This window comes from Pipistrellus hanaki (assembly GCF_964339955.1).
Source record: "Pipistrellus hanaki genome assembly, chromosome: 12".
Lineage (NCBI taxonomy): Eukaryota > Metazoa > Chordata > Mammalia > Chiroptera > Vespertilionidae > Pipistrellus > Pipistrellus hanaki.
This window is the reverse complement of record NC_140514.1, coordinates 1,723,018-1,865,341: the sequence shown is the minus strand read 5'-3', so window position 1 is coordinate 1,865,341 and position 142,324 is coordinate 1,723,018. Positions and strand designations below refer to the sequence as shown.

The window sequence follows — 142,324 nt, the reverse complement described above, 5'->3', positions numbered from 1 at the left end:
TTGGCTCCTGCCGGCGTGAACAGCAGGATGGGAGCGGGCAGGGCCAGAAGAGAGCGTTCAGACACGTCTCTGATGTCCTCAGCCCCAGCCCAGACAGCGGGGGTGGGAACGAACGCTCCTCCGGGGGGGCCTGGCCCAGCCGCCCTCCCTCGCCCACCCTTTGGCCCTGCGGGGTTTCCCAGGCTGACCCCTGCGCCCACACCTCATGGGCCGCCTGCTCAGCGGGGCCAGAGCTCCCTCCACACTCAGCCAGTGAGAAAACCTTTTTGATTTTTTTTTTTCGGGTCTTCCCGGCAAAGCTCCAGTGAGAGTGGAGTGTTTGCAGGGACTGTCTCAGCTACAGGGATTCCCGGTCCATCTAACTGTCCTGTCTAGGACACATGTCTGAGTGAAACAAAAACCTTTTAAAATGGTGACAATGTTTAAAAATGTCAGCCCACACTTCCCACATTTCACTGGAGCCCTGTGTGTCCTGTGCACGGGTTCTAGCACGGCCTGCTGGGGGGAGGGGGGGGAGGGGGCCTTGCAGGAGCCGCCAGCTGCCGTCAGCCAGAGGTCACAGGGCCTCCCGCAGCTGCCGGGAGAGCAAGTGGGAGCCCGACCAGGTCATGCCTGTGCCCACCACAAGGTCAACGCCACCCAAGGTCAGGGTGCCCCAGCTTGACCCGGCTGTGCCCACTGTCCCCACCCCTGCCAGGAGAGGGAGGCTGTCCAGCTGCAGAGCGGCAGGGAAAGGCCACAGGCACTCGGCCTCCCTCCCCCCAGATCCCCGGAGCCCTGGCCTGCACCCCCACCCCACTGCCACCGGGTCCTGACCTCCAGCATTGGCCGCCGAGCAGCCTGCGGGCCTCCTGGTGCCTGGAATGGGCTACAGAGCAACTCCAGGTGACTGTGCTCACTGGAGCACTTTTTTTTTTAAATCCTCACCCGAGGATATTTTTTCCATTGATTTTTAGAGTGGGAGATGGAAAGACAGAGAGAAATACTGATGTGAGAGAAACGCTTCCTGCACGCACCCTGACTAGGGCCCAGGCCAGGGAGGAGCCTGAAACTGAAGTATGTGCCCTTGACCGGAATCGAACCCGGGACCCTTCCGTCTGGAGGCCGATGCTCTGTCCACTGAGACAAACTGGCTGGGGCTTAGACACTTTTATGGCCTAATATATTGGACACACGCGCATGAGCACCTTGTTTTACCCTTGTTAATAAAAAGCACCGATTCTTGCCCTGGCTGGTTCAGCTCAGTGGATAGAGCATCAGCCTGAAAGCTGAGGGGTCCCAGGTTCAATGCTAGTCAGGGACACGTGCCCAGGTTGCGGGCTCGATCCCCAGTGGGGGGAGAGGCAGCCGATCAATGATTCTCGCTGCTGTCTCTAAGTTTCTCTCTCTCCCTTCTTCTCTGAAACCAATAAATATATTTAAAAATAAAATAAAAATAAATTTTAAAAGCACCAATTCTTAAAATCTTTTTTATTAATATATTTTATTGATTTTTTAAATTAAATTATTATCTGTGTGCATATTTTAACATTGCCCCCCCCTTCTATACATACCCTCCCTCCCCAGAGTTTTGTGTCCATTGGTTGTACTTATATGCATGTATACAAGTCCTTCGGTTGATCTCTTATCTCCCCCAGATCTCCCTACCCTCCCGGCTGTAATTTGACAGTCTGCTTGTTGCTTTACTGTCTTCAATTCTTAAGATCTTATAAGAAATCAATGCAAAAGCAATTCGATGGAGGGAGGGTCGCCTTCTTGGTGCTGGAACAACTGAACACCCACAGACAAAGGAACGGACCGTGACCTAAACCTTTACACTTTACATGAAAGTCAACTCCAAATGGATCCCGGACTCAAACGCAAAACATAACGCTATAGAACCTTCCGGAAAGAACACACACAGCAGAAAATGTTTGAGATCCAGGTGCTCCTTGCTTTGTTCACCAGGCAGTGGGGCTGGGGCAGGGAAGGCTGAGGCTGCCCTGGCCCTTGTCTCCCGGGAGAAGCCCCCGGGAACTGGCCAGCCTCTCACAACGTTAACGGAGGCTCGCAGGGAGCACCCAGGGCCGGTCTGAGCCGGTCCCACGGAAACGACCTCAGATAAATGCAAACCGAGGGGTTAGAAGTCCCAACAAGGCCCTGGCCGGTTCCACTCAGTGCACAGAGTGGTGGCCTGCAGACCAAGGGGTCTCGGGTTTGATTCTTGTCAAGAACAGGTACCTCGGTTGCAGGCTCTTCCCGGCCCGGGGCCCTGGTCGGGGCTCATGCAGGAGGCAACCAATCAACGTGTTCCTCTCTGTCTGTCCCTCTCTCTTCCACTCTCCCTAAAAGTCAATGGGAAAATACCCTCGGGTGAAGATGAACAAAAACAGTAATAAAAATGCCAATGAGGCTTTTTTTTTTTTTAGTTTATTTTTTAAGTTCATCTTTTTAAATATATATATAATCGATTACAGAGAGGAAGGGAGAGGGAGAGACAGAAACATCAATGACGAGAGAGAATCACTGATGGGCTGCCTCCTGCACACCCCCCACTGGGGACAGAGCCCACAACCCGGGCATGTGCCCTGACCGGGAATCAAACCTGGGACCTCTCAGTCCACAGACCGACACTCCATCCACTGAGACAAGCCGGCCAGGGCCCAACGAGGCATTTCTATTCCCTTCCACGGGGGACCGAATCGTTGACGGAAGACCGCGTTGGTGACACCAGTCCCAGCCCAGGACGGGCTCTGCTCCTCTGCGAAGCGGGGCCGCCGTTCGGAGGTCACAGGCCCGGGAGAAGCAGCGGTCCCGCACCCAGCACAGACGCGCGGAAAGGACCTCCCGCGGCGAAGGCCCGGGCAGCGATCCCGTAACCATTCCTGCACGGCGATCGCTCGGACCCGAACACAGCGGAGCGAACGGCGGCGTGAATCCCCGGAAACGCGCCCAGTGGCCGCCTCGCTCCGTTCCCCTCCGGCCTTCCCTCCCGTCCCGTCCCCGGAGGGAGGCGCGGCTCGGCGCGCAGCAGCTGCTCTTACTGGACAGATCCAAAGCGAGCTGGCCCCTCGACTCAGGGCCTCCTCCGTGTGGAGTCAAGACCTCAGAATGGAACCCTTTTTTTTTTTTTTTTTTTTTTAATATATTTTATTGATTTTGTACAGAGAGGAAGGGAGAGAGATAGAGAGTTAGAAACATCGATGAGAGTCATCGATCAGCTGCCTCTTGCACACCCCCTAGTGGGGATATGCCCGCAACCAAGGTACATGCCCTTGACCGGAATCAAACCCGGGACCCTTCAGTCCCCAAGCCGACGCTCTATCCACTGAGCCAAACCGGTCTCGGCTCAAAACGGAACCCTTAATTGTCCTCTAATGGTTTCCGCGGCATGAGGCGCGGCTCTCCAGCCGGAGCTCGGGCCGCGCCCTGAAGCACAGAAGCTCCTTCATCCCTCACATACTTACTGAGCGCCTTCTGCGGGCCAGCCATCGTGCTGGGCAGGTGGGAGGGAGGCTCAATGGTGAGCGGAGGCCCTCGATCCCTCCGGCCCCTGCCACGCACCGGGCCAGACCAGACCTCCCACGAAGAAACATGCAGTGACAACCGCGGCCTGTCACACAGGGTGTTCTCAACCGACCGCGCCAATGGGCATTTCCTCTCCGTATCCCTCCCGACTCAGAAATAGTTACTCACAAGGTTTCTCCATAACTCTTCTGTCAGCCACCCCCAACAGCCACCAATCTGCTCTCTGTATCTACGAATCTATTTCCATGCTTATTTTGTCCTATAGATTCCACGTATAAGTGAAATCAGGTGGCATTTGTCATTCTCTGTCTGATTTACCCGGAGTGGCCAGATGATGATGATCTCTGAACACATAATAAATAATCTGGCCACTTGGTGTGTTTGTATCTCCAAGGGGATCCAAAAGTATTCTAGACTTTTGCTGGAGATCAACCGCCTGTTTGCCCTGAGCTTTCTGTCAGCCAGTGCAAAGCGGAAAACCGATCAGGTGCACAAGTTATAGTATCTTTGATATCAAATAAACGAGGTGCTCAAGAGAAGTACACTGAGTGGCCAGATGATTATGCGTTCAGAGATCATCATCTGGCCGCTCAGTGTATTTCCCTTAGCTCAGCAAATGGTAAGATCTGTTTGAGTCAAGAACATGTTCAGGGTTCCTGATCGACCAAAGATGCCAGTCACTCCACAGTTAATACCAGCCTGCCCGCAGGGAAGAAATCTGCCATTGATCAAGATTTACAGACTGGCCGAAACCGGCTTGCCTCAGTGGATAGAGCGTAGGCCTGCGGATTGAAGAGTCCCGGGTTTGATTCCGGTCAAGGGCATGTGCCTTGGTTGCGGGCACATCCCCGGTAGGGGGTGTGCAAGAGGCAGCTGATCGATGTTTCTCTCTCATCGATGTTTCTCTCTGTCCCTCTCCCTTCCGCTCTGTAAAAAAATCAATAAAATATATATTTTTTTTAAAAAAAAAGGTTTACAGACCGGATGGAGGGTAAACACACAATTTACAGCAGGCTTTCGTTTCTGTGTTTAAGACAGAGGTTGGCAAACTCCTTAGTCCACAGAGCCAATTATTCACAGCACAACGACTGAAATTTCTTTGGAGAGCCACAGTTTTTAAACTTAAACTTCTTCTAACACCACGTCTTCAACATAGACTCGCCCAGGCCGTGGTGTTTTGTGGAAGAGCCACACTCAAGGGGCCAGAGAGCCGCCTGTGGCTCGTGACCCGCAGTTTGCCGACCACGGTTTTAAGAGTTCACAGACCTCCTGGCCACCCTCTCCGGTGCACAGATGAGAACCTGAGCCCAGAGGTGAGAAGCCAGGCTCTCAAGGTCAAAACGGAGGCAGGTCCCTCACTCACTCTCAGGTCACACAGCCTCCAGGCAAACCGGCCTCCTGCTGAGCCCAAAGACACGCCCTTCTCACCCACTGCCAGGCAAACGCAAGGTCAGACACTAAGGGGTATGGGATAGGATGTCTCGAATTTACAAAGTAGCCCCGCAGAGCTGCAACGTGGGGAGGCAGAAGCTAGAAGATACAAAACTGACAACATGTTGACAACTTCTGAAGCTGAGGGATGAGGGCAAAGAAGTTCATTGTAACATGTTTCTACTTTGGGAGCCGGGGCCACGGTTTCCATAGTAAATCAGCAGGAACCTGGTGGATCACGTTTGTCATGCGGGTCTGAGAGGATTGGCTTCTCCATGCAGTCCTGGAAACAGGCTGTCCCCCCCCCCCCCAAAAAAAAGGAGATTTTAAACATCTGGGACCTGCCACGCCTCGGCACCAGAGGAATTCAGACAGAATGAAGGCGCCAATGTCTTTCCTCGAGGAGCCCATCATTTGGCGGGTAAAGAACACCCTGGATTCTCTAACTCAAACACCGAACCACGAGCCAGACACAGTTTTCTAGCGTCCAGTAAAGGGGTGATACGAGAGTGGACACCCACCAGGCCAGAGGCCAGTAAGCCGCTTACGAAATGAAAGCGTGACCAGCTTCACCCTAAGCATGAATCTTTTGGACAGATTATAAACTCTCCTATTAAAAAAAAATAACAACAACAATAAAAGACGGCACGAAAATCCAGATATTTCAAGTGTCGCTGCAGCGTACACACACACACGCGCACACACACACACACACACACACGCCCGTAGAAGATCCCAGGTACCGGTCCACCTGGCTATTCCATCCACTAAGACCGTTCTAAGCCACAAACACGTCGTCCACACCGTCCACAATAACAGGAAAGGCCAGGACGGCATTCGGGCTCACCCCGAGCTCACTCCTTACTCCGCAGAGGACACCGGTCCTGGCAGGAACCCACAGCACTGGTCCGGCCGTGGGAACCAGAAGCACCCCACTCCACACCCTGCGCGCCAGGGAACCCCGATTTCGGCAGGGAACCCCGATTTCGGCAGGGAACCCCGGTTTCGGCAGGGAAGGGCCTGCGGGTACCTCTCCTCGCCGGCGGTGCTCTGTTCTGTTGCTTCCCTTTTGAGATTTGGTTTTTTGTTCCCCAGAAACAGACTTTTCTGGAAAAGCCCGAGACACGGTACTCTGGAAGCAACAGCTTGGCGAGCAAGAACCCTTCAACGCCACCCGGAGATTTAAGACTTCCTAAGAAGCCAGTCAGCGCCAGCTCTGCTCCACACAGAGCTTTTACATGACAGAGGAAAATAATAAAAATAAAACAAACAGAGGTGGAATTGGAATTGGCCTTCCGAACTTCCCAAACCTTTTTCCTGCCAAGCGGTGCTCACCGGCGACAGGATCCCAGCCTTTCTGTGCCCCCCCCCCCCCCATGTGCGCACCCTGTACAGCGGACAGCGGGAGGGTGGCTCTTGCTTCTCAGATTTAACCCCTTGGAACTGATCGTGACTCAGAGTGTGTATACATTTTCGGGGGACACACCCCGGATACAATGACGCTCAGGACCCTCCTCCTCCCAGGATTAAAATCCCGCCACTCGGAACGACCTCACTGGGAACACAAGCTTTTATTCAAGTTCAGTGTGCACATCTCCTGTTTCACAGATGCCCAGACACCGCTCAAGCCCCGGAGTGCACTGACTTCCCAATAAAAGTGTATTAAAGTGTCTGCGAGCAAAGCGGCAGCTCCTCTCTGCCGCCGTCCTCCCCGGGCGGACAGCCCGCCCCCGGCCCCGGCCCCGGCCCCGCGCCCCTCCGGCTCCGGGAGGGGCCTTTGTTCCCGCCCGGCCCCGGGGCCGCCCGAGCCCCGCCGCCCGCAGCCGCCGCCCCGAGGAGGGCGCCCCACGGCGGTCCGGGCCCCGAGAAGCCCGTGTCCTCCGGCCCGGCGGGGAGCGGAGCCGCACCTCCGGCCGCGGAGCGCACCGGGCCCGCTGTCACCGGCCCGGCCCGCGCTCCCCGGGGATGGGGCCGCGTCCCTGCGCCAGCGCCTCCCCTCCCTCCCTCCCTCCCTCTCCCTCCCTCTCCCTCTCCCTCTCCCTCTCCCTCTCCCTCTCTCTCCTTTCTCACACTCACACTCACACTCTCACACACACACACACACACACACACACACACGCTCACACGCGCGCACGAGGCGGGGCACAGGTCCCCGCACCCCCCGGGCTGAGCCCGAAGCCCGCCGCCTCCCGCGGGTCCGGCCGGGAGGTGCCCCCGCCCCGCACTCGGGCTCCTCGGGCGGCGGCTGGGCAGGGCGAGCCCCCCGCGCCCCGGGCCCGGAGCCGCCCCGCGCCCCCGCCGGCGCCGGCGCCCGCGCCTACCTGGGCCTTTGTCCGCCCGCGCCCCGCGCCCGCGCCGTCCAGGGAGGCCCGCCGCCCGCACTCCGGCTCCGGCCCGGCCCGGGGCGCCCGGCAAACCCGGATCCGCGGAGGCGCCCGCGGGAGCAGACCCCTGGCACCGCCGCCCGGTCCGCCCTCCGGGTCTTCGGGGCGGCCGCGGGGGCGGGGGGCTCCGGGCGGAGGGGGAGGAGGAGGAGGAGGAGGAGGAGGAGGAGGAGGAGGAGGAGGAGGGGGAGGAGGGAGGAGGAGGGGGCTCCAGGAGGAGGAGGCGGGGGGCTCGGCCGCCGGGACCGGCGTGGGGACCGCTCTGGGCGGCGGCGGCGGCGCGGGCCGGGGACCGGGCGGGGAGGGGCCGGGGGCGGGCGAAGCCGAGCCCCCACGCCCTCTCCCCGGGGTGGCGCCCCTGTGACCCTGGCCCCTCCCCGACCCCGGGGCTCAGCGCCCCCGCCCAGGCCGGTCTGCGGCACCGGCGGCCCCAGCTCTGTCCGCGCGCCCACCGCGAGGAGATGCCCAGCCAGCGCCCGGGTGCCGGGTGTCCCTCCAGCCCGGCTCTGCACGAGGGGCCCCTCTTCCTCCCCCTCCCCGGGCTCCCCCCCCAGCCCCCTGCAGCCCCCCGTGCACCCCCAGACGTCCCCCCCCGCGGGGCACCGGGGAGCCCCCAGCTCTGGGACTTGGCGGCGGGGTCAGTGTGGGCAGAAGCTGGGAGAACCCCGGAGAACAGGTCGTTTTGCCTCCGGGACCCAGACGCCCAGGGGGACACGCAGGTCTGGGAGGCGCCGGAGAGGAGCCTGGGCCGCACACCGACCCCGCGGGCGCCCCCGGGACCCCGCAGCCCGCGCCCGCTCCCTCCGGGCTGAGGGCTGGGGACCCGGGTCCCCCACTGCCCGGGTCCGGGGCGGCCTGGGTGAGGCACCTGGGTATGGGACCCAGGCAAGTATCCCTGGACCGCGTGTTGATCAGAAGAAAGAACGAAGGAAGAACAACCTCCAAGAAGCGTTTGCAGACCTCGCTGGCGACTGGCGCTGAGCTGGTCCCGCGGGGCAGAGGTAGAACTCGGAGATTCTGTCTTCCTTTCTCCAAGGAAAGCCCTGGCGGCTTCAGGAACCTGCGGGAGGTGCAGGACTAGTCAGTCCGCCGACCTGTCCACTCGCAGCCACGCCCTCCCACGATCCCGTGTGGCCAGGGACCTAACGGTGTCCCTGCCGACGGGGAGACGGTCAAGGCTGAATGAGGGTAACGAGGGTGTAGCTCCCCGCAAGGGCCAGCGCACAAGTCCTGGGGCAAGTAGTGCCCGAAGGACCCTCTGCCGCCTCCCAAGCGTGATTGGCAACACCAGCACTTTCCTTTTCTTCTGTGAAATCCTCAGAACACACCTCAGCAGGGAGTCCCAGCACCAGCCCTGTGTGCCCCAGAGCCAGCCAGTCCTGCCAGCACCGTGCTTGCTTGAGATGTTCCTGTGAGAAATAAATCGCAATACGGTCTCCGCCACAGCCCTCGCTGATCCCAGTTCTTTCCCCCCTTCCCTACCTCCATCCCAGCATTCTTCCAAAACACCCATCCACATTTTGATGCCGTTACTACATAACGTGTTCATAAACTGCGTGCAGCATGGTCACCAGCTTTACCGTATGTGTTTTTTCTGTGCGTTAGCACCCTCTGTGTTTTGTTCTGTAACCGGCCCTTTTGTTTCACTCAGCACCATGTAAGATCCATCCAATCAAGCACACAGCTCCCCTTTCTTCATTCTCACCACCAACTAATGCTCCGATTGGGTGAATGTGGTCCGATTTCTAGGTACATTCGTCAGACGGATACTTAAGCTGACCCAGTTTCTCATGGTTACAAACACAACTGCAGCGAACACTCTTAAAACCGCATTCGTGTGTCTAGGGCACAGCCCGTTTTTTCCAGCAGCTCCTGTGAGCGCGTGTGGAGGGAGCTGTGCTGAGGTAACGTTCACCAATCCGTGCGCTCTGTGGTTTAAGTGCGTGCAACTGGCGTACCAGCATTCACTAGGAAAGGCTCTTCCCGCCCCCTCACATTTTGACAGCTGACATTTTATCAAATTACAAAATTCCACAGAACAGGGGTTATGTCTTTCCTTGAAACCAACACTAAAAAGGAACTCACTGTTAATAGACACAAACATGTAATTGGGCTCAACCTAAGAGACAAAGTGAGTGTCATGTTCCTACTTGGGAAACAATTGTAGGAAGATGCCCTCCTCCTTAGCTACTTAATACCTTGGCTTTTGGGAAGGCATTTAATTCCGGTTTTTAATATCTATAATAAATCTGAGGAATGAATAGACTCCTACCAATTAAGAATGAACTAGGCAAGAAATGATATTCAACTTCAAAGAGTTGTTTATTTTTTCCTGTTAATGGCTCATCCTTTGGCTCCTAGCCACTGATTTAAGCATGAGCACTGATATGTAATGATTCGATTTGCTTTTCTTGCACTGAAGCTGACCACTTATGTCTTTTTTTAAAGACATTTGTTTATTTATTTATTTATTTATTGTAATATATTTTATTGATTTTTTTACAGAGAGGAAGGGAGAGGGATAGAGAGTTAGAAACATTGATGAGAGAGAAACATCAATCAGCTGCCTCCTGCACACCCCCTACTGGGGATATGCCTGCAACCAAGGTACATTCCCTTGACCGGAATCGAACCTGGGACCCTTCAGTCTGCAGGCCAACGCTCTATCCACTGAGCCAAACCAGTTAGGGCTTTTTAAAATTTATTTTTATTGGTTTCAGAGAGGGAGATAGATAGAAACATCCATGATGAGAGAAAATCATGGATCGACTGCCTCCTGCACGCCCCCTACTGGGGATCAAGCCCACATGGTCACTCCAGCAGCTTCTCCTGCATGGCTTTGTTGGCCATGACCTGCTTCGTCAGTTGCTTGATGTCCATCCCCTTCAGGTCCCTGGCGATGGCCGTGACCTGGCTGTGTAGCTGCTCCTTCTTGGTGGGCATCAGTTCCTGGAGCATCTGAGGGACAGGCTTAAAATTCCCCTGAGACATCCAGGCCCCTAGGAATCCGACGACGACGCTCCCATTGGCCAGTCCCCGCAGGCCTGCAGCCCTGGCTCCAATAATCATCATGGCGATGCTGATGGCTGTGATCCGATGGCTCCAGACTGTAACCGGGTTATGTTCGTGGTCACTTTCCGTGGGGGAGTCAATGCTTGCACCCAGCTGGCTTCCGTCACCCCAAAAGGTGAGTGGGCAGGTGTGTTAGCTCCCTCCGGCTGCTGTCATAAAGAACCACAAGCTGGGCGGCCGGAACAACAGACTTTCATGGTCTCTGAGGTCTGCAGGCCAGGAGCCCCTGGCCCACAGGCCAGCGGGATGGGGTCCACGAGGGAAGGCCTGACCAGGCTTCTTTCTCCTTCCATGGAATGGTAGGCGCCGTCTCCTCCCCATGTGGCTTCCCATCGCCTTCCCCCCATGCGCACCTGTGTCCACGTTTCCTCTTCTCACAACCATACCAGAGCCCAAGCTCAGGCCTCGTAGCAGCAGGATCTAGGCTTGTTGCTGCACATGGTGTAGACCAGTGGTCGGCAAACGGCGGTTCTCAAGCCACGGTTTGCCACTCTCTTGACTAATGAGTTTGCCAACCACTGGTGTAGACTAGATATTAAACTCCACCTTGATCAATAGCAGCTCCGTGGCTAAAGATGTGGGGTTCCTCACCTGGAACCTTACACTGCAATCTGACTGCACCCCCGATCCACCTCCACTCTGCCAGGAATGCTGGCCACCCCAAATCCAGCGGCTCTGTGTGACCACGGCCTCCCTGAAGCGAAACTGCTCCACCTGGTGGGGAGTCCAGGCACTATGTCTCCAGCCAAGGAGAGGCCAGCTGGTACCTGCCCTGCTAATGCCACCTTGGTGGGCATCAGACACTGGAGTAGAAAAAGAAGCCGGAGGGCAAAACAGCTTTAGTGCAACAGGTAGATTCCATGGGGGTAGTTCACGGGAGGTGAACATGTAAGTCCAACACTCAACACTCAACAGGACAGGAGGGAACCAACTGAATTGTGCTTGAACAGAATTCAAGTGGACTGAATGTGAGAATTCAACTTTGATGGAACTCTTTAAAAACATAGTTGATAGAGAGGATAAATGGTGATGGAAAAATAAAGCAAACATTATATATATTATGTATGTTTATATAGTTGCAACATCGTAACACCCTGACTATTTAGCACTGCCCCCACCCCAACGAGAAAAGATGGAAGTTATGTAAAAGTTTGATTGGGAAGACGCTGTGTTCACATTAATTATGTGCACAGAAACAAATCCCCAGTATTTTCCCACAGCATCCCATCCCTGTTTTTATGCTGAAAGATGGGAGTGAGATGGGGGACTTCTCAATGTTCATGTAAATGTATCTATTCAAAAAATGAATTAAAATGTTTTTGTTTGTATCCTTTTCTTTGGCCAAAATTTCTCAAAGATCTAAAAACATTAAACTTTTGTAAAGTCTAAGTCTGAAACCAATGTGATTCCTGTCTGATACTCGGCCACTTTCTTTTCTTTTAGAGAGGGTATGACAGTTTCACTTCACATTTAAGTAAAGGATATGGAACTAGCTAACAACACAGATTTCAAGTCTGCTGATTATATTTTTCCAACACATCTCAAATGAATGTCAATCATACCCCTAATACAGAAAACACAAAAGAACATATTCAAATGGCTCATCTGAATTATTACCCGTGGGGCTTTGCTGTGATAAAATCTTTAACAAATTGAACTCGAGCCCGGTGGGTGCTCAAGCATCGGACACTCTGAGTTCCCAATGCGGGCTCTATAGCACCCTTCCTCCCGGGCAGAACGGCTTTAAATCTACACTATTTAAAACAAACAAACAAAACAACTAAGAAAAATGAGTATCGCCCAGCCTAAAATTCAAGCAGAAGGAAAAACAGAAGTTGCTAAACTTAGCAGTCATTGGATAACGCCGAACCCAAACAGAACCCATGGCAGACACACTTCGCAGCCTCCGTACAAAATGGTGCCCTTTTATCTGGTTTTTTATCTGGTGCCCTCTGGTTCTGCCCTAGGCATTGAACTGCAGGGTTAGCTGTGTGTCTGTGTCTGTAGAGATGTTCTTTTTTTCAAATTCTCTTTTGTTATTTATAATGTCACGTAGCTATTGACGATGACATGCTATTCAGGACATCCGTGGGGGGGCTCAGCAGACCCCACGGGGAGGAGGCTGGGGGTCTAAAGCGGGGAGTTTGCCAGAGGAAGAATGTTCTGGGCAAAGAGAACAGCCTGTGAGAAGACGGCAGTGAAGCCAGGATTTTTAGGGATTGAAGGGAGATGCGTGTGCCTGGGCCAGGGTCCCCGGAGAAGGTGGCCAGGGGCTCCTGATGGTTGGGGACTCAACCCCTGACTCAGAGTGTGTGTGTGTGGGGGGCAGACAGGCTGGCGAGTGTCCAGTGACCAGTGTCCAGGGGGGAGACGACAAAGCACCCAGACAGATTTCACTCGGAAGCAGAGGAGCAATGAGGTCACGTCTGTGCTTCAGAGTTACCCAAGCCCTAGCCGGTTTGCTCAGTGGTCAGAGCGTGGGCCCACAGATTGAAGGGTCTCAGGTTCAATTCCTGGTCAAAGGCATGTACTTCGTACTTCAGTTGTAGATTCGATGCCCAGCCCCCGACAGGGCGCCTGTGGGAGGCAACCAATTAACCAATTAATAGGTCTCTCTCTCTCTCTTTCTCTCTCTCTCTCCTCCCTCTCTTCCATTCTCTCTAAAAATCAATCGGGAAAATATCCTCAGGTGAGGATTAAAAAAAAAGTGACCCAAATGTTCCCTTTAAGGGACAGTGACCGGAGAGAGGCGGGAAGGCAGGACTTAGGAGGCAGTGGAGCAGCCGGGAACAATGGGGCCAGGACGGGGGAGGGCTGGAGGCCCCTCTGGAATGGAGCTGACAGCCTTTGTGGCGGGGCATTGGCGTGGGGGACAGCCCACCCGGGTTTACCCTGGCGGTGCCTGTGGCTGCAGGAGCACTGTGTGTGTGTGTGTGTGAGTGTGTGTGTGTGTGAGTGTGTGTGTGTGTGTGTGTGTGTGTGAGTGTGTGTGTGTGTGTGAGTGTGTGTGTGTGTGTGTGTGAGTGTGTGTGTCTGTGTGTGTGCCTGTGTGCGTGTGTGTGTGTCTGTGTGTGCGTGTCTGTGTCTGTGTGTGTCTGTGTGCGTGTGTGTGCGTGTGTGTGCGTGTGTGTGTGTCTGTGTGTGCGTGTGTGTGCGTGTGTGTGTGTGTGTGTCTGTGTGAGTGTGTGTGTTTGTCTGTGTGTGTGTGTGTGCGCGTGTGTGTCTGTGTGTGTGTGTGTGTCTGTGTGTGTGTGTGTGTGTGTCTGTGTGTGTCTGTGTGTGTGTGTCTGTGTGTGTGTGTGTCTGTGTGCGTGTGTGTGTGTGTCTGTGTGTGTGTGTGTCTGTGTGTGTGTGTTTCCTCCCAAGCAGGAGGCACACCTCACTGCCAAGTGCAGATGCTGGGTGCCTGGACCAAGAGAGACTTCCGGCGAGCGAGCATTCCCCAGCACCCGGAAAGCTAGGGGAGCTGAACTAAACCTCGAAACAAAGGGTTCACTGCCCTGCTCCTCGCTCCCTTTGATGTCATTTCACAGCCATTTGCAGTCACTGGAGCTGGAGCTGGAGCCCAGTCTGGGAGCTTTGAGATGAGGGTAGAAAACAGCCCCCTCCCACCCCCCCGTGAAATCCTGCCCTTCCTGCCCCCCCCAAGATGGACGGCACACCAGGCTGGACGTGCCTTGACTCTAGCGCGCGCGTGCATGTTCACACACACAGACCCCGGGTCCTGAAGGTGAAGACACTGGCCAGGGTGGACGCAGGCCTGGCTCTGGCGGGTTTAGCGCTTCCTTTATCCATGCCCCCTCCGCCTCAGCGCCCTCCCTCTCTCCAGCGCTCCTCTCCTCTCAGTTTCGTACAAAGTGTGCTGATCCGGCCCTAGCTGGTGTGGCTCAGTGGATAGAGAGTCGGCCTGCAGACTGAAGGGTCCCAGGTTCAATTCTGGTCAAAAACATGTACCTTGGTTGCGGGCACATCCCCAGTTGGGGGTGTGCAGGAGGCAGCTGAGGGATGTTTCTAACTCTCCTTTCCTCTCTGTAAAAAAATCAATAAAATATATATATTTAAAATTTGGCTCTCAAAAGAAATTCCAATTCTTTGTACTGTTGATGTTTGGCTCTGTTGACTAAAGTGTTTGCCGACCACTGCCCTAACCCGTTTGCAGACTGAAAGGTCCCAGGTTCGATTCTGGTCAAGGGCATGTACCTTGGTTGTGGGCACATCCCCAGTAGGGAGTGTGCAGGAGGCAGCTTGATCGATGTTTCTCATTAATGTTTCTAACGCTCTATCCCTCTCCCTTCCTTTTGGCAAGATAGCAATAAAATATATTAATTAATAGATAAAAACCAATGGAAAAATATCCTCAGATGAGGATTAACAAAAAAAATAAAATAATTCTGAGGAATAACTGCAGTTTCCCGGCCCCTGCCTTCTGCGTGCTCCCCCCCACCCCCACCCCTTTCACCCTCCGCCCTCCACTCCCTGCCCGGTTCCCTTCCCCTGGATCCCAGCTCCACCGCTTCCTTCGCCCTCGCCATCCGCTCCCGGATTCCGCCCCGGGTTTTCGCGGGCGCCGGCCTCCGGGCGAGGATTGGCGCGCAGGGCGTTCCCGCGGCGGCTTCGCGCCTGCGCACTGCGGGCGGCGCGCTGGGGGCGGCGCACTGCGCATGCGGGCGGATGGCGGCCGGGCGCCGCGGGAGCCGTGGGTGACCTGCTGCCTCCACCCGCGCCTCACCCCGCGGCGTGGGCAGTGCGGCCCCTCCGCGGCCCGGCCCGCGCGCCTCGGACCCGCCCGCGGCGCCGCCCCAGCCGGGCTCCGGGGGCGCTGGGGGCGGCGGCGGCCCGGCCCGGCCCGGGAGGGGAAGGCGGGAGCGGCGCGGGGCGCGAGGCGCGGGGCGCGGCGGCATGAGTCAGCAGCGGCCGGCGCGCAGGCTGCCCAGCGAGCTCGTGGACCCGGCCGCGGAGCCGGTGCGCCGCCGCTGCCAGGACCCCATCAACGTGGAGGGCCTGCTGGTGAGTTCGCGGCGGCCGCGCCCCGCGCCCGGGGCTCCCCGCGGGGGGTCGGGGGGCGTCGGGTCTGTCCCGCCGGGCCGGGTCCCGGGCTCGGCCGCCTCCGTCCCGGCGCGGGAAGCGGGTCTGAGCGTCTCCGGGGCCGGGAGCCCCCCCAGGGCCGGGCCCGCGCTGCACCCCGCCCCCCTCTGCTTCCCGCCAGGACAGACCGTGCAGCAGGCCGGCCCCTCGCCGAACCCTGTCGCCTCCTTGCAGAGCTCTCCAAGGTGTTTGGGGTGCAGAGCAGCGGCGGGGGCAGTGGCTCGGCTTTGCGTTGGGAAGCCTTGCTTTGCTGCTCGCACGGCGCTCACCCTCCCTGCACCCCTGCAGGCTCTCTGCTTCTCTCCGAGCACCCTCCCCGCACCCCTGCAGGCTCTGTTTCTCTCCGCGCACCCTCCCTGCACCCCTGCAGGTTCTCTGTTTCTCTCCGCGCACCCTCCCCGCACCCCTGCAGGCTCCCTGTTTCCGCGCACCCTCCCTGCACCCCTGCAGGCTCCCTGTTTCCGCGCACCCTCCCCGCACCCCTGCAGGCTCCCTGTTTCCGCGCACCCTCTCTGCACCCCTGCAGGCTCCCTGTTTCCGCGCACCCTCCCCGCACCCCTGCAGGCTCCCTGTTTCTGCGCACCCTCCCCGCACCCCTGCAGGCTCTCTGTTTCTCTCCGCCGCCTCTCCTCTCGCCTACGTGACTGCAACCCGGGGAAAGCCTGGCGACTTGTTTCTGTTGGAAACTCACCTTTCCCACCCACTTTCAGCGAATTCTCTCCGTCCTGTCGGGCCCAGAAAAACGGGCTTCTCTCCTGCAGAAGGTGGATTCCCCTTCTTCTTGCTCTAGACGTGATGCGACGTGTTTGTGTGTTCTTTCCCTCCTTGGTTCTCGGGATCGGGGCGAACCCTTCGTTTTCCATTTCCCCCAGGTTTCCTATTTCTCTGCTGATTTCTCCCCAGAACTGGTCAGTGTGGCCAGTCCCCAGTATGGCCAGTCCCCAGGGGGACTCGGTGTGGTCTTACTTCATGTCTCACGGGAGCCCTGAGAGAGGACGGTTCTGGTCTGACCGTTTCCAGAATAGACCCGGAGGCGTGCAGAGGCTTGCGCAGGGTGAGGCAGGAGGCAGGGAAGCCTGGGTTTGACCCCGCTGTGCCTGATGGCAGGTGATCAACGCGTGACTGCTTCTTTAGAGATCCTTCCCGTGCTTCCATCTGTCCTCCCATCTCCTGCATCTCCTCCCCTTCCCGGCCGAACCTCTGGGAAAGAATGACTGGCATTCACTGGGCCCACTCGCTCATCTCTCATTACCACCTCCGCCCTCCGCCCTCCGCCCTCCGCCCTCCGCCCTCCGCCCTCCGCCCTCCGCCCGGCTCTCGGGCTGTTCTAACCAAGCTTGCAGACACCGGCGTTAGTCCCGGAAGATGCTGCCCTCCGGATCTGCGGTTTTCATAGGACGGACGGCTTGTTTCTGTTGGACACTCACTGTTGAGTGGCTTCTTGACCACCACGCACCCCGCTGCCCCCTCGACTCCCCGGGCCTCTCCGGGCTCCTGTGCACACTGCCCTGCCGTTCCTCTGTGGCGGTGTTGTCAGGGCTGCCTCTACCCCTCTGCGCACTCCCGGCGTGGGAACTCATTCGCCGCCGCTCTCCGACGTGCCATCCGCTGCCCTCTGTAGCGGGGGTCTTCGTCTTTGAGGCTCTGAGAAAAGCTCTGGCCGTCAGTGCAGATAAACCACTTGGTTTTTGCATTTAATGTCAGAAGGCCCGCACCCCCCTGAACTCAGATCCTTACCCGCTGTTCGTGTCCGTTACCGCGTCATGGTAACTCCCAGATCTACAGAGCCGGCGCACAGCTCCCCAGCTGTCTCCTGGAGATCTCTGCTTAGGTTTGAACTCATGCAGGTAGCACTTAACTCACCGGCTTCTTGCTAAGCTCATCCTGTCTGTGAAGGACATGGTAACTCGCCGTATGGCCCACGCTCCTAACCTCAGCGTCGTCCTTGCCTTTTCCAAGCCGAGGCCCTCCCGCTCCCAGTCCGGGTAAAGCTACTCACCGATACTGTCCCCTCCGGCCATCGTCTGTCTCTCAGATCGCTCAGCGCCTCCTGACCAGCGTGCCTGCTGGTGTGGCCCCGTTTTCTCTCTCCTCATCCTGTTGGACCCTCACATGGCCGCGTCCCTTCCAGAAAGCTGCTGTTTTTCTTCCGAACACACTCCTCCTTGTTGGGACCCACGGCTCTTCGGGTCCAGAGGTATAGGGACCCGTCTGAGGCTTCCCTGGCCGCTCGGCATGGTGGGCACGGATCCCCGGCTTCTTCCCCCTCTGACGTGTGTGTTCAGGGCCCTGGGTGGAGTGACCGTCCATGTCACCGTTAACGGCCGCACACGTGGGCCTCACAAACAGGTTCGGTCAATAGCGGTTGAGTGGATGCAGCAGGAGCTCTGTGATGGCAAATGCCTGGGGTGTGAGTGTTTACTCTCCTGCCTGTGAGATGCCGGTTCACACACCGGTCCATCCCAGTGCTCTTTGGCTGGCTCAGGACCGGAGTATTTAGTAATTAAAGGCACAGAAGCGCACCGCTGTGCAAAGGTGAGTGAGTGTCCGGCTGAGTGTGTGATGCGCTCCGGGGAAATGGCTCGGGCCCTGGATTTGAGAGGGGAGAAGATGGTGTTGGAGGTGGAACGGAGTCCACACACTGACAAACCAGAGGAATTTAAGAGTGAGGAGACACAGTTGCTTTGGAGAAAGGCATATTTCAAAGGGCTCTTAAAGGGATATTATTCCCCAGGAAATACAAAGACAAATCTGTATAAACTTTTAACCAATTTATAGGCAATGCTTAAGATATCAGCCCCTAAAACTCACCTTTTATTTATTTATTTTATTTTTTGAGATCTCAGCTATCTCCCCCACCCCCCCCATATTGATCACTGTATTATAGACCTAGAAATACACGGGGAATATGACAGGTCCAGACAAGTTACTAGGCTGCTCAATTCATCGATAAGAGGCCAGGTTCTCCCTTCTCCCCCAGCTCTGCCATTCCGGGGAGAGCCCGCTGGCAGCCTCACACTGCCACAGAGTGTTGACTCTCAGTCTTGGGGGCACCTGGTGGAATGCACAGTTCTGAACGCCATCAGGTTACAATTGCACATGAACAATTCGGGGTGTAGAGTGCCCATCGGGAGGAGCAGTGTGGCCGGCCGGGAGGTGCCTGTCGGGGAGGAGCGGCAGCAGTGCCGTCGGGGGAAGTGCTGCTCCTTGTACGCGGACGGGGACACTGCTGCCTGGGAAGGCCTGGCCCATCTGTGGAGCCCTCACAGGGAGCTCTCACCCACTGAGACGTACCTGACCTCGACAGCCCTCCAGAGCACCAGTGTCCTGATGGTTCTGCTCTTTCTTCTCCCTCAGGATCTAATGAGTCCATAGATCATGTCCATTCATAACGCGTTCTCAATCCGTGCTTCCTCTGCCTCATCATTGCTCCTTTCTCTTGAACTGCTTTAGAAACTTAGATCCATGACGCTGTCAGATGTGGTAACAGTTTGACTAGATACAATTTGTAAGAAGGACTGGTTTTCTCACCCAAATTATTATTCCATAGTGAAAAAAAGTCTGCATTTTCCAGTAAATTCGGCTCATGTACATTTGTTGTCTTTAAGTTACCGAGTTAAATTTCTCTGTTTCTTTTTTCCAGCCATCAAAAATAATGATTAATTTAGAAGATAATGTACAGTACGTGTCCATGAGAAGTAAGTTGGTTCTTGAATACGTTGTGGGTTTTGAAGTTTGAACAGTGATTTGAGTGATTTATTTTTAAATGTACATGAGTTGAGAGACTGAAATGAGATCTCTGATCTGTGCCCTGAGATGTGACCCTGGCGCTGCCTGAGGCTGCAGGCTGAGTGCGGTGCACGGTGCCCCCTGGTGGCTCTGCTCGCTGCCCCACAGGCCGGGGCCGTCCCACTGCCTCAGCAGCACCGCCACGGCCAGGGCCAGGGAGCAGGGCCCGGCCCTTCTCCTGGCTCCTGGCTGCAGGCTCCTGGCTGCTGGGACTTCCGTCCTCCCTCTGGCTCCGCCCTGGGCAGTCAGCCAGTGGGAGGGGAGGGGCTCCCACTCTGGAAACAGTTATGAGTGCCCACTCCTCGCTGCCCCTCCACGTGTGCTGTTCTCCTGGGATGCACACCGCCAGCTTCGGGAACTGCCTGGCGTCATTGAGCTCTCACAGACCCGGCCCGGGCGCTCTGCATGGACGGTCACAGCAGCCCTCCACAGCAGGCATGGCTGTTACTCACCGGATAGACGAGTAAGCCGAGGCAGCTGATCAACGTTTCTCAGAAGTTACGACATTTTTATTAGGACGATTCTTACATACCGTTATATTGGCTGGGCCGCAAAAATATTCCTTGTGGGCCGCGAGTTTGACATGCGTGGTCTAAAGCCTTTTACCTGGGATGGGCTAATTTTTATCCCGTTTGAGAAATCTGTTTCATAAACCTTTCATAAAAATGAGCTCTGATTTGACCAGTGTGTAGGATTTCTGTAGGTGTCTGTGCTTACTAATCAAGAGGAAATTCCTGTCTTTAACGAGTTTAGAAAGAGATGATATTTACACTTTTACAGATGGGTTTGCTTTGGTTCCCAGAAACTCTGAAAGTGAAGACGCCCAGGTTCGATGTGTCGCTGGTGTATTTAACCCGGAAGTTCATGGATCTGGTCAGGAGCGCTCCCGGCGGGATTCTCGACTTGAACAAGGTGGCCACCAAGCTGGGCGTGCGGAAGCGGAGAGTGTACGACATCACCAACGTCCTGGACGGCATCGACCTGGTGGAAAAGAAGTCCAAGAACCACATCCGGTGGATGTGAGTTGGCTTCAGCTTTTCACGGCTCTTTCCCTCTCGGCAGGCGGCAGTGCCGTGCTCAGAACAGACCGGCTCCCAGCAGTGTTCCATGGCGGAGCACGTGACTTCTGTTAGAACAGGTGTTCCATAACGTCTTTTACGTTGTCCCACAAAATACATCGCTACTTTTTCCTACTGAGGAGTCATAGACAGTGGGATAGTATGGATAAGTTCGATGGAATAGGATTGGTTTTAAGATACTTTTCGAAGTATTTCTTCAGTTCCTATTGATGTCTCATACCAGGGGAATCAGGGGAGTTTGTAACACAGTGGTCCTTGCAGGTAGTGTGATAGGCACTCAGAGCCCAGGCTGTGAGCGCTGCTCTGGAGGAGAGTGTCAGCCACACACACACACTCACACCCCGCCCCGTTGTGAGGAGGTTGCGGATAGGCGCTGGATCACTCGGAAGCTCCTGCCCTCGTTGGAAAGGGTGGACTTCATGTTGAAAAGGCAGTTGCTGAGACAACGTGGTGAGGAAGAAGCCCGTGAAGGAGGCCCGTACAGTGCAGATGTAGGCAGACTGGGTGTGTGCTGGGGGCGGGCTGCACATGCGCGTGAGAAGACAGCCGTTGGGCTTACATGGACCGGTGGTCGGGGAATAGTTCTAAGCTCACAGGAGGAGACAGTCCCCGCAGGTGAGCACACAGACCTTTCAGGCAAACGAAGCTGCCAACAAAGATCGGGAAATGACACAGTAATCAGGTTATTAGAGGCAAGGGGTTTGTAAAGGAGGTGGGTTTTTCTCAGCACGGAAATGCAGACTGAATTCTAATTTGAATGTGTTTACCAAATAACACTCGCCAGCACCGGGGGGTAATATTGTTTGTGTCCGGAATCACTAATGGGAATCGGGTTGGAAACTAGCAAGGAGAAATAGTGGTAGCAGTCTTTTCTGTCTGTATTTTCATTTAGCTGGAAGAAGAAAAGAGCAGCTGTTACGCAGGTCCTATATTGGGTTAGAGCAGTGTTTCCCAAACTTCTCTCATGATGAGAATCACCTGGTGGAGTTGTTAAAACACAGATTCCTGAATCCCAACTAAGAAGTGCTAAACTAGAATTTTTGAGAACATATAGGTAAAATTGCATACCTAACTTAGTGCTCTGTATATAACATCTGTCTTAGAGCACTAGTTAAGTATACAATTTTACCTATATGTTCCCAAAAATTCTAGTTTAGCACTTCTTAGTTGGGGATTCAGGAATCTGTGTTTTAACAACTCCACCAGGTGATTCTCATCATGAGAGAAGTTTGGGAAACACTGGGTTAGATGATAATAAAGAAAGTATGTTTTTTAAGGACAGTGATTACAGTCATTGTGTTCAGGTAGAACTAGATGTCACGTGCACACTAGGGAGAACACAGCCTGGACGTTGAGCAGAGGAGCTGTCCGTAGCCAGCACTGGGTTCTCATATGCAGGGACTGAGGGACTGTGTGTGCTGGAGCTGAGCTACACGGGGCTCGGTGGCCATCTCAGGAAGCGTGCCCTGCTCCTCATTCAGCTTTCCGTGGGGGCACCAGGTGTGTGTGTGAGTCCCTGTGGAAGGGACTGGGAATGGGGCCAAACCCAGTTAGTGTGGCGGGAGAATGGTGGCGATGTGGAAGGAGGAGGCAGAGGTGGAGTCGGTGTGTCCCGTGGGGAGTGTGATGGAAGCGTTGGGGGAAGGCGGTAACCAGTGTGCCTCGCCCTGCCATCTCCTGCGTGTGGCTGACGTGGTCTTGTCGCTGCTTTTCCAGAGGAACCGACCTCAACAACTTCGGAGCGGTGCCGCAGCAGAAGAAGCTGCGGGAGGAGCTGTCCGACCTGTCGGCCATGGAGGTGGCTCTGGACGACCTGATTAAGGACTGTGCCCAGCAGCTGTTCGAGCTGACGGACGACAAAGACAACGAGAGATATCCTTTAGCCCTGCCCCTCGGGCCGTCTCCTTCCAGAGCGGCGCCCCTCATTAGCCGTCAGCTTGGGAAGGGGGGTGCTATTCCATGTAAACAAAATTAGATCTTTAGAAGTCAAAGTGAGCAAAGGGCTAGTCATGCAGCCAATAGCACAGCCTGGCCTATGGCTGCTCGGTGTGGCGTTGTTCCGGTAAACGCCACGTCCTGGCCTGAGCCGGGCAGTGGACGTCTCGGTTGGCACTGCAGTTGAAACTAAACCAGTGGGCATTCTTGTTCCTTTTCGGAGCCTGGCTACTATCATGAGGTAAAAGGCTTGTTGGAAGGCCTGTTTCCCCTAATTTCTCAGCCGCATGTACTTCTGAAACGGAATGAAATGGCACCCGGACCGCGCCTCCAGGCCACAGGGCCGAGGCAGTGAGTGTGCGTTCCGAGCTCAGTGTCTAGGTCCCAGGGGCTTGTCTCTGCCGCTGGTCTTCGGTCTCCTGAGCTGTTCGCTGCTGGTCCCCTTAGCACCTTGGGGAGGTGTTACCAGCTGAGCTGTCTGTGCTTCCGGTTTATGTAAACTCGACAGCAGTCTAGGCCGCTGTTCAGCAGCTACTAAAAGGAAAGACGTTGCTAACGTTACTGCATTCAGGAGGTCTGTGGAGTAAAAAAGAATGGGGGGGGTAACCCAGTAAAATGTGCAATTGTTACAGTTTTACTCAACACAGTAACCAGGAACAAACGTTCAGGTCGTTGGACAAGAAGTCCCATAAGTGGGTGCTAATCCTGAAAAACTATTCTCTGATTCTACTTTTTAAAAAATATATTTTTTATTGATTTCAGAGAGGAAGGGACAAGGAAAGATAGAAACATCAGTGATGAGAGAATCCCTGATCGGCTGCCTCCTGCATGCACCCGGGCATGTGCCCGGACCTGAACTGAACCGTGACCTCCTGGTTCATAGGTTGACAACAACTGAGCCACACCGGCTGGGCTGTTTCTAATTTTTACAGATTTTTTCCGCCTTTATTTTAAGGGGTTCTCATCCCTTAAACTCTGACTGTTTTTCCCCAGAGGTTCTTGGAGTGAGTCCTAGCAGTGAATAGAGAATGGGTTTGGGGGGGTGGACTTGATACCTTTGAGTTGTGTTTGTCTTTATTAATATTTTCCTCCAGAAATTGTCGTCATAATCACGTTAGTACAGTTTAAAGGAACTCTTGAGTTGTAGATGTAAAACACTAAGTCATGAAGTACGAGCTATGCATGGGAGTATTTTTACCACCTGCCCCTTAATGGTTTGTGGTGTTCAAACCTTCCACTCGCATCCCTGTCACAGAGCTACGTTCCCTCCCCGCCAAGCCGACCCCTGCAGCTCCTTGACTGGTCTTCACGCTCGCGTACGTGACATACCAAGACATCCACAGCATCCGCGCCTTCCACGAGCAGATTGTGATCGCGGTGAAGGCGCCGGCGGAGACCAGGCTGGACGTCCCCGCCCCCAGAGAGGTAGGTGGCGCCGTGGGGGAGGCACCTGCGGAGGCAGCTCTTGGCAGCCCCTCTGTGGCCTCGCACGCACGCTGGTCCTGCTCAAAGCCCCGTCACGGTTTCCCTGAAATCGCACTGAAGTGAGCCCACACGAGGAGCCTGCAGCTTAGAGAGATGAATGGACTTCCTCGCGGTCAGAGTAAGAAACAGCCAGACTCAACCCAGAGGCTGTGTCTTCAGAGTCGTCTTAACTGTTGGGCTGTAAGCCTCTCAGAGGAATCCCCAGGAATTGGCTGAAGTCTCTTTTTTTTTTTTTTTTTTTTTTTTTTAATATATTTTATTGATTTTTTACAGAGAGGAAGGGAGAGAGAGAGAGAACTAGAAACGTCGATGAGAGAGAAACATGGACCAGCTGCCTCTTGCATACCCCCTACTGGGGATGTGCCCGCAACCAAGATATTATACATGCCCTTGACCGGAATCGAACCCGGGACCTTTCAGTCCGCAGGCCAACGCTGTACCACTGAGCCACACCGGTTTCGGCTGGCTGAAGTCATGAAGTTCCAGGAGGAAATCTGGTGTCAGCCAGGGCTAGGGAATTAACCCACGAACCCCGTGGTCGGCAAACTCCTCCGTCCACAGAGCAAAACATCAACAGGACAACGACTGACATTTCTTCTGAGAGCCACATTTTTTTAAACTTCTTCTAACGCCACTTCTTCAACATAGACTCGCCCAGGCCGTGGTATTTTGTGGAAGAGCCACACTCAAGGGGCCAAAGAGCCGCAGTTTGCCAACCACGGCACTAACCCAACTCAAAAGACAGGTGAGGAACTAGACCGTTAAGTTATACAGTAAAAACGGGAAGTAAAGTTACCCTGTAAATGAAAATACTGCTCTCTCAAGCTGCCGTGCTCAGCACACTCCTCCCCTGGCTTATAGGGACGTGTGTATTGAAAGGTAGTTGTCATCGGAAGGGTGCTCGGTAAGGACGGACTCAGAACCAGGGGTGTGGGCATTCCTGGGACAGACCGGCGGCTCGGACAGGCTGGTGGGCCCTGGGAGCTCAGTGATGCTGTAGGGACTTGCCTCTCTGTAGGGGGAGGACTCAGCACCCGCTTCCTTGTCCCCGGCAGGCGCTGTCCAAGTGGGTGCGGCTGCGCCCGCTGCCTGTGGGCCCAGGAGGCTGTGGGAGGGCACGTGGTCCTGAGGCTGACGCACTGCCTCTCCTGGGCTCTGCTCCGGGATCCGGGCTGGGCAGCAGGGGCAGTGCTGCCGTGGCACCCAGCAGGCCCACTGCACGGACGGGAGACAAAGACAGTCGAACCCACTCCCAGTCAGAGCAAAGGAACCGTTTCTAACTGGAGCTGTTCCCTAAGAAATAGCATAACTCTCTGTAGAAGCTCCAACTTCCTGACAGCTCATGGATCCCAGAGGCTAACTGGCATGAGGTATATTTTGTCCTGATCTTGGCTGCTTTTCCAAGTGGACAAAAGAGTGGTCTGTCAGGTAGCTCTTCAGTGGTCTGCAACTTGGAGCACCTGACCACGGGATTCTCAGTTTGCCATCAAGACACGGGGGTGGCTCACGTGCAGGTTCCGCGAAGGGCCGGTCAGCCCTGGGGGGGAAGTGGGCTCCGGAGCAGAGGCGTGCTCAGCGCTGTGGCTCTGGGACCGTTTCTGTGACGGAGGAGCTGTTGGATGTGACTCGGCCAGCGGATGTCATGCCGCAAAGCTTGGTCGTGGTTTTCTCCAACAGAAGGGGCAGTCTCTGGGCTTACGTGTCTAGAAACGCCCCCTGAAGCGGGCAGCTCTGTCCGGGAGGTGACTGCCGTTGGGACCCTCCAGTTGACGCTGACGTTTGCGTGTCTCTGCCAGGACTCCATCACGGTGCACATCCGGAGCACCAACGGGCCCATCGACGTCTACCTGTGTGAGGTGGAGCAGGGCCGCTCCCGCAGGAAGCGCTCTGAAGGTGCAGGGCCCTCGGCGTCCAAGAAAAGCAAACACTCTAAAGAGCCCGACAAAGGTAAGCACGCCCATTTCCTGGCCTGGGACATTTAAGGTTCCAGTGATTTTTAAATTGTGTAATACTTTTAAAAATGTACTGGGTGATGTTGCTTAATAAAATTATATAGGTTTCTGGAAAAATATTGAGGATACAGATAAGTGGAAGCATATACTATGTTCACGGATAAGAAGAATTAACATCGTTAAAATGCCAATACTACCCAAAGCAATCTATAGATTCAATGTAACTCCTGCCAGAACACCAACAGTGCATTTCTCAGAACTAGAACAAACAATCCAGAAAGTTACATGGAACCGCAAAGACCTTGAAAGGTACAGCAATCTTGAGAAAGAACGAAGTTGGAGGAATCGCACTACATGGTATCAGGTAGTATGACATCAAGGCCATAGTAATTAGAACAGCCTGGAACTGGCATAAAACCACGCAGGTCAGCGGGACAGGACAGAGCCCAGAAGTAAAGCCACACCTTCATGGGCAATTAACACTTGACAAGGGTGCCCTAGCCCAGTGGTCAGCAAACTCATCAGTTCACAAGAGCCAAATATCAACAGGACAACAGTTGAAATTTCTTTGGAGAGCCAAATTTTTTAAACTTCTAACGCCACTTCTTCAAAATAGACTCGCCCAGGCCGTGGTGTTTTGTGGAAGAGCCACACTCAAGGAGCCAAAGAGCCGGATGTGCCTCTCGAGCCGCAGTTTGTCGACCACGGCTCTAGCCAGTTTGGCTCAGTGGATAGAGCATCAGCCTGTGTACTGAAGGGTCCTGGGTTCAGTTCCTGTCAAGGGCATGTACCTTGGTTGCGGGCTCCATCCCCAGTAGGAGTGCAGGAAGGCAGCCAATCAATGATTCTCTCATCATTGGTGTTTCTATCTCTGTAAAGCAATAAAAAAAAAATTAAAAAAAAAAATTTTAACAAGGGGACAAGAACACACAATGAGGTAAAGATAGTCTCTTCAATAAATGGTGTTGGAATAATGTTAGACTCAACTATAAAAGTCTTATAGGAAAACAGTAAAATCTTGGACATTTCACGTTGCAATGTTTTTTCTGATCTATCTTCTTGGGGAAGGGAAACAAAAAATAAACAAATGGGACTACATCAAACTACAAAGTTTTGCAAGCAGCCGAGAGCATCAGAAATATGACAGCAGCACCGCCTCGGAGGACGTAGGCGAACACCTCGACAGTTGCGTTCCTGTGGGTTTGATGAGTGGAACTCGGGATCCAGGCGGTCCGTGTGGACCGGGCGGGAGAGGGCTCGGCGGGTGCTCGGTCCGTGTGCCTGCAGTGTGCGCGGGGGCGGGGAGCGGCAGCCTCAGGCCAGTCACCTGGCGCCTGACCAGGGTTCCTCATCTTTCTCTGCAGTTGAAGTGTGTGCTCTGTTACCTGGTTACTTTTAAACCCTCGCTAACAGGATTCCTTTCTGCTGGTTGTTTTTCAGAAGAAGACCCTCCGCAGCAGAGGGCAGAGAGTGACTGAGGGGAGCTGGTGCCGTGTGTGAGCGGCTTGGAGCGCGGCGCGGATGTGACGCCCGAGCGCGGTCCTCAGCGGTCAGTCCCTGTGAGGCCCCTCCGCCGGCGGCAGCACCGCGGCCAGAGCGTCTCTGAGCCGCTCGCTGCAGGGTTCCAGGATCCCTGTGGTTTCCGCACTCACGACCCTTTTCATACTTGCCGGCCTTCGTCAGTGACCTGGACGTCCTGCCACTGACGCTCCTTCCTCAGCGAGCGCCACTCCCCCGAGAGGCCAGGCCTGCGTGGACCGCCCTCCGAGGACACGTGTCGTCCTCCCGGGAGCAGTTGCCTTACCCGAGGTCACGTCTGCATTAGCTGCTGCGCAGTGGGCGGGCGTGCACACGCATCTCACTGTGACGTCTGTACACATCTGTAATGCTTCGATTGCTCATGTGTGTCTCAGTGAGTCTTCGCCGTTGTACAGCCAAAATCATGTATATATGGAAATTAGCGGATTCTCTGATCTGTGGTATCTGTAACTTATTAGAATCCTCTGAACGTGAAGATCATGGGTTTGGTTAGAGTTTCTGTGTGATCCCTGTGGCTGCCTGCAGTGACTGTGTCTGAGCAGACGGTGGCGCCCCACACCTTCAGGGACAGGGGTGGGAAGGGCCATCAGGTAGCAGCTCAGTGATTGTGAGACAGGAACTCGATGGCGGTGGCCGCTGGCCGCTGTTCTGAGCTTTGTGCCAGCAGGTGTGTGATGTCTCTGTGCAGCCCTGCTCCTCCCCAGAGGGTGCTTTTAGGCCTTAGCTGTCCCCTCCCTCTCCCGCTCCAGGCCCTTCTCCGAGCACCTGGCGATGTCTACCTCACTGGTGAACCACGTGCCACCTGTGCCTCAGTCACTGCGTTACCGCGAGACTGTGAGCTCCGGGGGCCTGTCTCACCGCCCGCCCCGCCCGGAGCCGTGCGCAGGGCCTGCGCGTAGACGTGCTCAGTAGCAAGTGCGTGGATTGTAAAATCAGACCACACGTCCGTGGCTTGTCTGCCATGAAGACCGTAGTAGCATCATCCACATTTGTATTTTAAACGTCTCTCGCTTTCAAAGAAAAATATGAAGCAACTTGAAATTAAGATCATGTATGAAGGTTTAAAATGGGAATCAAAATATTGAAAAATAGTGCTGCCTGTTTAGGATGCACATACCTCTGCCCTCCAGTGGCTTCTCCCTGTGCCCCGTGCACGCGCTGCCTCCCTGCCCCCCACCCCCGCTTTCTCTCTGGGCCTGCCTGCTGGGAGTGCTCCCACGTGGGACTGAAGCAGGCCAGGTCTCGGTGAGAACGGGCAGCTGTCAGTCTGTGTGATGGCCGCAGCCCTGAGGGGGAGGTCATTCGCGCAGCGGTCACCAGCCTTTCGGACCTCACAGGTCACCACGTGGTGACCGCTGGTCTCACGAGGGCAGAGCGGGAGGAGAGGAGAGGCCTGAGCATCTGTGGTGAAGGGGAAACGGGGAGAAAAGGCCTTTCCTGAGAAGGAATGGGGGTGGGGGTAAGGAAGGCAGTCTCCCCAAAAGCCAACAAGGGGAGCGTGGCCACAGGTGATGGCTTTGTTTCTGAGCAGCAGTTCTGAACTCGCGAGACGTGACACGTGTTCAGCTTTACGGATTGGTGCGAGGGCAAAAGATCATGTGAACAGAGCTCTCTGTAACCACAGACGTGTGCTATAAAGGAATGTTCTTTATCTTTCCATGTCTGCTGTGTCTTCTTTCAGCTGCTTTTCAGCCCCGAGCTAGCTCCCAGCCCAGCCTTCCCCGCATGCTGCCCGCGCTGCCCTCTGCACTGTCCCTGCCTGTCCTTCACCCCCTCGGAGGCCTAGGGTGTCCCCTGTCCCCTGCAGGCCTCGCTTTCCAATCTCACTGCTCCCTGCAGGCCCTCCCTCCACTCAGCCCGCCGTGGTGTGGTGGCTGGGCCTGCAACCCACTGTACTTCCCGTCCCCTCTTCCCTGATTTCAGAGCTACATCCTCCGACACCCGCCCTCCACTTCACCCCTCGGGCTGCAGGCTGCAGTCCCCACCGGGCGTTGGGTAGCCACCCACTCTGCAGTCGGCTTTTCTCACCGGTATTTCCTGCTCCCGGTGGAGGGGCCCCGTCCCCCCACCCGGGCTTATGTTCCCCACATTTCCGTAGTGTTGGGTACATTTTTGCCGGATGAGAAAAGTGACCTGGCTTCAACCCATTCCCAAGAATTTGAAAAGGAAGCCTGACTTCTCAAACACACAAACCAACAGACTGGATTTGCTCTAAAAGGAAAAGCGCCTGTTCCCAGCTCCAGCCCAGGCACTGCCCACTTGTCCCTCCTTCCTCAGAACCGGTCCGTGGGACACTGCCACCTACTGGAGAGAGAAGTTACTCAGATTTCTTCACCTGCTGTCAATGAAGCAGGCGCTCGGCAACAGCATTTTTTTTTTTTTTAAATTCTAGATCCCATTGTGTTGATGAAGTGAATGGATACTAATTTTTACGTATCCAAATTTAAACGGGATGGCGGGGGGAAATGGCATGCCTGTGCTGAGTGTTCTTGCCATAATCTAGTGTTCAGAGACCTTAACTGTCTGGGCACCCTCACAGCATCACACTGGTCCGTGGCACTGGGCCCCGGGGTCAGGGTGTTCTAGTGAGAAGTGTGCCAAAGGTGGTAGACAAACCCAGTCTTTTTTTTAATCTTCACCCAAGGATATGCTTTTTTTATTTTTTATTTTTTTTATTGGTTTTAGAGAGGGCGAGAGAAACGTCAATGTGGGATGTGGGAGAGAAACTGATTGCCGCCTATATGCACTCCAATCAAGGACCAAACCCTAAGCTGGGTGTGTGCCCTGAGCAGGAACCAAACCTGCCACCCTTCGGTGCCCGGCGATGCGTAACCAGCTGAGCCGCCTGGCAGGGCAGCGACCACTCTGGATACCAAGTACTGTACCTGCCAGGATCCAGTCAGAAAGCCCTGGCAGCCCAGGCTGGCGTACCATGGTTAGAGCACCAGCCTGCTCACCAAAGGGTCATGGGTTTGATTCCCAGGTAAGGACATGTACCTGGGTTGCAGGTTCAATCTCTTGGGGCACCGGCAGGAGGCAACCAATCGATGTGTCTCTCTCACATCCATATTTCTCTCTCACCCCCTCCTTTCCACTCTCTAAAAATCAGTGGAAAAATATCCTCGGATGAGGATTAAAAAAAAATATATATATATATGTTCGTGCTAGAAAAGAAATATTGGTTCAGACTTAAAAGGAACATCGGAATGTCACTCAGTTAAAGCCCTTCTAGAAGTGTCCGTCCAGCCCGTGGTGACTTATTCAGTCGCATAACCCGGTGAGTGACACCGGCTGCTATTTATAGCGCGGCAGGTGCTCCGGTGCCGAGCACTCGTGAGCCCGTGGAGGGAGCTGAACGTCCCGTCCAGCACTTTGCAAAATTCTCCCAGACCCTCTCATGCAGAGTGGTATGAAATGGCATCACCAGCCAGCATGGCTGTCTGTAGGCAGACCCTCGTCTTCTACTCAACTTTAAAAATACACTTACAATCCTCTCCAAGATTAGCCATTTCCCCCCAGTTCCGCTGCCGGGTTTAATTTGGTGCCAAAGGAGACTCGGGTGGTAGGTAGACGTTGTATCCTGTTGGGGCCGTGACTAGCTCATGCAGGGCCCTAGATCTGCTTCTATGACTCCTCCATGGATTCGTTACGGTCATTATCTGCTCATCTCACTGAGCCCTTACCGCATGCCAGTCCCTGGAGCGAGGGACATAAATAGTTGCGTTTCCACATTAGCTGGTCAGGTGGGTATCCTGATCCTCACTTTAGAAACAGGAAAGCTGAGCAAGCGGCTTGCCGGCCCAGGGCCACACAGCCCGTCCCTGGGAGAGCCAAGATTCGGGCCCAAGAGCGTGACTCACAGTCTCAGATGCCCTTTAAAAGCAGGTGATGCCCGCCCGGCGTGGCTCAGTGGTTGAGCATCAACCTATGCACCAGGTCACAGTTTGATTCATGGTCAGGGCACATGCCCCGGCTGTGGGCTCGATCCCCAGTAGGGGGCGAGCAGGAGGCAGCTGATCAAGTATTCTCTCTCTTCATTGATGTTTCTATCTCTCCCTCTCCCTCTTCTAAAATCAATAAATATATAGAAGCCCAGGGCACAAAATTTGTGCACAAGTAGGGTCCCTAGGCCTGGCCAGTGGTCAGGGCTGATTGGGGCCTTCCGGCTGCGAGCTGGGGCCTCCCTTCCACAGCTACCAGCTGCCAGCTGCTGACTGGGGTTTTCTTCATTCTGAGCCAACCGCTGGTGGTCAACGCATGTCATAGCAAGTGATGGAACTCCTGGTCTCCCAGTCGAACTCCTAAGGGGACAATTTGTGAGTGGTACCTGGACGCAGCATCCAGCCTCATGTAGGGGCTGACAGACCCAAACACTCCAATGATGGTGGATACAGCCTCACCCCTGGGCTCCCGCGGCCTCTGGCCAGGCTGATAGGCCCAGACACTCCAGCAGCACCTTTTTTTGTTGAGTTAATTTGCATACTCGCTCCTGATTGGCTGGTGATGAAGTGGAATGACAGTCAATTTGCATATTTCTCTTTTATTAGTGTAGACTTTTTAAAAAGGTGACACCCATGCAGGTTCTGTGGGCTTTTTATTTGAGAGCAAGAGAGGGAGAGAGAGAAACATCAATTTGTTTCCCTTATTTATGCTCTGATTGGTTGATTCTTGCATGTGCCCTGACTCAAGATCTAATCTGCAACCTTGACATATCGGGATGATGCTCTAACCAACTGAGCTACCCGGCCAGGGCCAGGCTATGTGGTTTCAGCATCTAGAATTTTTTGGGCTCAATACTGTAGCCATGAGAAAGTATCTTAATCTTTGGACAGCTCTTCAGAAGTTGTGGCAAATATTAACTATCCAATCGTGACAACATTCTAACTAGTTCCATTTCTTTATCACTGATCAGTTCTCTCCTCCTCTGACGGGTGTGTGAGAGTCTGAATACATAGGGTGTCATGAGATCAGGTGAATGGAGGGCCCCCTGCCGGAGCAGGAGGGCTTCTGGCTTTGGTTTCCCAGTTAATACTCATCAGGTACCTTGGGTGGGCAGAGCCGCACATGGACACACATGTATTCCAGGGTAACTATTCAGATTCTTAAAAAATATAATTATTCATCTCCAAGAGGGAGAGAGAGAGAAACATCAATGATGAGAGAGAATCATTGATTGGCTGCCTCCTACATGCCCCTTACTGGGGACTGAGCCTACAACCCAGGCATGTGCCCTGACCAGGAATCGAACTCATGACCTCCTGGTTCATAGGTTCATCAATGCTCAACCACTGAGCCACTGGGCACCTATTTAGATTTTGACTTATAACCGGTGAGGGAGTTTGATCTGAGATGTTTTCAGCAGACTGACCTGAAACGATGTCACAGCCCAGCAGGCAAGTCTTCGCTCAGGCTTCGAACGTGGCATCTTTACTTACACTTCCCACTGCGGCGCACGGCACCACCAGCGTCTCACAAAACGCACAGTGCGGTGCTTTTTAAAAAAATACATTTTATTGATTTTTAATAGAGAGGAAGGGAGAGGGATAGAGAGTTAGAAACATCGATGAGAGAGAAACATTGACCAGCTGCCTCCTGCACACCCCCCACTGGGGATGCCCCCACAACCAAGGTACATGCCCTTGACCGGAATCGAACCTAGGACCCTTCAATCTGCAGGCCGATGCTCTGTCCACTGAGCCACACCGGTTTCAGCAGTAAGGGGCTTTTCTAAAGAGGGAGCTAGGGGAGTGGGGCAGAGGGCAGCGGGCGAGAGGGAACGGAGCCGGGCAGAGGTCGGCATGCCGAGCGCACACGTGCAGTGCTGCCCTTCGCGGCCTCCGCTCTAAGAATAGCCCGGCTCGGCCACGTTCCTGAACCGTGGCTGCTCGCTCGGATCCCCCGTCTGGCTGTTTCGGCAGCGGGACATCTCGTCCTTTTTCCTGCTCGGCGCTGGCTCCCCGGCCTTTCTGCCCACCGCCCTCTGAGACCATGCAGCGTTCGCTGGGGTTTTAAACAGCGATGGGGCGCGTCGGCGGGTCCACTGGGCGCCGGCTGGGACACCTGTGGGCAGGCTCACGTTTCCCACCGGCCGCGGGCCGCAGCGGCGGCAGAACCCTCCCGTCTGACCCAGCCCCGAGCGGCCGGCTCCTCGGGCGCTGGCCGTGCGGGGTGACGCCAACTGGGCGAGTCGCTGTCCCTGGAACACGACTCACTTGGCACGCGTGGACGCAGCTACGACTTGGAGGGAGATCAAGCCTTTCTTCTAGAAATAGCTCTCACCGCTGCACGTAGCGGGCAGGCCCGAAAGGGAATGTGTAACCTTTCCCCTGGTTCCCTCTCCCGTGAGGATCCGGGGGCCTTGGCCGGTGTGGCTCAGTGGGTAGAGCGTTGGCCTGGGGACCGAAGGGTCCTGGGTTCGATTCTAGTCAAGGGCACGTACCTCGGTTGCAGGCTCCATGGTCAGGGCTCCTGCAGGAGGCAACCAATCGATGTTTTTCCCTGTCTTTCCCTCTTTCCTCCAAAATTTCTAAAAGTCAATGGAAAAACGCCCTCCGGTGAGAATTAAAAAAAAAAAAGGCGGAGTGCCCCCCACATAAAAACCACGGCTAGGGGTGTCGAACTCAATCAGAGAAGGGGCCAAAATCTAAAATCCAGCCTAAATCGCGGGCCGAATGGTTTACTGAACAGTCATAAACTGACAGCGGAGTGCAGTGATGACAGCACGGTGCGGGCCACATTGCAAGGCCTGGCGGGCCGGATTTGGCCCGCGGGCCTTGTGTTTGACACATGTGGCTTACACAGTGAGAACAGCGTCAGCGGGTGAGCGGAGGGGCCGCGGGGCCACGGGAACGCCTTCCCACGGAGCCGCAGGAGGGTGAGGGACCCGTCGGTGTGCGTTGTTCTCGCGTGGTGCCCCTGTGAATGGGAAGAGGAGCACCCGCTGGGCGGGGCGGTGCGGGAGTCTGCGATTCTGAAATCGGTGTTTGCTGGGCTGGACTCTCAGTGGCTTTTTAAAAAAAGACTTTATTTACTTTTATCATTTTTTATTTAATATACTTTATTGATTTTTTTACAGAGAGGAAGGGAGAGGGATAGAGAGCTAGAAACATCGATGAGAGAGAAACATCGACCAGCTGCCTCCTGCACGCCCCCTACTGGGGATCAAGCCCGAAACCTGGGCCTGTGCCCTTGGCCAGAACCGAACCTGGGACTTTTCAGCCCAGTTTGATGCTCTATCCACTGTATTTCTTGAATGAATGAACGAATAAATGAATGAATGAGACAACTAGCATATAAAATTTGGGACAATCCACAATTGCTTGAGAACCAAGTTGTGGACTTAACACACCCCAGGCACCCGCGTCATGTCTCAGCACACGGTTCTCACAGAGACATTTTATCTGTGATGAATCTATTGAGGAGCCATGTACGTAGGAGAGCGGTAATAGAATATTAAAAATGCATTTTGTGCAAGGAACGTGCTCAGGAGGCCTGGGGTTCCCGTCGGCCTCTGCTTGCCGGTGGCACCTGTATGTACTGTGGTGGCTCAGCCCCAGGTGCTGCCCGCGGGCGGCTCCCGGCAGAGAGGCGGCCAGTCCCTGGCCGTGGCCAGAGGGCCTGTCTCCCCAGCAGCCAGGCTCCCCAGGGCCGGACCTCGGGGAAGGCCTGGCCGAGAGGCCTCAGCCCTGCAGGGGGCGCCGATGGCACGCGTCCTTCCTGGGAAGCCTGCGGACCTGGGGGCCCAGAAACTCAGCTATTCCTTCCAGTGGCACGGATTCAAGAGGTCACCGGATCGTATAAACACCCAAGATGTTCCCTTCCTCCTGCCAGAGTCTGGAAATCGAAAGATTCTCCGGACTCCAAATGTCAGGCGGTCAAGTGGGGTTCAGCCAGCCCGCGTAACGGGGGTTTTATCTCAGCTCCGGCCGCTGCCTCCCCGGAGGACCCTGTCCCCCCGGCCACAGCAGGGCCAGCGTGCGGCTCCCCATGGGGGTGGCGGGTGCCCGGACACTCGTGGCTAAACTCCCGCCTGGAAGCACAGGAGGCTGGCCTCGGCGGACAGAACCCCTGGGTGCCCTGAGACAACCCGGAGCGCTGCCTCCTGCAACTGAGAGAGCAGGACAGTGGGGCCTCCCGCCCAGGACCTGCAGGGACCAGACACCATGGAAACCACTCCATTAAAAAATATATTTTTTTATTGATTTTTTACAGAGAGGAGGAGAGAGAGAGAAACATCGATGAGAGAGAAACATCGATATTGCACGCCCCCTACTGGGGATGTCCCCGCAACCAAGGTACACGCCCCTGACCGGATTTGAATCTGGGACCCTTCAGTCCACAGGCCGATACTCTATCCGCTGAGCCACACCGGCAAGGGCCGTATATTTTATTTTAGTGTCTATGTGCCTCCCCAGAAAACTCCATGGGATCAGAGCCGGGCTTCCTCATATTGAGGTCTCACGAAGCTGTTCCTATAGTTGGTGCTTAATAAAGTTTTGTTGATGTGAATGACATTTTTAAAAAGGAAATGAAGAAAAAAAACTTTGTTCTCATACTTTCAAACTCCCAAAGGGTCCAATTACGCTGTTTTCTGTACATTGCTTAATCCCCTCTCCAGTAAGCAGGCCTAATCTCGAGCTGAATCAAAGGCGGTCACATGCTGAAACCTGAGCGTTCGAGAACATTTTAGTCATTTATAAGCGAAGTCCAGGGCCCACTGCATTTTTGGTGGGTGAATGTGTGGCCGGTTATAAATAGGCACAGACAAACAGGAGGGCTGTGTGAGCGCGGCTGGCGGGCCCCCGGCCTCGGACCCCCAAATATAGCCTGCTGACAGTCTGCCACAGGCGTTCTCCTCCGCACAGTTCATCATCTCAGGCCTTCTGAGCGACCACTCTGGATATTTGTGCATCGGGACATTTTTTCCACGTGGCCTGTGGGCCAAGTGTGTGGTGTTTTCTTTAAAAGAGAGATGGGAATCTCAGGCGCAGATAAATATATCCGCTGGCAGGGGGCGGGAGCGGGATTCTCTGCAGGACTTCTGTCCCAGGTCCGAGGGAGGGCGTGGGCCTGCAAGCCCGCACATCCCACACCCTCCGGGGGCCGGGCCGGCGGCCGGAGCCCCAGGAGGCGGCCGGGCGCGGGCCACACAGGCTGTCTCCCATCAGACAGAGACAGACAGAGAGGGGGTCCGGGAGGCTCTTGACAAGAAATGGGGCTGTGGGAAGCCTTCACCTTTGAGCTGCCTGGTGGCTGCATGTAGCTCTCCCTTCCTCTCCCTTCCTCTCCCCTCCTCTCCCTTCCCCCCTCCCTCCTCCTTCTTCTCCCTTCCTTCTCCTTCCTCCTCCTTCCTCTCCCTTCCTTCCCTTCCCCCTCCTTCTTCTCCCTTCCCCCCCTCCTCTCCCTTCCCCCCTCCCACTCCCTTCCTCCTCCTTCCTCCTCCTTCTTCTCCCTTCCTCTCCCTTCCTCCTCCTTCCTCCTCCTTCTTCTCCCTTCCTTCTCCTTCCTCTCCCTTCCTCTCCCTTCCTCCTCCTTCCTCCTCCTTCTTCTCCCTTCCTTCTCCTTCCTCTCTCTTCCTCTCCCTTCCTTCTCCTTCCTCCTCCTTCCTCTCCCTTCCTCTCCCTTCCCCTCTTCCCCCTTCCTCTCCCCTCCTCTCCCTCCCTCTCCCTTCCTCTCCCTTCCTTCTCCTTCTTCCTCCTTCCTCTCCCTCCCTCTCCCTTTCTCTCCCCTCCTCTCCCTCCCTCTCCCTTCCTCTCCCTTCCTCCTCCTTCCTCTCCCTCCTCTCCCTTCCACGGGCTGGGCATAGTGCTTTTGGCTTTGCACAGCTTCTCTCATTTATCTTAAAAGACCGATGCTATTGTTAACCTAATGTTACTTCCAAAGACACTAAGAAGTAGAGAATCCATGATTCTCTCTCATCATCGATGTTTCTCTCTCTCTCTCTTCCTTCCTCTCTGAAATAGATACAAATAAAAAACACACCTTGTCGTGGTCTGGAGACCCAGAGCCATTGGGTGGCCCCTCTGCCCTGTTGGACAGGTGCCAGGGCAGCTGTTGAGTCACCAGGGCCACCCAGCAGGTTGGAAGCCCGCGTAGACAGGGAGAGGAGCTGACCTGGCCGGTTTCCAGCCTCTGTGAGACACGCAAATGTGAGCGTGTCCTCTGACTGGACAATGGCGGCTGAGAGAGCAGGCCGCTGCCAGAAATACCTGCAGAGCACAGTTCTTCCCACTCCGCTTCTCCAGGGCATCCTGGCCTTGACCCTGAGCTCTGCGGGCACCTCTGAGCACGCCTCCGCATTCCTGAGCCTCTCAGGCAACAAAGGAGTGTCTGGGGCACTCCCCCTGCCCCCCCTTGCAGGTACCTCCTCCCCCTCAAGGAGCTGCCTTCCCGTTGGCTGTCTCCATGGTGAAGGTGGGATGGTTTCCATGGCAACAGCAAAGGACCGCTTGTTTCCTCAGCGATGATGAGGAAGGTGAGGCCGTCAGGCTCAGAGGATCTGTCCCTGGCCCCAGCTCCCACCCGCAGAGGTCCCCCGGTCCCCCCGCCATGTGGCCTCCTGGGTGAGGGCCTTATATGACAACAGTGACAGTTTTGCAAGCGAGAGACTGTATCCTGGATGGTAGAGCAGTGCTCTGCGTAGGCTCTGGGCCCACGCTGACCTGGTTTGTCCACATTATTTCACCCTGTGGGTCCCCCCCCCCCATTGCCTCATCTGTAAAATGGGTCGAATAAGAAGCTCCGCCTCTTTTAGTTGGGAAGAAGTAAAAGGGATGGTCTCCAGCCGGTGCCGGATCAGCTCCCGCCCCCTGGGGCCAGAGAGACTGGGAAGCAGACGATGAAGCGCAGCCACGGGCTGGTCTTTGTTCGTCGCTGTGGGCGTCCTGAGCAGCGAGTCCCTCTGGGCCGCAAGCGTCTGGTGACAGCTCCACAGTGACCGAGTCCCGGGGCTCGGGGTGGCCACCCTCAGGAGCCCCGGGCCTGTGAATGCAGAAGCGCCCGGGGGGACGGCTAGGTGATGGCACCAGGGAGGCGCTGGGCGCAGGGCGGAGAGGCCGGGGCGGCCGCTGGTGCAGGCCCAGGCGGTGAGGCGGGCGGCGGGGCTGGCCAGGAAGCAGACCTGGAGAGGAGCTTATGGACAGGATGTGTGTGAAGAGGTCTCACTGCCGCCCCAGCTGATGTGGCTCAGTGGTTGAACACTGACCTATGAACCAGGAAGTCACGGTACTCTTCCCGGTCAGGGCACACGCCAGGGCTGCGGGCTCCATCCCCAGTGTGGGGCGTGCAGGGGGCAGCTGATCAGCGATTCTCTCTCATCATGGGTGTTTCTCTCTCCCTCTCATTTCCTTTCAGAAATCAATAAAATATATATATATATATATATATATATATATATATAAATTTTTAAAAAATGTCACTGGTGCCGAAACCGGTTTGGCTCAGTGGATAGAGCATCGGCCTGCAGACTGAAAGGTCCCAGGTTCCATTCCGGTCAAGGGCATGTACCTTGGTTGCGGGCGCATCCCCAGTGGGGGGTGTGCAAGAGGCAGCTGATGGATGATTCTCTTTCATCGATGTTTCTAACTCTCTATCCCTCTCCCTTCCTCTCTGTAAAAAAACAATAAAAAATATATATATTTTAAAAGTGTCCCAGGCGCCCTCCCCTGGGAGGGGAGGAAGGAGCAGGATCGGGCAGAGGGGGAGGGGCCGCAGTGGCCTTCACAGCGGTCTCCCATGGACAGAGCTGACGCCTTCCCTCCGTCCCCATTGAGGCAGCCGGTGCAGAGGGCGGGCTCTGAGGGGACAGTGTCCCGGCCACTTTCGCAGCCAGTCCTCTGGGCAAGGGGTCTGGGTGACCCTTCAGTGTCCACTCATGGTCCCCGTGCGGAAGGCAGGGTCCAAACCCGTCAGAGGTCCCAGAAGCCAGGCCGGCACCCTGTGCGGCTGTACGGGGTGCGGTGGGCTCTGCCAGCCCTCTGAGCCCACAGCCATGAGGGTTTGCCCGGGCCGGCCTCGCCGAGCCCTCCATGAGCCCAGGCCCGGTGCCCGAGCCCACAGCCCAGAATTCCCGCCCAGGTGAGGGAGGTGTCAGCTAGGGTTTAACTGGAGATAACGAATGTTTTAAATATGTTTTTATTGATCTCAGAGAGGAAGGGAGAGGGAGGGATAGAAACATCCATGAGGAGAGAGAATCATGGACTGGCTGCCTCCTGCACGTGGGGCGATCGAGCCTGCCACCCAGGAATGTGCCGTGACCGGGAATCGAACCGTGACCTCCTGGTTCACAATAATCTGACACTCAACCCTGGTGCCACGCTGGCAGGGCCGAGGTGAAACTTTAACCAGCAGAATTGCCATCAAAACGGGGTAAGCAACACTGAGCAGAAAGAAAAGAAAAGGGAAGGGAAGGGATGCTGGCGGAGGACCGGGAGCCTGGTTCGAACCGGGCCCTGCTGCGGGCGGCGGTGAGGCCGCCGAGCCTCTCGAGCTCCTGCTTCCCGGGCTCCTGTGAGACCGAACGCTGGCGGCCGGCGGCCCCGCCCCTGCGCGGAGGAGGGGGAGGAGGGGGAGGAGGGGAGGAGGGGGGAGGGGGCGGCTGGGCTTTCTCTCCCGAGGGCCACTCAGCCACCGTGCACGTCGTAAAAGTTACTGTTCCACCCGGAGGCCATAAATGCTGTTTACTCAGCCGAACGGAGCAGGTGCCGGGCAGGACCCACCTGGTCAAGGACCCTCTGGAGCACACGGCTGTTCCGCCTCTGGCGATCATGGTCACCTGGGTCCAGGCCCGGGACGGTGTACACGGGGGTTCCGGAGCCCTGTCCCCACCTGGCCACGGCCCTGGGCCCTCCGTCACCCTGGGCCCTCCATCACCCTGGGCACTCTGTCACCCTGGGCCCTCCGTCACCCTGGGCCCTCCATCACTCTGGGCCCTCCATCACCCTGGGCACTCCGTCACCCTGGGCCCTTTGTCACCCTGGGCCCTCCATCACCCTGGGCCCTCCGTCACCCTGGGCACTCCATCACCCTGGGCACTCCGTCACCCTGGGCCCTTTGTCACCCTGGGCCCTCCATCACCCTGGGCCCTCCATCACCCTGGGCCCTCCGTCACCCTGGGCCCTCCATCACTCTGGGCCCTCCATCACCCTGGGCCCTCCATCACCCTGGGCCCTCCATCACTCTGGGCCCTCCATCACCCTGGGCACTCCGTCACCCTGGGCCCTTTGTCACCCTGGGCCCTCCATCACCCTGGGCCCTCCATCACCCTGGGCACTCCATCACCCTGGGCCCTCCATCACCCTGGGCCCTCCGTCACCCTGGGCCCTCCGTCACCCTGGGCCCTCCGTCACCCTGGGCCCTCCATCACCCTGGGCACTCCGTCACCCTGGGCCCTTTGTCACCCTGGGCCCTCCATCACCCTGGGCCCTCCGTCACCCTGGGCCCTCCGTCACCCTGGGCCCTCCGTCACCCTGGGCCCTCCGTCACCCTGGGCACTCCGTCACCCTGGGCCCTTTGTCACCCTGGGCCCTCCGTCACCCTGGGCCCTCCGTCACCCTGGGCCCTCCGTCACCCTGGGCCCTCCGTCACCCTGGGCACTCCGTCACCCTGGGCCCTTTGTCACCCTGGGCCCTCCATCACCCTGGGCCCTCCGTCACCCTGGGCCCTCCGTCACCCTGGGCCCTTTGTCACCCTGGGCCCTCCGTCACCCTGGGCCCTCCGTCACCCTGGGCCCTCCGTCACCCTGGGCCCTTTGTCACCCTGGGCCCTCCATCACCCTGGGCCCTCCGTCACCCTGGGCCCTCCGTCACCCTGGGCCCTTTGTCACCCTGGGCCCTCCGTCACCCTGGGCCCTCCATCACCCTGGGCCTTCCGTCACCCTGGGCCCTCCGTCACCCTGGGCCCTCCGTCACCCTGGGCCCTCCGTCACCCTGGGCACTCCGTCACCCTGGGCCCTTTGTCACCCTGGGCCCTCCGTCACCCTGGGCCCTCCGTCACCCTGGGCCCTCCGTCACCCTGGGCCCTCCGTCACCCTGGGCCCTCCATCACCCTGGGCACCTGGCCACGCGGCAGCCTGTGAGGTCAGGCGAGCAGCTAAGACCAGACATCCCAGCAAACACACTCACACTCACATACACACACACACACACACTCATATACACACATTCACACACACACTCATACACACACACACACACACTCATATACACACACACACTCACACTCACATACACACATTCACACACACACCCATATACACACACACACACACATACACACTCACACTCACATACACACATTCACACACACACTCATATACACACACACACACATACACACTCACACTCACATACACACATTCACACACACACCCATATACACACACACACACATACACACTCACACTCACACTCACACACACTCACACTCACACACACTCACACTCATACACACTCACACACACACACACACACACTCACACACACACTCACACACTCACACACACTCACATGCACACTCACACACACTCACACACTCACACACTCACACACACACTCACACTCACACACTCTCACACTCACACACGCTCACAGTCACAGTAACTAGCTCCCAGGCCCGCTGAGCTCCTGGATGTCAGATCTCAAGACTCCTTGGAGAACTTGGGGTCCCGGGCGTACCTGCGGGGAATCGGGGTCCCCAGGAAGTCACTGGGCTTCTCTCGGGTGACCAGTCACTGTTCCTGCCCAGGCGTGCCCCTGGGCTCCGGGGCTGAGCGGCACTCAGGAGCCAGGAGGTCACAGCTCCACTCCCAGGGAAGGGCAGGTGTCCTGGTTGTGGCTCCGCCGGTGGATGATTCTCATCACTGATGTTTCTGCCTCTCTCTCCCTCTCCCGTCCTCTCTGAAACCAATAAAAATATATTTTAAGAAAACAAAGTAACAATTAAAAAGAAAAAGAAGCCCTAACCGGTGTGGCTCAGTGGGTAGAGCGTTGGCCTGTGGACTGAAAGGACCCGGGTTCGATTCCAGTCAAGGGCACGTACCTTGGTTGCAGGCACATCCCCAGTAGGAGGTGTGCAGGAGGCAGCTGATCAATAATTCTCTCATCATTGATGTTTCTGCCTCTCTCTCCCTCTCCCTTCCTCTCTGAAACCAATAAAACATATTTTAGAAAATAAAGTAACAATTAAAAAGAGAAGGGAGAAGAAAAAGCTCCTTCGTGTCTTGCGGGAAGCACTGGGGGAGCACCCGTCAGAGCTGAGCAGACAGGAGCGCCGCGGAGGAGGACTGCCGCCGCTGGGGCATCAGCACGAAGGTGAGCCGTCCCGCTCCCTGCGGGCAGAGCCAGCGGCTCGGACGGGTGGGGAGAGGGGAGCCCGAGAGCGAGGCAGCTGGGCAGCGGCGGGGAGGGCCTGGGCTGGCCTCGTGACGTTCGAGTCACCGTGCCTCTAGCCCAGGAGCTGGTGCGACAGAGAAGCCAGGGACATGCCAACAGGTCTGTTCCTGGGGTTGAAATGCGGTGCCACCCTGACAGCTGGTAAGCCGTCACCTGGTCCTCTGACCCACGGTCCCCACATGCTAGGTCAATATTTTATTGATTTTTCACAGAGAGGAAGAGAGAGGGATAGAGAGTTAGAAACATCGATGAGAGAGAATCATCGATCAGCTGCCTCCTGCACACGCCCCACTGGGGATGTGCCCGAAACCAAGGTACATGCCCTTGACCGGAATCGAACCCAGGACCTTTCAGTCTGCAGGCCGACGCTCTATCCACTGAGCCAAACCAGTTTCGGCTATGTGTTTATTTTTTAAACATTTTTATTGAGGACAGAGTGGAAGGGAGAAGGAGAGAGAGATAGAAACATCCATGATGAGAGAGAATCATAGACCGGCTGCCTCCTGCACGCCCCACCCTGGGGATCGAGCCAGCACCCCGGGCACGTGCCCTTGACCGGGGATCCAACTATGAGCTCCAGGATCCTAGGCTGACGCTCACCCACTGAGCCACCCTGGCCAGGCTCTGTCCACGTTAAAGGAGGGAGACAGCCTGAGGGCAGGCGGTCCCTGCCCAGGGACCCAGCTCATCCCGGACTCCCCCTCCTCCGAGCACAGCAAGTTCCGGAAGGCCCCAGCCGATCGGGGCGGGGAGCAGTGATCGCAGCCACGCGCTGCGACAACAAACAAGGCTATTTCAGACGTCCCCGGGCCCGGGACGCTGAGTTTAGCTGGTTTATTTCTGTGGACAAGGAGGCTGACAGCCGTGGAAATATTGCTGGGAGTTCAGAGAGTCTCGGAAAGGGAAATATTTGTGCTCCATCACGCGGCCCAGAAACGCCGGCAAAGCACTCCTTTTGGGTGGATTCCGTCTGCTCGGCAGGCAAACTGGTCATGGAAACAGTGGGGTGGGGGCGGCCGGCACCTCGCCCGGGACCGGTCACGCGTCGCAGCCCCGAGACCACGCCTGCGGGCGCCCCTCCTGGGCGGCGACGCGTCTCGTGGATGTTTGTAAGCTGGAGGGGACTCGCAGTTCCCGGGGAGCCGGGGATCGGCGCCTGGGAATGAGCACGGGAGCAGAGCCGCCCCGGCCCGGCCCGGCTTCTCCCCGGATCTCCTCGTTCCCTTACACGTCTCCTGTGCCGGGAACTCTGAGCCTGGGCAGGAGCCTGGGACGGGAGTCAGTCCTGGGGGGCAGGAGGGCGAGGTGTCAGGGGGCCCCTGGGCCTGGGACCTCAAAGGCCGGATGGACCCCCACGTGCCCTCCCGCTCCCGGCCCCAGGGCCTCAGGGCCGGGCCCTCGCTTTGCGGCGGCTGTGGGTTTCATATTCTTTAAGAATATTAATGTCTTAAGTGTCTGCAGAGAATTGCCAAACTGACGCACTTTCCGCCCAAGCTGTCCGGTGTCGGAGGAGGTGGATGGGGGTCGGGGCGAGGCAGGCAGGGAGGGGTGAGAGGCAGGCAGGGGGGCACGGGATGGCTGCCCTCCGCAGCCCCCCTTGCCGGCTGGTGGGGAAAAGGGGCCTCTCCCTGCCCGGGGCCCTGTGCCCGCCCGGAGCTCTGCAGATGCCCTGAGGCCTGGCTTCAAAGTCAGGGTTGGTCCGTGGCTGCTGTGCCATCTTCGTCTCTCTACATAGCAGCTGCTAGATTTTTTCACTTAAAAAATTGTTTTAATTCTAATAAATCCTTGTGTTCTCACGGAACATCCTGTTACACAAAGATACGGGATATTTCAGGGGCCAAAGGGCCTCGAGTGTCCCTGAACTGGACAGAGGGAAGCTGTCGGAGCCGTCTCGCTGGCTCCTGGGGCATTGCCTGACGGGTTCAGCGTTCGTCCCGAGTTCCGCGGCTCTGTCTGCAAGTGGCAGGCATAGGTGCCCCATGTCCGCCAGTATGGGCCTCCCATCCCAGGGCCTAGCAGAAGATGAGAAGCATCAAGCTCTGCAAAGAATAGAAACTTTGCTGAAACCGGTTTGGCTCTGTGGATAGAGCGTCGGTCTGCAGACTGAAAGGTCCTGGGTTCGATTCCAGTCAAGGGCATATACATTGGTTGCAGGCACATCCCCGATGGGGGGTGTGCAGGAGGCAGCTGGTTGATGTATCTCTCTCATTGATGTTTCTGGCTCTCTATCCCTCTCCCTTCCTCTCTGTGAAAAATCAATAAAATATTTTTAAAAAGGAAAAAAAGAAAAAAGAATAGAAACTTTGAGCCCAGCTGGTGTGGCTCAGTGGTTGAGCTTCAACCCAGGAACCAAGAGGTCCCCGGTTCGATTCCTGATCAGGCAATGTACCGCTTGTGGGCTTGATCTCCAGTAGGGGTGCAGGAGGCAGCGGATCCATGATTCTTTCTCATCATCTATGTTTCTGTCTCTTCCTCCCTCTCCCTTCCTCTCTGAAATCTATCTGGTGGGAGCCTCTTCCGTCCCCTGAGGACCCCGGACTATGAGAAGGCACAGGCGGGGCTGAGGGACACCCCTCCCCCAGTGCACAGATTTCACGCTCTAGAATGTATGTGTAAACGTATGGAGAGTAAGACCCACCTCTCTGAGTTTGTGAGGGGAGAATGGGTGGTTTGTTGCATATGAAAGTGTGCCATCGGCTGCAGGGGGCTGTCTGCAGGCTGGTGACCACTCTCTTTAGAGAAGTCACCACAGCCAGCTTGGCCCTGACCCTGCGAAGCCAGCCGTGAGCTCAGGGCCTCGGTGCCAGGGCCTCGGTGCTGGTGGCTCTGCTAGCGGGAGGTGCCCAGCACTGGGCAGTTGCAAGCCCCCAGGCTGCTTGAGGCTGTACCCAGCCCGGGTCAAATGCCAGGGGGCACCCCCGCCCGGGAGAGGCCCCGGCCGTTCACAGGTTGTCCCTGACACTCACGGCCTCAGAGCTCAGCAGTGAGATGCGCCGGGAAGGCCGGCCAGCACAAACAGCCCCTTTATCCCCTGCCTTCCCTCCCGGGAGAGCGGAACCGGGAAGACGGACATTCCAGGGATGCCACAGCGAGACCTCAGCACAGCCCAGGCCGCTCTGCTGCGGAAGCACTGCCTGAGAGACGCTGCAGCGAGGGAGGGCCGGCCAGACGGGAGGCCGGCCGCTCAGAGGGCGCCCGGAGCCCGGAGCCCGGAGCCGGGCCGGGGCCGGGCAGGGCGGCCTCCACCCCACGCCAGGGTGCTCCCCGCATGGAGGCTTCTCTCCTCTAACAGCAGCATTTGGCCACCACGTGTCCTCAGGAGTGGACCCCAAAGACATCTGGTTGCTGGAAATCCACGGGGCGTACGGCTGGCCTTGGGGTCAAGCAGAATCCTTTCCGAGCAGAGAGGGCGTCTCTCCCGGTGCCTCCGGGATGGAGCCCTGCTTCTCGCCGTGGATTGGATGGTTCACTCGGCGGGAAAAGAAAACTCTGTCTGGTCCTCAGGCGCATGGCGACACCACGTTGTAAGAGCGAAAGCGAAGTCCCCGCTTCTGGGCCTCCCCCTGGAGTGGGCGGGGTCAAGTCCTCCCAGCTGGCTGGCACCTCCGTGTGATTGGCACCTCCGTGTGATTGGCTTCTCCGTGTGATTGGCTTCTCCGTGTGATTGGCACCTCCGTGTGATTGGCACCTCCGTGTGATTGGCTTCTCCGTGTGATTGGCACCTCCGTGTGATTGGCACCTCCGTGTGATTGACACCTCCGTGTGATTGACACCTCCGTGTGATTGGCTTCTCCGTGTGATTGGCTTCTCCGTGTGATTGGCACCTCCGTGTGATTGGCACCTCCGTGTGATCGGCACCTCCGTGTGATTGGCATCTCCGTGTGATTGGCTTCTCCGTGTGATTGGCATCTCCGTGTGATTGGCTTCTCCGTGTGATTGGCACCTCCGTGTGATTGGCACCTCCGTGTGATTGACACCTCCGTGTGATTGGCTTCTCCATGTGATTGGCACCTCCGTGTGATCGGCTTCTCCGTGTGATTGGCACCTCCGTGTGATTGGCACCTCCGTGTGATTGGCTTCTCCGTGTGATTGGCTTCTCCGTGTGATTGGCACCTCCGTGTGATCGGCACCTCCGTGTGATCGGCACCTCCGTGTGATCGGCACCTCTGTGTGATTGGCATCTCCGTGTGATTGGCTTCTCCGTGTGATTGACATCTCCGTGTGATTGACATCTCCGTGTGATTGGCTTCTCCGTGTGATTGGCACCTCCGTGTGATTGGCACCTCCGTGTGATCGGCACCTCCGTGTGATTGGCATCTCCGTGTGATTGGCATCTCCGTGTGATTGGCTTTTGTGTGTGATTGGCACCTCCGTGTGATTGGCACCTCCGTGTGATTGGCACCTCCGTGTGATTGGCATCTCCGTGTGATTGGCATCTCCGTGTGATTGGCTTCTCCGTGTGATTGGCTTTTGTGTGTGATTGGCACCTCCGTGTGATTGGCATCTCCGTGTGATTGGCACCTCCGTGTGATTGGCACCTCGGTGTGGTATCTTTGGTTTGAGAACACAAAGGCGAAAACTCTGCAGATAGACTTTTTAAAAAATATATATATTTTTATTGATTTTAAAGGAGAAGGGAGAGAGAGAAACATCAGTGATGAAAGAGAGCCTCCTGCACGCCCCCCTCTGGGGCTGGAGCCCTCAGCCCGGGCCTGTGCCCTGACCGGGGATCGAACCGAGACCTCCTGGCTCACGGACCAACACTCAGGCCCTGAGCCGCGCCGCCGGGCAGGCACCTTTCTCACTAATACACAAGCACACACGGCCCAGCACTGACTGCGCCTCGGCGAGCTGTCCTTTTCCAGCCTGTTTCTCACCAGACACTGGCACGGCGATTTGTGCCCGCGCGGTGACGGGGCCCGGGGCTGCCCGCTCTGCTCCCTCCCAGGTCAGAGAGCAGGCGGGAAGCGGGGTTCCTGGGACGAGTGGAAGAGGGGCCACAGCGTGTGTGGGCCCGGGCCGCCTATTCTGGGAACGGGACTGAGTCACCCTCCAAATTGGACGCAGGTGTTCCTGGCAGAACAGAGAGCGAGAGCGTGGCCGAGGCCCGGCCCCGTCCGCCCCCGCTCTGCTGTGCGAGGGTCCCAGCGCGGAGGAGACTGGGAGGGGAGCACACCCCCGAGGGACGTCTTTTTTAATTTAATTTAATTTGATTTGATTTAATTTAATTTATAGATTTGAGAGAGAGAGAAACATCAATTTGTTGTTCCACTTACGGATGCATTCATGGTTGCTTCTTGTATGAGCCCTGACTGGGGATCGAACCCACAACCTCGGATTATCCAGATGACACCCACTGAGCCACCCGGCCAGGGCCCTGGTGACATCTCGGTAAGAAGTAAGTTGTGGCCGTTCTTTGCCAAGGTCTGGTTTCAAATCCTGGGCCAGAAGCTTCTACCCCCTGACGTATAGGGCAGCTCACAGGTCTGAGTTGGTAGCCAGTAGAATAGTACTGACTCACAGCCTGTAAGGCTGTTATGCCCCTGAGAGACGGGGAGCAGTGAGTGCCCCACACACTGCAGGTGCTTACCAAATACTACCATAGGCATTCATTCTTCTTTGATTTTTTACAGAGAAGAAGGGAGAGGGATAGAGAGCTAGAAACATCGATGAGAGAGAAACATCGATGAGCCGCCTCCTGCACACCCCCTACTGCGGATGTACCTGCAACCAAGGTACATGCCCTTGACCAGAATAGAACCTGGGACCTTTCAGTCCGCAGGCCGACTCTCTATCCACTGAGCCACACCAGACAGGGCTTAATATATTTTTTTATTGATTTCAGAGAGGAAGGGAGAGAAAGAGAGAGACAGAAACACCAATGATGAGAGGGAACCATTGATTGACTGCCTCTTGTAGCCCCCTCCCCCCCACACACACACCTGGGATCGACCCTGCAACCCAGGCTTAGAATCGAACCCGGAACCGCTCAGTCCACAGGCCGACGCTCCATCCACAGAGCCAAACCAGCTAGGGCTGGCCTTCGTTCCTGAGCTGCCCTGTGTGTTAGTTCTGTCTTCCACCCCAGGCCCTCCAGCTCGGCTCATCTCTGAGATCCTCCCAGGAGGGCATGGAGGCGGCCCTCTGCCAATCCTGTGGGCTAGCCCCCCCTGCACCGGCTCCCGCCGCCATCCTGACCCCAGCCGGCACGCACCCCCGTGGCCTGTGTCCCCCCCGCATCTCGGTGATGGCCATCAGAGTGACAGACAGACAGACAGGAAGGAAGAAGCAGACCCGTAGGGAGGCCCAGCTCAGGTGCCAGAGGCGGCGGTGAGGGGCAGCCTGGGACGGGGGGTCCCCGGGAGGAGTGGGGGAGAGCTGCAGGGGCCCCGGTTCCACGTGGGCAGACGCCCCCCAAGGCCAGCGGGGCTGTGGGGGACCGGGTGCAGTCAGGCTGCGGGTGTGGGAGAGAGATCATGCTCACTCACTTAGTGCTGTGAGGACCTATTCTGTGCCGAGCGCTGGCTCAGGTGCTGCAGGACGTGATGGAGAAGGAGGCAGAGTCCAGGGGGATGGAGGGGGGGAAGTTCACAAAAGTCACCGGGGCATGGAGTCAGAGGGAAACACGCTGCAGCCACGGGAGGTCAGGGAGGGCAGGGCCGGATAACCCGCTGGGCGAGGTCAGCTTGGAGCCTGGCCAGAGGGAGAAGGACATCACAGACGGACGGCAAGAAGGGCGCTGGGAAGGCAGGACACCCATCGGGCCTCCCCTCGGGCTCCCGGCCTCCAGACGGGCGGAACTCAGCCGCAGACACGGCGGTTCCTGTTTCCCGTTTCCTCACCACCGAGCGCCGTCCACTCGCAGGGTCAGTCCCTCGGGAGCCGGGCTGTGTCCAGGCCCCTCCTGGCCTCGGCCTCCCTGCGGGACGCCACGGGGTCGCGACTTTGAGATCTGTGGCACTGGGTCCAACGGAGGCGCCCCGCGTCCTGACCCCTGAACCCAGCGCCGTGCCCGCGCCCTCCCCCCGCAGGAGCGGCCGGGGCTTTGGTCCAGGGCGGGCTCCTGGGCATCGGAGACCCTGCCAACCAGGAGCTGCCCGCTGGGCCCCGCCAGCCTCTGCCTGGGCAGGGAGGGTTCCTGTACGCACACACACACACACACACACACACACACTCACACACTAACACGCACATGCACACAGGCACACACTCATGCACACGCGCACACACACACTAACACGCACATGCACACATGCACACATTCATGCACACGCACACACACATACACACACACACGCCATTCACCTCACTGACAGGGGCCCCATCACGCACCTCCTTCGAAGGCTACCCATGGGTTCCTTTCTCACCACAGGGAGCCGTCGATGAGCCTCTTTTTCTTTCTCAAATCAGACACACTGAGCAGCTGACAACAATGAAACCAAAACCCAAAGCCAGCCTCCCGGAGGGCAGGAGCAGAGCCCTAGCTTCCCAGTCCCTGCCTCCTGAGGAGGAGGGATGTGAGGTGAGGGAGGACGAGGAGCAGGGGGTGTGAGGTGAGGGAGGCCGCGGGAGGAAGCCAGCCGGTCTATTTCAGTCCGGGGAAGCCCCGCTTCCTGTGACTTCTGTAAACAACGGAGGGCGGCGGGCTGGCCCGGGGATTGCAGATAACGGCCTTTAACTTTAAGGTAAAGGCCGTTCGTTATCTCAGTGGAGATCGGACAAATGAGTCCGCTTTTTCCAGAACGGGACTCCCTCCCTGAGAACGAGAATCAGCGATATCACCTTATTGAGTGTTTACTACAGACGCTTACTAAGCACGGAGCAGACATGCGGAAGAGTGTTGACTTAGCTGTAGCTATTTCGCCCAGAAACCCCCCTCCTGCGAATCTATTGCAAAGAAAGAAATTGTCTCTATAACAAAGGGGTGTGCGTGTGTGTGTGTGTGTGTGTGTTAGCATTGTTCACAGCAGCAAAAGCCAGGCACAAGTGAACATCAGTAAACACAGGACCAGGTGAAGACAGTGTGTCATTTCCACATCACGGCAGATGCAGCCACAAAATCAGAGCTTTGCCGGACGACGAGGGATGTCCAGGAGGTGTTGTTGGGTGAGAAAAGTCAGACGCATAGCAACCTGCATAAGAGGACGATGATTCCACAAAATTGTACAGCACTTCACAGCGTACGAAGTCCCGTGGAAAACAAAGACGGAGGCGTGACGTCTGGTAAGGAAGCCCCCGCCAAGATCGCTGGGCCGGCCCAGGGCCCCTGCGCGCCTGCCTCTGCCCCGCGCCCTCCGCGGGCACAGCGTCTGCCTGCCAGCCGCAGACGGCACGTGAACAGCGGTCACAGATTGATTCTGGGCTCTCCCGCGGCAGGCAGCGCTCGCATTTCTAATCAATGGCATCGCTTCCTCCTTCTAAGAATTCTCAGAAGGCGAAGGCCAGACTTGTCAAACCTCGGCAGCGGAGAGCCGATAAGATCTGAGGCCGCCTAGCCGCGGGGAGAACCAGAGGTCCCGTGTGCACCCGCCTCGAGCCGGCAGGGACTCTGCGTGTGCAGCGCTGGCCCTTCCGGTGAGGCCGTGGGCCCGGGCCCGGAGCTCGGGCCGTTAGAGCATATCCTCCTGATTCGCCCAGGCTGCGGGTTTGGCCCCTGGTCAGGGCACGTACAAGAATCAACCCATGAGGGCACCGATAAGTGGAACAACAGATCGATGTTTTCCTTTCTCTCTCTCTCTCTCTCTCTATCTCCCCCCCTCTCATCTCTCAAGGCAATTTTAAAAAGTGTGAGTGTGCACACAATAAGCAAATCCCTATTGCACTATGTCTGAACTTATAAATAATGTGCCTCACGTTAAAAAATTCTAGCGTTTCCGCATTAGCCCCTATTTCCACAGTATGACCGTTTAGAAAGGAAATGTGTTTTCTAAATAATAACTCTATCCCTCCGTGCTGGCATTCAGTGACGAGTGAGTGCCCACCAGATGCCAGACACGTGCTCCCCGAGACTCGGCCGTGGACAGAACAAGCCACCCCCAACCGCGGCGGGCTCACGTTCCTCTGGGGCAGGAGAGGAGGAGGATAGCCAAGCGACAGGGAGCAATAACTGGTTAATGTTATGTTAGCGGTAACTGGTGTGAAGAAATGTGTAGTAGGGAAGGAAGCTGAGCCTGGCTGGTGTGGCTCAGTGGTTGAGCATCGACCTATGAACCCGAAGGTCACGGTTTGACTCCTGATTCCCAGTCAGGGCACAGGCCCCGGTTGCAGGCTCTATACCCAGTAGGGGGTGTGCAGGAGGCAACTGATTGATGGTTCTCTCTCATCATGGATGTTATTATCTCTCTCTCCCTCTCCCTTCCTCTCTGAAATAAAAAAATATAATATATATATATTATTTTTTTTAAGAAGAAAGGAAGCTAAGGGGTGTTCAGGAAGGTGACATTGAGCAAAGAACGGATAAGAATGAACTGTGAGGATATCTCGGGGGAAATCTCCACCTTTTGAACGACACATAATTCCAACTTCCCCAGTAGCCGGTGCGCCCCTCGCTGGCTTCTAGGAGGGGGGGTGGGTGGTGCCCGTGGCCTTGGCCGGTGGGTGTCTCCGTGGCTGCCCATGCTGGGTCGGGCGGCCACGGGGCGGGGCCCTGAGGGCTGAGGACGGTTTGCCCCCGCCCAGCGGCCCGAGTCTGTCTTCCTGCCGCACGGTCCCGGTCGCCCGCAGCTATTGCTTCCTGCTGACTCAGGCGGCGTCTCCGCACCCACCCACACCTGCCATCTGCCGTGTCCTTATGTCACTGCCGCGCCGGGCCCGGGCCCAGGAGAGAGACTGAGCAGAAGCCGCCCTCCAGAGCCGGGCTTAGGACCCCGGGCTGCCCGTCCCCGAGGGGCCTGGGTGTTCGTGTCCTTGGGCGCAAGCCCTTCCCGGCTCCCGGAGGGCAGCTAACGGACCCCCAGCTTGGGAGATGTGGCTGGTTCGTGCCTCACGCTCTTTCCTTTCAGGGCCCAGAGCGATCCTCTTTCTGATTCCAGCAGATTCTCTTGCTAGGAGGCAAGTAGACGCATAAGCCCCACCAACGTGACTGAGACAGACTCTGACGGAGGGGTGTCTGCGAGAAGGTTCCCGCGATGTGACAGGAGGGCTCCCAGACAGGGGAGGGCCCCAGAGACACAGCGGACAGGCCTGTCTTTATTGTTTTCACCAGCAAGCCTGGCCTTTGCCTCTTGCACACTACCCATCGACGGTCCCTTTCACCTCCCCCTCCCTCCCTCCCAAACCAATGGAAAAGCCTATCCCTGGGTGAGGATTACCAGCCACCACCACAGCGGGCCGAGTGCTGCCAGAGAGCAGACCGGGGCGGCCTTGTCTGGACGCTGGACCGCCTGGGGTTAGCCCAGGGGTCTTCAAACTGCGGCCCGCGGGCCACATGCGGCCCGCAGAGGAGTCTGATCCGGCCCGCCAGGTTTTTTGGGCAGTGAGCGCAGCCGAGGTGTTACAGTAGGAATTAGTAGTTCATATAGTCCGGCCCTCCAGCTCTCTGAGGGACCGTGATCTGGCCCCCACTTTAAAAAGTTTGAAGACCCCTGGTAGCCCATGAGGCAGCGCTCCCAGGGCACAAGGGGGGCTGGGGTCTGAGGGGCACCGCTTGGCGCTGCTGCACAGCCAGAGGCTTGGGAAAGACGCTGGTTCCCCGAGTCTGAGCGGCCCTGGCCTCCGGGGCCTCTGGGGCGAGGAGGGGGCGGAGCAGGCCGCGGCCCCCAAACCCCAGCGGAGCGGTTTCTGGGGAGCAGCTCCCAGCACAGGTGTCTCCGGGGCTCCTTCAGGTCAACGACGGGGTTCCGCCCACATGTCTGAGCTGGAGGGAGAGCCGAGGAGGCTGCCGCTGTGGGTGCGGCTCAGGGGCCAGGGCCTCCCCGGGGGACAGCCACCAGGGTGACGGCCGGTCCCCGCAGCGCGGCCAGGCTGGCTCATGTCAGCCAGCCCCTCGCAGAGGCCCTTTCATCTCCGGCCAAGGCCACACCAGGCCCAGCGCCGAGCAGCTGCCTGGCCGGCCCCGCGCCCGAGAGGCCACACAGGGTCAGGGGTCAAGCGAGGCAGAGGCAACGTGATGGTGGGAGGAGAGGCTATAGAGCCGCCATCGGTTCTCGCCTCCAGTTGACATGAGGGGAAACTGAGGCCAGGGAATGCAGGAGAAGCAGGGACACGCCTGAGCTCACACAGCTGCCACGTCTCCAGGAGCTCCGTGTGCCTTACGGCGGTTTTGTGTTCTTCTTCTTTCTGTTCATTTTCATAATCTTTCCAAGTATTTTGCCTTCATACCTAGCATCCTTCTTGCTCAAGGGCCATTACAGTTTTTTCTTGGATGTACGTTTTTGTACACACACACACACACACACACACACACTGAGTGGCCAGATTATTATGATCTCATATATATATATGAGGCCCAGTGCATGAATTTGTGTATGGGTGGGTCCGGCCAGCCTGGCCAGGGGGGGAGACATGGGCAGTTAGCCGGCCTGCCTGCTGGTCAAATTCCTGGTTGAGGGTACAATTTGCATATTAGTCTTTTATTATATAGGATATACACTGAGTGGCCAGATTATTATGTGTTCAGAGACCATAATAATCTGGCCAGCCACTCAGTATATATATATATTAGAGCCCAATGCACGAAAATTCGTGCAAGAGTAGGCCTTCCTTCCTCTGGCAGCTGGCGCTGACTTCCCTCCAGCACCCAGGACTGCCTGGCTTCCCTCTGGCCCTGGCTTCGTAAGGAAGGACGCCTGGAAGACATTCCATCTACTCAGCATATTACTATATATATATATATATATATATATTTCAGAAAGGAAGAGGGAGAGAGAGAGAAACATCGATGATGAGAGAGCATCACTGATTGGCTGCCTCCTGCACGCCCCTTTCTGGGGATTGAGCCTGCAACCCAGGCATGTGCCTTTGACTGAATTGAACCTGGGACCCTTCAGTCCGCAGGCCAATGCTCTAGCCGCTGAGCCAAACCACTAGGGCTGCAATATATTTTTTAAAAACACAAACTCACTTTCTTTTGATTATCTTGCCTTTGACTTTCCTGCACACTAACAGATTGTTAAATGCAAGTAGGATAATGACAGGAACAAGCCCTTTGCCAAGATTTGAACAGTGCCTAAAATAACTCTTACCAAATGCTTCCTCACCCGGTGCGTTTCCCTCGTCCTGATTGGACAAGGGACTCTCAAAGAAAGGAACCGTGAGAGGGACGGGCGGCTGCCACCAGGAGATGCAGACAGGGACCTGGTGAGAGGGACGGGCAGCTGTCCCCAGGAGATGCAGACAGGGACCTGGTGGCGAGTGGGAAGGGGGCAGAGGAGACTCTAAGCCTGAAGAAGCCCAAAGTCCCCAACCTCAGTTCCAATCGGGTGTTTGTTCTTAGTCACCAGGATTGGCTGGCCCCCTCCTCCATCCGCAGCCTCTGCTCCCCGGAACGCCCTGCTGTCCAGCCCACTCGGTGCTTCATGGCCTCATGTTCATTCATCTGGTCAGCCCGCCATCAGGCAGGAAGCAAGCTGAGCACTCTCCTTGCCGGGCCCTGTGGTATGCCTAGCCCCTCCCCGGATCGTAAGGGCCATGACGCTGACCTCCTTATCCCCGAGCCCCCCGGCCACAGACGCCCGCCGTGCTGCTGGTGACGAGGGGCTCCCCGGAGACCGGCCGCTGTGGCCGCTGCCGCTGTTTCTCTTGGGGCCGCTGTGCTTTTGGGTTTTGTTGTTGCTGTTTTAGGGCCACGAGGAGGGCACTGGGCGGTGCTGCCCCAGAGTGAGCCTTTAGAGCTGCTCGGCTTGGAGGCCGGGAGGGAGGGTGGTGCCCTCTCCTGTCATCCTGGAACGAGGGTGCAGGCTATATGTGAGGCCTGAGGCCCTCATGCTCTGGGAATTCCCACCGCTTCCAACAGCAGCGAGTGAGGGTGCTGGCGTTTCCCTGCCAGAGTGTGTGTGCTCTGCGGGCCCCTCCAGCTCCCCGCTCCCTTCTCCCGGTTCCCGGCTCCCAGCTCCCCGCTCTCTGAGGGCTGCGGCGGAGCAGAGGAGAGAGGAGCCTGCCCCTCCTTTACGTGTGGCTCACATGGTCTCTGCATCCTCTGCACTGGGCGATACACGGCAAAGGGGGAGTGGCTTTCCCTTCTCTCCCGCTGGGCTACGGCGAACAGTTCCGTGTGAGCAGCCCAGCCCCGTTGCAGCTGGCAGTGAGAATGTCAACAAGGGACGGAGAGGCTGGGAGGGCCTGAAGCTCAGGCAGCTGCGGCGGCCGGCAGTGGCAGCAGCAGAGGCGTGATGGGGGCATCGCCTTCCCGATTGGCCGGTTGCCTCCCACAGAGGGAGGCCAGACTGCGGCTTAGGGGAGCGGGCCTGAGCTGTCAGTAGGACATCCCCTGAGGGCTCCTGGACTGTGAGAGGGGGCAGGCCGGGCTGAGGGTCCCCCACCCCCACCCCCAGTGCACTGGGCCTCTAGGATGTATATGTTTTTGGAGTGACTTACCATTTACGTCCACGGCCATCTGTGAGCTGTGCCCAGCTCTGGCTCCTCTGAGAGCCTGTCACAGTATCCTGGTGAATGACTCGTCTTGGCCGCACCCAGTATCTTTTCATCTGGAGATCTTAGGGAGCCTTAATGACAACCAAGCTTCATTACCGCCGTTTTGTGTGCGGAGCACTGACTCACAGAGGGCCACAGCAATGTTCTCATTCAGGCTGGGCGTTACTGCCAGTACCGTGAATGAGACCCAGGACAGAAGGCTGTCTCGTAAACGGTGAGACCTGCACCCTTCACAGCAGCGGAGTTTACAGGAACAATGACTCCTTTGAGTTGAGAGGGCCTGCCTCCGTTCTGCTGTTAAACCTTGGCCGGTGTGGGGAGGAGCATCCTGCCACGGGAAGCGAGCTGGGAGAAGCGGTGCGTGCGCGGGTGACGCCCAGACCATTCGGAGCTCGCTGTTCTCATTCATTAATTCAGGCCTTCCGTCCATGATGACACAGCCGAGTGCCTGGTGCGTCACTGGGAAATGGGCACAGTCCCATTATCACTCGCAAAAGGCTGTTTGGAGAAGTCAGATAATTTCCACAAAGCACACTGCCCAGCGCGTAGTAAACCCTTTGCATCACAATTACTGCCATCATTAAGCAAGTCATTGCAAGCACCCCATATAGAGGCACAAGAAAAGGCCCGCGGACAGCTCGATGTATGGGAGCAGAGGGCAGGTGGCATCTGAAGGGCGGGTTGGTTCCTGGAAGAGACATAGATCCCACAAACTAAAAACTGGCACAGGGCGGGGGGGGGGGGGGGGGGGGGGGGGGCTCAGGTAGACGGGAGAGGGAGCCCCGTCGTTTTAGCTTAGACTGTGAAGCGCCCCCACGGCTAGGAAGGCGTCGCTGGGTGGTTGCTGTTAAGTTGACACCAACCGCTCAGAGATGGGCTGGGAGCACAGGGAAAAGGAAACAGACACGGTGCACAGGAAGGGGGTGGCACTTCCACGGCCTGCGGATCCAGCCGGTCACGGGAGAATTCAAGCCTGAGACACAGGCATGCCGGCCGGGTCAGATGCCCTCTGCTCTCCGTGCTCACTTCTCCATCAGTCCGCCTCCGTATCCAACAAAGCTTTGTGTCGAATTCCCACCGTCCCACCCGTGCTCAGGATACAGAAGGGACAGTGCCAAACAGGAAGCCACCCACCTGGGCCAGAGCCACGGAGCTGCAGAGGGATCGCCCCGGGAGGAGCAGGCACGGAGACCCTCCTTCTGAGGCTCGGTGGGGATGAGAGGAGTTGGCATCATTAGGAAACTATTTCCTATTGCAGCGGCAGTCCGCCGTGTGTTCTGAAACTGGGTTTAAAAATCCTTCCCGATCCAGGCGTGAACCCCAGAAGATGTGAAGGAAAACATTGGTAGATCTGAATTCATAAAAGGTACAAAGGTTTGTGTGACAACAGCATTGTAAAAAAATTAAATAACAAACAACAGACTGGAAGAAAAAAAACACTGCAATCGAGGACACATGTTTTAACATTATATTGTGATAAGGAGGAATAGTCATAATAGATAAAGAGCGCCTATAAATTAGCGAGAGGAAGGGAAATCCAATGAACAAAGGCATACACAGGTGATTTCAGAAGAAATGGGAACGAGAAATGCTCATTGCCAGCAGTCATTAAGGGAATGCGAACGAAAACAAGGTGCCAGTTTGTTTGCCCGTGAAATTGGCACAAAGTAAAAAGATTTATAGTATTTAATATTGGCAAAGCTAAAGGGAAATTGGCAGTTTCTCTACTGAGGGTGGGAATATAAACTGCGGTCGTCCTTTAAAGGATAGTTTGGCAGTATCTGTCACCATGGAAAGTATGCTACCCCTTCCTTACAACAATCTCACTTTTATTTATTTTTATTTTTAAAAATATATTTTATCGATTTTAGAGAGGAAGGGAGAGGAGAGAGAGATAGAAACATCAATGATGAGAGAGAATCATTGATTGGCTGCCTCCTGTACGCCCCCTACTGGGGATCGAGCCCACAACCCGGGTATGTGCCCTGTGAACCTGGGACCCCTCAGTCCTCAGGCTGACGCTCTATCCATTGAGCCAAACCAGCCAGGGCCCATTTTAAAAAAAATTATTATCTTTATTGATTTCAGAGAGGAAGGTAGAAGGATACAGAGATAGAAATATCAATGATGAGAGAGAATCATTAATTGGCTGCCCCACACTGGGGATTGAACTTGCAACCCGGGCATGTGTCCTAACTGGGAATCAAACCCTGACCTGGTTCATAGGTCGATACTCAACCACTGAGCCAGGCCAGCTGGGCACAATAATTTCACTTTTAGGAGCCAATACTATTTACATATGTCTACCCGAAGGCAAAAATACAAGGATGCCAACTGCAGCAATGCTTGTGACAGTAAGAAAATATTAATAATACATTAGTAATAACTAATATTGATTGAGGGCCAGTAGTCTCCTAAGCAATTTAAAACAAACATTACGAGGAATCGGAAACACACAGAGCTAGCGTTTGGTGGTGGCAGGGTTTTAACCCAGACTCTTCGCCTCCAGAGTCTGGTTCTTAACGACTATGCTCTCTAACAGAGCGAAGAAGCGTATGCTACACCCGCACCACGCCATGTCCACACAGAAGTGAAAAAGAATGAAAAGAACAAGGCAGATTTCTGTGCTCAGACACAAGGGCACCTCCAAGACATATTATTAATTAAGGGGAAACATCAAGTTGCAAAACACTATGATATGGTATAATGCCATTCACGCAGGGAAGAGAGATATATGGGTGTACACAAATACATATGTTTGGGAATGATAGAGGGCTTAGAGATAAGAGAACGTATTGTATGTGTGGGGAGATGAGGGAGAGCACTTTTTAAGGTATGTTCTACCGATTGCTGGTTTGAACTTTTACAAGAATGCATTTGCGATTACTTTGGTAAAACAAGAACTGTTTTACTGACCAAGAATGACATGAAATAAAACGTTTAACTCCTGTCAAGACATTAGTTTGTTTTTTTCTTCCATGTGGACAATGGTGAGGCCTTGGATTAAAAAAGCCTTCTGCATGATGGCTTTCTAACCTATGTAAGCGACCCGTAGAAGGTGCCCATTAGCTGGCTCTTGCTGATCACCATTCTCCCCTTTTTTCATAGAGTTTTCATGTCCAGCATTTGGGTTCGTGGCTTCCTGTTAGGCCACCAGGTTCCGTAAACATGCCCCTGAAAACATCAGCTGGGAACCTGAGAACCACACGGTGTCCCTTCTGCTTCGCATGTTATGTTGTCTTTAGGAAAAGGGATCTGCGATCATGGATTATCTCATTATTTTGCCTCAGTGCCTGAGCAGGATGTAAGCTCACTCTCCTTTTGGTGTGGTCTGCGGAGGTATGAATGAGTCACTTGCCATAAAGACCTAAACGACGCATTTTTTTTTCTTTCTTTCTTTTTTTTTTTTTTATTCCTCACCCGAGGATATTTTTCCATTGAGTTTTAGAGAGAGTGGAAGGGAGGAGGGAGGAAGAGGGGAGAGAGAGAGGTAGAGAGGGAGAGTGCAGAGAGAGTGAAATATCCAAACATCCATGTGAGAGTCACTTCGATCGGTTGCCTCCCACAAGTACCCTGACTGGATTGAATCTGCAACCCAGGTGTGGGCCCTTGACTGGAACTGAACCCATGACTCTCCGGTGCACGAGCTGATGGACACGCTAACCACTGAGCAAAACAGGCCAGGGCAGGAAAAAACAGCTGTGCGTATTGGATCCCGCCCAGGGCCTCCTCCTGCCCAAGGTCAAGTAAGGGTGGCTTTAACACAAAACAAATAGGAGGCTCCTGGAATACGCACTGATTAAGACGTAACTTTGACAAGGTCCGGGTTTAGAACCCAGTTGCCAAATGTGGTCTTATCTCTGGCATGCCATTGAGCATGCTCCTTAAGATTCATTACTGCATGGGCATCAGATTGTAGTTTTTTTTTGGAGTGGCCCATCGAACTTCATACAGTTTTTCAATGATTGAAGTTTTAATGTTCTCTTGAGCATCTTTACAGGAAAAAAAATACCCCACTTAAAACAACAACTGTATTCCCCGTCTGTTCTCACAGCTGCTCATTTTACACAGTTTTAAATAGTGCGTACATTTCATATTTGTTGTTTTATTGAATCTCATTTCCGGCACATCTTTCCGGCTGCTTGCCAGAGGTCCATGTGCTTGCCATGCCTCCTGCACCCGTGCCAGGACCCTTTGTGCCCGTGTGGCGGAGCTGGCCCGGATTCTCCCCCAAGTGGCTGGACCACCGGGTCCATCCCCAGGGCATGGCCACTCTGAATAGCCCAGCTACAAATATCTCTGTACAGTTCCCCTCCTCCCCCTTCTGGATCGTTTCCTTAGACATGTACTTCCTTAAATGGGTTTACTGGGTCAAAAGGGCTCAATGAACAGTTTTATAGCTCTTGGCACATAGTTTTCGGATTGCGCCCTGGGTGGATCTGGCCAATGGCACCGGCCAGGAATGTGGGGGAGCGGCCCCTCTAACCGCCCCCTCTTCCCCCCCACCCCCCCCAAAAACAACCAAGGACCTTGCGAAGGCCTTGCAGAGGGAAAGCATTTTTCTGTGGCCTGTTGTCTGGTGATTAGGGTGTCGGCCCAGGCCGGGAGAAGGATTCCAGGACCGGGGCCCCGGGGCCCCAGGAACCCGGCCAGGCGCTCCCGCCCCGGGACCTGGATTCCACCCGCCGGCCCTCGTCCAGTTTCCGACTCCCACTGCCCGGCCTCCCGCCCTCCGGGGCGCCCTTCCCGGCCCGGGCAGGCCCCTCGCGGGCGCGGGGCGCGGCGGGCGAGGGCAGCGGCCGGCGGGCGCTCGGTTTGGGCGCGGGTGATGCAAGCCCCGCATAGCTGCGCGCTGAGTCAGCGCCGGCGGGCGGGGGGCGCGGCCTCACCCCCGCCCCCGCCCCGGGAACCGCGGCTCGGGCCGGGGGGGGGGGGGGGGGGGCGGCCGGCCTCTGAGCCGCGGGACGCCCGCCTGGGCCGGGTCTGGCGGGAGCGGAGGGAGCGGCCGCCGATCCGAATCCGGGGCGCGCTCCCCTCCCGCCCCTCCCCTCCCGGAGCCCGGCGGTCCGGGCGGGCGGTGCCCCCACCCCTCAGAGGCCGGCTACCCTCCGAGGACGCCAACCAGGGGCGGGGGGGGCACTGGGGCGGAAGGGCGGCTCGGAATGGAGAAACGCTCCCCGGGGCAGACCCGAGGAAACGGAAAAAGGAGGAAAGGGGGCGAGCGGCGGCGGCGGCCCGCGGCGGGGCGAGGCGCGCGCGCACGCGCAGGGCGGGGCAGGACGGGGCGCGCGCGCGGGGCGGGGCGGGGCCAGCGGGCGCACGCGCGGGGCGGGGCGGGGCCAGGGGCGCGCGCCGGCGGCCGCGGCCGAGGGGCTTGTGGGTAGCGGCTGCGCGCGGCCGGGAGACGGGCGCCGCGCGGGAGCGGGAGCGGAGCGGGGCGGGCGGCGCGCGGGTGGGACGCAGGCGGCCGCGGTCATGGGCGCGGGCCGGCGGCGGCCGTAGCGGCGGGCCCTGGGCTGCAGCCTCCCGGAGCCGCAGAGGGCGGCGCGCCCGGCTTCCCCGCTCCCGCTCGCGGAGCCTGAGGAGCGAGCGAGCGGCGGACGAGCGAGCGGACCGGGCGGCGCGAATCCGGCTGAGGGGCGGGGACGCTCCCCGCGGCCGGGCCGGGCCGGCCCCCGGGACAGCGCGGGCCCCGGGCCGCGCTCGGACCCGCAGCCCGGGCCAGAGCGGCGGCGGCCGGCGGAGCCCCGCCCGGAGCCGCGGGCCGGGGGCGGCGCTAGGCCCTGAGGCGGCCGGGCCGGGCCGGGCCGGAGCGCGGGCGGCGGCGGCATGAGCCGGCCCCCGGCGGCGGGGAGAATGCCCGGCGCCCCCGAGGACGTGCCGGCGGACGGGGCGGCCGCCAGCCGCCAGAGGAAGCTGGAGGCGCTCATCCGGGACCCGCGCTCGCCCATCAACGTGGAGAGCCTGCTGGTAGGTGGCCGGGCCCTCCCCGCGCGGCTCGGACCCCGTCCTCCCCTCCGCCCGCCCCTGGGTGCCCACCCATCCCCGGGGGGAGGCCTCGCCTCGCCCTGCCCCGCTTCCGGCGGCCGGGCCGGGCCCGGTTCCGGGAGGGGAGCCCACCGGGGAGCCCGGCCCGGCCGCCGGAGCTGGTGTCAGACCCGGGGAGGAAACACCCCTGTTCTCCCTCCTCCCCGTCCCGGCGTGGGGAGGCGGGGTGGGGTGGGGGGTCCCTCCTGCACCCCAGCCCTGCACCCCAGCCAGCCGGCCCGTTTGCAAGGGTGTCACGCGGCGTGGGACGTGGGTGCCGGCGGGGAGAAAGCCGAGGCGCCCCTCGCAGCCCCGTTGGGAGCACCCACCCAGCCACCCACCCACCTGGGTGCACGACAAAGGGCTGCCCGCGCTCCCTCCGCCGACCTGCAGCTTTGAAAGTTTGCCTGTTCTCAGCTGCCTTCCAACACCCAGAGTTGCAATTTCGTGCACGTTAATGTCTGTGAATTAGATTTCCCGAGGCGATCGCGCCGGAGCCAGAAGAGTCAATCTGGGCTTCAGGGCGGAGCGAATCTCACTGCATCCCCCCCGATGGCGGCCCGGAGCGCCCGCCGCCGGCTCCCGGGGAGGGAAGGCTTTCCGGGTGGGAAATGGAGAAAGGGCTTTCCGGGTGGGAAATGCGCTTTGGAAGGCTCGCCCGTCTCTCCTTTCTGTTAGGACGGGCGTCCCCGGCGCCTGCACCCGCGTGCCCTGGAGATGGATCTTTGGGGACAGGGTGTGGGTTGTTCCCGGGAGGAGAGGGAGCGGGGAAGATGCTCTGCCTGTGACATGGACTCCGGAGGACCTGAATGGGGGGGGGGGGGGGGGGGAGGGAGGGTGATCCTTAGATTTTTTGTGAATTTTTAAAGAGAGTCTCCCGGCTGGCAGAAGCCCATGACTATACGATGAGAAAAAGGGCGTCCCTCCCTTTCCAGGGACTGCCTTTTCTTCAGAAGCGGTTGCTTATTCTTTGAGGTTTCTGGGTGGTTTGCAGAGTGACTCAGTGCTGTTGGCCAAAGTGCAGGAACGGACCGAGGCGCACAGCCGTGTGCAGACCGGGCCGTGCTGCCGCGGCTGTCAGGGCGCTGACGTCTCCTTCTGCCTCCTTCTGCCTCCTCCTGCCGGCTTCTCCGGAGCTGCTGCTGGTGTGCTTGCTGGGGTCGTGACACCCTGCACAGCCTGTAGGCGTCTTCCGTTGGGGGTAGGATTGGCCCGAGCAGAGGCTCTGGGCTTCACTCCCAGCATTTTCACTGTGGTATTTTGCTAGCAAAACTTTGACCTAAGGCCAGAAAGTTCAGTTAAAAATAGTCCAGCAAATCTCAAGTATTCATCAGGTTCAATCCCGGATAGAAATTTTTTACACTTCATTTTTTGGGGTCTTTAACTGATGCTGATCATTATTAGGATTATTCTGAGCTTGAACCTAAGCTATTTGTACATATAATATACATTCTCTTTTATTAAAGTGTTTTCTAAATGATCAAAACTAAGGTTGCTTTAAATGAAACATACACATGCTCAGGAAACAGTTTGGTCCATTCATTTGATGGCCAGTAATCAACATATACAGCCAACACACTGTACGCTTTGGTTAAGGTGACATAGTACTGGCATGAGAGTTGACATCAGACTTTGTCATTGCTGTTTTTAGTTGTTTACAGGGTGGGGCAAAAGCAGGCTGACAGTTGTATGGGAAATAATACTATAATTAATAAATAATAATACAAGAATAAATTGTTTTATGTACTCATAATGTAAACCTTTTTTATGCCCCGCCCTGTATGATTTCCTCACATAGAGATAGCCATTGTTTAAGCTAACATTTTGCTATAAATTTGTGTCTAAAAAAATTAAAATGTAAAGAAGGTAAAATTACACTAAATGTGCTTTGTCACTTTTTAAAAAATACTTAACAAATAGTAGAAACTTTCATGTAGTCAAATTTATCAGTCTTCTCATCATAGAGTGATTTCTGACTTAGATGTCATGCTTAGGACATTCTCCATGACCAAGATTAGTACTATAACGGTTTGTTTGTTTAATGTGTTTTTATTGATTTTAGAGGGGAAGGAAGGGGAGGGTAGGAGGTACTGCCCCTGACTGAGAATAGAACCTATGACCTTTCAGTGCACCGGAAACACTTTGGAGCTATGCTCCAACCAACACTGGCCAGGGCTGGTGGGAAGTATGAAGTAGGGGTACAGAAATCTTACCAGAAGATTTGACTAAGTATTAGCATTCCCAAAATGTCAATTAGGAACCTCTGTTTATAATTGTGTTCTTGTCATAAAAATTCCTATTTGGAGAGTGGTGTTGGGGTTGGGGAGAGAAAGAGTAATGACTATGGGTTTGGTCTCCGTTGGGGCCTCTCTGAGTTTCTTCAGGAAATACTACTCTACAGCTATATTTAAAATCCTATTCTGTGCTGACATTAAAAAACATATATGAGCTGTTAGTGATAAGGGTTACTGGTGAAGAGAATGTAAATAACTCAGAGCCATTTTATTATAGCTTTTGGGGAAAAACACAAAGTGACAGTTCCCATCGGTAGGTTAGCTTATATGAAGCTTAATATTTAAATTGACGTGAAATCATGTTGGCATTTGGGAATCTACTAAAACTGTCCCTTCTTATTTTATCCTTTTTGGAGTCATTCTCTTGTCCTTTCATCTGTACTCTCTCGCTCCCCTCTCTAAAGTCTGATTAAGTTATAGAGACGTATTTATGAATCCTGCAGTTGATTGTCCCAAATGACCCTCACTTATTTTGGGGAAAGCATTTGGGTCACAATGGTTAGCATTTATCTTCACACGTGTGTTTGTGTGACAAAATGGAAATATTGTTATTGGCTCATCGTTGATAATCTTTTGGGAATGTTTCAAGAGTGTTACATGGTTTGTTGGTTCATTTTGGTAAGATGTGGGTTGTTCAGGTATCTAAGAGCTTTACAATTGTTTCTTATAGTTAATTGATCACTTAGTATTCAATGTCTAATTTCCTTTATTATTTTAAAGAGATTAGAGACTCGGAACTAATTTCTAACAATTCATTATTGGCCATAGAAATGAATAGCAGAGCCTCCTCCCGAATGCTTTATGTAGATGGAACAGGAAGCAGGGCTGGCTTCATCTTAATGAGCTGGTGATTGTGATGAGGAATGCTTAACATACTAAGTGTTGTCTTCTTATGTACATACTTCTTGTTTGTTTGTTTTTAGTTCATTTAATGGATCGAATACGGGCTCTTTTAGGAGATGGATCTTTTTTGTCTTCCTATTGTTCTAAATATTTGTTGAATGAACTAACAATTCTTTTTTAAGTAACAGGAATTACCTGTAGAAATATATCCCTACTTGAAGAGATAGTAAGATACTTCCCAAATAAACATTTTCACCTATGTTCATTTGTTACCTGTAGGAAGACAGATAAGTAACATCTGTATATGCAGAGAGGGTAGGTTTGGGTGTAGATTTAATTGGAAGTCAAGCAGGAAAAGCAAATTGTGATTTGGATATTTTCTGGATTGTGCTGAAACAGTTTGTCTTGGAAAGGATGTAAGCTAATTTTATTTAGTGTTTTAGGTGGACTGTATAGCCTTTATTGTTTATAATGTGTCATCTGTTTCCTCCTCCCCTAACTTTCCTTCTGATTAAACATATCCAGTTCTTTATATGATGTCTGTGTTGAAACCGTACTTCATGAGTAAGAGCAGATGAAATGTTAGTGATGTATTCACAGGATGAAATTCTTTAACGTGGCATAGTAGCTGTTATTAATAATAACACAATATTTCAAAATAAAACCAACCCCAAAGGACATGAGAGATTTTGATCAGAAGTCAAAAGTATAAGTATAAGTCAATATGAATGAACTTTTGAACATTTATCATATATTATCAAGCATTGTAGTTTGTTTTGTTTTAACTAAACCTCACCTGAGGATTTGTTTTATTGATTTTAGAGAGAAAGGAAGGAAGAGGGTGGGGAGAGGGGGCAAAAGAAGAAGGGAGGGAAGGGAGTGAGCGAGAGGGAGAGGGAGTGAGAAATATCAGTGTGAGAGAGAACATCGATGTAAGAGAAAAACATTCATTGGCCAGGGCACTAGCAGTCTTATTTATTTAAAATGCAGTGGTGGCAAAAGTAGGTTTTTATGAGTCATCTGAGCAGTAAAGGAAATTTTAGGACATAATTCCTTTAAAATTTAAGATGCCTAAATGTATTTAAAGACAACTAAAAACATTTTTGGTTGTAGTGATATTTATTTTTCTAAAACAAAAATGCACTAGAACAGTTGTCATGAACTTTGAGGCCTGCAAGATCTAGTGAAATGTGTTTTTGTATGTGAAACCTCCGGAAAAGTATTTAAAGTATTAAATGTCTAAATATTAGTACGATTTTGAAAAACGTTTCACCACTTTATTATAAAGTTACATTTGTGGCTGAAACCGGTTTGGCTCAGTGGTGGAGCATCGGTCTGCGGACTGAAGGGTCCCGTGTTCGATTCCGGTCAAGGGCATGTACCTTGGTTTCGGGCACATCCCCGGTAGGGGGTGTGCAAGAGGCAGCTGGTCGATGTTTCTCTCTCATCGACGTTTCTAGCTCTCTATCTCTCTCCCTTCCTCTCTTTAAAAAATCAATAAAATATATTTAAAAAAAATACTGCGTGTGTGTGTGTGTGTGTGTGTGTGTGTGTGTGTGTGTGTGTTTAAAAACGTAGTTTAATACCAATGCAGTTTATATTCTGGCTCTTTTTAAGTTAAGATTTTTTAAAGTCTATATCTGCTAATCTAGTAATTTAGACAGTGATTTCCAAACCTTGGTATATTTAGGTCTCAACTGGAGATCTTTGAGAAATATTAAAGACTGGCTTTCACCCCCGGACATTCTAATATAAGTGCTATGGGATGGACCTGGGGATTAGGAGTTTTAAGAGTTTCACAGGTGATTCTCAAGTGCATGGAGGTGTGGGAACCACTGAGCTGAGGAGTGCAGTATTGTAATTCAGAGATTGGTGATGGGGTATCCCAGATGTATCTGAGGAAAGGAGAACACTCATTTTTCCCTCTATTTTTGTGGTGCACTGAGGCTTGGATGAAGCCAGAATCACGCTGAGGATGCATGGTGGAAATGGTGTCAGATCTTGTGATTCAGATGGTCTGTGGGGCCAGGAATTTGCATTTAAACAAGCATCTCAGATGATTCTGATGCAGTAATCCCCAGGTCACAGTTTGGGAAACCCTGTAGGTGTTGTTTCTTTGTTGTACTAACTGACTGAGAAAACCAAAAGCAAATATTACTTGAGATCTCTTTGGCACACAGAATTGTATATGTGGAAAAGAACTGTATATGGAGAGATGCAGGATTTTCTGAACTACCAAGGGTCGTTACATTTTATATCTTCTTTTAGTGCTCAGTAGGAATCAAACCAAGGCTTTTTCTTATTTTAGAAGAAAATTTAACTTGCCAAGCTTTTATGAAAAGGGAATCAGACAAGATATACATCAAATAGAAATGAAAAAACTTTTATTGTGATAAAATACAATATACACTTCAATATAGAAATGTTATTACATTTTATCCTTCTGTGAAAAATATAGTCTGCAGAGACTTATTGGCCTGGAAATATATAATTTTGTTGTTTCACATTTAATAAATGGTGATGGGAAAATAGTGACAGTGTTTAATCATTGACAATTGATATAGTTTAGAAAAGCACTATCTTTCAGAGCATAGCATCTAAAGCAGGATGGTATATGTATACATGTTATTGTGCCTGTTTTTAAAAAATAATAAAATAATTCAAAAATTATTTTGTGGTGTCTTTAAAAGCAAGCAAAAAGCGTCAAGTCTTCAAAAATCCTTATATTAAACTATTTTGAAATTTTTTCAAAGCAGCTTTTAAGCTTTTGGTTATATTACATAATCGTAGCATGTTAATGATTATGTAATTTTAAATGAGTTTAAATCTAAACTTTAGATTTCTTAACAAATGTATTCTCTGCAATTATTTTTTTCACATCATTTAAAATTAAGAGATGACCAAACGATTTATAGGCAATAAAGTATTCATATTTTTCATCTTCTAAAGCAGTGTTTCCCAAACTTCTCTCATGATGAGAATCACCTGGTGGAGTTGTTAAAATACAGATTCCTGAATCCCAACTAAGAAGTGTTAAACTAGAATTTTAGGGAGCATACAGGTAAAATTGTATACAAAAATTCAAGTTTATATACTTAAGTATACAATTTTACCTGTATGCTCCCAAAAATTCTAGTTTATATACTTAAATATACAATTTTACCTTGCTCCCAAAAATTCTAGTTTAGCACTACTTAGTTGGGATTCAGGAATCTGTATTTTAACAACTCCACCAGGTGATTCTCATTATGAGAGAAGTTTGGGAAACACTGTTCTAAAGTATTTGTGTGTCAGATTTCCTGCACTTCGGCCATCTTAATTTTGGTGGGTAAGGGGTATGCACATATTTTAGAAATTTGAAAATTAAAATGTACATTTAATTCTTGTGATAATAGTTATGAGTTGTAATTTTTGTATTTTTAAATATTTAATATATTTACCAACTCACTTTTTGAAGAGCTTATTTAGTGGCTAATAAAATTGAATATACTGTGGCAAATCAATATTTATGACATAGTAAGAGGATCTTTATAGATTTGTGACAGTTTATCTTTTTAAATGTATCAATTTTTTAAAAATTATTGCTGAATAGAAAAGTAACTAAAATGTGAAAACATTTGAAACTAGGTGGCCTTTCTTTCAATGACTTAATAAACTTTTGCAGTTATCTTTAGAAGACTGTTACATATTCTAACATTTCATTAGAAGTGCTTTTCTGATTTAGAAACATTTTACAATCGGTGATTAGAATCCCTATTCCATAACACTTCAGTGACAAGATGTGCCAGTATCCTATCTAATAAAGAGGGAGTATGCAAATTGACCATCATGCTGTGACAAAGATGGAGTCCCCCAGTCCTTTCCGCCCCATCAGGGGCGAGTGGGGAGCAGCAGGCGCATGGTGGGACTGACCTGCCCTCGACCCCCCCAGCTGCTCAGGCTGGCCCATGGCGCAGGCAAGCCTCCGATGGCGGCTGCCCCACCACTCAGCTGCCTGAGGCTCAGGTAATCAGGGCTGGCCAAGGCTTGAGCTGCCGGCAGTGGGGATGTCCCCTTCCCCTGATTGTCGGTCGCCTCCTGGACTGAGAGGGGGCAGGCGCCTCCCCCACCCCTGCTCCAGTGCATGAATTTTCATGCCCGGGGCCTCTAGTTTAAAAATATTTGACAAGGTGCAATTTAATCTTGATACTTCATGATTTGTGATGGCATGTCCATATTAAAATATTCTAAGGCATTATTTCTGACTATAGCTTACATGGGATATATAATTTATGACTGCAACATTTAAAATTCGAGTATATGTTTTGTTAATGTTTTATTTATTTATTTATTTATTTATTTATTTATTAAATTATTATCTGTGTGCATATTTTAACATTGCCCTCCCCCCTTGTTAATGTTATATTTAAGCTAAAGAAAAATTTAGTCATAAAAGAAAGATGATACACTATAAAAGAATGAGAAAACTCACTGAAAGGGTTTGCTGGTAGTTCTAAAACACAATTTCTGCTGTAACCGGTTTGGTTCAGTGAATGGAGCGTCGGTATGTGGACTGAGGGGTCCCGGGTTCGATTCCGGTCAGGGGCATGTACATTGGTTGCGGGCACATCCCTGATGTGGGGTGTGCAGGAGGCAACTGGTCGATGTTTCTCATCGATGTTTCTAGCTCTGTATCCCTCTCCCTTCCTCTCTGTAAAAAGTTAGTAAAATATATTTAAAAAAAAACCCACAAAAAACACAATTTCTTCTGCAACCATATATTTTTGTAAATAGGAAGCTGTAATATTACAAATTGAAGACATTGTTGAAAACAGATTTGTTTTCCATATATGAGACATTTCTATAATAGGAGAACAACGGATGATACAAATAAAAACTAAATTTAGAACTAATAAAAGGAAACTCTAGTACAAAATTAGCTTATGAAATTTCCTTTAGAGGAAAGTCATAATGTAAAACTCTGAATAAATTTTTAAAAAGTTGATGACTAATTTTTTGGGGGGTGGATTGGGAAGAGGTGATTGTTACAAGTTTTAGCATAGGGAAGTTTTGTTTTTCAAGATGATGTGGTGAATTTAACTCCCTACGGTACTTGTCAAACAGCATACACTGCATCTGCCCGTACGTGCCTTTGAAAAGGCCCCTGCAGACAGAGTCAAGCTTCTGGTGTTACCTTTTTTTTTCCTCAGAGAGGGGGCATGATGCTTGGCACATACTTGACATTTTTATGTTTTAGTTCACTGAGAATAATTAGTTGCATTGGGTGAATATTGGTTTACATTCATTTTTTTGGATTATTTTGTTACATTCCAAATGTTACTTCTTCCCAGCTAAAGTTTATTTATTTTTTTTTAATATACATTTTTATTGATTTCAGAGAGGAAGGGAGAGGAAGAAATAGAAACATCAATGATGAGAGTCATTGACTGGCTGTCTCCTACACGCCCCCCACTGTCCAGAATTGAACCACAGGCCAACACTCTATCCACTGAGCCAAACCAGCTAGAGCAAAGTTTATTCTTTTTGAGTAGTCATAATTTTGAACAATCAAAACAGAACCTGGTATTCTTATTAATATAAAATTTTAGCAATCCTAATCTTATCTAATAAAAGAGCAATATGCAAATTGACCATATCTCTACTATATCTACCAGCCACTCACCAGCCAATCAGAGCGAGTATGCAAATTAACCCACATCCAAGATGGCTGTGGCCACAGAGAGCAGGAGGAAGGCTTGGGTTTCTCTGGCAATGGAAGAAGCCAAGCTTTCCGCCTGCCCTGGTCGGCTTAGGCCTCCACTCAAGGCTACCAAGTTTCAATTATAGAAGGTAAACAAATCCAAACAGAAATGGCGGCAGACAGGGAGTAAGCAGAAGGCTTGGCTCCATTCCAGGCTACAAGGTTTCAATTGTAGAAGGTAAATAAATTCCAGATACCAGGGCCTCTGTTTGGGTTGTGGGGGGGGAAGAGGGGAGGAGAGATAGGGGTGGTAGCTGGCCTGCAAACCACCACACCCCTTACCCAGGCTGCCCCACGCCCCAAGGGAACCCCCACCCTGATCTGGGACACCCTTCAGGGCAAACCAGCTGGCCCCCACCCATGCACCACGCCTCTATCCTATCTAATAAAAGAGTAATATGCAGATTGACCATCACTCCAACACATAAGATGGCTGCCCCCATGTGGTCAAAGATCCTGCCCCCATATGGACACAAGATGGCCACCACAAGATGACCAGCAGGGGAGGGCAGTTGGGAGGGACCAGGCCTGCAAGAGAGGGCAGTTGTGGGTGATCAGGCAAGCAAGGGAGGGCAGTTGGAAGGCGATATACCCTTCAGGGGAGGGCAGTTAGGGGTGACCAGGCTGGCATGGGAGTGGTTAGGGGGTCATCAGGCTGGCAGGCAGAAGTGGTTAGGGGCAATCAGGAAGGCAGTCAGGTGAGCAGTTGGGAGCCAGCAGTCCTGGATTGTGAGAGGGATGTCCGACTGCCCGGTGGGATCAGGCCTAAACAGGCAGTTGGATATCCCTCTAGGGGTCCCAGATTGGAGAGAGTGCAGGCTGGGCTGAGGGATACTCTCCCCCCCAAGGGCACGAATTTTGTGCACCGGGCCTCTAGTGTATAAATATAAGGAAAAGTCACAAAGAACTTTTAAACCTTTGCATCATTAACTTGCAAAAATGTTAATCATCATGTTTCATATAAGGCTTGAAGGAACACTTGGGTTGTATCAACTGTTCTTATCTACGGCTGAATTAAGCAACTTTTGTCCTACATTTAGTAAGAAAGGTAAGTTTGGAACAACTATGAAGAATAGTTTGGAAGATACAAACTGCTTATGTTACACTGTCTTACCTCTGATACAGATTTGGTCCTTAGGCATACCAGGGCAATTGTAGTTTTATCATGTAGGAAAATATATACAAATATCGTATGTGGTATGATCGGTCTGCATTGATGGCCTTTGCAGTAATCAGTAACTTTAGATTTCTTGGATCGTGTAATTTTAAAGCTGATTTTAGAGTTTAGGATTTGGTAACAGAGCTGGGTCTTAGGAAGGCAACTGGTCGATGTTTCTCATCTTAGGTCTGTTGCCAACCATTAAAATCCTCATGGGATTAGACTTTGCACTCTATAGGCTAAGGAAAACTGGATTCGTACCAGTATAATTAAAATGACTATGGGGAGAAGCCCATTGGTAGCCACTGTTAGTGATACACACTTTTCCTGTTGTGGCGTTTATGAGTTAAGAAATGCATCTTATCTACTATTTTAAAAAAATGTAGTTCAGTGGTTTTTAGAATAGAGACGTCAGTGGAGACTACTTTCTCTTTTGTGGTTTGTCTATGCTTACATGCCTCTCTCTGTCTCCTTCATTAGAGATAACGGAAGGCGTTGGGGTTTTTTTTTGAAAGACCCTTAGGATCGGGAGAAAATAGCAGGGCACCGTCTTGGTGGGTTATGGCTTGTGAATGATGGGCCTTGGGGGATAGGGGCTGTTTCAGAGATGTGAACAGAGAGTGAGCAGGACCAGGGGAGAGGCAGACATCCGCTGGCTTAGAACTGAACACCATGCATCTTTGCTTTGTCTCCATCTGAAATGATCTCTCTCCTCTGCTTTGTCAGCCTGCAAAAAACAAACTTCCTGCTTTAAGTTACAAAAGTAATACATGCCTATTTAAAAAATTATAAGTTACAGAAATGTACATAACATGTAAGTTCTTTTCTCAGCCCTCTCTCCATGTCCATCTTTGGCGACAAGCACTTTGTAATCTGTAGTGTACCACTTTCCCTTTTCTATATAACAACGTAATGATACTCATTTTTATTGCATATAAAAAATAATATCTGTAGGCTCTTTTTTTAAATACCAAAATGCAAATATACCATATCTATTGTATTTGTTTTTGTGTATGTGTATTTGCTTTTTAAATTTATTTTTGAGGTTGTCCAGTTAGACATTATAATTCACCTAGTTGTTTTTAAGGGCTGTGGAGTGTTCCATTATCTGGACTTACCATAATATAACAATATTGATTGGCATTCAATTTGTTGTTGTTTTTTTGTTATAAACATTGCTGCAGTGAACATAATTGTAAATATTTTTGTGCATATATGTGAATATTGTATTATGATTACTTACTTACTGTAGGCCTGGTATACAAATTCGTGCATGGGTGGGGTCCCTTGGCCAGGCCGGCAATCAGGGCTGATGGGGGCTGTTCCGTCTTGCCCAGTTAGATGATTTCCAGCTAGATGTCTATATGTAGTTTGTTGCCTCCTTTTTTGGGGAGGGAGAAGGTTGGCTCTTAACTTAATGGTGGTAGTTCTAGTTCTATTCTTTCATTTTACAAATGAGGAATCAAGTCTAAAGGAGGAATGTCTTATTTAGTTATGAGATGTTTTTATTTCTTTGCCACACCATCCGAGGCGTTACAAAACATAGCAAAGTTCCAAACTGGGTCACTTAGGGTCAAGAACAAATGTTGTTTCTACAATTTTAGATAGATGGTGAGCATTTTTTAGTTCTTACAGACTAGGGTTAACAAATGAGGCTTTTGCTGGGTGGCCTTAGCATGTAGACTTCAGCCAGCACAATCCATTCAGACTTCATTGGGCTCCTTCCAAAGAGGTGTGAGTCTTCTAATCCTAATGGCCCCAGGCCCTGGCTGACTCCTGAGAGGGCTTCTCTTTCTCCCAGGGAACTCTGGAAACCTGTCCACTAGCCCCCTTCACGGGAAGCGACCTCACCAATCTCATTGCATTGCTGCCTTTTCCTGCCCAGGATACAAGCCCTTAAGTTAACCGGGGAGTTCCCTTTTTAATTCCGCAACATACAACGGGCGCATACTCTTTCACTAGGACGTGTCAGTACGTCACGCCCAGCGGACGTAATTTTATATTATCATATTTTTAATTTATACTTAAAATAAATGAAATATATATATTTTTATTTATTTATATATAAAGCACAAAGGAAAATACAAAATTACGAACAAATAGAAAAGAATACCAACAAAAAAATAGAAACATCGAATTAAAAAATTATAAATTTTACCAACAATTATAAAGATTACAAAAAATATATATATTTTTATTTCTGTACACAATAAAAAATATAAAAAAGTTAACAATTACAGAACAATAAACAAAAGCACACAAATAAAATAGAAATATTGAGTTTAAAAAATTGAAATATAGATGTAAAAATTAAAAACTCAACTTCCGTGTGATATATTTTAAAACAATTGTTGATACGTAGTGCTACCTTACAATACCGGACACCAGTATGTAGATTCTTTCCTAACACCTTTTTTGTAGCAAACTCGGCATTTCCTGGATTTAGTTTTTCCTATATCGCTTTTCATTTGTTCTGGAAAATGCCTTTCAACTAAGTGTGATGGTAGATGTAGAGCTGCTTGTTGATGTCTTTGGGTGGGTTTTCACTATGTTGTTATCTACCAATTTCTCTACACCCTCTATCAAAAAGTGTAATCGATCCAAATGACCTTTATCTTTTTTGTATATAATATATGCATTGAAGCAGCACATATCAATTAATCGTAGAAAAAATTTTTATAAAATTTTTTTACCCTATTACGGGCAGCCGTGTAGGCCACCATAACTCCATCTCCCAAATCTACGCCGCCCATATTCTTGTTATAATCCAGGACAACATTCGGTTTTTCTTGCCTTCTTCCTCTCTTTTCAATCATTGTCTTTTCGTCATTATGAAAAGAACTGAGCATCAATACGTCTTTTTTATCCTTCCATTTTAAAACCATAAGTTTGTCTTTGATTCTTACATATGTTCATTTTTCTGTAATTTTTTTGTTTATATTTCACTGGGGATTCCGACTCTGTTTATCCTCATTGTTCCACCAATGTCTGTATTGTTTTGACACAAGAGTTCAGCCAAATGAATTGACGTATAGAAATTATCTAAGTAAATCCTATACCCTTTATTCAGTAAGTCATGTGTTAACTCCAAAACAATTCTTGTTGATTGTTTTTCTTGTGGGTAGTTCGAACCATAATTTGTGTCCTTGCCTGTGTATAAAATTATATTTTGTACGTATCCAGATTGGTTTTCACTCAAAATAAACAACTTCATTCCAAATCTAGCTCTTTTTGTAGATATATATTGTTTCCAAGATAAATTCCCTTTCCATAATAAAAGAGATTCATCTATGCATATTTCTCGTTCACATACATAAAAACTTTTAAACTTTTCTGACAAATTATTGATGATTGGATCAATTTTATATGTTTTCTATTATATAAAGGTTGGAGATATAAAAAATATAAGTAAATAACATATAATACGAAAATAGGTAGGTAAGTGTAAGTATGTACCCGTCACTGCTCACCCAGATCACGTCCACCACTCTCAATAGCGAAATTATACTGATTACCTCCATGTCTTAAATTCATGTCGAGACATATATGGATGACTAATACCTTTGTTGTTCGGAAATATACATCCCACCCGTTTCAGGGCGCAACATATATTTCAAGGACGTATTCATACGTCCTACCCATACCCGATATTGTTTACGTTTGACGTATTTATACGTCCCGCTCAGTTAACAGGTTAATGCTCCTCTCATCTTACTCTTGTTCCCCACCTATTCTTCCCCTTTTCCAAACATCTCTCACCCTGATCTGAGGCTAACATAATTGTGTCTTCTCTTCCCTGAATGTTACTTTATTTTTGCTTAAATGACACCTACCTTTCTCCCGAGGGGAAGCCTCTGTAGTGGCACTTGGGCCGCCTTTTCCTCTCTGCAGACCTATCTCAGGCAGGAAAGGGTACGAGGGGGCTTCTCTCTTACTGTGCACCGTGGTGCCTGTGCCAGTAAACCTTCTGTTAACATTCCTGTGGAGTCCCCGGTAGTTGGAATATACATGTCTTGCTCGTTGAAGACACGGGCTTCTGGCAGTGTGTGTTTCTTCCTATTCAAGGTTATGCCACCATTCCCGGTGAATTCATTGCTTATGTTAACAGAGTACCTAGGACCTTGGCTTCACAGTCTTCTCGTCTCTGGTGGTTTTTATCTGCACGTAATTCATTTACTTCCATGAAGCTACTCGGATCTCACCCAAAATCATCTTTACCTTTGAGATTATTAAACATTCTGCTCCTGACACCATTCTTTTTTCTGAACCTATTCATTGATGCTTTTTGAGATATGTAGTTCTTTGATACCTCTGTCCAACAAATGCTTCCTGTGTAAACAGGCAAGAATTCCTTGTCCATCACTTCCTACCTCTTGCCAGACTTCTCTAGGCACTGGCTGACTCCGGAAAGTTTTCTTACCCTATTTAATTTCTATCGTATGCATCGGCAAAATCTAGATTTGGATCAGTTTGTCTCGCTGGCCTACATAAGAGGTGTTTGTTGGGTACTAATGGAGAGAAAGCACACAAGTACTACCCAGATTAGTGGTGCTTCAAACTCATGGTCTTCAGTTCTTGCAGGAGCTGAAAGAATTTACACAATGCTATATATATCCATTATTTCTATTGGGGTTATTTTAAACATTCTTTTCTTTCTTTAAACTTCAGAAATAAAGTATTCTCCACAGATGGTATTTCTATTTCATGAGAAAATAGAAGCCATCAAAAAGAGATCCCTTAAATTTCCTGTTACTTGACTCACCAGTTTATCTCTTCTGTACCATTTGTTCTTCCTTTTCCTTCTGTTTCAGTGGATGAGATCCCATATTTTTGTCTCAAGCTGATTCTCCAACTATGCTTTGTCTGTTTGTCTTTCATCTTTCCCTTAATTCTGATTCTTTCTCATCTTGCTAAACTTGTTCAAAGGCCTCATCTAAAACAAACAAAAACCAATAACCAAATTACCCCAGAAAGAAATATCAATTCTTTCTAGCTTCAGCTCAGTCCCCTTATCAGCAAAAATATAACAAGAATCATATGTTGTATATAATAGACACGTAGTGATTACAACCTGGTACCTTATTCGGGTTGCAATCTGATTGCTGCATTTCAGATACTCAGCAGTTGTGCTATTTCTGTGTTGTCCAATATGGTAGCTCCTAGTCACATGTGACTATTGAGCATTTGAAGTCAAAAGGCTAGTGCAACTGAAAAACTAAACTTATTTTATCGTAATTATTTTAATTATCTTAGCCACGTGTAGCTAACAGCTACAATATTGGGCAGAGGTATATTTCGATACATTCTGAAACAGCTCTCTTTTTTAAAAAATTTACTGGAATACAACTACCCTCAACTGGTAACAGTCAAACTTAAAAAGTAGAAAAGTGGATAAGTACTGTAAAAGCAGAGAGGAAAAAAAAATACAACATATATTCATTATCAAAGGTTGGTGAGAAGGGAGGCAGTAGATATGTTTTAAAGCTCAAGAAAATTCAGAATTTATACAACAATTGTATATATAATATTACCAGGTTTAAATGATTTTCCTTGTTAAATTTATATCCATACATTGTCACTAAATAAAAAAAGCATGCTAAATTTATAAAATAATAAAAGTAGCATAGTGAACACGTGACCAACTGGGAATGGCAAGTTCTTCCTTAGTATTTAATTTCCTGTGCTCCAAAAAAAGGAAAGACTCGACAAACTCTAAAAGGTTACACAAACGAGGACTTATTCTCAATGGTTCTGGCATCTGTCTCTCCCACCAGTGAATTTCTCTTTCCAGGTATGAATCAGTCCTCATTTCACTTACGAGATAACAGGTAAAACAGGTTCTAAAACACCCAGGCTTTAAAATTATTTTGCCATAACTGAGTATAAAAATTAAATTCCTCCAAGAGGAATTTTTTATGCGATTTTATGTGATTATGTACTTTAATTCTTGGTACTATTATGCTTCTAGGGTGTGATGTTTATCCTGTTACTGGAGTTATGTCATTACAAAACAGTAAGAGTAGGCTAAACAAAATAATAAGAATAACCTCCCAAAATACATCAAAATTTCTTAATGCATTAAGAGATTTAGAATTGACTAGAAGAATCAAGCTCATTTCCTCAGATCCTCAGCACAAGTTAAAACTAATCATACCAAGTATGGCCAGCATCCACCTATGAACCAGGAAGTCAACTGCTCCGTTCCTTGTCAGGTCACATGCCTGGATGAAGGTTCATCCCCATTGGCGGGCATGTAGGAGGCAGTCAATCTCTGATTCTCTCAGCATTGATGTTTCTGTCTCTCCCTTTCCTTCTCTGAAATCAATAAAAAACTAATCATACCTAAAACTAAATCTCCATTGATGAAGGATGCTAGCACAGTTAAAAGACTTAAGCAAAGGCTAGGGTGAAGTCTCCAGTATAGCCATCATCGAGCCTAGGGTTAATGGTGGTTTTCAACTTTGCAGATTTATAAGTTTAACTTCTCATTCTTCTTATTAATGAGCACACAAAAATAAGTACCCTGAATCAATTAATTTAGTCACCTGTATAGAGCACTCTAAGTAAAGAGATTAATTTATCAATCAGAAGGTATCTCAAGAATAAAGATTTAAAACAAAGGCATTAGAAAACTCACGGCTCAGTGAGAAAACTCAGTGTGATTTGGAGTTAGAAAGACTTGAAGTGGAATATGAACTCTACCACCACTACTGCTTACATAACTTCTTAACCTCAATAGGATCAGTAAACAGAGAAAATATTACAACATTGCAGGATTGTTGCAAAAAAGGCATGCTAGATTTATAAATGTTTGCTTATAGAAATTTCTTTTAAGGTAATATTGCCTGACATTTTGTTACAATTATGTAAGAAAGGAAGGTCAATTGTATTATCTGGTGGCATAGGAGAAAAAAGCATTTATAAAATGAGATACTGCTGTTTGGCCACTTCATGTGTAGAAACCATAAGATCATTCTGCATACTTTTGGATTATACTTCTTTCTTAAATATGACCTATTTAGTATGTTTTCAACACATTACTTGAGATCATTGTGGTTATCTTTAATTACATTCTCAGCAGTTTTTCAAGGAAATGGGGTAGTAAAATATGAGACCTCAATTATATGTTCCTTGGTTTACACCACCGACGTTATTTGAATTACTTTATCCTTTTTTCCTGGAGAAAATTTGCTTTCTCTGTGTATCAGTATTTTTCCGTCAAGTCTGATACAGTTAATTCTTATTTGTCAGCATTTGGGTTGTTTCTACTGCGCTTCTCACATGCTGCTGATAGATATTTTCTTGTTTTATTAGCTGGCTGCAGTGTTACCGTTTTGCTTTCTACTGGAAATGGGTTTGTACTAAGCTCCTTGGAGCCAGAGACATTAGCTCATTCATTTATGCTGGAGACATTTGTTGGCCTGATGTCCCAGAGCCATCAATTAACGGTAGAGTTCTTTTTACCTGTTTCAATATTCCCTTGCTATGATTGGAAAGTGAACTTACTTTGTAATTGAGCCTTAAGTCCTTTGTGTTCCAAGTACTTTGTGTACATGGTCACTTAATAAATATTTATTTAGCAATTACCGCATGCCAGGCCCTGGTTCCAGCCCTGGATTAGACCCTGGGAATGTAGCAGTGAACAAAAACTCCCTCCATCAGTTTACATTTTAAAGGGGAGCTGAAGAATAATAATAATAAAAAAAAGTTAACTTATGTAAGATGATGATTTATGGTAAAGAGGGGGAAAAAATAAAAAAGAAAGCTGTGACTCTAAAGGCGTTCACAGTTAAGATATTAAGTTATTCCTGAAAAGGTGACTTAAGTAAAGACATGGAGGAAGTAGGAGTGCTAGCTGTACAGATCCATAGATGTGAGCATTTCAGACAGAAGGAAGTAGTAAATTAAAAGGCCCTGAATCAGGAACATACCTTGACGTGATTTAAAAACAAACAAGCAAAACCCAACTTTTCATTGGAAAGTTTTTTTAAAATTCTGTATATACTTTGCTTAAAGACCTCATTCACGTTTTGTCAAAAATATCTAATCCAGGATCATGCATTGCATCCATCTCTTTAATCTCCTTCAGTTGTTCATGCTGTTCACAATTTTGAAGCCACTCATTTTGTAGAATATCCCTTAGTTTGGGTTTGTTTAATGTTGCTTGATGATTAGGCCCAAAATAATGTGGTTTGGGCTTCAATTTCACAGAAGTGATACACTTTTAATGAATCCTATTTGGTGGCATATAGTTTACTTCATTAGGTAGTGTTAACTTCGATTACTTAATTAAAGGTGATGTCTACGAAGTGTCTATTATTCCTCCTCTTTCTTTGTAATTAATAAGTATTTTTGTGGGGGGTTACTTTGAGACTATGTAAAATTGTTTTTCTATTCATACTTTTACCCACTAGTTTAAGTATCCATTGATATTTTTCAACTAAATTAATTTTTACCAAGATGGTTGACAAATGGTGATATTTTGACTCATTATTCCTTCTACATTTATTGACATTTTACTGTAAGAAAGAGAATTAATTAACAAATTCATTTACATCAGGAATTCTTGTTTTATTCAGTGGGTTATATTCCATTACTATCATTATTTATTTTAATACTCAAATTGTCCCAAATTTGCCACTGAGAGACCTTTCAAGCTGGCTTGTATTTGTATGTCCTTTTGACATGTTGCCATCAACCTTTGTGTACTTTACTTTTTAAGAAAACTTTTATCTTGAAATAATTATAAGTTCATAGGAAGTTGCAAAAACAATACAGAATAGTCCTGTGTACCCTACCCCCAATTTCTTCCAATGCTATATCTTACTTAAATATAGTACATAATCAAAATCAGGATATTGGCATTGATGCACTGTATATGTGTAGTTCTATGTCTTTTTATCTCCCATGCACCTCCTTAACTTTGGGCACAAGATGCTATAGGTTTTCCTGTTCAGTTCTGGAATTGGCTTTTCTCCAAGGAGCCCTAATTTCTCTTAGTGGTTTAAAAACAAACAAGCAAAACCCAACCACAATCTGGGTGCTAGGTGGGTTCACTGTTGTTGGAGTGTCTCTGTACTTAGACCCACACAGGAACCTACACCTAAATATCTATATCTTTATATATTTAAAACCATAAATTTAGACTGATACCTCCAATTTCAGGCCAACACCATGTGTTCATCATAGCTCCACCCACCCATATTTGTACTTCTCCCAGTAGTAAGAGTTGGCATCAGCTACTAATTTGCTCATTTCCTCCATTATAGCCAACTCCCAGCCACATAGAACTGTGATGCTGCTCAGATGTCTCTTCTTGGAAGGCTGCTACTGAGTTACCTTCCTACTCCGTTCCCACTTACTCCTTGTGTAGGCCTGCTGTTGAGATTTTAAAACATTTGGAAGTCCAGTGTAGTTAGAGCACTATGAATGAGAAAGTAATAGGGGGTGGGGGTTGAGAGTTAAGTGGGTAAGGGCTGATCTTAAAGAGCCTCCTAGGTTATAGCTGGGGATTTCTGCTTTACCTTCAATGATGTGAAAGCCATTGGAGGTTTTGAAAGAGGAGTGACAGGATCATCCCTGTGCTTTGAAAAGAATCTGAAGGGGAAGGGAAGGGCAAGCTGCAAGTAGGGAGACATGGTAGTAGGCTTTTGCAGTAATTCAAGTAAAATGATGACGTCTTGAACTAGGATGGTGGTAGCGAGGGCAGTGAAAACTGGTGGAGTTCTGAATTTATTTTGAAGAGAATGCTCGCAGGATTTGTAGGTGCTTGGATTTAAGTTCCTGAGGGAGAGAAAATGTCAAGGTTGATCCTAGAAATGTTGGCCTGAGTGTTTGGAAGGATGAAATTGCCAGTACTGAGATGTGGAAGACTGAAGGATGAAGTGGTTACAGTGGAAATGGGTAGGGAACAGTTTTGGACATCAGCATTTGAAATATTTATTAGACATTGAGATAAGCTGGATGGCACATGGGCAAGTGGAGATAGGGTCTAGAATTCAGGATTTTAGGTATTTGGGATAGAGATAATGAATTTGGAAGCCATCAGCACTTAGAGACAAGATCGGATTTCTTATGGAATGAGTGGATTTGAAAGAGAAGAGGCCCAAGGATTGAGGAGAAAACCAGCAAAGACTGGAAGATGGCAAATCATGTGAATGCATTGTCATCAAAGTCAACTGAAGAAAGATTTTCAAGAAGTAGATAGTGAAGGATTGATTGTTCAAAAATGTTTATAGGTCAAGTAAAATGTGGACCAAGAAATAATAATTGGTTTTGTAATGTGGAGGTAAGTCACTGGTAGACTTGAGAAGAACAGTTAGATAGTTTGGTTATGGATATGGTGGTGGGGAAGGGGGAAAACTGATTGCAGTTAGTTCTAATGAGATAGGAGGAGAAAAAGCTAAAAACAGTATAGATAATCTCTTTCAAGGAATTTCCCTATGAAGGGGAAGGGAGAAATGATATGATAGCTGTATGGGAGGTAGAATCAAAGGATTTTATTTTTTTTAGGGTAAGAAAAATAACATGCCGATGACAGTAATCATGTAGAGAGAGAGAGAGAATTAAGAGATGAGGTGATGATGGATGGCTATGGTGGGGGAACAGAATTGCTGTAGTGTTGTCTTTTAATAGGCAAGAGGGGAGGAGAGGTTCAGTGTAGAGATTGAGACATTGCTTGTGGCTAGTACTAAAATATAATAGGAAGAAAGAAAGTAGAATATATGGATACAGATGCAGGGATTTAGACAGATTTGGTGATGAGAACTTGTACATGTTCTTAATGAGATAAGAAGTCAGGACTATAGCTGAGAATGAGATTAGGAGAGGAGATTTTTGATATTTGAGGAGAATGGGAGAAAAAATGGGCCAGGTAAGTAGTCTAGGATTGGCAGCCAGCTAAGGGTCACTTGAACATGGTTCTGTGCTTTTCTTAAGTCAGATTTAGCTCTAGGAGGTTCAAATACTGAGTAGAAATAGAAAGATAATTTAACCAGTGATGTGCTTTTTCAGAAGAGTTTGATTAAGTGAGAAGAACAAAAGAGTAAGTGCAGGGCAGTGATTGTTATGATATACTGGAATCTAAGTGTATAAAGAGTAAAGCAGCCGGACTTGACTGGTGGTTTACTTTACAGCCAGACATTTACTGTGGCTCAGTGGTTGAGTGTCGACCCAGGATTCAAGAGGTCACTGGTTCGTTTCCTGGTCAGGACACATACCCTCGTTGTCAGGGCACATGCCCAGGTTGTCAGGACACACACCCATGTTGTCAGGGCACATGCCCAGGCTGCGGGCTCCATCTCTAGTAACGAGTGTGCAGGAGGCAGCCAATGGATGTTTCTCTCTCTCTCTTCTTCTCCCTTCCTCTCTAAAATCAATAAAAACATATTTTTTTAAAAAGAGAACATAGGAGGGAATGGTAAGAGACTGGAAAATGATAAGGTTTGGATTGAAAGTTCCTGGTGAGTCAAGAGATTGTTGGAGCCAAAACCGGTTTGGCTCAGTAGATAGAGTGTTGGCTTGGGGACTAAAAGGGCCCAGGTTAATTCCGGTCAAGGGCATGTACTTTGGTTGCAGACACATCCCCAGTAGGGGTGTGCAGGAGGCAGCTGATTGATGTTTCTAACTCTATCCCTCTCCTATCCTCTCTGTAAAAAAAAAAAAAAAAAAAAAAATCAATAAAATATACAATACGTAAAAAAAAAAAGTGATAGTTGGAGTTGAAGTATTAATGAGAGTGAGCTGCAAAGATAAGAAGGTGATTATCAATGAGTAGAATGTTGAAAATTGACATTATGCAGGTTGGACCACAGGAGTGAGTGTCCATAATATTAAATATTAAGATATCACTGTTCTTTGCATCTTACAAATCATATGTTCCCCCTTCTTTCTCCAGAGTTCTCAAATGTTGCTTCTGCTCAAAACTTGAATCTTTATTGCGATCTTTATAGGAATTTAAAATAGGCCGTTTCAGTAGAGATAAGGAGAGTTGTAAATTTTACATGAAATATTTTTTAAAGAATTTATTAAGGTGTGTTCTCTAATACTTTAGATCTTGTCCACTTAGATTTTACTGTATTTTTTAAGATTTTTAGGTTGTTTTGAATTTTTGCTATTGTAAATAATGTTCCTCGAAATGCTTATGTGTTGTATGCAATCTCTCCCAGATTTCAATTGGCTGAAATAAAATTTCAAGCTATATAAAACTGAAGTAAGATTGAAAAGAGTTTTAAAAATTGGTTACAATCTAAGTACATTTATAACAAAAGGAGGTAGCAACTAGTACTTTTCAGACTTACCTTTATTTCATTTGGCTTCATAAACAGTACTTGATTAGTTGCCAGACTAGCACTGTGGTAAAGATATTGAGACTAAAAACTTAAGAAGTAAAATAGTTTTCTTTATGGAACACATTAAATTAGTGAGGAAATGGTTTTTGGCCTCATCTGTTAGTATCAAAGATGTGCTGATAGGTTTAGATGTTCAAGTTAAATTTAAAACCCCTTTAAACTCTACATCTCTTTAATTACTTAATCCTTAAATGCAAAGTTTGCATTTAGGTAATATTGAAAATAATGGAAATAATAATAACCAAAATTTATTGAGTGATTGATCTTATTTTAGGGACTCTTTGTAGAAAAACTTGAAACTTAACTTCATAACTTGGGGAACATGATTTTCTACAATTAGGTTGTTGGTGGGTGGAAATCACATGGGCAGACTTCAGTTATAAAGTGAAAGAGAAGGTTCTGTTGGTTTAATTATCTGAACAATTGACTGGAAACTGGTTTGGAGGACTTTTTTTGTCATGGAGTGGAAATGTAACCAAGTTGTTTTGCCTTCTCTAAACAAAGCACAAGTAGACAAAACTTTGTTTGTCTGTTTATTTTACTTTCAAATAAAAAAAACACCTGGAACAGCTCTGTTGTCCAGGGCTTCCTCCCTCCCCACACACAGAGATAATAAGCAAATGTTGGCATCATCCTTTCTTACTAATAGACTTTGCAGTTAAAGCCAGTTTTCTTCTTCTTTTTTAACCCCTCTTTGGCTCCAAAATTTTCCTTTTAAGTAATCCAGTCTTCCCTGGAGTGCCTCTTTGATGGAGCACAATATAAAAAAACCTTGCCACCAATAAACTTAGAATATTGATGTTGAAACCCTTGGCTTAATAAAAAGATGCCGGTGAACTATGTCATTATTGTAATATCAAAATACTGAGGTCATGTAATTTTATTAATATTAATTCTTATAATAATAGCTTATGTCTTATCTATTTAAATTTTTCTTCCTTTGGAGATTAATGGAGGCATAGAAGAATATTTTTCACATGAAAGCACCTTTCTTTGATTTGAAAATTAAATTCAGAGTATAAATATGGATATATCTTCCTATCTAATAAAGAGGTTAAGATGCTAATTGATCCTCACACTGTTGCAAAGATGGTGGCACCCACAACCAATAAAGAGGGAGTATGCTAATTGACTGCCCTGTCCTCAAAGATGGCGGCACCCACAGCCCAAAATGAGGGAATATATTAATTGACTGCCCACCCTCAAAGATGGCAGTGCTTAGTTGCCTCAGCCCCCCAGCCTCCCAGGGCCGGCCTGAGGTGCAGGCAAGCCTCGGATAGCAGCCGCCCAGGGCCACCTAGGCTCAAGTAACCAGGGCTGGCCGAAGCTTGCGCTGCCAGCAGTGGCAGCAGCAGAGGTGTGATGGCGTCTCTTTCTCCTGATTACCAGGTTGCCTTCCGTCCCTGTGAGAGGGGGCAGGCGAGCTGAAGGGCCCCCTCCCCTCCAGTGCATGCATTTTCATACACTGGCCCTCTAGTCTAAAAACAAGTGTTTTGGATTTTACATTTTAAACTTTTTTAAAAAAATATATTTTATTGATTTTTCACAGAGAGGAAGAGAGAGAGAGAGAGTTAGAAACATCGATGAGAGAGAATCATCGATCAGCTGCCTCTTGCACACCCCCTACTGGGGATGTGCCCCCAACCAAGGTACATGCCCTTGCCCGGAATCGAACCCGGGACCTTTCAGTCCGCGGGCCGACGCTCTATCCACTGAGCCAAACCGGTCCCGGCTAAACTTTTTAAAATATCAAAATTTGTGAAGTATAACTGAATAGTAAAATATACTGTGTGCATTCCTAGCTGGATTGGCTCAGTGGATAGTGTCAACCTACGGACAGAAGGGCCCCAGGTTCGATTCCGGTCAAGAGCACATGCCAGGGTTGTGGGCTCCATCCCCAGTAGGGGGCTTGTAGGAGACAACCTATCCATGATTCTCTCTCATCATTGTTGTTTATATATCTCTCTCCTTTCTTCATCTCTGAAATCAATTAAAATATATATAGTATATGCAATTCTTCTAAAATTAGTAACTTAAAGACCCAAGTTACCTTTCTAAGTTTTATATGTGAGTTTTCCCCTACTTATATCCCTAAAAGGTCTCTTTATTGCTGTTTTTCCCCCTGCAATCCTCCAGCTTCCTTCTTTACCCTTCCAAGTTCCCATTGGTGTCAGTCGGGTCATGGAGACTAGGGAGATGAATGAAGTATATTGGACCTTTTAAGACAGGGGTCTTCAAACTGCGGCCCGCGGGCCACATGCGGCCCGCAGAGGAGTCTGATCCGGCCCGCCAGGTTTTTTGGGCAGTGAGCGCAGCCGAGGTGTTACAGTAGGAATTAGTAGTTCATATAGTCCGGCCCTCCAGCTCTCTGAGGGACCGTGATCTGGCCCCCACTTTAAAAAGTTTGAGGACCCCTGTTTTAAGAGTTAGGTAGTATCCTGCGAGTCCTTTCCTAATAGCATGATCTTGGGCAAGTCTAACTCACTTATTCTAAGCCTTACTTTGTTTATTTTTATTTTTTAAATTTCTTTATTTTATTTATTTATTTTTAAAATTTCTTTATTGATTAAGGTATTACATACCCTGTTTCCCCGAAAATAAGACAGTGTCTTATATTAATTTTTTCCTCCCAAAGTTGCGCTAGGTCTTATTTTTAGGGGATGTCTTATCTTTCCATGCACTAGGTCTTATTTTCGGAGGATGTCTTATTTTCGGGGAAACACGGTATGTGTCCTTATTCCCCATTAACCCCCACCTCCCATTCATGCCCCCGTCCCCCTGTTGTCTGTGTCCATTGATTAGGCTTATATGCATGCATGTAAGTCCTTTGGTTGATCTCCCTTCCTTACCCCCACAGTCCCTTACCTTCCCTGAGGCTTGACGTTCTGATTGATGTTTCTCTGTCTCTGGATCTATTTTTGTTCATCAGTAAATAAACTTTGTTTATTTTTAAAATGAGAATATTTTATCCTGCCCTCCTCAGAGTTACTTGAGGATGAGACAGTATATATGATAGTGCTTTAGAAACATGATTTCCTACACAAACACATCCACTGAGTAATTTGTTTCTTAGTATTTTTCACTCCCACCAAGTTATATGTATACACTTTTTCCTATTTTGATTATAAATTTAATGCGTTTTAAAAAATATGTTTTTATTGATTTCAGAGAGGATGGGAGAGGGAGAAATAGAAACATCAGTGAGGAGAGAGAATCATTGATCGGCAGCCTCTCATGCCCCACACTTTGATTGAGCATGCAACCTGGGCATGTGCCTTGACTGGGAACCACTGTGACCTCCTGGTTAATAGGTCAACAATCAACCACTGAGCCACGATGATCGGGCAATTTAATGCATCCTTGTAGAAAGTCTGAAAAATATAAAAAACTCAAAAAAGAAAATAGAAATCTGAAAAATGAATCACCCTGTTTTCATATTTTTATGGGAAATTTAGTTTTGAGGCTGAGTTTCCTGGACGTAAGGATAGTTAGTGACGTATTTATTTTTGAATTTTCTATTCTTTGCACTAGGCACACAATTAATGATTGTTGAGTGAATGGCAACTTCCTTAGTCTGGGTGTATTTCTTAAAGTCAAAAGCTTGGTGAAATTTTACTGGGCATTTGAAGAGAGAAAAGAAGATATCTAACCAACAAAAGTAATAATGGGTGCCTATTTTAAAATGACTGATTCTATTGGCTAAAAGAACAAAGGAAAACATGATAGGGTCAATCTTAATAGTCTGACAAAGTTAGGAAATCAGTTAAAAGTGTTAGATATTGATCCACTTGGCAGTTTCATATCAAAATGGGTTGACATTTACTCAGTGAGAATAACATTATGATAAAATGTAAAGACCTTTTTTATTAAATGCTTGGGAATTGTAACAATTTTCTTTTTCCTTTTTAAATTTTTTGTTAAATAGGATGGCTTAAATTCCTTGGTCCTTGATTTGGATTTTCCTGCTTTGAGGAAAAACAAGAATATAGATAATTTCTTAAATAGATGTAAGTATGTTAAACTTCATATTTGATACCATGATTATACTTTGATGAGAAATTTGTTTGATTAATATTATTAAAATTCATAAACTTATTAACTTATTAAACTTAGGTAATTCTTAGCTTACCCTTTATTTAATATACTTTTATTGATTTAGAGAGGAAGAGAGGGAGAGAAACATCAATGATGAGAGAGAATCATTGATTGGCTGCCTCCTGCACACCCCACACTGAGGATCGAGCCCGAAAGCTGGGCATGTGCCCTGACCGAGAATCGATGTTAAGCCACTGAACCACACTGGCTGGGCTAAATATTAATATTCTTTATTTTTAAAGCAAAACTGCAGAACCAATTGTAGCATATAATGTAGGTAGAGTTCAAGATTTTGTATAAATTAGTAAGACTAGTGGTTTCAGGACAGGTTATTTATGGCAGTTCCAAGAGAAGTTTTAAATTAATATTAACAACACTAAGACCTTTACACTATCCGGAAGACTTAATGAGCTTTATGTTTGCATGAATATAGACATTTCAATCTAGTTAGTGAAAGATAATGTAATAACAATTATTGCCATATATGTGGTAACTTTTAATATTTGTTGGTATTGATGTTGCCGGGAAGGTGTAAATGAAGTTGAATTCTAAGAAGAAGAAATTTTTAAATAATACATACTTTATATCAACACAATAAGCTTTTTAATTTGGAATTGTCAGAGACTGGACTGTTTTCCTAATTCCACACACAATCTTGTCTATAGTTACCATATCTATAATATGTGGTTACTAAAGAAGTAGGCTTCCAAAAATTCATTACTAAGATTAGCCCTGCAAGTAATCTTATAGCAACTTTCTTCCATGACTTAGAGTGCACTCAGAACCGCCCGGGTCATCACTGTTTCAGCTGTCATCTCACTTGCCAAGCAACAGTCAGAAACAGAATAGCTTAGCTGCTACTTTTTGGTAGTAGTAGTGTTTGTTTATATATGTTAATAAACCGCAGTGTTTTGATTCTTTGATGTGAAGTTAATTTACTATATCTTAGATTTTTAAATAGCAACCTTTAAAAACTGACAGATATAGATGAAAGCTAAGCCAGATTTCTTGGAATAAAAAACTGACAGATATAGATGAAAGCTAAGCCAGATTTCTTGGAATAAAAATTTGTGTACAAATATGCTGATTATTTTAAAGTATTGTTTATAAATATGATGATTAATATTACAAATATGGTGACCTTTTTATTATAGATGAGAAAATTGTGAAAAAAATCAGAGGTTTGCAGATGAAGGCAGAAGACTATGAGGTTGTAAAAGTTATTGGAAGAGGTGCTTTTGGCGAAGTCCAGTTGGTAAGAAAATATTTGTATTGTTCTTGTTATTTTGATGACAGTTTGTGAAGCATTGTCAGTAGCCCTGGAGTAGATCCAATTTCTTTGCCCAGCCAGGCCAGAGTTAGCTTTCTGAGGTTAGTCAAATCATTCCATCTCTGAGAACCTCAGTGTGCTCACCCATAAAAGGAGACAATTCTCCTATATAATAAAAGCTTAATATGCAAATTGTTTGACCGAGAGTTCAACTGCTTTTGCTATGATGTGTCCTGACCACCAGAGGGTGGCTGCGATGATGTGGCGCTGACAGCGGGCGGCAATGGAGGTGCTGCCAGCCCCGATGATAGCGGGACCATGGCAGAATGGTGGGGGGTGCCAGGCCAAGGCAGGTGTGAGCAGGGGCCTGATTGCCCCACCCATTGCCCCACAGACAGCAATCAGCAGTGGGTCACCGCCTGGCTCCCAGGCACTGAAGGAGCTGGGTGGGAGGCCCAGCCCTAACCGATGGTCCCACAGGTGGGATGGTGGAGCAGGTGAGGGGGCAGCACCAGGCCATGGTGTGGCTGTGAGGCTGGGGGCGCGAGCTGGGTTGCGAGCTGGGTCCTGATTCCCGCAGGTCAACCTGAGGGACCTCACCCACGCACGAACAAATTCCTGCACTGGGCCTCAAGTGCTATAAACACCGGGTCTCTTATTGGCTCTGAAACAATGAGATTCAGAAGAAGGCTTCACACAGGACCTCCTTCTGAATATTCCTGTGTTTTATTTAGTATGTTCAGATTAATAGCATCTTGCTTAATTAACTAAGGTTTATTCAGATATATGAGAAGCCCAGCAAAGACCCTTCAATAACTGAAATTTATCTTTACAAGGCAAAGTGGTACCAACTAGGAATATTGTAAATGTTTGTAATAAATATTTCATTTATAGTATTAAATGAGGAACTATAATAATATTTCTTTTTCCGTTACCTGTGCATGAAACTCCTCTGTGTCCTTACAGTTTAATTATGGAGTCAAATTTTGTATTTCACTCAGTAGTGTTTTATTCTTGTTGACTGAGCACTGAGAAAAACTGTGATTACTATGGACCAGCCCAGGTTTCTCTAGGAACAAGCCATGACAGACTGTCTTTTTCTTCCCTTTTATTACCTCTTTCTTTGATATATTTATTGAATTTATAGGTCATAGTGTAAAAGGTGTAATATCTATCTGTAATAGATTTGAAAAAGTCTGATATACTTGAGGATGATAAGGAGAAATGTTAATAAGCATGTGTTTATACTAATTTAATAGCTGTATTCTAATGAGGCTGATGAAAGCATGAATGGTACCTTGGACAGAGATCCCCAGGGACAGGTTCTAGGGTTCTCTACTCTCTTATTAAATATTTTATTAATATATTTATTAGATGCATATATTTTTAGAATTTTTGTCTTCCTAATACGTTATACTCCTTTTCTCTGAATTACCCTTTTATTCTCTCTGTTTTGAAGTCTACTTTGTGAGTTATTAATATTGCTTTGTCCGCTTTCTTTTTTTATATATACACAGAGTGGCCAGATTATTATGATCTCTGAACACATAATAATCTGGCCACTCAGTGTATATCCTATATAATAAAAGACTAATATGCAAATTGTCCCCTCAACCAGGAGTTCTACCAGCAGGCAGAACGGCCAACTGCCCATGTCTTCTCCCCCTGGCCAAGCTGGCCGGGCCCACCCATGCACAAATTCATGCACCGGGCCTCTAATACACACACACACACACACACACATACACACACACTAACTAGAGGCCTGTTGCAGGAAGATTCCTGCAAGAATAGGGTTTCCTGCAGCCAGAGCGAAGCACTTGGGAGGGGGGTCTCTCAGCCTCGCCTGCGCCCTTTTGCAATCCAGGGAGCGGGCCTAAGCCTGCAGGCCGACGTCCTTAGCTCTGCTGTGGAGGCTGGAGAGGCTCCCGCCACCATCGCTGCAGTTGCCAGCTGTGAGCCTGGCTTCTGACTGAGCTTCACTACCCCTGAGGGAGCGCACTGACCACCAGGGGGCAGCTCTTGGATTGAGTGGGATCGGGCTGAAATGAGCTCTCTGACATCCTCCGAGGGGTCCTGGATTGCGAGAGGGTGCAGGCCAGGCCGAGGGACCCCACTAGTGCACAATTGCCATGTCAGGGAGGGATGCGGGAGGTTGGCTAGCGGGGAGTGACCAGTTCATCTCTCTCAGTCCCGATCTGCCAGACCCCAGTAGCGAGCTAACCTACCAGTCAGAGCGTTTTCCCCCTGGTGGTCAGTGCATGTCATAGCAAGCAGTTCAGGGGCCTTAGCATATCATTAGCATATTACGCTTTGATTGGTTGAACAGATGACTGGACACTTAGCATATTAGGTTTTTATTATATAGGATTTTTTAGTGATTTCAGAGAGGCAGGGAAAGGGAGAGAATCATCGATCTGCTGCCCCATGCACACCCCCTATTGGGGATCAAGCCTGCAACCCAGACATGTGCTCTTAACCGGAATTGAACCTTGGGACCCTTCAGTCTGCAGGCCAACACTCTATCCATTGAGCCACACCAGCTAGGGCTCTGTTCACTTTCTTACCTTACTGTTGGCATGGTTTATCTTTTTGCATCCTTTCATTTTCAACCTATTTGGTCTTATATTTAAAATATATAAGGTTAGGTTTTGCTTTTTAATTAATTCTTTTAATTTTTGCCTATGAATTGGAGTGTTTAGTCTATATTGACACATTTTAGGTGGTTTAAAATGGTCTTGCAAGCCCCCAAATCTTTATTTTCAGATATTCATCTTTCTCTTTATTCTTCAGATCTATTTGTGTTCACTGGCTCCTTCCATCTCCATTCTCTTCCAATGAATTTTCCACTTCAGTTTTTTTTCAGTTATAGAATTTCCAGCTGGTTCTTTTTTGTAGTTTCCATTTCTCTGTGGATATTTCCTTTTGTTCATTCAAGGCTGTTTTTAAATTTTTAAGTATTTGCTAACTAAGTTTAACATCTATTGGGCTTTTTCTTTCCTTCTTTCTTTCTTTTTTTTTTTTTTTTTTTTTTGAGGATGAATCATATTTTCCTCTTTGACTATCAAGTAATTTTTAAATTTATATACTGGTCCTTGTCGATATGTGATGGAGACTGGATTTTTTTTTCTTTGATGTTTATTTTTATTCTAACAAGCTGTCAGTTGCTGATCACCCTTACCTTGTGCAGGTGTAGTTTTATACTTTATAAATGTAGATGTGTGAAAAGACCAAGTTGTTCCCCAAATTACTTTCATTGGCATGAGTTAACCTCTCAACTCTAATCCCCTTTTGTTCTTGGGGCATGGTGTTATTACACTTTATTAGGGAGTTCTAGAGTAGGCCTTGGCTTAGAGCATGGCTCTTTCTCCTAGTCTTACCTGATGTCCCGAAAATTGGCAAGTGGAAATTCACAATTTCCACTCTTTGTGCTTGGAAATCAAACGTCCCTCCAATGCTATTTCAACTATAGTGTCTCTGTTCTGCTATCAGCCCCCTAGCAGAACAGAGACTTTGGTCCTTTCTCTTTGGATAGTTCCGCCCTTAGCCAAGGACTCACATGGTATTCCGAGGGACCTCCCTCTCCATAACTCTTCACTTCCCTGTTTTCCTGCTGGCATAACCCGTGTGCCTCACCTGTCTTGAACTCTGATCTCTCCTTCCTCAACTCAGCAGGACCACTGTGCTTAGCTTAGCCGTCTGTGGTCGACAAACTGCGGCTCATGAGCCACATGCGGCTCTTTGGCCCCTTGAGTGTGGCTCTTCCACAAAATACTACGGCTTGGGCAAGTCTATTTTGAAGAAGTGGTGTTAGAAGAAGTTTAAGTTTAAAAAATTTGGCTCTCTGAAGAAATGTCAATCATTGCACTGTTGATATTTGGCTCCTTGGACTAATGAGTTTGCCAACCACTGTCTTAGGTGATCACTTGAATGCTGGTTAAGATAGTGTTTGGGTAATTATGGTGTTGACTTGGTGAATTTCTCTTCTCTCAGGAATTATAGTCTTATGCTGCCTATTTGACAAAGTCTGAAAGCAGTTGGTTCACATGTTTTGCCATATGGATGGTTGTTTACAGTGAGAAAGCTAGCAGGTACTGGTTACTCTGCCCTGGCCAGAAGTACGTGGTTCTGAGTGAAAACTTATTTGTATTTATTGTTTCATGCTAAAACCTGTCTCTTTTGTCAGTGATATGTTCAGGTCCATTCAACCACTAACGTTTCTTACGTGGGTTGAGGGGTTCTCTTTACTAAAGAGGTATAGCAGTGTATGATTTTCTAAAGTTTTATTGCATTTTTAAAGTACCAGATCTATAAAGTATCATATCTTTGCTAGGGAGGTCCTTTGGTTGACCTTATTTTAATCAATATAATAAAAATATTGATTCTAGATGTGGATAGTACTTAATGAAAAATAACTAGAAATATTATCTGTTATTTTCTTAGAACTGAAATTATTTATAGTTTGGCCAATTATCAAATACAAAAATTTTCCCCAGACATTTATTTATTCATCAAATATTTAGTGAATGTCTCTATTCTGTTATTAACCCATAGTAGTCACTCTCTGGCAAATCTTTGGTACTTTCTGGAAATATTTCTTATTAATTATTTTCTTATAACTGGAAATTTATAGTTTGACCAGCAATATAATATTATTTTTTTCACAGACATTACTTTATTCATTAAATATTTAGTGTCTATTTTAATTGCTAGTGATGACATTGTACTTGGCACTAAGAGTACAGTGGAGAATAAAACAGGCATGAATAATCTTTACCTTCATTGAGCTTACATTCTAATATGGGAGACAGACAATAAATACAAGGAAACAACATCAAAATGAATAAGTATGGTACCTGCTAGGAAGGAAACGTGGAGTTCTAGGGTAGGAGCAGGGATTCCTGCTTTGGATAGTTGTCACCCGTCTGAGGGGTTTACATTGCAGCTGAGTGAAGAGGGGCACACGAGGGAGGCAGCCAGTCAACATGTCTCTCTCACATCAATGTCTCTGGCTCTCTCTTTCCCTCTCTTCCTCCCCCCTTCTACTCTCTAAAAATTAATGGAAAAAACATCTTCAGGTGAGGAGTAACAAAAAAAGTTATGTTTTTACTTTTTATTAGTTAGCTAAGGATCATTTTGTTTTGTAACGAAAGTCTCTTAATAATAGCATTATAATGATTTGTTCACCTTTCTCATAAAGTTAAAATATTAATAATGTTTGTGTTTTAAAAATCAATAGGTTCGTCATAAAGCATCACAGAAAGTTTATGCTATGAAGCTTCTTAGTAAGTTTGAAATGATAAAAAGATCAGATTCTGCTTTTTTCTGGGAAGAAAGAGATATTATGGCCTTTGCCAATAGTCCCTGGGTGGTTCAGGTAAGCATACTAACTTTTTAAAATTTATTTCCTTCTTTTATAAGTGCTTATCATTCTTAATTATTGATTTTGTGTGCTAAATATCCTACATCTCCTTTCCATTGAAAAACAACAGCTTGCCTTTCCTATTGGTGTAGTTTGCCTCTTTTGTAACACAGTTGTCCATGAGTGCATGGGTCTGTATTGGGTTTTCTGTTCCATTTAGTTATTTGTCTATTCTTGCCACCAAGTACTACAGCATTTTAATTCTTTCTGTTTAAATTGCTTGATATTGATTGAGCATTTTAGATCTATGGGTTTAGAGATTTCATAAGATTTGGAAAAAGTTTGGCCATTATTTCTTCAAGTATTTTTTTTTTCTTTCCTGTCTCAGCTCCTATCTCATAGCTCGCAGCCTCTTTCTCAGACTTGGTTACACGTATATCACCAGCTTGGTGATGTCCTGACAGTCTCTATTTGTTGTTGTTGTTTGTTTCCTAGTCTTTTGTTCTTGTTGCTCTGGCATGCCTCATTTTGTTTTGTTTTTTGTGCTATGTCTTTAAGTTCACTTATCTTTTCTGCTACAGTGTTCATTCTGACTTTAACCCCATCCTACCTGGCTTCTTCATTTAGCAAATTGTTATTGAGATTTATCCATGATGCAGTATATCAATAATTTATTCCTTTTTAATGCTAAATAATATTCCATTACATGATATATGATCATTTGTTTATCTATTCATCTGTTCAAGGACATTTGAGTTGTTTCCAATTTTTGTCCCTTGTGAATAAGCTGCATTGTTATTTGCAGATCAACTCGTATAATTCAGTGATGTTTTATTAGGAAATTTACAGTTGTACACCCATCACTGAAATCTGATTTTTTAAAAATATATATTTTATTGATCTTGTACAGAGAGGAAAGGAGAGAGATAGAGAGTTAGAAACATCGGTGAGAGAGTCATCGATCAGCTGCCTCTTGCAAACCCCCTACTGGGGATATGCCCGCAACCAAGGCACATGCCCTTGACTGGAATCGAACCCCGAACCCTGCAGTCCCGAAGCTGACACTCTATCCATTGAGCCAAACCAGTCTCGGCTGAAATCTGATTTTAAAACATTTTTACTATCTCCAAATGATAACTTGTACCCATTTAGAGTTATTTCCCACTTTCCTCCCAGCCCCAGGCAACCACTAATGTGCTTACTGTCTCTGTAGATTTGCCTTTTCTGCCATTTCAGGTAAATGGAATCATACAGTAGTTGTCTTTTGGATCTGGTCTGTTCCCTTTGCATACTATTCTGAAGTCCATGCATATTGTAGTATGAATTGTACTTCATTTCTTTTCAGTGCTAAGTAATATTCCTTTGTATGGTGTGGAAGAGTCAAGGATATATTCTCTTTGACCCCAGTTCCTAACAGAGAATTTTAAAACTGCTGGAATTTCCAGAGTGATGGGAGTGTCTTTGTTATGTTAATGAGGCAGCTTTTGATAACTGTGAGACCAGGATTGGTCCCCAGAGAGCACCAGCTGCTCAGCCTCCAGGGAGTTAATCACATGGACAATGATTTATTTAATGAGGCCTATCTAATGAGACCCTAATTAAAATTCTGGGCATTGGCCCTCAGTGGAGCTCCCTGATTGGTTAACACATTGATGTGCAGAGTATGATGCACCCTGATTCCACAAGGAAAAGGCACAGAAGCTGTGTGCTGTCTGCCAGACTTCACCCTATGTGCATCCGTTATGATAAACTGGAACTGTAAGTAGAGTGCTTCCCCGAGTTCTGTGAGTCATCCTGGTGAATTATTGAACCTTAGGTGGCCATGAAACTCCTGAATTGTTAGTCCTTTAGTCAGAAATGCAGGCCTGGGCACTCTGGAAGTATGAGTAATGTCTGAAGTGAGTCTTGTGGAGAACGGAGCCCTTGGGGATCTGATGCTAACTCTAGGTGGTTGGCATCAGGACTGTACTGCAGTAGACCTCATTGGATGGAACGCAGTACATGCCTAACACTCAGTTTTGTTTGTCCATTTACTGATGGATGGACATTTGAGTTGTTTCAACTTTGGGGCTGTTATAAATAGTGAACATTTGTATACAAGTCTTTTATTTCATTTATCTAGACAGCATAAAAACAGCAAGATGAGGCATATCAGGGTTAAAAAAAAAATGACTAAAAGAAAACCCAGAGAGAATATCAGTTACCCATAGGACAACACCAAACAGATAGATTATATATGTGTAACTTCAATCTGAGCAAGGGGCTGGGGCAGGAGCTGAGAGAGAAAAAAATATTTGAAGAAATGTCCAAAAATTTTCCAAATTTGATGAAATCTATAAACTTATAGATCTAAGAACTTCAATTAATATCAAGCAAGTTAAACAGAACTAATAAGAACACTGTGGTACTTGGTGGCAAGAATTAAAAAAAACAACAATATTTACATGGAATAGAAAACCCCAATATAGATTCATGCAATATGGACAATTTTTGTTTCTTGAATTATCTGTATGTCATGGTATTGGTTTTTCTAAAATGTTGATTTCTTGGTTTTGTTCTCTTTGTAGAAACCTTTTCTGTTTGCAGTTGCTTGCTTCTGGGTGGAGTGGGACATGTTTTAGGACAGAATATGGATAGCTTTCCTTCTGAATTTGTGATTTCTCTGTCTCCTTGGGAGTCACTAGCAACCTAGCTTGGTATATTATTTCTCTGGTCCCAACATCACTACCTTAGTGTGGATGCAGGTAGCACTGCCGCTTGCTGCTTGTTCCGAGCAAGAAGGAGGAGAGGGACCTGTTCCCGATGTGGCTACCAGTGCTCCCCTGCCAGTGGGCGGGGCTCCCTCCCTCTTCTGTGGCCAGGAATCTGGTACCCTTTAGGTTTTCCTAACCTGTCCTGCCTCCTCAGCTCCCTTCTGGGTGAGCTTGTGCAATCATTTGGTTTTTGTCTTATTCTTTTTCTCTTTTAAATATTCCTATTTAAATAGATTCCTATATTCTCCAAGAGGGAAAAATGATATATTTACACATATTTTGTTAGTAAGTATGAAGAAGATACTCATATCAAAGTTTTATCTGCTAACTATTTTCCCTTAAAGATGTCCAAATCTAAAATCAAACATTTCATAAAATTCAAGTTGGTTTTGGATATAAAGTAATTTATCTTTTTCCAATAGTAAAAACGGTTTGGGGGTTTTGTTCTGTTTATGGTTTGAGTTTTCTTCTTAAAAATTCTTTTCCTTCCCATTTTATTTTTCAGCTCTTTTGTGCCTTTCAAGATGATAAATATCTGTACATGGTGATGGAGTACATGCCTGGTGGAGACCTGGTGAACCTTATGAGTAACTATGATGTGCCTGAGAAATGGGCCAAGTTTTACACTGCTGAGGTGGTGCTCGCTCTGGATGCCATCCACTCCATGGGCTTGATTCACAGAGATGTAAAGCCTGACAACATGCTTCTGGATAAACAGGGGCATCTAAAGCTAGCAGATTTTGGCACATGTATGAAGATGGATGAAGTAAGTTATAAGCAAGTAAAAAATGCTGGGTTATTGTTTTTTAGAAACAAAAATAAACACTTCAATTTTTAATTTTATAGTTTTAAACAAATATGAGTTTAGTTTTGCTTACTGTGTATGACTCAATGCATTTGTCCTCTCTCCTGCCAAAGCTATGTCAGCAGTGAAGTTCTGTTGGTAGCAGTTTATATCACTTATATGAATAATAAATGAATTCGTTGCATTTATGTGTGTGTTTTTACACACTTCTTTTTCTCTTTCTCTCTGCCATTTCCCAGACAGGCATGGTGCACTGTGATACGGCCGTTGGGACCCCTGATTACATATCACCCGAGGTCCTGAAATCCCAAGGGGGCGATGGCTACTATGGGCGGGAGTGTGACTGGTGGTCAGTGGGTGTTTTCCTTTTTGAGATGCTGGTGGGTGAGTAAATATTTAGCATTCTTCTTCAAAACCCATCTGATAACACCTCAGTTCTAGTTCATAAATTTGGGACTATAAGGAAATTAATTGCATGTGTCCTAGGGAAGAAGTAGAATTTATGAAAACTTTGAATTAGTAATGACTGATATGACAGATTATTAATTGGAGAATTAAAACCAAACCTTATACTGCCAAGTGGAGTAGAGTAAGAAAGGAAAGGAAAGTAAGTTGCTAGGAAATACTCCTCAAGTAGACCTTTCCTAAAGTGCTTTTGAAGACCATCCGGTGTATGCAGCATTGGTCTTGCTATGTGCTTAGTATTATGGCATAGCATGACCTACTTTGTTAGACCTTTGTCTTTGTAGCGAGTCTCTGTGGTCACCATATGTTTTCAGGCAAACGTTCAATTCTCCCCACCTCTGGCCCGATCTGATAATGCATTAGGTGTGCCTTATAAACATTTGAAGGTAGGATATATTCTATTATTTGTGTAGATTCTCCAAATGATTTAGAAAATAATGTATTTTGTAGGAAGTCACATGTAATTCATTTGAAGAGATGTCCTATAAAATTCTAGTTACACTTAGCATTGATTCTTTTTTTTTTTAATTTTTTTTTTTTTTTGCTCATAAGGGTTGATGATTCATTGGTATGGTTAAAATTTAAATATATTGGTGTGCACCTTTTTGTTTGTCTGAAACTTTTGTCCCATAACCATTCATTTTTTTTATGCATGTGTCAAATTTAAACTTAACACACTTAAATATTAGATGAAAAGTGTTTAATTTGCATTCTCTGTTACACTCAAAATCTTATTTCTTGGAATTTTAGGAGATACTCCATTTTATGCAGATTCACTTGTAGGAACATATAGCAAAATTATGGATCATAAAAACTCACTCTGTTTCCCTGAAGATGCAGAAATTTCTAAACATGCAAAGAATCTCATCTGCGCCTTCCTAACAGAGAGGTAAGGTACATGGAATGGCCTTGTGGAGATGGCTCCTTTTACTTTTAAACTCGCAGAAATGAAACTTATTTACATATGAAATCAGTCACTTCTTAGCCACATGCATTTAATTCTGGATTAGCCTTTTTTTTTTTTTTTTTTCTTTTTTACTGCTAAGCTTCGTGTTGGGTTACTCTTATCATTTTGTATGTGCAGCCCAATTGTAATTTAACTTTAACCTTAACCCTCATGTTTAAAAAGAAAAAATAGAACTTTGTAAAACAGTGCATTTGAGAAATAAAACTTTTGTTATATTCACATTTCCTCTAAGGTGGCTTGAGCCATGTTACCCTTGATTGTACAGTTTTTGAAAGGAGTATTTTGTGCAGATAAATACTAAACAGGTTATAATCTTAAAACTGTTTGAGCTGGGAGTGCCTCCTTTCCAACCGGTTTTTATTTGCATTTGAATATGAACAAGTCTGTCCCAGTAATTCTATATTTTTTAAAACAAAATAGAAGAACATGTTGGAAACCTGCCTCAAAGAGAACAACCAGAAAGTTATTAAGAGTTTCTTCCTTGGCCTCTCCTTCTATTTCTCCTCTGGTTTCTCCTCTGGTTTGTGAGTCATCCTGTCAAAGAACCAACACATATAAGAGTGTCCTTGCTCCCCCACCCAAATTTGACTTCCTAGCTTTATGGTCTTAGGGAAATTATTTTACTCTTTTTGGAAATAATTTTATTCATCCATAAAATCATGGGATCAGACTAAAGAAAGGGCATTTGTAGCTCTAAAATGCTATGATTCCTTATGTTTGTTAGCTAGTTGCTATTACAAGAAATTCCATAGTGACTGTCCTCATACAATCATCTTTGCATACTTTTTGTAGGATAAAATCTTAAAGATGGAATTCTGGGAATTGAGTGATGTTGCAAAATTGACCTAGAGAAGCCACATCAGGGAATATTTTCAACAATAATTGTTCCTCATTCTCATCAAACTGAATATTATGAATTTTTTCCTTTTTCCATCTGAAGCAAGAAAAGTTATTTTTATTGTTCCTCATTAAAGAGGTTAATCATTTTTACATGTTTACCAATCATTTGTAGAATAAAACTTTAAGATCTGTTAATTATATGATTAATGTACAATCCATGCTGTTAAACTCAAAACAAAACCTGTGTCATGTGTTGACTTGATGGGATGATCATAATTTGTGCTGGAAGATCAAATATAAAATAGGATATAGCATCTGTTATTGAAATGAGTGTCATTCATGAAAGATTTATCCTAGCAGTTCATGAGGGAGGTTGCAGTAAAGAATGATTCTAGGTAGACAAAATATATTTGAAAATAATTTAATGCCATTAGTGTGGCTAGGAGCACTTTCCTCTAAAGTTGACAGAGTTTTTTCTCTTAAATTAAACATAACTCCAAGGCATTTAAAAAAACAAATGCTTTTTATTTTGTCTATTTTATTTTCATTTTTCATACAATCTTAATTGAAGACTCAAAGTATCAAAGAATGAAATTAACTTTTTTTTGTATTCAGAGATATAATTTATTAGAGTAAATATGGATAGCTTCAAATATAAAATATGATTTCTTTTTTTTAAGAAGAGGAGAGATTTTTAAAGTAATGTTTTTATTGGAAAGGTTTTGATAATTATTCTGGGCCAAAAGTTAGATCTTCATCCATTTTGCGTTTTAAAGTTGGTTATGCAATTTTGACATGTATGTGAGTTTTTTCATTTGAAAGTCTAGTGTGTTTTTTGTTTGGCACAAACTACAGATTGAAATATACTTCACTTTCTATGGCATTTCCTATATGCACTACAGTCTTCTTGGTCTATAGAGATTATATATTATAAAATGGAGATTGCTTTTTCTTGAGAAACATTTATGTTATACTTTTAAAAAAGATATCTCAAACTCATTTGTGATCCTTATGTTGATTCTTGTCTAGATAAAAGGTTAATGTTTTGTCTTTTCATAACCTTACTTTTTACACAATCTTTAACTGCATTGCTAGGGAGGTACGGCTTGGGAGAAATGGGGTAGAAGAAATTAAACAACATCCGTTCTTTAAGAATGATCAATGGAATTGGGATAACATCAGAGAGAGTAAGTCAATACATTTAAATATTTCCATTCCACATTTTAAATTGATTCCTAATTTGAATTGACAAGCATGTTTCATATACTTAACGCTAATTTTAAAATTGAGAGTTCCATTTCATATTTGTTCAGTGGCAATATTTATAACTAAATTCATATTACCGCAATGTTTTAGCAAACTAAGCACACAATAAATATGTATTTATTAGCAATATTTCCCAATACTTTTATAAAAACATAGGTTTCTTTATGTGTCATGTTAAATTTGATGGATCTCAATAATTTTCAGAAAGGGGAAATATAAACTTTTAATTTGAAGAGTAAGAAATACTTAAAGAATATAGAAAACTGAAAACCAAAGAATGTATATGCAAGTTATTGCTATTTGCAATTTTAATGCCTACAGTAATATCATTGCTTTTTTTGCTTAATTGACTAACCATTATTTAAAACTGCTCTAAGGTAGTAATAAAATACTTAAGAATTTTAATTCTTTGAAATGATAAAATGTTACTAAAATTTTGTATAGTAAATCATAAAAATAGGTTATAATATATTATTAATTTATACCATGTTAGTATTAATATATTGTTCATAATGTAAAAGAAAATAGGGGTAGCTTATTTTTTTATTGTGAGTGAAATAATTCCTTTCTTTTAATAGCGGCAGCTCCAGTAGTACCTGAACTCAGCAGTGACATAGACAGCAGCAATTTTGATGATATTGAAGATGATAAAGGAGATGTAGAAACCTTCCCAATTCCTAAAGCTTTTGTGGGAAATCAGCTGCCTTTTATAGGATTTACCTACTACAGAGAAAATTTGTATGTGGTTTGTTATATTTTTATTGTTTCAGAGTCTAGTTATAAAGCATTGTATTGCTTTGGGGCTGGATTATTTAATAAAGTATTAATTTCTTTTTAAACTTTGAGTTTTTCTAAAAGGAGTATTGAAAGAGTTATTTTTAATTTCGTTTCATTTTATTTCTGAATGCTATATGACATTCATTTACGAATGAATGCAAGGTGATGATCTGTGTTATTTTGGGCTACAGGTAAGACCAAATACCTGCTTTTGAAGCTTGTCGACTAATGAGGGATATGAGAGATTATATGCTCATAATGAAGGGGGTAGAATGTGATATTTGTTTTAAGAAAGAGACCCCAAAAATCTGAGATGGTTTGGGAGAAAAAGAAAAGTCATGTTTCTTTAGGTTGAAGGTAGGGAGAAGTTAGGCAAGACCTCAAGGCAGACATGGCATTTTAGCCAGATTTAAAGATAAGGGTTTTTTGAGTGGCCGAGACGTGGGGTGATGAGTAGTGGAAGCAAAAGTTTGGAATGTAAGCGTACATTGAGAGCAGAGGAATGTAAGCCAGCGGGGCTCAAACAGAGGCTGTATGTTACTGGCTTATGACCATTCGGAGGACTTGATAAAACTGTGGTTTCCTTGCCCAAATCCGCCTGGCACAGGTCATTCAAACATGTTGGTTGACTGAAGTGATTTGGGGGGGGGGGGGGGTTAAGATTAGAAAATAGACTGAAGTTGGAGTGTAGGGGAAGAATAATGCAATAGATGATTGTTGTGTGCTAGGAGACTTGTGACTTTCTAGGCAGTGGGGAGCCACTGAAGTGGTAAATATTGCGTGAAGCAGTAAAGACACTGGAGAAACTCTGGTCCTTCCACGTATGATGACGGGCGGCCAGCCATCAGGATTTGCCCAGGACTAAGTAATTTCCTAGAAAGTAGCGTGGGACTTTCATCCTAAAACGTTTTTCTCTTCAAAACTTATAAAATCCAGGCAAACCAGGAAGAATTGGTCCCCTTGTTACCAGTGTGTCCTCAAACTATCGTAGTGCTGACTAAAATGAAAGTAGCAGTGCCAGGAGAATGCCACAAATGTTCGTAGGCAGTGAGTGAGGAAGGCCTCAATAAGGAGAGATTGATAAAAGTGATCATTTTATGTGTTAAGCCCTGGAGATCAAGAGATGTTATCTTTGAAAAGGAGGACAGATGTCTCTTTCTAGAAAATGTCTAGGAAAGAAGAAGTTTATCATTTTAAATGATTGAAACAGTCTAAATATCCAGAGGGGGAAATGTTGCTTCATTTCAAATAAATTGAAGTGGAAAGACAGAGATTTTTGTGATTATAATTTAATTCTGAAAAGAAGTTGGTATTAGAAAATTGATTAAAATGACATGTAAAATAATTTATTTTCCTGTCTTTTCTTCTAGATTATTAAGTGACTTTCCATCTTGTAGAGAAAATGATTCAATACAATCTAGGAAAAATGAAGTATGTATAAACTTTTACTTCTCTATTTTAATTACATGTCCAAATATTTCAGTAATGTCCTTGCATGTTTAAAAGTTTCTTTGATGGTACTTTTTGAATCATTAGATGGCATTCCTTGTTGCAATATAGTTCAGCATAACATTGAACTAATTCATTTCTTTGTCAAACGTCATTGTGTAAGATACAGTGGCTAGTAAAACGATGAATTATACATGGCTTTAGGCTTAGTTTTAATACCGAAAGTAACAGTAGATTAATGAACAGCTATGTAATACCAGTTACAAAATTTTAAAATCTTAGTTCTATAAAAGTACAGAAAATAAGTGGTAAGAGTACAGAAATAGTGGAGAGATTCAAATTTTGAGTATTTAGCAATAAATTCATATAAAGGATAATTTTATCAAACTTACTGTATTTTCTGAGGCTAACCATTTTTTTCTTCAAAACTTACAAAATCTAAAAAATTTGTTTAAATAATTTTGGTATAATTTGCGTTTTAGGAATTTTATAAAGCAAAACAAGCATTTTAATATTTTCTGTGTTTTCTTCTTTGTTTTATATAGGAAAGTCAAGAGGTATGTTGATGTCATATATCTTGAAAAACTGAGACAACAGACGCATTACTAGCAGAGTTTGAGATAGCCTTACTCACTTAGCGTTCGGAACACTGCATCTCCCAAGACAGACGTTCTCCACTTTTTTCTACCAAGTATCCCTTTTATTATTGCTCCTATGGATCTGTCATTTAAAATGTATATTTTTATTATTTCATTTATCAAAGACATATAATTCTCAGCAAGAACTTCTGATTATCATGTGACAACTAGTGTGATCAAATTATATTAAAGCAATAATAATTAAATTTGACTGGTTCATTGGCCTATATATTATTAGGGGGGGAAATAGTTTTGTGTAAGGTATATACAATATTTTCAAAACCGTGGAGAACCTAATCACTAGAAAAAATAGTGGAAAGACTATTGGCCTTGGAATATCAGAGACTTCGGTGGAGGTTTTTGTACTGCCTCTGTTAGCTATGTTGTTCTGGCCCAGTTATTCATCTTTTTGGATTTTAGTTTCTTTATTGAGTAGATAGAATACTACCATCTTTTTTTTAGGGCTTTTGTTAGGATTAATGAAACCACATTTTTCAAGTGCCTACCTCTGTTCCTAAGGTATGAAAGAACTCAAAAGTTAAAACCTTTATAAAGGTAATAATGCTCCAAAAGTGGATTATTTAATACTTTCTGTAACTTTAGTTTGCTTACAGACTGACAGAGGTGGCCTAGACAGATTTAAAGAAGGACAAGATGGCCCGGAGGTCACTGTTCATTCCAGGCCGTGGCACAGGCCTGGGTTTCGGGCTCGGTCCCTACGAGGGGGCGCGCAGGAGACAGCCGATCAGTGATTCTCTCTCATCATTGATGTTTCTACCTCTCCCTCTCCCTGCCTCTGAAATAAAAAATATATATATTATTTTTAAAAAGAATAACAAGATGTCATTATTGTCATTTACTCAATAAAGTTGTTGATTACAACTCTTTACAGTATGGTGCCCAGCACTGTGTAGAAAAATATAAAGAAGAGCTTATATTCTTATTTTTAAGAATACTGGTATATTTGAGCATGCTCAAATTTTCTGAATATTTGTTTTGTATATATCTTTTGTAGGCACAAATGGTAACAGTATTTTTACATAAACAATCAGCAGAAGAACAGTGCAGGCTATCCTTTATTCCTCATGAATGAGAAACTTGTTTCAGAAGCTTCTTATTCGCAAGTTTATATAGTGTGGTTGTGCATATATGTATACTGTTCTAGACAGAAAGCAAGAGGCGGGGACTGCCCCTGTCAATAAAAGCCACATTAGAAGGTATAAATACGGTGCAACTATAGAGGAGGTCATATTAAGTTAAAAGAAAAGAGAAGCTGATCATTGTTTTCTTTAAGTCTCTCATCTTTGAAGTGTGACCAAATTTTATAATTATTTTCTTTTCTAACAGATTCAGAAAAAACTATACACATTAGAAGAACACCTTAGCACTGAGATACAAGCAAAAGAGGAAATAGAGCAGAAGTGCAGGTATATTTTGTAGATAATTGAATAGTATATTCTAAAATTTAAGTTTAAACATATTACTAAAATATAATTATATGATTATTTTTAAATTTATAGTAAATTATTTTATTGTGAATTAGGAGTTATTTTATTTACTGTTTATTTTGAAATTCTTTAGATCTGTTCATACTCGCCTAGAGAAAGTAGCAAAGGAGCTAGAAGAAGAGGTAAAGTTGCTGTACACTTTTATTAACATTTTTGTTGATAAAAAGATTTGATTCCTAGTGTACTCTTGGTACCATATTAATATACATCTTTGTTTATAATAAAGTCTACCTGTAGTATGGGTGGATAGGACTAAAATTATAGGATAATCATAGTTATAAGCTTCATTTTGTTGTGTTTTTGCAAAACTTGAGTTAATTTAGTATGTGTAGATATTTAAAGTAAAAAAAAATTGCGTTTGTATGAATGCCATGGTTAAAAACAGAGAGTGACATTGTTTCTTTCTTTTTAATTTTTATTCATAACATTTTGACCCATGCTTTTATCACGTAAAAATGGTTCAGTGGTGACAGAATGTTATCCAAAGTTTGACTTTCAATAATAAACAAAACACAGTGTTAAGAGTAGTGTGCTATTTTTAAAATATGGAAAACATTATTGTAGTTTTAATTCTATAGCCATTCAGATTTTTTTTATGTTTTCTTATCTGCTTGAAATAACTGAAATAGTTTTTGTTTTATTAAACTTTTTATACATGCTTTTTTCTGATAATAACTTGAAGCCCTATTTCAGATTACCTTAAGGAAAACTGTGGAATCTTCATTAAGACAATTAGAAAGAGAAAAGGCGCTTCTTCAGCACAAAAATGCGGAATATCAGCGGAAAGCTGATCATGAAGCAGACAAGAAACGAAATTTGGAAAATGATGGTTTGTGGTATAGAATATTCAATACGAAAAATAAAATTAAGTGTGTGTGTATGTGTGTGTTGTGTTGACTCTTGCCACTAAAATGCTTTTTATCATAGTTAACAGTTTAAAAGATCAACTTGAAGATTTGAAAAAAAGAAATCAGAACTCACAAATATCCACCGAGAAAGTGAATCAGCTCCAGAGACAAGTAAGTTGATCTCAGTTTGTAATAAGGATATTGAATTTTATTTATGACTTCCCATTAACAGTTTTAATTGTCAGTGTAACAAGAGGGTTTTACCTCTAATTTTAAAGTGAAATCATTAGGAAGTATTTTTAGGTATTTGTTTAATTTAAATACTTTGTAATGGGGTAAGGAATTGAGGTATTTTCATCATATACACATATGTTTGTTTGTTTTTTGTTGTTTGATTTGAATGGAATAACAGCTGGATGAAACCAACGCTTTGCTGCGAACAGAATCTGACACTGCAGCCCGGTTAAGAAAAAGCCAGGCAGAAAGTTCCAAACAGATTCAGCAGTTGGAATCTAACAACAGAGATCTACAAGATAAGAATTGCCTGTTGGAGACTGCCAAGTTAAAACTCGAAAAGGAATTTATCAATCTTCAGTCGGTTCTAGAATCTGAAAGGAGGGACCGAACCCATGGATCAGAGATAATTAATGATTTACAAGGTATTAATGTAGATATTGCACTTGAATTCATCTTAGTGATTTATATTTTGGAAATAACTTTAGATGATGGATAATGTACTGGAGTAGCACATTTTTGAATATGTAAAGTTAGAGTATTAGTAATACATTAATATGAAATTTTGTGCGTGAAAGATTTACTTTTAAGTAGTTTGAAGTATTTTAAGTATCAAGCTGCCTCCCAAAGTAGTAGATTGGGTTCCAGATACATTAACTATAAAGCCATATCTCAACTATATCAACTATACCAGCAATTATAAAACTTCTGCTCATAATACCAACTTGAGAGTTTGAGGTGACATCCAAATTTTTAACTCTTAACATATAAATATATATACACACATATACACTTTGTGGATTTATTGTTTTTTTAAATGTTGCAAATATTAGGTAGAATATCCGGCCTAGAAGAAGATGTAAAGAATGGCAAAATCTTATTAACAAAAGTTGAGATGGAGAAGAGACAACTTCAGGAAAGATTCACTGATTTGGAAAAGGTAAAACATTAAACTTTATATTTGTGTAAGAGTTTCAGATTGGAAAACTTATTCTAAAATTTATTTCTCCTATTTATGGATGCTTATATTTAGGCTTGGTGTATAGACTAGGGATATATATTTTAGCATTAAATATTTTACTTAAAATACAAAAGAAATATATATTTAGGATAGAAACTATAGAAAACAGAATTAGGAAATCTTTTGAGGATATATAGAAAATAAACTGATTTCTGTTAATAAAGATTCTCAATTTAAAACATGTCTCGTACATGTTGAAGATAAGTGTGAATGGTAGAGGATCCTGAGGGTTTTTTAAGATAGAGCAAAAGGAAACATTTGATAAGTTTTAAAAGTTTAAGATATAATAATATAGGAAGAGGAGAAGCATTGGCTAAAGAACACTGCCTCCAGAAAACACCAATGTTTAAGCAGCAATTTGGGAGTAAACTTCACCGGAAACAGAAAAGATGAGAGCAGGATGGGGAGAACCAAGTGAATTCAGTGTCAGTTAGGTCAAGGGAATAGTTCCAAGGGCAACAGTGAGTTCAAGTGAGGTGAAGACTAAAAAGTATCTGTGAACTTGATATTGAAAATACCATTGGTCACTTTATGGAGATCAAACTATCTCCATACAGATCTCAGAACAGGAGAGCGGAGGTGTGAGAGGTGAGTATAGTGGGAAGAGAACTGGTAGAGTTACGTAGATTACTTATACAAGCAGTTTTAATGAATAGAAAAGGGGAAATAGTGGACATTCTTGGTAAGACTATTTAAAAAACCTTTGTAAGCTTTTGAAATTGTCAACAGTCTATTTGTTGATAGCTGCCATTTTCATTTTCAATAGGAAAAGAACAATATGGAGATAGATATGACATATCAACTAAAAGTTATACAGCAGAGCTTAGAACAAGAAGAAGCTGAGCATAAAACTACAAAAGCACGGCTGGCAGATAAAAATAAGATTTATGAATCAATTGAAGAAGCTAAATCAGAAGCCATGAAAGGTATGCATTTTCTAAGAGGGTTTTCTAGTGTCATCTTACTAAGAGTTGATTCTGTATTCAATGCTTTGGTTTTGAAAATATTTGTTTATATTTTATTGCCACATACTGGAGGAGAAACACTATTAGGGAAGTTTTACATACATAACTCCACTGTCCCCTTCAGCAATTATTTCTAAGACAGGAAGGCCCCCCAAAATGACTAGATCAAAAAGAAATTACTCTTTTCATGGTATTGATAGTGACAGGAGATTTTTTGGTTAATATTACTTTAAGGCACTAATTCTGGATGATAAAAGATGAAATGGTTGTTTTTCTGTTTGCGACCCAGAAGTCAGATTGGAATTTCTTTGAGAGTATAATTGGATGCAATAAAATGCATTTTTCACATTTGTAATGTACACGTGTGACTATCACCCAAAACAAGGTAGCGAATCTACCTTTTCATCACCTCAACAAATCCACGTATCACTTATGCTTTTTCTATTTTCTCTGCATTGGGGTGATGGTTTTTTTAAATGTGTATATTCATTCGTAGGTTATTCTCAGAACTGCTGAAAAGAAATTCAGTATAATAATAACTGTCACTTTTTCAAACTCCTTATTATAACACTAATGTAAGAGGCACGAAGACGTCAGTGTTGGAAGGAGCGCACAAAACTTAAATGTTGCAGGTGGTGCTCCAGCCTGTGTCTAAGCCTTGGGGCTTCTCACTGCACATCACTGCCTCCACTGATTAGGACTGTGACTTCTCCATCAGCGAATTACCAGCTATATGACCGTTTCTGCTTACGTACATTTATGTGCCTTGTTTCCCACAAAGAGGTAATTGAAGTATTAGGTTATTGTGAAAACCAAGTTCAGTGATATATGGAAAGTGCTTAGAAATGCTAGCTGTTAATAGCTGTGAAGAACAGTTTCATTTTCCACACTTTTGAAGATAGATCATTAAAAACTGAACATTCATAGGTTTAATTTTTGCTTAGCATAACTTTGTAATAAATGATAATTAGATGTTGAGCATTAATATGAAGGAGCAGAGGAACCTAGTTGGATTTGAACAGATTTTCTAATCAGAATATTAAAAGTTAATCACTTAACTATAATAACTAACATTTAATAGGGAATCGTTTCATTAAATAAAAACTTTGCCTACTGTATGTATAAAAGCCTAAGCAACCAATTGACTGGTCACCATGATGTGCACCGACCACCAGGGGGCAGACGCTCAGCACAGGAGCTGGCCCGGGTGGTCAGTGCACTCCCACAGCGGGAGCGCTGCTCAGCTGACTGACAGGGCCAGACACAGTGCTCGTTGCTGGCAGTGCGGCTGTGGCAGCGCAAGCCTCTCCCGATCTGGACTGACGGTGCGAGCCCGCAGCAGGCACAGCAGGGCCAGGAGGCGCAGGAGTGCAGGCAGGGTTGGACTGCCTGTTTCAGCCCAGGCCCCACAGATCATGCTGAGGGACCCCACTGGTGCATGAATCCGTGCACCGGGCCTCTAGTTTGTTAATAAAACAAATGCTATGGTTAGTCATTTAGAAAATATAGGAAAGTATAAAAAAGTAATGATTAATTGTAGTCCTAGTAATCAATGTTATACTTTTATATTCTCTCAATTTTGTTTAGTTTTGCTTTCTTCTTTTAAAAAATATTATGAACATTTCCTTAAGTCATTACAAACTCTTTTTAAATAGTGAGCACTTATTAAGTATTTGCCATACTTCAGGCAGCATTTAAGTGCTATATATTTATTAACTAAAATTCTGTATAATGTCTCCGTGAGGGTAGGTATTTTCACCATTCTAACATCAGAGAGGTTCATTAACTTGACCAGTCAAATAATTAGAAAGTGTCAGGTCCAGGAGTTTGGTTCCAGAGCCCTGTCCTTGACCACCTCCCTAAAAAATAGTTTTTATCCTCTGCCTGGTAATATGCCAATATGGAAAGAGCCATAGAGGTCATGGAATCTACCTCAGTGTTTGAAGATAAGACAAGTAACACTGAGGGGCATAGAACAGCAGGGGGGGTAATCTTTATTTAAAAGATAAAAGTATCTTTTTTTTAATCCTCACCTGAGGATGTTTATTGATTTTTATATTTTTTAGAGAGGGAGAGGGAAAGGGAGAGGGAGAGAAAGAAACATGTTCTCAAGAGAAAAACATTGAGTGCCCCAACTGGGAATGGAACCCTGAAAGAAACTAAGTATATGCCCTCCTAAGTATATGCTCTGACCGGGAATCAACCCTGCAACATTATGGTATATGGGACGACACTCCAACCAAGCCGAGGCACCCAGCCAGGGCTAAAAGATATAAGTATCTTTTAGAACCATAAATAAAGGTAGAATTATTTTATTTCCATTAGAACGCATATAATATTGCAGAGTGTGGTAAATTTTTATACCCTGTCAATGAAATACCTAATTTTTAAGCATGAAATTATTGGCATTTCAAATATGTTAACAGGAGTGATGAAAATATTAAACTTGGGATTTAAAAATACTTTTAAGGAGCGTCATTTACGATAGTTTTTTTTTAGCACCTCATCATGTATTTGATAGGCTTCTTTTGTTTATACATTCATGGTACGTTTATTTTGTGGCAATAGAAATGGAAAAAAAGCTCTTGGAGGAAAGGACTTTAAAACAGAAAGTGGAGAACCTGCTGCTGGAAGCGGAGAAGAAATGCTCTCTATTCGACTGTGACCTCAAACAGGCACAGCAGAAGATCAATGAGCTCCTCAAACAGAAGGATGTGCTCAACGAAGATGTAAGTATGTTTCTAATGAGTAACATATTACTTAATGCGTTAGTAGTACATAGGTTTATTTGTAAAGGAACAAGGATTTCATAGTGAAAAATTTTTCCTTATAAAATAATGTTTTATAACCTTTAAATTTTATTGAATTTGGATAATATACTAAACAAATCATAATTTTAGAGACTAAAGTTATTTTTAATGTAAAAGCCATATTTTATTTTTTAAAACATTATAAAAAATACAAAAATATTTTACTGTGAAATGAATTCACTTCCTAAGCAAAAAAAATCTGTTTTGCATCATCATATATACTGCAGACTTCATTGATAAGAAAAATCAAAATAATTTACTTATATACCAAGTACACAATTTATTTTTTAGGTTAGAAACTTGACATTAAAAATAGAGCAGGAAACTCAAAAGCGCTGCCTCACACAAAATGACTTGAAGATGCAGACACAGCAAGTTAACACACTAAAAATGTCAGAAAAGCAGTTAAAGCAAGAGAATAATCATCTCATGGAAATGAAAATGAACTTGGAAAAACAGAATGCTGAACTTCGAAAGTAAGTTAATCAAGACAAAGTTTTACTGATATGCACAAGTATCTACGTGTAAAGTGCCTTAATTTTGGTTTATCTGAGGACTTTCTGGACCATTTCATTTTCTTGACCATGTTGTCTCCGTTTGTTGTGTAAGTGATGTGTTGAGTGCACTGTTGTTCTTCAGGGTGTTTAGCTAATTTAAGTGTTATAAAAACGATATGATTTTGTGATTGTCTAAAAGGGTCTCAGGGACTTCCAGAACACATCTGAAGAGTCACTGGCTTAATATGTGTCTAACTTATTTAACATTTGACTTAATGTTACCGCAGAGAACGTCAAGATGCAGATGGGCAAATGAAAGAGCTCCAAGACCAGCTTGAAGCAGAACAGTATTTCTCAGTAAGTTCAGGCACATTCATTAAAAAGTTATTGAACTAAAAATATTTTTGCTGCAGAGCCAGGAAATTATTCTTGCCTTTAGAATAGTTTGTATTATCATTGTTAGAAAAATAGTTCTAAGCACATGCCCATACCTTATGAATTTGATTAAAAGCATTGCTTTTAGAGGAAGACTGTGAGAGAAATAAAATTCTAATTTTAACATTTGTACTTTTTTGAGCTCAGTTTTAAAATATGAAATAGTATATGTCACCTCTGTTTCATTGATTTAAGCCAACAAAATTTCTTGTTTAAATTAGTACTATTTTTTTTTTTGCCTCTTTATCCCTGTCAGTCTATGTGATTTAATGAGAAAAATCTCAGTATGATATTCTGTTGAAAATCAAACTTCTAAATTATTAGCTGAACTTTATTAGTTAATTGGTTGATTATACGAAAATCAAAAAGCGTATTAAAGCATTAATTTACTCAGGGGCTCAACATTACCCAGTATTATTAATATATTTGTATGTATCAACTTTTTGTCTGGATAGATTTTTGAATGTAAAACTATTCTTGATGATGATGATATATGTCTGTTATATTTTGCTGTTTAGACACTCTATAAAACACAGGTTAGGGAACTTAAAGAAGAGTGTGAAGAAAAGACCAAACTTTGTAAAGAATTGCAGCAGAAGCAGCAGGAATTACAGGATGAAAGGTAAGGACAAGGTCCATCTCTTATGTTCATAAGCACATGCCCTGCCCTAGAAGAGGCCTGCTATATTCCAAATAAAAATTGTTGGTGAAGTGAGTGAGTGTAAACTTGGACTTCACAGTGACAATTGAAAATGCTATGTCTCTAAAATGTAGGGACTCCTTGGCTGCTCAGCTGGAGATCACCTTGACCAAAGCAGATTCTGAGCAGCTGGCTCGTTCAATTGCTGAAGAGCAGTATTCTGATTTGGAAAAAGAGAAAATCATGAAAGAGCTGGAGATCAAAGAGATGATGGCTAGGCATAAACAGGAACTCAGTGAAAAAGATGCTACAATTGCCTCTGTAAGTAAAATTCTTGGTTCATTTTTTATTATAATTAGATGGCTATATCATAAATATTCCTTACAAGGTCTAGGAACTTAATTAGAAAAATAACATAGATCCAATGAAAAGTTGTACATGCTGGCTACAAGATTTCCGATCCACTTAACTATCTGCTTTTAGTGTTGTTTCCACTCGTCACACTGGCAGAAATTAAGTACCTTGACTAACTTTAAATGTTTAAAGCATGTCTGGAAAGTGGCATTTGTATTTACTGCTATGGGGAGTGTAGATTTAGTATGGCATAGAGTAGTATTGTAAATAGTATGAACATTTAAAATTGTTCATATTATCCAAAGAAAGTCAACATTAAGATAAATATGCTAGAGGAATTCAGGCACCATACTCATAGCAGTAAATATATTTGTAATAGCAAAAATTTAAATGTCAATAGAAGAATGAATGAATGGATGAAATGTGGCAGAACATGGAACTATATCAGTTAAAATGAATTAATTGGGTCTAGATCAACAACTAAATATAATATCAAGTGAAAGTAGTTTCAGAACGATAAATACAGCATGGCGCTATTTATGGACAATTTAAAATCACATAAAAATCCACTATATATTATCTCGTGTGTGTGTAATGAAAGTATACAATCGTGAATGAAGGATGAACACGAAGTTCACAGTAAAAATTCCTCCAGGAAGGAAGAATAGGATTCAGAGAGACTACAAAAGGATATCAACTTCTTTAGTAAATTTTATGTTCTGTTTTAAAATAATGTTCTGAAAGAAAGACTGCAGTTTTAACTTTTGTTTATTCTGCCCGGTGCAATGCAGAGCTTTGTTATAGTATTTGCACTTTTTTTAGTTTATTAAATTTTTTTCTCAAAAATACTGCTGAGGATATTTAAGAAGAGGGCATTTCTTTGGCTTCCTGGGGTGCACATAAGGTATATTATGGTTTAAATTTGGTAAGGTAGCACCAAGAGAGAGTTTGGAGATAGATGTACACAGAAAAACGGGAGTTTTAGTAACATTCTAGGTATTTTTATTTTGAATTCTTACTTGATAACTTAAATTTGTAAATTGGGATATGATATTTATTCTGCTTTACTCCTTAGCTTGAAGAAACTAATAGGACATTAACTAGTGATGTTGCCAATCTTGCAAATGAGAAAGAAGAATTAAATAACAAATTGAAAGATGCTCAAGAACGTATGTATTAACAAAGAATGTTAACTTTAAATTTACCTAATGGTGGTCAGTGGCTTAGTTATCAATATAATGGTGACATTTTTTGTGTTTCAGAACTGTCAAGGTTAAAAGATGAAGAGATAAGTGCAGCAGCTATTAAAGCACAATTTGAGAAGCAGTTATTAACAGAGAGAACACTCAAAACTCAAGTATGTATAATAGACTCTAAATAGGATCTTGAAATTTTTTTAGTTTCTGTCTTTTCTGCTTGACTTCTGGCATTACAAATTGGCCGTAGCTGTCCATGAATGGGTCAGTATTATGAACAGTCCCAGTTACCTGACTTTTGCCAAGGTAATAGAAGTTAGATTTGATTAACATTGTTCAGTTTAATATTTATTAAAGTTTTTGTTAATTTTTTCATATAGAATCACATTCCTTCCTAATTTTTTATTATAATCTGATAAGCTTTTTCTGCTTTTTAAGAAATTTTAGAGAATGACCATTTGCTGACAGCCTAAAAGAGGGTCAGTCTGAAAAAAGGTACCTGTGATATTGACCATCCTTCTGTCAACTCTCATGGTTGTGTAATACAGCAGCAGTACTTTTGAGTCCCACGTGTGTTGTTCTGTGGTTGGACATGTATTTTATGAATGGAATACACCTGCAAAATCCTCTTCCAGTAAAAGATGTGCCTAGTAAAAGTCTCTTAGAACTCCAAACTCCGAGGGGAAGCAGGTGACATCAGATCAGACCCATAAGCATTTTAAGTCTCAGTTCTCTGAAAACCTGAGTGAAAAGCTGGTGGGATAGAGGTTGGGGAAGGATAATGAGTAATGAGAGGAGGTGCGTTTCCAAATATGCAAGGTGCTTCTTTGTGGCCCTGTGTACAGAGAAGGAGATTATTAGCGGCTATCTAACTTGCTATTGGTGAGTTACCAAGAAACCACCAGCGTAATGGATTTTTGTGTGTGTATACTTTATTTTTATGTCTTAAGGCTGTGAATAAGTTGGCTGAGATCATGAATCGAAAAGAACCTATCAAGCGTGGCAGTGACACCGATGTGCGGAGGAAAGAGAAGGAGAACAGGAAGCTGCATATGGAGCTTAAATCCGAACGGGAAAAACTGACCCAGCAGATGATCAAGTACCAGAAAGAACTGAATGAAATGCAGGCTGTAAGAATACTTTTTGGATTCTAATTCAAAGACTTCTTTTTTAAGAAGTAGAATCATTTTCATGTCAGTATATATTTTATTGATTATAGAACATTTCTATTAATAATTACTGGAGTAAGAAGCAAAATTATGAGAGCTATGGCATCCAGTTAATGTAATACAATTTAATTCCTCCTAGCAAATAGCTGAAGAGAGCCAGATTCGCATTGAACTGCAGATGACACTGGACAGTAAAGACAGTGACATCGAGCAGCTGCGCTCGCAGCTCCAGGCCTTACACATGGGCATGGACAGCTCCAGCACGGGCAGCGGCCCAGGGGATGCCGAGGCGGATGACGGGTTCCCAGGTACAACAACCTCTTTTCCACCCCATTTTATTTTATTAAAAGCTTTTGTCTTCAATATTTAAACTGTGACTGACTTTGTTCTTGAGGAAAATTGTCATTTCTTTAAGGCAGAAACCTTCTCCTTGGAGTAGAGATTCAAAGGAGTTTTAACTTATTTTACTTACTGATGTTTGACAAAATTTTTCATTAAAAAATGCAAAAGAAAATTTCATGTATTTAGTTATTTGAAGTAGTTCATTATATATTATAGGTAGCTCTCTTTTTAAGTTTTCATTTTCTTTTCTCTTAACTCTTTTCTGCATTCTTACTTTCTTTATGTTGGGTGTTTAGTTCATATCACTCAGTCACACACTATGGAATCCATGTCATTCACCTACCAGCGTTCCTCTACCTCTCTCAATATTGCTACTAAGCCTTCCAGTTCTCATATGCTTCTTGACTCTGGTTCTGACTCAGAAGACTCTTTGCCTTATTTACCCATTTCATCGGAACCTAATGATACAGGTGATATCCTGAAAATCTTCCCCCTTGAGGTTTTTCTGACTACTCTTAATTTTAGTCCTTGTGAAAAACTTCTGTGACATTAACTAATATTCACTAACTCTAACAAATTGCTCTAGTCTCAGTTAAAAAGAGACTCCCGCATGGACAAAGAGTTTGTTTTGGGGGTATTTGTACTTGGCATTGCTGTGACAATTGATAGATAAGAAATGAGACAGTACTTTGCATCATTTAAGGGCATGTGGTTCGCTGCCTGTTTCAGCCATTTTCAACCAAGAAGAAGCTCTCTTGAGGCTTCATAGCAAGAGTGACAATACAGAAAAAGCATGTAGACTGTCTCAGAGGATGCGCTTGGGTTTCCAGTGAGTGCTTCCTAGGCAGCATTTTGCTAGGCCTTAAAAGGGAGTATAAGACAATTTGACCTGATCCCTGCTGTTACCGTTTAAGTGAAGAAACAGGATAGAAAATACCTGAAATTACGTTTAACACAAAGTTAGTCTGGGTACAAAAACGTGTCATATAAATGCCACAGGAAATTAATGAAGGAGCAGTTGAATGTAAGGTAAAATTTAGTCTCTTAGGAATTGAATTCAAAGTAAATAGTTATTTACATTGTCACATTTCTCAGGTATATATATTAGTATATAATATAAACCATAAGTGATTGTGTTGCAGTTGTTTTAGAGCTTTAGCAATAAAATCATTTCAGTCTTATGCATAGTGTTAGATGTCATCTGATTTAGTCCCTTAAGCTGGCACGGGACAGCATTTCTCTGTTCAGACAGTTTGGAAGGGCGTTGATGACAGGGAGTATATAGGCGCTGTAGTCAGAATTGTCCCTGTGTGACCTCTCCATGGGGTGGTAAGAGTTAAGAAAGTTTAGGTAAAGCATCCAGCACGGATTCAGACATGTAGTAGATGTTAAACAAGTGACAGTTACTTTTATTAATAGAGTAATATCCAAAAATGCTTATTTCACTTAATTATTTTATTGAAAGATGCTGATCAAATGCCAGTAGAACAAAGTCTAAGGATTTGGTCTTTATTAATTTTGATGTGTTGGAATTTAGAATTCATGTGGTTATATTGCAACGCATTTATCAATTTTAATCTGTAATTTACATAATTTATTTAATTTTATCTGAACATGCAATTACTCCCTTAAAATGTTTTCTCTTCGAAGAAAATGTGCAGCATATCTATAATTAGGCCTCCTTCCGCAGGAAAAGCAGAGGTCCTACCTAATACGGGTGTATTAGTGAGAAGAAAGAGCTGCTTCTCTTCTCTGCAACTTTTCTGCTGAACTGTGCAAAGGCATGGATTTAAGCAGCAGGCATTTGACTTTATAAACTATAGGATATATATTTCCAATGAGATATAACCCGGGTTTTGTTTTGCATTGCATAACTTGCTTATACTGATCCGCATTGTTATTATATCTTAGATAATGAGCAGTGGTAAATTTTGAAGGACAGATTGGTTTTGTGACTTTTATATTAAAATTTTGTTAAATTTCTCATTTTCTTAGAATTGTTATATTTGTCCTCATTTGTTTATTTGTAGAATCAAGACTGGAGGGATGGCTTTCGTTACCTGTGAGAAACAACACTAAGAAGTTCGGATGGGTTAGAAAGGTAACTAGTGTTCTCGTGGTTCTTTTGCTTTACTGTTGGTTGGGTTAGCTACATACAGCCATTTCACTTTTGTAGGTATAAAGAACATGCAGTAATATAACTAGAGTATGCAGACACATAAAATTTTTGTACTGTCTGATTTCCAATCGCATGGGTTTATATATCTTTGTAAACATGACTTTTATCATTAATAAGTTGTTAATAATAAAATAGGTTTTGGTGCTTTTGCTTTTTTGGTGGGAAAACAACTCTGGATGTGACAGAAAGACCCATTTATTTATTTTCCTGTTACTATGATTATTGATGTTATGTTCGTCTCTTTGGGGTGTCTTAGCTCATTGAGGCTTGTATAACAAAATACCGCAGCTTGGGAGCTTGTGAAAAACAGAAACTTATTCCTCCCCGTTCTGGAGGCTGGAAGTCCAGAGTGCCGGCCTGTTTGGCTTCTGGTCAAGTCCTTCTCTCAGGCTGCAGAGGTCCCGCTGTGTCCTCACGCGGTGGAAGGGCCGGTCCTCTCTGGAGCTCCATTCAGCTCATTCATGACCTAGTCACCCTCCAGAGGCCCCTCCTCATACCATCTATTAGGCGTTAGGATTTAACATATGAATTTGGGGGAACATAAACATTCAAACCATAGCAACAGGTTGGCTACCTGTGTTACTGGGTCTTAAGCTGAATCAGTCCAAAAAAATACTTTCAGTTTGCTTATTTAAATTATATACAACTTTAATCATTATATAGGAACTTTAATCATTGTTTAATTTCTTCCCTTTTTAACAGTATGTGATCGTAAGCAGTAAGAAGATTCTCTTCTATGACAGCGAACAAGATAAAGAGCATTCTAATCCGTATATGGTTTTAGACATAGAGTAAGTGTCTGTATTAGAATATGTAGAAACTTCATTTTTTAAAGTATAAGAGAGTAACATGACATTTTTGTCAAGTTAGTGCATACAGTAGTCATATAAAGTAGTCACATGTCTATTTACTCATATAGTATAGCTGCTGCTGGACTATGGTTACATTTCTTATATTTGCTTCATGCAGATGGATGGACATCTGAGATATCAGTTAGCTAAGACATTTTTATTTCATGGGTCTTTACTGGTTGTTTTCTGAAATGAAATAGAAAGTTTTCTGACATTAAAATTTTCTCCAAATCTCAAGGAGTGATAGAATTAGCAAGATATTCTCTGACCTTCTAACATGGGTCAGAGTAGTCAGTTTTAACTTCTGACTAGTATAGGATAACTAATGTAATTTGATCTTTTGGTAACAGTTTATTTCTTTATTAAAAATCTTTTATAGCAAGTTGTTTCATGTCCGACCAGTTACACAGACAGATGTATATAGAGCAGATGCTAAAGAAATTCCAAGGATATTTCAGGTAAACATAGTTTTATTTTGTTTTTGGTTGGTTTTGTTTTGTTTGTTTTTTTCCTTTCACCTTTAGAGATTTTAAGAGTGACATGACATACCGAATTTTTTTATTCTTGGGCTATCTTCAGATTACCTTTAGTTCCATTTAAAGGTGGTTCATTCTTTTGTGATTTTTATGGCTATTCTGTTTGGATTTAGCTTCATTTCTCTCTCCATCCGACATTTTAAAGTCTGTAGTGTATTTATATCATGTTTCTGGCCTTCGCTATTCTTTTGTTCAAGGTTGCTTATGACATTTTTTTAAGCATAAACTTTCTTCTGTTGGTGGTTTTATGTTCAGCTCTCTCAGAAGTGAAAAAAGTTGCTTGTGAAGTTAAAATTTGAACTCAGTAGCCCTTTCCTTCTGATTTAAAGTGAAGCCTAATTCTTCTTTTTACTACTTCCATTTTAAAAATAGTCAGACCAGCCTTAGCCAGTTCGGCTCAGTGGATAGAGCATCACCTGTGGAACAACAGGTCCCGGTTTTGATTCTAGTCAAGGGCACGTACCTTGGCTGCAGGCTCCTCTCCGGCCTGGGCCCTGGTCAGGGCACGCGCAGGAGGCAACTGGTCGATGTGTGTTTCTCTCACATCGATGTTTCTCTGTCTTTCCCTCCCTCTTCCACTCTCCCTAAAAACAATAAAAAAATATCCTCGGGTGAGGATTAACAACAACAAAAAATAAAATTTCTTTAAAAAAATTAGACCAAAAGTTATTGAGCTCCTTCCGTGAAAAAGCCATTGTGTTTGGTGTACTATGGGAAAATTACTTTCTGGTGCTGAGCATGTTCATTTGGAGTATATCACACATCTTTTTCTTTTTTCTTCCTTACCTCTGGTCTTTTCAGTTAGAGCTGTGTTTACAGTTAGCACCAGTTGTCTATTTTTGAAAGTCATAAAAGCATCAAGTCATATAATTGCCACATCTCTTCAGGTGATTATTTTGAATACTCCCTCCCAGAAAAACTTTCTAACACACAGCACGTGCAGGTTTACCTCTTGCTAGCCTGTTCTGATAAGACTGCTGAACTTAGTAAGATATCATGGAGAAAAAAGGCGCCATTTGAACAAGAATGATTCTTTTGAAATTAACCGAAGTAACTGTATAATGACTTTTCTCATATAAGCTCTTGATGAGACAGAACCTACTACTGTTTGAACATCAGGTGCATTTTCTTCTTATTGAGTAACTTAGGTTAATTTTATTTTATGTTATATGAAGTGTAACTATTTAAAAAATAGCTTGTATTTAGGAATCATTCATTGTGCTTTTTGGTATGTATAGATTCTGTATGCCAATGAAGGAGAAAGTAAGAAGGAACAAGAATTTCCAGTGGAGCCAGTGGGAGAAAAGTCAAATTATATTTGCCACAAAGGACATGAATTTATTCCTACTCTCTACCACTTTCCAACCAACTGCGAGGCCTGTATGAAGCCATTGTGGCATATGTTCAAGCCGCCTCCTGCTCTGGAATGCCGCCGCTGCCATATTAAATGTCATAAAGACCACATGGACAAAAAGGAAGAGATTATAGCACCTTGCAAAGGTAAATAGTAAATTACTTGCTCCATCAATATTTATGTACATATCATTTTAAACGCATTAATTATTTTATAATTTTTTATAGTCTATTATGATATTTCCACGGCAAAGAACCTGTTGGTGTTAGCGAACTCGACGGAAGAGCAGCAGAAGTGGGTGAGCCGGCTGGTGAAGAAGATTCCTAAGAAGCCTCCGGCTCCGGACCCGTTCGCACGGTCCTCTCCCAGGACGTCCATGAAGATCCAACAGAACCAGTCCATCCGGCGGCCAAGCCGACAGCTCGCCCCGAACAAACCAAGGTAGGAGCTGAAATGTGATAAAGATGAGAGCATCTTTAGAAATATTTTCCTATTCATATTCAAGCTACAGATTTTTCTTTTCTTTTTTTTCCCCAGATTTTTCTAATTACAATTTCTTTTCCTTGATATTTTAATGAATTATGGAATACCAAATCTTTGAAACTATTTAAGTATGCATGTCTCATTCACTGATTTAAGTAAATGTAATATAAATCTATTTACCAAATCACACACATATATTACACTCAACCAAAAATATTTAAAGGGCCAATGTTTTGCCATGTTTAGGTATATAATCATAGCATTCTAGGGACAAAATGAGGCATACCTCACTTCCATAGCCATTTCTTGTTCACCGAGTTTCCTTCTCCTCCCCTCCTCCCCTAATTCAGCATCATGGTCTTTTTAAAAGCACCTTTACTTTTGATTTTTGTTGCTTTTTGTTTTGTTTTAGTTCTGGCCCTGCCCTTCAAATCATTCTTCATTGATTTTTTAATACATTTTGCATAGCCAACAGTAAGTAATAGGGATTTTTTCCACTCACAACTATGCATGTAGATAAAACTAATAGCAAAACTGACTGTAATATGCATAGGGTATTTTTGTAAAAAAGTTTTAATCTAATGTTCTCTGACATTTTAAATGTAAAGATGGGCACATTTTAAATATGATTTTGTTTTTTATTATGCCTCTGCAACAATATTTCCATTACTTTTAACATTTATGCCTTCATTGCTTCATTAACTCTTATATTTTGTGTATATTTTGTCTCACGTGAATAACCGTACAGTTTGCACTCATTTTTTGGGTGTCATGTTTTAAGGGTAGTGCAAATTGGAGGGTGTATAGAAGAGAATAACTGAGGTAGTAGTGGTTCGTTTGAAAGTATTACTCATGTAGCAAGGGAGAAATTAAGGATTTCTGAAGAAATTATTTGAAATGTTGGGAGATCATAAATAGCAACAAAGATTTATTAATTAATTTATTAAATAATGTTTTTTTTAAATATATTTTACTGATTTTTTAGGGAGGAAGGGAGAGGGATTGAGAGCTAGAAACATTAATTAGAGAGAAACATTGATCAGCTGCCTCCTGCACACCTCCTACTGGGGATGTGCCCGCAACCAAGGCACATGCCCTTGACCGGAATCAAACCTGGGACCTTTCAGTCCGCAGGCCGACGCTCTGTCCACTAAGCTAAACTGGTTAAGGCAGCAAAGAAGATTTAGAACAAGAACCGAGCAGAGAGGCACATTTTAACTTCGGAAGGGAAAGCTATCAGACACTCAGTTTTAAATTGGGAAGAAGAGGGTTTATAAACTGTTCACTTGGTTGAGACGCTGCGTGGCAGCACTGTTGTGTGTGCAGTCTGACGTCAGGCAGCATGGCTCCAGGGGCGAGTCAGGCACTGACTAGATGGCTTTAAAGTCCTCCTGGCTTATAGCCTGTTCCTGTAGAAAGCGGGAGAGCTGTAAAGATCAGCTAGGGAAACTCAGGGACAGCATTCCTGGTGTGTATCAGCAGTAATTTAATATCTAGCTCCTTATTTGTATTGATTTAATAATAGTCTGAGCACTAGTCAGTGTAGCTGTACTTTAATTTATATGGTGTATTTTTTTAAAACAAATATTTGACTTTGTTAGATATCATCATACACTAAAACAAAATACCCATAAATACATCCTCTTTTTTTAAGATTTTTTAAATTGAATTTTGGAGAGAGGGATGGAAAGGAGAGAGACAGAGAGACAGAGAGACAGAGACAGACATGTGAGAGCAAGACATCAGTCAGCTGCTTTCTGCATGTGCCCTACAGGGATCAAGCCCACAGCCCTGGCTGGGACTAGAAGCAGCAACCTTTGGTGCAGTGGATGACACTGAACTGAACCACACCAGCCAGGGCACAGCTAATTTTATTTCTTAACTTTTTTTTCCAGTGTTTGTACCATTACATTTTCCCCTCTAGCTTCTGTGGCATTCCCGATTCTGATCCTCCTCTTTGCAGCACTTCCCTTTTTTCTGTGGTGAATTGTTTTAAAATAATAATTAAATGGATGTTAGCTGTTATTATTAACTGTACTAATTTATCCTCAAAACCAACCTGTGGGTTAGCTATTCATTTCTTCTCTTAACGATGAGATTGACACACAGAAGCATCGTGTGCCTAAGGTCACACAGCGAAGTGACAGAGCCAAGAGTTCAGATGTTTTTCATGGAGCGCATAACTGTTGGTGACCCATTGAGCAAGTAGGGTCCTGCTGGAATGGAGAAAGCTACATTCTGAATACTACTCCTTCCTATCTTTTCTTCAGTTCTCTGGTATTCTGGAAAGCATACCTGACTAACCTGATTATATGCATCTATATATATAAAAGCTTAAGCGACTGTTATAACTGTACAACTAGTCGACCAGTCACTATGATGCACACTGACCAACAGGGGACAGTGCTCAATGCAGGAACTGCCCCCTGGTGGTCAGTGCGCTCCCACAAACAACTTCCTGTCTGGCCAACCTCCCATGGTCCCTCCCCCCAGCTAAGGCTCCAGGCACTGGAGAATCTGGGTCCGGGAAGCCTGTAGGAGGAGAGCAACCCTGATAAAGACAGAGTAGCAGCTCGGAGTGGGCAGAAGGGGCAAGGAAGCAGCCTAACTGCAAAGACGTAAAGTAAGCACCACCGCCATCTTCCCTCTGCCACCGCACCCCGCGCGCACACAACTCTTGGCCTTCTGCCCCCATCAGCCACTTCCAGCTCAGCCCCATGCCTTTCCAGGCTCCCAACTGCTGATTGGCTAGTGCTCCTGCAGCGTTGTGCCACCATTGGCTGAAGTCAGCTACCTATCACAACTGGGGGCAGAGCCCTGAAAAAATGTGTGGCTGAGGTAGGAGAGACAACCTGTCAGTCAGCAACTCTGCACCGGGGAGAGTGAGATGCCTGAGTGCAGGCAGCGAAGTAGAGCTGTATTTCCACCTCAGAGCATTGCTGGTGTTCAGGCCGTTAGTGGGTGCTCTGTCTGTGGCTTTTGTGTGCCGCTATCTCAGCACATGTACACAGCTAGGTCAGGGCCTGCTGGCCAACCTCCTGCAGGCCTTCACACACACACACACACACACACACACACACCCCGCCAGCAGGTCCTGATCGACCCCTTCCCCTGTATGAATTCGTGCACCGGCCTCTAGTTTATAGATAAGAAAAAGATATATAAATGGCTGTTTCCATCTTAATCATGTTATTGATGGAGGGAAAACAAACATGCTTATGCACATTCAAAGTGTGATTTCTAGATCATAGTTTATGAAACTGCTATTCCTAAAGAGTATTCTTAGAGTATAAACTGAAAACCTCCCATTACAGATTGCTTGATTTGGCATTTAAAGACTGGGATTGGTCATTTGATGATGTTGATGGTGGTGGTGATGATGATGACGATGTTTTTGATTTCTGAAGAAATAAATGGGGTAAATCAAAAAGTGAAAAATGAGTTATTTTAGTACTTTCAAGTAGTGCATGCTGTTTGCATTTGGGTTTTCATTTTTGCTACTTTTGAAATTTTATTAATTTTTTAATAGTATATATTTGAAAAGTAGTTTTCAAGAAAGTTTCTAACTAAAATTTTTATGTTAAATAGAAAAGTGAAATGCTATGTTCAGATTCATAATTTTTATCTTGGGAACAAAACATGTAGAAATAACAAAAGGAACTAAATATGGTACTTTCTGTTTATTCTAAAGAAGCCATATTCAGAGAAGTACAATTTATAGTTTTCAAGTTCCTACAACTGTGTGAGTTTGTGAACATAGCATGAGGTTTCTTTCTTCCTCCATCCTGTCTCCTTCCCTCCCTGCCTTCCTCCACTTTCCTTTCTAACTGCAAGAGTTGAAACTGTTAAAACTTTATAAGTCTAATAAGTGCTGTGAAATATTTGTTTCTGATCTGGGCTGCTTTGTGATGTTGTGAAATGTTTGGTTTTTGGAAATGTAATATTTCTCTTGCTGAAGGATGCCAATGATATGGTGTGAGAGTTCTTATGCTTTTAGAAAATGTAAAATAATTTGGTTAATAGTGGCTAGAGTAGATGCAAATAAAAATATAACCTCCTGAGTTAAATGTTTTGCATGGGATGGATTTTTAAAAAAGGGTCTATCTTAATCTAAGTAAGCACATTGCAAAACATACCTAAGTCCTACTTAATAAAAGAGAAACATGCAAATTGACCGCACCTTCGGTATGCCCACAAGTCCCATCCACCAGCCAATCAGGGTGAGTATGCAAATTAACCCAACCAAGGTGGTGGTTAATTTGCATATCCAGGCCAGATTGAAGGCTGAGGACAGTGTAGAAAGAAGCCAAGCGCTGGGGAGAAGCAAGCTAGCTAGCCGGGCGGCGGCAGAGAAGGAAGGGAAGCAGCGGGCGGAGAGAAGGGAGGGGAGTAGGTGGGGCGGTGACTGCACAGGAAGCCCTATTGCAGGGATCTTCCTGCCACGGGCCACTAGTGTCCTATTGGGGTTCTGTTTATCACCGGATATGCAGAGCATTTTGCTTACTATAACGTGTATGTTTCCACCTAATAGATTTTAAGGGTCCAATAGTCAAGTAAAGCCTGGCCCAGAGTCCTGTTCTTTCAATACTTGAGGCAGCTAGCAGTCAGACTCCAAGTCCACTTCCTTCACATGAGCTATTCAGTGACATGTCTAAACCTGAGAGTCAGTTAAACGTATTAAACTGTGTGTCATGTTTGTAGCCGATACAGAAAAATATGAAAAAGACTATCACTGCATGTACCTAAAAAAAGGAGCACGGTAAATACATTTTATGCATGATTTAGGTGTTGAAAGTATTGTATTTGGAAGACTATCTAGTTTAATGGTGTACATGGAATGCCTTTTCAAAGAATTTAACAATCTTATTATTTCACTATCTCAACTAACTTTATTTTTCCTTTCTTTACAGCTAACTGCCTTCTATGAATGCAGTCATTATTCAAGGTGATCCTATTCTTCCAGATAAAACAAGACTGAAATATGATGGCCCGAAATTTATTGTAAAGCTGTATTTTCCTGAGAGACTGATACACATATACATATTCCCTTTATTCCCACAAGATAAATTATAAGTCTTGGAGAGATTTTCCTAGGCTCCTTTGGGACAGCAGGTTGAACCAGCAGAGACTGGTTAATAAAGAGCATCAGGTGCAGCTCTTCCAGAAGCTCCATAGAGCTGTCGTGGCATCACTCACACACTCACACCGCGTGGCACAGAGAAGAGTCAGAGGCGGCATCTGTTCAGCTTCTGCAGAGGGTTCACCTGCATGTTCTCCGCAGGAACCTGGGAACGGATTTCACTACAGTGATACAGACTGAAGAAGTGACCATTATACTGTGTGTGTGTGTGTGTGTGTGTGTGTGTGTGTGTGTGTACACACATATGTAGTACTGTAATACTGCAAGAGGGTTTTTTAACTTCCCACTATTTTTTATACTCATCAATCAGATACCATTACTTACTACAGTTGCAACTATGCACTTGTACAAAGCCATAACATTGGGTTATAGCACTCATTTGTGTACCTGATGGAGCTGCATGTTCATGTTGCTGTACCAGAAACTTGGAACTTAATTATATCGATTTCCTATTGCTTCATGATAGGTAACTATCCATTTTGAATGCCTTAATTTAATTTTTCCCAAGTCCCAGCCTTTTTCTGTATTGAAAAGTGTTTACCAACTCTTAGGATGCAAATTTGCTTTGCAGAAGAAGATAGTGCACTATTTTTACATATAATAGTTATCAATGTCAGCCTATTTTGATTGTATAACAATTTTTTAAAGTATGGTGATAGAAACAATAATGGATAGTATTAGAACTAATATATCTTTTACGTTTATCTATTATTCATCCAAGCCTTTTTACAGACCTCAGTATTAGTGTGTGACTATGAAATGTTTTCTTTGCTTGGAATTTGCTGACTACCCTACATAGGTTTTTCTTTCTGGTAAGGACATTTGTGACTATTTTTACATTTCACACTCAGCATTCAAAAATTATCTCAAATATAAAGAAAACTAAAATATACTCTAGATATATTTTAAGTATTGAAATGTGACCCCTCACCACACAGTAGTGTATGGCAATATTTCAGTATTGGGTTGTGAAAACTGGTGCCTGGGAAGAAGCGGCCTCAAAGGCACTTACCTTTTTATTTAAACACTGTTAAAATTACAGCGCGGGCAGGACCGTTCCTGCTATGTTTCTCATCCCGCAGAAGTCTGTGTGTTTTACTGTGACAGGATGCATCAGTGAGAAGCATCAGGTAAAAAACTAGTCTTTTATCAGTCTCTCTCTACACAAACACACACAGTTCGGCGTGATGCTCAGAGACATCATCCGCTATTTCAGTGAAGGAACTGAGACATTTTCATTGTCCGGGGGTCAGTGTGGGATGTTTAACGGTGGGTCCCAGTTACAGATACTGTTGTGCAAACGGAAGAGTGGCGTGGCTGCCGATGTCCTGAAACGGAACCTCGTTCCTCCTCCGGAGACCGGCCTGCCTCCCCCTGCCGGCTGTGCTGACGCGGGGCGGCGTGTGGGAGGCGGGCCTCGCAGGTGTGTTCTGCGGTTCTGGTTCGGGGCACAGATGTTTTTTAAAGTAAGATTTTAAAATGAAAAATATATAAAATTTATATAGAATAACTATTTCCACTCATTAGACTTGTTAAAAGGAGACTGAATTAATATTTTATATAAAGATTTTGTTACTCTATGGGAGGTTCTATCATATTCTGAATTGGAGAGTATATATATATATTTTTAATAAACTTTATTAAGGTGAAATAATTTGAAGTTTACACATGAGTAATTGAAATATTTGAGTAAAAATGGCAAAAGTTTAAATTTTGAATGCTGTATATAAGAGAATATGGAGAATCATGGTGTGATGCAACTGTCCGAGGAAGATCATGTGACCTTGGGGGGGGGATATTCTAAGGGGTGAAACCAATCTCTCCCATGGAGATCATTCACATTATGTGGTTTGACATAGAATTTATGAAGCTGTCCAGCTAACAGCAATGTGCTTAATAAAAGATTCGGCCTTGGGTAAGGATTTGTTCTTTACCCTGTTGCTGGTTTCATGTGCGAACATGAATGGTGCATGCACCTACCCAGTGCTCTTCCCAGCATCACTCAGCGTGATACCGACTTGGTGTGACAGCCAGGTTCTGTGCCAGCTTCTCTCTCTGGAGGCTCCACAGCTTCCAAGATAAATAGAGACCAAAAGTCGCTTCTTTCCTCACACCTGATTTCTCCCAGAGCCACAAATACCTCCTGTTGAGAACCAAGTAGTGAATGCTGGGGTTTTCTTAGGTTTTTGTACTTTCGTGGGGATAAGCGAGACAAGTAGAAGTAAAACTGGTGTTATTGTTGAAAATTGGTGTATAGTGAATTTTTGAAAAGTATTAAATTGTTATCCAGAAGCAAAATTTTTTTTTTAAGAAAAAAATCTGAACACTTAAAATGCTACAGCCAAAGGAAAAGTGTACCAGGAAATCTAAGGTGTAGGTGAGAGTTTCTGAAGCTAGCCTGCGCTGGCTACAGGAGTCTGGCTGGGCAGGCGCCCTCCCGGTCTGCCTGGGCCCCGGAGGAGGAGGAGGAGGAGGAGGAGGAGGAGGAGGAGGAGCAGCAGCAGCAGCAGCGGCGGCGGCGGCGCTCGGGGCCAGACCCGCTGCGGAAGTGCTGCCTTGGCCGCTGACCGGCCTCGGGCCTGGCGCACACAGGCCTGGACCCCGGCGGCTGGAGCATGCTCCGGGGAGAAGCTGTTTGTAAATTCCGGCCAGAGGCGGTCACACCGAGCTTCTCCCGTGTTTCCCCTGCTGCTGACTCCTGTCCTCCCCGGGGGCGGAGACGCCACGCTGCTCTGCTCGGGAGCACTGAGGTGCGCTGGGTGACAGCGCTGGGTGTCAGCCGGCCGCCGCCGCTTCCCTTCCCCCAGTGAGTGTGTTTGAAGTTGTACCGAGTTGAACTGCATGATTTAGATAATCACAAATATTTGATCAGCTGTCCCCTTTGAACAGAAATCATATCCCCCTGATTTTTCTTTTAAATTTGTTGCATCTTTGTAGAAATGTAATTGTATTTTATGCCTGCTTTTTATATTAAAAAAATAAATAATTAAGACATAAGCATTTTTATACTTTTCCTGTGAAATACTCCTGGTATGCTGCAACCTAAAATGTACTCCCCAAATTTGCCTTCCCTAAAAGTATGGGAATTAAAGGTGGGTGTATAGCCAATAAGTTATAATTAACCCCTTGCACACCACAAGCATCTGCACACGCCAGCGGCCGCCTGCCCCACCACCACGTGCGTCTGTAGAAGAGGTTTTCCCCAAGTGGCAGCCCCGACCAACTTCAAACCCGTTTTTCTTGGCAATTTTCAGCTGAAAAATATTCAAGAACACCTGAATTGTGAGTGATTATTATAATATTCATTGCAAATTTATTTGTTTTTTTATTGAATTAATCGTGGCCTGTGGGGATGGTTCCGGTTCTAGATGCTTGGTAGTAAGATTCGGCCCTGTCGCTGAGCACAGAGATAGAGAAGGTGAGTCTGGCAGGAGCCTGTGATGTGAGGGGCGTGCAGAGCTGCGCTTGGCGCTGAGGATAAGGGAGAGCCAGGCGCCTGTGTTGTGAGGAACAGTGCTGACTGCCGGGGGGCCGGGAGCATTGCTCCGCTGGCCGGCGTTCTGCCAGGACACGGCTCTTCCCGGGACACGGCTCGGCGCTCACCTGGCCAGGCCACGCCCTGAGCCGCAAAGGGGCGGTGTTGGCTGCCAGGGCCCTTGGGGACCAGCCAGGAGGCGTGTGTGGAGTGAGGGTCCGCAGTGGCTCCTCCTCCCTTCCCCCCAAAGGGAAAGGAGGAGGCCGCCACCCCCGGGCACCTTCTTAAAGGAGCGCCTTCCACCCCGATAAAGAACTAATAAGAACCAGAAGTCACTATGGATACCAATCAGATTGTAACTGCACAAGAGAAAGGATCTACCTGATTTTTAAAAAGGGACAACTATGACTTAAGAACTAGAGTGAATGATTTTATTTTTAAATGGCATGTTTCTGTTCCTGCTGTTCTCAAGCAGTCGTTCTAAAAGATTAACCACAATCTGTATTTTCAAATGGCTCTTTACATCATTGAAAACCACTCACATTGAAACAGTTTCAAGACTCAGCAGAGTTCAAAATTGGAAAGTTTATTTTACACAGGAAACCAAAACATCTAAATAGTATCATTTCCTTACTGCATATATGTATATACACACCAAAATGATGCCATTCAGTTACAAGGGGAGAAGAGTTTGTTCAGTGTTAAGCTTTATAAACTTTTATAGAAAAATACCATGTACATAATAATCTTGTCATGTTTAGAATATGATACTGTAATGAGAATAAAGCCATAAGTATTGCCAGAACTCAGCAATACTCTTTACCACGTATATTTTCAATACACGAAACCTGGTCAAGATAAGCTGTATTTTGTACCGAATTCTAAGAATGGCCGTGGCCCCTGTGGAAACGGCAGCATTGCCCGGCGGGTGAGTCAGTGCCTGAGCTTTGTTCTGTGAACCAGGACGTCCCGGTTCGATTCCCGGTCAGGGCACATGCCTGGCTTGTAGGCTTGATCCCCAGAGGGAGGCGTGCAGGAGGCAGCCCATCAGTGAAATTTTTCTTTCTCATTATCGATGTTTCTGTACCTCCCTCTGCAGAATCAGTAATATGTGTACGGTGTGTGTGTGTCTGTGTAAGTACTAGTATGTATATATATATATATATATATATATATATATATATATATATATATATATATATATATATATATTTTTTTTTTTTTTTTTCAAAAGCAGTTTTAAAAAAAGGCAGCATTGTGCTTAAATCAGAATGTGAGAGGCTTCATCACAGAGATTGCATTTAATAGCCCGTTTGTTAGGAATTACTTAAAGGCACAGCATGAAGGTAAAGGACTGAGTTGGCATATCAATTCAAGCCAGTTCCGTTTCTGCTTGCCTAACTTAGACTGTGGTGCCTAAGCAGGTATTACATTGTATTATGATACACTAGAGCCATCCTGTGTTCTCTGCTGCGATTAGACACTCATCCCCGAGTGAGCCCCCCTAGTGACGGATCACAATTCTCCTCCTGACCCAGCAGAACCCCACTAGGCGCTCGTGTGCCATGGAGAGAGGGGACTGTTCCTTAAAAGATTCTGAAGCTGAAAAATGGATGCAGTCAGCTCTTTGGAGAGAGCGTGACCATGACTTGGAAGAGGCAGAGCCATCTCCCGGTGGTTCTTGGGCTGGTTTCCATTAGCCACCAGCCTCAACTCCACCTAATAAAGTGGGGGGAGGGGGTCCTTTTTAAACACGTGTTTGAATGGCTCACGTCTAAAATACCTTTGGCTCCAGAGATCCAGAAACGATTGACTAGTTTATAAAAGACTTCGATTTAACAATGAGCTCTTCTTTCCTTTGGTCCGGTCACTCGAAGTCCGCTGGGTGTCAGAATTACGGATCCATCATTCGGCCTTGACACCCGCCTTCCGGTATCGGAGCACGGTGGCCGTCACCCACAGGTTCAACACCAGCATGATCACAAAGCGCACGAGGACTGGCGTCGGGCAAGAGGAGGAGAAGCGCGTGTTAAAGGCCGTGTTCACATCAGAGAACAGAACCATTCGCTCTAAAAGCCTAAACAGCTTCACTCCGCTGCCCCTCAGAGAAATGAGACTTGGAACAACGCTGGTCCCAGATGTGGTCCCAGATGCTTCTGGGAAAATGGCCTTCCCGTGGTGACTGCCATCGGCCTCGTGGCCTGACTGGGAAGAGGAGTGTATCCTCTTCGGCGTGTCACCGGGAGGAGTCTGGCTGATGGGGAGGGTCACAGCTGCCCACCCCCCTCCCGTCATCCGGAGTCTCGGGGCAGTGAGGGGTGTCTCCACCGCGTGGGAAGGAGATGATCCTGGGAAAACGCCTGGCCTCACACGGGGGGGGGCCGGCGGGCTGCTGACCCTGTGGCGTGGACAGACAAAAGGCGTCTTTAACGAGGAAGAGGCAGAGAACGCTTTGCTTACTTGTAAGGTCATTGGTGGTCAGTAAGGTGGTTATGATTCTTGCTGCAACAGAAAATTTTCGGCAATCAGTACCCACTCGCTTCTCAGACAGCTGGGTGCTTAGCTAACATGGTCCCGTTTTACAGACGGGCCTGGATGCTCGCTGTTCCTGGCGGACTTGGCCGCACAGAGCACCGTGCGTGCCGTGTTTCATAAAGCGGCAAAGGCAGCCGTAAACCCCCCCCCACTCCTGCCGCTCCCCTTCCGCCCTGTGGCCACTCACACTCCCCCCCCTCACCCCACCCCAGCTTTGTGGAAATCTCGTGTGCACAGGAAGCCCCTGCAAAGGTTCACTGAGAGGAAAGCTCCCGCTCAGTGCGGCCCGTGTTAGGTCACCGCCGCCGCCCCTGCTGGATAAGCAGAGGGGTGCGGGGAGGGGGGGGTGGGGGGGGGAGGAAGAGGCTCCTGCTCTTACTGGCGCTGGTGTAGGCGGCCAGGCCCCAGGTGAGCGCGCTCACGGCCCCCGCGTCGCGGGCCGCCCACAGGCACTGCAGCTGCGCCACCTTGCTGGCGGCACTGAGGACGGTGCACAGGTTCTGCGGGCGGACAGACAGACCGGGTTAGGAGGGCACGGGAGGAAAGGGCACCGAGACGGACAGGCCTTGGACCCACCGTGGCAGGTGGACGGAGCCCGTCTGAGCCAGGCGAGGCCCAGGCTGGTGACAGGGCCACTCGAGACGCGTTTATAACCCCCAACCCCTCTGCTGGGGGGGCACCTGCTGCCTGGGGCTGGTGAGAAGAGAAAGGTCAGGGCTGGGCCCCGAGGCTCATCAGCTCCCCCCCTCTCCCCCCCAAGTAAGAAGAGAGGCCGGCCCGGCTGCTGAGCTCAGTGGTTGAGTCTCAAACCTAGGAACCGAGAGGTCAGGGTTCAATTCCCAGTCACACGCCTGGGCTGTGGGCTCCATCCCCAGTGGGGTGTGCAGGAGGCAGCTGACCCATGACTCTCTCTCATCATTGATGTTTCTCCCTTCCTCCCTCTCCCTTCCTCTCTGACATCAATTTAAAAAGATATTTTTTAAAGAGAGACTGGCCTGTTTTTCAGAGCCTGGGGGAACAGGCCGCTCTGACCTGCAGGCTGAGGCCCCGCACTGCTTCTGGCCCCTGTAGGAGCCGCGTGGTGACTCCAGGCCCCGCACCGCCGGGAGAGTCCGTGCCCGGCGCGCCCACCGCTCCACATCCCACTGCGGCCGCAGGCGGCGCAGAGCGTTTCCTTCGGGACATCACCCGGCCTGGCCGGTCTCACGGCAGATTCACCTGCCGCTGAGCAGCTGCCCTGTCCCAGGGTCCGGCCCAGAGCGGGACCGGAAGGAAGAGGGTGCTTAGCTGCTGGGGAAAAGGGGGCGAGGCACAGGAGTTGGGTGAGGCGGGCGGTGACTGCCCTCTCTGCTGGGTGGAGACTCCCCTCTGCCACCTGGAGGGACCTGTGGTCACATGCCCCCTAACACACACACACACACACACACACACACACACACACACACACGCTCTCACAGCGTGCGCACTGGGGCCTTCACCGGGAAGGAAGAAGTGCCAGCACAGGCGCAGTACCCTCCTTCAGGACAAAAGAATGGCAAGTGGCCATTGTGTCAGGACTAACGGACCGGAAGCTCTAGCTTCTGCTCGGCCCCAGCCTGGTTCTCCGGCGCCAAAGGGAAGTAGGTGCTCCCCACCCTCGCAGAGAGAACAGTGCTCCCTGAGGGGCGGGCCCTGCCCTGTTTCCCGCCCGCTGGGTGCAGGCGGGACCTTTGGTCCGTCAGGTCTGCCCGGGGCGCACTCACCATGGCCAGGTCCATGACCCACTTCCGCAGGGAGAGGAGGAACCAGGACGCCACGAACCTCGCCGCCGAGTCAAGGAAGTGGCCGCGCTGGCGGCTCCGGAGCCTCGCCGGTGCCGGTGCCGCGGAAACCCACCCGACCCCAGGGAGAGCCGCAGGCTTGGGGAGACAAGGCAGCCCGCGCTGTGCCGGAGCCGGGAGCCGGGAGCCGGGAGCCGAGCACAGGAGCAGCCGATGGAGAGGGCACAGCGCCGCCCCGCCCGCTCCCTGCTGCAGGCGGGGCCCCAGGGGATGGATCTTGGCTTCCGGCTCAACCCGCAGACGTCACCCCGGTGATGGCCCGAGCTCAGCTCTGACCAGGGCCAACGTTATAGAGCAGGCGCGTCCTGCAAAACCCGTGTCACTGAAACTCCGCTGCCCCCTTCACGGGCCCGTGTGGAAGGCGGTGCCGCAGCGGGCAGCAGAGCTGGCGGCAGGAGGAAGCTGGGCGACAGACAGCACAGCTGGGGACCTGGAGCAAGCGGCCAGGCCCTGAGGCCACTGTGCACCCCGCTCCACTCCGCAAGGGCTTCTGGGAACAGCCTGGGGCCTGGGCCGGGCCCTCCGCCGGGCCCCTCAGACCCTGGAGAGGCACCAGGCGGCCTCCCGGGCGGCGGCAGCTCAGAGGCGGCCGGGCCCTGGCCCTGGGGGGGGGGGGGCACAGGGCACTGGGCAGACAGGTCGGCAGACCCCCCCCTTCCTCTCTGGGGAAGACCGGCCACAAGTGCCAGGTGAGGCCGCTTTAACCCACTGCCCATCGGAGGCTGGCCTGGCGCTTTGAGGCCGGGCGTCACCGGGAGCGCGGGTTCCACTGAGAGCTGGACGCCAGGCCCGCTCCCGGCAGACGGGCGGGTCTGTGTGTCTCCGGAGCCCCCCGAACATCTGCAGAGGGGCCTGGCCTTGGCCGTGAACACGCCGCCGGGAGCCCACCGGCCGCGGACAGGTGACCGGGGCGTCAGCGCTGTTAATGTCAGACGCTCTCATCCCCCCGACCTAGATCCCAGGGGACGTCTGTGGGGGAGAAAGCCATCGCCCCAAAAGGAAAGGCAGGCCTCGGAGGGGGGTGCTTCTGCTCAGCGGGCCCCGCGGGGAACCCCACCCACCGCCCACAGGCCCGGCGGCCAGCGGGCCCCACCCCGGCTGCGGAGACACCGGCCCCATGGGCTCTGCCGTGGGCATTCTTGTTGGTGCAACTGGAAAGGGGTGAGGGGTGACGGCCTGCGGATAAGACTCATCCCCCCACTCCCCCCGCACACCCCGCACTCCCCTGCAGAAGGATACAGGGCCAGGTATGGCGCCGCCCGGTACACGTTCCCGCTGAAGCGGAACACGCAGAGCAGCAGGACGACGTCTGGGGGAGGGAGAGACTGTGAGAGGAGGGCCAGGGCCGTGCTGGGTGGGTACGGGTTAGGGGAGGGAAGAGGGAGGAAGGGAGAGGTGGGCTGCTTACCCTGTGCGATGAGGATGGGGTACTCCAGGTAGGTGAGCAGCGGGTACTCGTAGTACACCTGGTACCGGAGGAACACCAGGAACCTGGGGAGCGGGAGGCACCCTGAACTGGCCGCCCCATGGGGACGCGGCCGCACCCGGAGCACAGGCCTGAGACCATGGCTGCCGCCGGTGTGCGGGGTCAGGGGGTCCCCTCACTCCAACCTTCCCGCCCAGTCCTCCCAGTCTGCGAGCTCCTCTCGGCCTTCCCCCGGGGCCAGGGCACCCGCTGCGGCCCTGATGGGTGAGCCCGCCGCCCGCCTTCCACCCAGGCCCTCCTCCGTGACCCCAGAGAGCCCTCCATCCTCCCCATCCGCCCCCCACGCCCGCCCCCCCAAAACGTGGGTTTAAAGTCACAGCCCGACCCCGTCTGACAGTGAGGGCCCGGGGTCTGGGGGGAGGGGCGCGGCTGGGGCGTGGTCAGGGTGACGTCACCTGGCCCTTTCGGGGCGCTGGGAGGTGCACCCCGAGGCGGTCCGCCCAGGGACCTCCCGGGCGCCAGGAGGCTCGTCTGCAGACAGAACAGGGCGGGGCCGCCTGTGCGGGGGGCGGCCCCTCCGGGCATCCACCCCGCCCGCGGGGCGCGGGTCCTGGGCCCCGTCCCGGCTGAGGGGCCACTCGCTGGGCGATGGACCCCTCTCGGCTCCATTCGAACCCGAGCCGCCGGGGCTGGGGGCGCCCGCGGACCCGCAAGCCGCCGCGGAAGGGAGCGATGTGGTGGCCGGGCCGGTGTCCTCTCTGCGGGGAGGGTGTGCGCGGTGCCCGCCCCGCAGGAGGCTGCCGGGCGCCCCTAACGGGGCCGTGCGGGCCGGGGCGCCCTCCCCGCGCCCGGGCTCCCGCCCGCCCCCCGGGCTCCGGGCCCCCTCCCCGGCTCCCGGGCCCCCTCCCCGGCCCCCGGCCCCCTCCCCGGCCCCCGGGCCCCCTCCCCGGCCCCCGGGCCCCCTCCCCGGCCCCCGGGCCCCCTCCCCGGCCCCCGGCCCCCTCCCCGGCCCCGGGCCCCCTCCCCGGCCCCCGGCCCCCTCCCCGGCCCCCGGCCCCCTCCCCGGCCCCCGGGCCCCCTCCCCGGCCCCCGGCCCCCTCCCCGGCCCCCGGGCCCCCTCCCCGGCTCCCGGGCCCCCTCCCCGGCCCCCGGCCCCCTCCCCGGCCCCCTCCCCGGCCCCCGGCCCCCTCCCCGGCTCCCGGCCCCCTCCCCGGCCCCCGGCCCCCTCCCCGGCTCCCAGGCCCCTCCCCGGCCCCCGGCCCCCTCCCCGGCTCCCGGCCCCCTCCCCGGCCCCCGGCCCCCTCCCCGGCCCCCGGCCCCCTCCCCGGCCCCCGGCCCCCTCCCCGGCTCCCGGCCCCCTCCCCGGCCCCCGGCCCCCTCCCCGGCTCCCGGGCCCCCTCCCCGGCTCCCGGGCCCCCTCCCCGGCCCCCGGGCCCCTCCCCGGCTCCCGGGCTCCAGGCAGGGCGGCGGAGGGAGGCGGAGGGAGGGCGGCGGCGGCGGAGGGAGGGCAGCGGCGGCGGGAGGCCTCACCCCGCCAGCTCCAGCAGCAGGCTCGGCAGGCTGAGGCCCCGCGCGCTGCGCGCCGCCAGCAGCGCGGAGACCTGCGGCAGCTTGAGCGCGGCGCACACGGCCAGCGTGCTCCAGTTGCACAGCCCCAGCAGCGCCGCGCGCATGGCGCCGGCCTCCGTCCGGGGCTCGGCCCGGCCGCTGCGGTGCGAGGGGCCGCTCGGCGCTCGGATGCTGGGCTGGCCGGTCCTTCCGCCTTCCCCGGCCCCGGCCTCCGCGGCGCCCCGCCCCGCCCCGGCCCCGCCCGGGTCCGCCCCGCCCGGGTCCGCCCCGCCGGGGTCCGCCCCGCCCGAGCCCGATCCCTCCCAGCCGGGGGTCCGCCCCGCCCGGGTCCGCCCAGCCCGGGTCCGCCCCGCCCGGGTCCGCCCAGCCCGGGTCCGCCCCTCCGGGTCCGCCCAGCCCGGGTCCGCCCCGCCGGGGTCCGCCCAGCCCGGGTCCGCCCCGCCAGGGTCCGCCCCTCCGGGTCCGCCCAGCCCGGGTCCGCCCCGCCCGGGTCCGCCCCGCCCGGGTCCGCCCCGCCCGGGTCTGCGCTCCCGCCGGGATCACCCCGCCCAGCCCGGGTCCGCCCAGCCCGGGTCCGCCCCGCCCGGGTCCGCCCCGCCCGGGTCCGCCCCGCCCGGGTCTGCGCTCCCGCCGGGATCACCCCGCCCAGCTAGAGTCAACACCTCCCACCGACCCCGCCCCTCCATGTCTGGCCACGCCCACCATGGCACCCAATTGGACAGAGGCGCCCCCGCCCACGTCCGAATGGTCCAATCCGCTTCCACCCGCTCCGGCCGCCCCGCCCAGGCCCCGCCCAGGCCGCAGTGAGTCAGCCCCGCCCGGGCGGCCGGCCCGCTGCTGACTCACTTTCCCGCGGGAAGTCACTCCGGGCCCCGGAGCCCCTCCCCCGGCCCCGCCTTCTCGCCGGTCGGTGGGCAGACCCCGGCCCGGTCCACGGGCCCCCTCGCAGGGGCATGTGTTATTATTGTAGGCGGCTGAACGGCACCGGAGTCTGGCCGGTGGGGTCAGGCCAAGCCTGGGTTTGGCAACCTCCCTGCGTGGGTTCAGGTCAGGAAGGAAGTCAGAGCCGAGACCCGAACTCCCGGAGAACAGCCACCCGTAAATCACGGAGGGAGAAGGGAAGCGGAGGGTCCCTCCGCCGGAAAAACCGCTGTTTGAACTGCTGTTATTCTTAGTCTCTCATGCTGTGGGTCAACTCCGTTATTTTTAGCTGTAAAAGAACTTTGTGGGGGTTTTTAATAGAAAAGATAAACCTAACTGTCTGACCTGCAGGCTAGCCATCTGAAGGGGCTGATACACTGATAGCGGTGCTAATTCTCACATTCTGCCAAGTGTTTGTTCATCCAAGGTTACAGGTGTTTGATCAGATATGTACTCCAAGGTACAAGCTGTCTGTGTAGATATGACAGGTGTTTGATGAGGTGTAGTATGTATTCAAGGTTACAAGCCGTCTTACACAAAGAACTAGAAGGACATGAAAAGGAAATACTCCTGTGATCGTCCAGAATGTGACAGAGGTCACCTGCTCTGAACCTTCTTCCCGCAATAAAGATGGCTCCAACGAAGGGGCTCACTGTCCAGCTCCGGGTTTGCGGTACGACAGAAGTAATCGCTGGAAGAAATGGGCTCAGGGGACGGGTTCTGGGGGGAGAGGAAGGGCCCTGGGAACCTGGAGTGAGGAAAATGATGGTAAGGTGCCTGGGGGGATGGGGGGGGGCGGTACCCCGAAGGGAAGGGAGAGGGAAGGTTTGCACGGCTCCTAGGAGGGCAGAGAGCACAGTGGTCCTCCTCCTGCTGGTGTGAAGGGCGGAGATGGCAGGGTGGGCGGCTCCAGGGGAGATCTCAGTGGAATGTTCTGCTGTTTTCTGGGTGCGTCCTTGTCGGGTGGCGGTCGGTCGGGTGGCGGTCGGGTGGCGGTCGGTCGGGTGGCGGTCGGGTGGCGGTCGGTCGGGTGGCGGTCGGTCGGGTGGCGGTCGGGTGGCGGTCGGTCGGGTGGCGGTCGGTCGGGTGGCGGTCGGGTGGCGGTCGGTCGGGTGGCGGTCGGGTGGCGGTCGGTCGGGTGGCGGTCGGTCGGGTGGCGGTCGGGTGGCGGTCGGTCGGGTGGCGGTCGGGTGGCGGTCGGTCGGGTGGCGGTCGGTCGGGTGGCGGTCGGGTGGCGGTCGGTCGGGTGGCGGTCGGTCGGTTGGCGGTCGGGTGGCGGTCGGGTGGCGGTCTCCGCTGATGGCTAGGCCGGCACCGGGTGTGTGTGTGTGTGTGTGTGTGTGTGTGCGCACCATTCCGTGCAGCGGTGCCTGAGGCCAGCCGAGACCGGTTTGGCTGCTTCTCTGGGCCCAGAGCTGCAATGCCACTGAGGCCTGGCTGTTACCTCCAGGGAGCAAAGGGCAGGAGTCTAAACCGGTGACCAGCCATAGCGAGGGAGGGAAGGCCACCCCGGGGGGCGAGGCCCCTACAACTGATTGTCCCAGGCTGGGACTGGGGCCTTCGCCCGGCGACCTGCCCTACCAGGCCCCTGTCCTTGCTCTGCTCACCTGTCTCACTGTCCACAGCAGTGGACCGGGCTGCTGGGATTTTTCACTCCTCACAGGGTTTTGCTTTGGTTTCCTGACTGCATATTGCAGAGACTAACGCTTGTCACCACCTTTACTGCCCACCTTTGTAGTAAACGCTTCCTCCTCCCGTTAGAGACGGGAGACAGGCCGCCACAGTCCTGGGGGGACAGGGACCCCCCCCCGGCTGAGAATGGGAGCGCCCCTGTCCCCGAACCCTCCTCCCTGGGGGCTGGGGCCTTGGCCAGAACCCGCCCCCACCCAGGCCTCCCTCGGCGCGCTCCGCAGTGGACATTTTCTAAAGGAGACTGCTGCTGGTAAAAGAAGGCAGCTTAGATGCCACAAAAGGAGGGGTGGGGTGCATTGTTCAAACTCTCCAAATGGCATGGGTATGGAGTCCAGGTTATGGAGCAGAAAGAGCACATGCAGTGCCAGCATCCAGGACGGCTGGCTTTGTGCTCTGAACCTCCGCCTCTGTGCTCCATCCTCCCTCCTCCCTCCTCCCTCCTCCCTCCTCCCCTGGCCTCCCCTGGCCTCCCCTGGCCTCCCCTGGCCTCCCCTGGCCTCCCCTGGCAAAAATTCAGCTGGTTTCGAGTCCTCCCTCCACAGCTGAAGGAAAACAGGATGCGTAGAAGGAAACTTTAAGAGGAAAACAAAGCTTATGCTTGTGGTATGTGTTCAGTCCTTATCTTTTAGGCATCCATCCTGAAATGTTTACAGGTTAAATAATTACAGGTCTGGAATTTCCCTTAAAAAGCTGAGGGTTTGGGTGTGAGAGGGTGGAGATGTAGGTGAAATAAGATTAGTGTGAGGTGAACATTTTTGAAGTCAATTATGGTAATAATATTATGGTAATAATTTGGAACAGAATTCAGCCATATATATATATATATATATATATATATATATATGCATTTTCTGTATAGATTCACACACCTCATGTATACAGTGTATCACACACACACACACACACACACACACACACCACACACTGACCCAGAACCTTTTTTTTTTTTTAATATATATATTTTATTGATTTTGTACAGAGAGAAAG

The 142,324-nt window shown here is 47.9% G+C and overlaps 4 protein-coding genes across 14 annotated transcripts in view; 2 read left to right on the top strand and 2 right to left on the bottom strand.

Moving 5' to 3' along the window:
- GREB1 (growth regulating estrogen receptor binding 1) overlaps positions 1 to 8,373 on the bottom strand; it is a 68,657-nt gene extending 60,284 nt beyond the window's left edge. For 7 of the 10 annotated variants that reach the window (XR_014796440.1, XM_084900041.1, XM_084900047.1 and 4 more), the window contains exon 1: positions 7,260 to 7,440. The gene's annotated coding sequence lies outside the window, so the exon portion shown is untranslated. Of the gene's footprint in view, positions 1 to 7,259; positions 7,441 to 8,258 lie in introns of those variants that run through there. The other 3 variants (XM_084900043.1, XM_084900044.1, XM_084900045.1) reach the window with 3 other exon arrangements.
- Positions 8,374 to 15,046: 6,673 nt separating this feature from the next.
- E2F6 (E2F transcription factor 6) lies at positions 15,047 to 28,914 on the top strand. 2 transcript variants are annotated; one of them, XR_014796443.1, is made up of 8 exons: positions 15,047 to 15,401; positions 19,123 to 19,177; positions 20,071 to 20,287; positions 22,064 to 22,219; positions 23,593 to 23,707; positions 24,416 to 24,512; positions 25,564 to 25,714; positions 27,160 to 28,914. XR_014796443.1 is itself a non-coding variant. In XM_084900106.1 (7 exons), the coding sequence occupies exons 1-7, from the start codon at positions 15,294 to 15,296 to the stop codon at positions 27,195 to 27,197; spliced, it is 840 nt and encodes a 279-aa protein (XP_084756232.1). In that variant the 5' UTR covers positions 15,049 to 15,293; the 3' UTR covers positions 27,198 to 28,914. The 2 variants fall into 2 exon arrangements, 1 of the variants encoding a protein (XP_084756232.1); XM_084900106.1 differs by lacking the exon at positions 24,416 to 24,512 and having other exon boundaries at positions 15,049 to 15,401.
- A 32,683-nt stretch (positions 28,915 to 61,597) lies between these two features.
- On the top strand, positions 61,598 to 130,899 carry ROCK2 (Rho associated coiled-coil containing protein kinase 2). The gene is made up of 34 exons (XM_084900120.1): positions 61,598 to 62,207; positions 88,576 to 88,657; positions 89,900 to 90,000; positions 95,255 to 95,392; positions 98,636 to 98,896; positions 99,175 to 99,319; positions 100,151 to 100,289; positions 102,303 to 102,394; positions 103,052 to 103,211; positions 104,621 to 104,681; positions 105,245 to 105,256; positions 106,685 to 106,764; positions 106,919 to 106,967; positions 107,539 to 107,674; positions 107,773 to 107,864; positions 108,106 to 108,352; positions 108,761 to 108,867; positions 109,715 to 109,874; positions 112,482 to 112,642; positions 113,015 to 113,199; positions 113,508 to 113,577; positions 114,174 to 114,277; positions 114,430 to 114,616; positions 115,725 to 115,818; positions 115,912 to 116,006; positions 116,796 to 116,975; positions 117,154 to 117,322; positions 119,387 to 119,457; positions 120,238 to 120,326; positions 120,766 to 120,844; positions 122,161 to 122,422; positions 122,504 to 122,717; positions 126,074 to 126,177; positions 127,670 to 130,899. Exons 1-33 carry the CDS (start codon positions 62,067 to 62,069, stop codon positions 126,162 to 126,164), a joined length of 4,254 nt encoding a protein of 1,417 aa, XP_084756246.1. The 5' UTR covers positions 61,598 to 62,066; the 3' UTR covers positions 126,165 to 126,177; positions 127,670 to 130,899.
- A 1,674-nt stretch (positions 130,900 to 132,573) lies between these two features.
- On the bottom strand, positions 132,574 to 138,943 carry SLC66A3 (solute carrier family 66 member 3). Its single transcript, XM_084900113.1, has 7 exons — positions 138,686 to 138,943; positions 137,138 to 137,220; positions 136,969 to 137,038; positions 135,652 to 135,709; positions 134,289 to 134,409; positions 133,835 to 133,876; positions 132,574 to 133,371 (listed from the first exon to the last, which is right to left on the bottom strand). Exons 1-7 carry the CDS (start codon positions 138,826 to 138,828, stop codon positions 133,280 to 133,282), a joined length of 609 nt encoding a protein of 202 aa, XP_084756239.1. The 5' UTR covers positions 138,829 to 138,943; the 3' UTR covers positions 132,574 to 133,279.
- Positions 138,944 to 142,324: the final 3,381 nt, after the last annotated feature.

Bases quoted from the DNA above. Each gene is read 5' to 3' on its own strand.
- E2F6 (XM_084900106.1), top strand. From the start codon at position 15,294: ATGAGTCAGCAGCGGCCGGCGCGCAGGCTGCCCAGCGAGCTCGTGGAC. The intron at 19,178-20,070 runs GTAAGTTGGTTC...TTTGGTTCCCAG, and splicing joins ACAGTACGTGTCCATGAGAA to AAACTCTGAAAGTGAAGACG. The intron at 22,220-23,592 runs ATATCCTTTAGC...ACTGGTCTTCAC, and splicing joins GACGACAAAGACAACGAGAG to GCTCGCGTACGTGACATACC.
- SLC66A3 (XM_084900113.1), bottom strand. From the start codon at position 138,828: ATGCGCGCGGCGCTGCTGGGGCTGTGCAACTGGAGCACGCTGGCCGTG. The intron at 137,221-138,685 runs GTGAGGCCTCCC...CCCGCTCCCCAG, and splicing joins CTGCTGCTGGAGCTGGCGGG to GTTCCTGGTGTTCCTCCGGT. The intron at 133,372-133,834 runs GTAAGCAAAGCG...GCCCGACGCCAG, and splicing joins GACCACCAATGACCTTACAA to TCCTCGTGCGCTTTGTGATC.
- ROCK2 (XM_084900120.1), top strand. From the start codon at position 62,067: ATGAGCCGGCCCCCGGCGGCGGGGAGAATGCCCGGCGCCCCCGAGGAC. The intron at 62,208-88,575 runs GTAGGTGGCCGG...TTTGTTAAATAG, and splicing joins TCAACGTGGAGAGCCTGCTG to GATGGCTTAAATTCCTTGGT. The intron at 103,212-104,620 runs GTATGTGGTTTG...CTTTTCTTCTAG, and splicing joins ACCTACTACAGAGAAAATTT to ATTATTAAGTGACTTTCCAT.